Source organism: Argopecten irradians, chromosome 15 (assembly GCF_041381155.1).
Source record: "Argopecten irradians isolate NY chromosome 15, Ai_NY, whole genome shotgun sequence".
NCBI classification, from domain to species: Eukaryota; Metazoa; Mollusca; class Bivalvia; order Pectinida; family Pectinidae; genus Argopecten; species Argopecten irradians.
In genome coordinates, this window is record NC_091148.1 from 34,032,531 (window position 1) to 34,160,025 (window position 127,495).

The 127,495-nt window shown below is 36.7% G+C and overlaps 3 protein-coding genes and 2 pseudogenes across 3 annotated transcripts; 2 read left to right on the top strand and 3 right to left on the bottom strand.

Annotated features, from left to right (window-relative positions):
* Window positions 1-24,787: 24,787 nt before the first annotated feature.
* Window positions 24,788-26,609, bottom strand: LOC138309065 (uncharacterized protein MCAP_0864-like; annotated as a pseudogene).
* Window positions 26,610-29,167: 2,558 nt separating this feature from the next.
* LOC138308800 (WASH complex subunit 2-like) lies at window positions 29,168-63,953 on the bottom strand. The gene is made up of 35 exons (XM_069249807.1): window positions 63,885-63,953; window positions 62,696-62,800; window positions 62,456-62,548; window positions 61,652-61,723; window positions 60,700-60,765; window positions 59,605-59,781; window positions 59,161-59,251; window positions 58,857-58,942; window positions 58,043-58,129; window positions 57,697-57,816; window positions 53,585-53,708; window positions 53,311-53,400; window positions 52,628-52,731; window positions 52,433-52,478; window positions 50,841-50,952; window positions 50,108-50,187; window positions 49,561-49,799; window positions 47,268-47,464; window positions 44,521-44,623; window positions 43,345-43,436; window positions 42,724-42,823; window positions 42,094-42,216; window positions 41,486-41,620; window positions 40,861-40,992; window positions 40,396-40,512; window positions 40,082-40,153; window positions 39,189-39,438; window positions 38,258-38,701; window positions 37,952-37,977; window positions 35,784-35,957; window positions 34,835-34,960; window positions 33,740-34,388; window positions 33,152-33,246; window positions 31,998-32,199; window positions 29,168-31,577 (listed from the first exon to the last, which is right to left on the bottom strand). The coding sequence occupies exons 1-35, from the start codon at window positions 63,945-63,947 to the stop codon at window positions 31,444-31,446; spliced, it is 4,926 nt and encodes a 1,641-aa protein (XP_069105908.1). The 5' UTR covers window positions 63,948-63,953; the 3' UTR covers window positions 29,168-31,443.
* A 1,372-nt stretch (window positions 63,954-65,325) lies between these two features.
* Window positions 65,326-71,629, top strand: LOC138308801 (uncharacterized). The gene is made up of 6 exons (XM_069249808.1): window positions 65,326-65,598; window positions 66,216-66,400; window positions 66,948-67,186; window positions 67,589-67,821; window positions 70,748-70,969; window positions 71,565-71,629. The coding sequence occupies exons 1-6, from the start codon at window positions 65,352-65,354 to the stop codon at window positions 71,627-71,629; spliced, it is 1,191 nt and encodes a 396-aa protein (XP_069105909.1). The 5' UTR covers window positions 65,326-65,351.
* A 7,995-nt stretch (window positions 71,630-79,624) lies between these two features.
* LOC138308802 (peroxisomal acyl-coenzyme A oxidase 1-like) lies at window positions 79,625-106,493 on the bottom strand. Its single transcript, XM_069249809.1, has 12 exons — window positions 105,999-106,493; window positions 104,244-104,406; window positions 99,704-99,864; window positions 98,077-98,184; window positions 97,585-97,704; window positions 96,589-96,704; window positions 93,640-93,809; window positions 83,933-84,085; window positions 83,047-83,152; window positions 82,192-82,338; window positions 81,449-81,655; window positions 79,625-81,089 (listed from the first exon to the last, which is right to left on the bottom strand). Exons 1-12 carry the CDS (start codon window positions 106,147-106,149, stop codon window positions 81,012-81,014), a joined length of 1,680 nt encoding a protein of 559 aa, XP_069105910.1. The 5' UTR covers window positions 106,150-106,493; the 3' UTR covers window positions 79,625-81,011.
* LOC138309577 (uro-adherence factor A-like) lies at window positions 99,984-102,628 on the top strand (annotated as a pseudogene).
* Window positions 106,494-127,495: the final 21,002 nt, after the last annotated feature.

Below are 127,495 nucleotides of genomic sequence, written 5' to 3' on the forward strand. Positions count from 1 at the left end.
ATGAGAGTCGTCTCCCTTACAGACACCAGACTTACATACAATGAGGGTTGTCTCCCTTACAGGCATCAAACTTATATACAAATGAGGGTTGTCTCCCTTACAGACATCAGAATTACATACAAATGAGAGTTGTCTCCCTTACATCAGACTTACAGACAAATGAGGGTTGTCTCCCTTACAGATATCAGACTTACATACTAATGAGAGTTGTCTCCCTTACAGACACCAGACTTACATAAAAAAGAGGGTTGTCTCCCTTACAGACATCAGACTTACATACAAATGAGAGTTGTCTCCCTTACATCAGATTCGCATACAAATGAGGGTTGTCTCTCTTACAGACATCTGACTTACATACAAATGAGAGTTGTCTCCCTTACAGACATCAGACTTACATACAAATGAGCGTTGTCTCCCTTACAGACATCAGACTTACATACAATGAGGGTTGTATTACATTCTACCTCTTTTTTATCATTTAGAATATGAAATAAAGGTTCCTTTTGACAGATCCTCTGGATTCACCGTGCCGGATACCTGGACTGACCACTCTGTACGCTGCGCTGTCCTTTCACTCCTAAAGGACACAAGTCAGTCAGCTCTGGCCAAGGAATGCCCTCTAACACAGGTACTGAAGATTTACGTTTGTTCAGCAACAAGTTCAAATCATGCCTTTTATTCTGTATTTGCATATTACAGTGTGCCCTACTTGATACCAGTACATGTAGGTATAGATTATGATGTCATGTGTTTGTGAGTGTAATGTCAAATAAAACTGTTTGATAAATAATGATGGCACATTTTAAACCTACTTGTTAGGGCAGATAACTCTGTGATATTATACATGTACACACAAAGACGGTATGTGTTTTATATAATGACCGACAGTCACCAGTGACTTGTAATGTACTTGTTTTATTCTCACAGTCAACTATCTCCTACATAGCTAACTGGAAGTATGGCAGTAAGCTAAGCTCGGAGAAATGTCGCGAGTTTGGTGATTGGTACAAACAACAACTCCAATGTAGCCAAGGTAACAACCAATCAGAGGTTCTTTTACATCTTTATATCATAGTCAGCCAAAGTAACAACCAATCAGAGGTTCTCTTACATCTTTATATCATAGTCAGCCAAGGTAACAACCAATTTGAGGCTCTTTTACATCTTATATCATAGTCAGCCAAGGTAACAACCAATCAGAGTCTCTTTTACATCTTTATATCATAGTCAGCCAAGGTAACAACCAATCAGAGGTTCTCTTACATCTTTATATCATAGTCAGCCAAGGTAACAACCAATCAGAGGCTCTTTTACATCTTTATATCATAGTCAGCCAAGGTAACAACCAATCAGAGTCTCTTTTACATCTTTATATCATAGTCAGCCAAGGTAACAACCAATCAGAGGTTCTCTTACATCTTTATATCATAGTCAGCCAAGGTAACAACCAATCAGAGGTTCTTTTACATCTTTATATCATAGTCAGCCAAGGTAACAACCAATCAGAGTCTCTTTTACATCTTTATATCATAGTCAGCCAAAGTAACAACCAATCAGAGGTTTTTTACATCTTTATATCATAGTCAGCCAAGGTAACAACCAATTTGAGGTTCTTTTACATCTTTATATCATAGTCAGCCAAGGTAACAACCAATCAGAGGTTCTCTTACATCTTTATATCATAGTCAGCCAAGGTAACAACCAATCAGAGGTTCTTTTACATCTTTATATCATAGTCAGCCAAGTTAACAACCAATCAGAGGTTCTTTTACATCTTTATATCATAGTCAGCCAAGGTAACAACCAATCAGAGGTTCTTTTACATCTTTATATCATAGTCAGCCAAGGTAACAACCAATCAGAGGTTCTTTTACATCTTTATATCATAGTCAGCCAAGGTAACAACCAATCAGAGGTTCTTTTACATCTTTATATCATAGTCATCCAAGTTAACAACCAATCAGAGGTTCTCTTACATCTTTATATCATAGTCAGCCAAAGTAACAACCAATCAGAGGTTCTCTTACATCTTTATATCATAGTCAGCCAAGGTAACAACCAATCAGAGGTTCTTTTACATCTTTATATCATAGTCAGCCAAGTTAACAACCAATCAGAGGTTCTTTTACATCTTTATATCATAGTCAGCCAAGGTAACAACCAATTTGAGGCTCTTTTACATCTTTATACATCATAGTCAGCCAAGGTAACAACCAATCAGAGGTTCTTTTACATCTTTATATCATAGTCATCCAAGTTAACAACCAATCAGAGGTTCTCTTACATCTTTATATCATAGTCAGCCAAAGTAACAACCAATCAGAGGTTCTCTTACATCTTTATATCATAGTCAGCCAAGGTAACAACCAATTTGAGGCTCTTTTACATCTTTATATCATAGTCAGCCAAGGTAACAACCAATCAGAGGTTCTTTTACATCTTTATATCATAGTCAGCCAAAGTAACAACCAATCAGAGGTTCTCTTACATCTTTATATCATAGTCAGCCAAGGTAACAACCAATTTGAGGCTCTTTTACATCTTTATATCATAGTCAGCCAAGGTAACAACCAATTTGAGGTTCTTTTACATCTTTATATCATAGTCAGCCAAGGTAACAACCAATCAGAGGTTCTCTTACATCTTTATATCATAGTCAGCCAAGGTAACAACCAATTTGAGGCTCTTTTACATCTTTATATCATAGTCAGCCAAGGTAACAACCAATCAGAGGTTCTTTTACATCTTTATATCATAGTCAGCCAAAGTAACAACCAATCAGAGGTTCTTTTACATCTTTATATCATAGTCAGCCAAGGTAACAACCAAAAGGTCTTTTACAAAACCAAGGTAACAACCAATTGAGGCTCTTTTACATCTTTATATCATAGTCAGCCAAGGTAACAACCAATCAGAGGTTCTTTTACATCTTTATATCATAGTCAGCCAAAGTAACAACCAATCAGAGGTTCTCTTACATCTTTATATCATAGTCAGCCAAGGTAACAACCAATCAGAGGTTCTTTTACATCTTTATATCATAGTCAGCCAAGGTAACAACCAATCAGAGGTTCTTTTTACATCTTTATATCATAGTCAGCCAAGTAACAACCAATCAGAGGTTCTTCTTACATCTTTATATCATAGTCAGCCAAGGTAACAACCAATTTGAGGTTCTTTTACATCTTTATATCATAGTCAGCCAAGGTAACAACCAATCAGAGGTTCTCTTACATCTTTATATCATAGTCAGCCAAGGTAACAACCAATTGAGGTTCTTTTACATCTTTATATCATAGTGCCAAGTAACAACCAATCAGAGGTTCTCTTACATCTTTATATCATAGTCAGCCAAGTTAACAACCAATCAGAGGTTCTTTTACATCTTTATATCATAGTCAGCCAAGGTAACAACCAATCAGAGGTTCTTTTACATCTTTATATCATAGTCAGCCAAGGTAACAACCAATCAGAGGTTCTTTTACATCTTTATATCATAGTCAGCCAAGGTAACAACCAATCAGAGGTTCTTTTACATCTTTATATCATAGTCAGCCAAGGTAACAACCAATCAGAGGTTCTTTTACATCTTTATATCATAGTCAGCCAAGGTAACAACCAATCAGAGGTTCTTTTACATCTTTATATCATAGTCAGCCAAGGTAACAACCAATTTGAGGTTCTTTTACATCTTTATATCATAGTCATCCAAGTTAACAACCAATCAGAGGTTCTTTTACATCTTTATATCATAGTCAGCCAAGGTAACAACCAATCAGAGGTTCTCTTTACATCTTTATATCATAGTCAGCCAAGGTAACAACCAATTTGAGGCTCTTTTACATCTTTATATCATAGTCATCCAAGGTAACAACCAATCAGAGGTTCTTTTACATCTTTATATCATAGTCAGCCAAAGTAACAACCAATTTGAGGTTCTTTTACATCTTTATATCATAGTCAGCCAAGGTAACAACCAATCAGAGGTTCTTTTACATCTTTATATCATAGTCAGCCAAGGTAACAACCAATCAGAGGTTCTTTTACATCTTTATATCATAGTCAGCCAAGGTAACAACCAATCAGAGGTTCTCTTACATCTTTATATCATAGTCAGCCAAGGTAACAACCAATTTGAGGCTCTTTTACATCTTTATATCATAGTCAGCCAAGGTAACAACCAATCAGAGGTTCTTTTACATCTTTATATCATAGTCAGCCAAAGTAACAACCAATCAGAGGTTCTCTTACATCTTTATATCATAGTCAGCCAAGGTAACAACCAATTTGAGGCTCTTTTACATCTTTATATCATAGTCAGCCAAGGTAACAACCAATTTGAGGCTCTTTTACATCTTTATATCATAGTCAGCCAAGGTAACAACCAATCAGAGGTTCTCTTACATCTTTATATCATAGTCAGCCAAGGTAACAACCAATCAGAGGTTCTCTTACATCTTTATATCATAGTCAGCCAAGGTAACAACCAATCAGAGGTTCTTTTACATCTTTATATCATAGTCAGCCAAAGTAACAACCAATCAGAGGTTCTCTTACATCTTTATATCATAGTCAGCCAAGGTAACAACCAATTTGAGGCTCTTTTACATCTTTATATCATAGTCAGCCAAGGTAACAACCAATCAGAGGTTCTCTTACATCTTTATATCATAGTCAGCCAAGGTAACAACCAATCAGAGGTTCTTTTACATCTTTATATCATAGTCGCCAAAGTAACAACCAATCAGAGGTTCTTTTACATCTTTATATCATAGTCAGCCAAGGTAACAACCAATCAGAGGTTCTTTTACATCTTTATATCATAGTCATCCAAGGTAACAACCAATCAGAGGTTCTTTTACATCTTTATATCATAGTCAGCCAAGTTAACAACCAATCAGAGGTTCTCTTACATCTTTATATCATAGTCAGCCAAGTTAACAACCAATCAGAGGTTCTTTTACATCTTTATATCATAGTCAGCCAAGGTAACAACCAATCAGAGGTTCTTTTACATCTTTATATCATAGTCAGCCAAGGTAACAACCAATCAGAGGTTCTTTTACATCTTTATATCATAGTCAGCCAAGGTAACAACCAATCAGAGTCTCTTTTACATCTTTATATCATAGTCAGCCAAGGTAACAACCAATCAGAGGTTCTTTTACATCATCTTTATATCATAGTCAGCCAAGGTAACAACCAATCAGAGGTTCTTTTACATCTTTATATCATAGTCAGCCAAGGTAACAACCAATCAGAGGTTCTTTTACATCTTTTATAACATAGTACAAGTAACAACCAATGAGGTTCTTTACATCTTTATATCATAGTCAGCAGTAACAACCAATTTGAGGCTCTTTTACATCTTTATATCATAGTCAGCCAAGGTAACAACCAATCAGAGGTTCTTTTACATCTTTATATCATAGTCAGCCAAGTTAACAACCAATCAGAGGTTCTCTTACATCTTTATATCATAGTCAGCCAAGGTAACAACCAATAACAACCAATTTGAGGCTCTTTTACATCTTTATATCATAGTCAGCCAAGGTAACAACCAATTTGAGGCTCTTTTACATCTTTATATCATAGTCAGCCAAGGTAACAACCAATCAGAGGTTCTCTTACATCTTTATATCATAGTCAGCCAAGGTAACAACCAATCAGAGGTTCTTTTACATCTTTATATCATAGTCAGCCAAGGTAACAACCAATTTGAGGCTCTTTTACATCTTTATATCATAGTCAGCCAAGGTAACAACCAATCAGAGGTTCTTTTACATCTTTATATCATAGTCAGCCGAGGTAACAACCAATTTGAGGTTCTCTTACATCTTTATATCATAGTACAAGCTTTTACATCTTATATCATAGTCAGCCAAGGTAACAACCAATCAGAGGCTCTTTTACATCTTTATATCATAGTCAGCCAAGGTAACAACCAATCAGAGGTTCTCTTACATCTTTATATCATAGTCAGCCAAGGTAACAACCAATTTGAGGTCTCTTTACATCTTTATATCATAGTCAGCCAAGGTAACAACCAATTTGAGGCTCTTTTACATCTTTATATCATAGTCAGCCAAGGTAACAACCAATCAGAGGTTCTCTTACATCTTTATATCATAGTCAGCCAAGGTAACAACCAATTTGAGGCTCTTTTACATCTTTATATCATAGTCAGCCAAGGTAACAACCAATTTGAGGCTCTTTTACATCTTTATATCATAGTCAGCCAAGGTAACAACCAATCAGAGGTTCTTTTACATCTTTATATCATAGTCAGCCAAGGTAACAACCAATCAGAGGTTCTCTTACATCTTTATATCATAGTCAGCCAAGGTAACAACCAATCAGAGGTTCTTTTACATCTTTATATCATAGTCAGCCAAGGTAACAACCAATCAGAGGTTCTTTTACATCTTTATATCATAGTCAGCCAAGGTAACAACCAATCAGAGGTTCTTTTACATCTTTATATCATAGTCAGCCAAGGTAACAACCAATCAGAGGTTCTCTTACATCTTTATATCATAGTCAGCCAAGGTAACAACCAATTTGAGGTTCTTTTACATCTTTATATCATAGTCAGCCAAGGTAACAACCAATCAGAGGTTCTTTTACATCTTTATATCATAGTCAGCCAAGGTAACAACCAATCAGAGGTTCTTTTACATCTTTATATCATAGTCAGCCAAGGTAACAACCAATTTGAGGCTCTTTTACATCTTTATATCATAGTCAGCCAAGGTAACAACCAATCAGAGGTTCTTTTACATCTTTATATCATAGTCATCCAAGTTAACAACCAATCAGAGGTTCTTTTACATCTTTATATCATAGTCAGCCAAGGTAACAACCAATCAGAGGTTCTTTTACATCTTTATATCATAGTCAGCCAAGGTTAACAACCAATCAGAGGTTCTTTTACATCTTTATATCATAGTCAGCCAAGGTAACAACCAATCAGAGGTTCTTTTACATCTTTATATCATAGTCAGCCAAGGTAACAACCAATCAGAGGTTCTCTTACATCTTTATATCATAGTCAGCCAAGGTAACAACCAATCAGAGGCTCTTTTACATCTTTATATCATAGTCAGCCAAGGTAACAACCAATCAGAGGTTCTTTTACATCTTTATATCATAGTCAGCCAAGGTAACAACCAATCAGAGGTTCTCTTACATCTTTAAATCATAGTCAGTCAAGGTAACAACCAATTTGAGGTTCTCTTACATCTTTATATCATAGTCAGCCAAGGTAACAACCAATTTGAGGCTCTTTTACATCTTTATATCATAGTCAGCCAAGGTAACAACCAATCAGAGGTTCTTTTACATCTTTATATCATAGTCAGCCAAGGTAACAACCAATTTGAGGCTCTTTTACATCTTTATATCATAGTCAGCCAAGGTAACAACCAATCAGAGGTTCTTTTACATCTTTATATCATAGTCAGCCAAGGTAACAACCAATCAGAGGTTCTTTTACATCTTTATATCATAGTCAGCCAAGGTAACAACCAATCAGAGGTTCTTTTTACATCTTTTATATCATCGTCAGCCAAGGTAACAACCAATTTGAGGCTCTTTTACATCTTTATATCATATCAGTCAGTACCAAGGTAACAACCAATCAGAGGTTCTTTTACATCTTTATATCATAGTCAGCCAAGGTAACAACCAATCAGAGGTTCTTTTACATCTTTATATCATAGTCAGCCAAGGTAACAACCAATTTGAGGTTCTTTTACATCTTTATATCATAGTCAGCCAAGGTAACAACCAATCAGAGGTTCTTTTACATCTTTATATCATAGTCAGCCAAGGTAACAACCAATTGAGGTCTTTTACATCTTTATAATCAGAGGTTCTTTACATCTTTATATCATAGTCAGCCAAGGTAACAACCAATAGAGGTCTCTTTACATCTTTATATCATAGTCAGCCAAGGTAACAACCAATCAGAGGTTCTCTTACATCTTTATATCATAGTCAGCCAAGGTAACAACCAATCAGAGGTTCTTTTACATCTTTATATCATAGTCAGCCAAGGTAACAACCAATCAGAGGTTCTTTTACATCTTTATATCATAGTCAGCCAAGGTAACAACCAATCAGAGGTTCTTTACATCTTTATATCATAGTCAGCCAAGGTAACAACCAATCAGAGGTTCTTTTACATCTTTATATATCATAGTCAGCCAAGGTAACAACCAATCAGAGGTTCTTTTACATCTTTATATCATAGTCAGCCAAGGTAACAACCAATCAGAGGTTCTTTTACATCTTTATATCATAGTCAGCCAAGGTAACAACCAATCAGAGGTTCTTTTACATCTTTATATCATAGTCAGCCAAGGTAACAACCAATTTGAGGTTCTTTTACATCTTTATATCATAGTCAGCCAAGGTAACAACCAATCAGAGGTTCTTTTACATCTTTATATCATAGTCAGCCAAGGTAACAACCAATTTCAGAGGCTCTTTTACATCTTTTATATCATAGTCAGCCAAGGTAACAACCAATCAGAGGTTCTTTTACATCTTTATATCATAGTCAGCCAAGGTAACAACCAATTTGAGGTTCTTTTACATCTTTATATCATAGTCAGCCAAGGTAACAACCAATCAGAGGTTCTCTTACATCTTTATATCATAGTCAGCCAAGGTAACAACCAATTTGAGGCTCTTTTACATCTTTATATCATAGTCAGCCAAGTTAACAACCAATCAGAGGTTCTTTTACATCTTTATATCATAGTCAGCCAAGGTAACAACCAATTTGAGGCTCTTTTACATCTTTATATCATAGTCAGCCAAGGTAACAACCAATCAGAGGTTCTTTTACATCTTTATATCATAGTCAGCCAAGGTAACAACCAATTTGAGGTTCTTTTACATCTTTATATCATAGTCAGCCAAGGTAACAACCAATCAGAGGTTCTCTTACATCTTTATATCATAGTCAGCCAAGGTAACAACCAATTTGAGGCTCTTTTACATCTTTATATCATAGTCAGCCAAGGTAACAACCAATCAGAGGTTCTTTTACATCTTTATATCATAGTCAGCCAAGGTAACAACCAATCAGAGGTTCTTTTACATCTTTATATCATAGTCAGCCAAGGTAACAACCAATCAGAGGTTCTTTTACATCTTTATATCATAGTCAGCCAAGGTAACAACCAATTTGAGGCTCTTTTACATCTTTATATCATAGTCAGCCAAGGTAACAACCAATCAGAGGTTCTTTTACATCTTTATATCATAGTCAGCCAAGGTAACAACCAATCAGAGGTTCTTTTACATCTTTATATCATAGTCAGCCAAGGTAACAACCAATCAGAGGTTCTTTACATCTTTATATCATAGTCAGCCAAGGTAACAACCAATCAGAGGTTCTTTTACATCTTTATATCATAGTCAGCCAAGGTAACAACCAATCAGAGGTTCTTTTACATCTTTATATCATAGTCAGCCAAGGTAACAACCAATCAGAGGTTCTTTTACATCTTTATATCATAGTCAGCCAAGGTAACAACCAATCAGAGGTTCTCTTACATCTTTATATCATAGTCAGCCAAGGTAACAACCAATCAGAGGTTCTTTTACATCTTTATATCATAGTCAGCCAAGGTAACAACCAATCAGAGGTTCTTTTACATCTTTATATCATAGTCAGCCAAGGTAACAACCAATCAGAGGTTCTTTTACATCTTTATATCATAGTCAGCCAAGGTAACAACCAATCAGAGGCTCTTTTACATCTTTATATCATAGTCAGCCAAGGTAACAACCAATCAGAGGTTCTTTTACATCTTTATATCATAGTCAGCCAAGGTAACAACCAATCAGAGGTTCTCTTACATCTTTATATCATAGTCAGCCAAGGTAACAACCAATCAGAGGTTCTCTTACATCTTTATATCATAGTCAGCCAAGGTAACAACCAATCAGAGGTTCTTTTACATCTTTATATCATAGTCAGCCAAGGTAACAACCAATCAGAGGTTCTTTTACATCTTTATATCATAGTCAGCCAAGGTAACAACCAATCAGAGGTTCTTTTACATCTTTATATCATAGTCAGCCAAGGTAACAACCAATCAGAGGTTCTTTTACATCTTTATATCATAGTCAGCCAAGGTAACAACCAATCAGAGGTTCTTTTACATCTTTTATATCATAGTCAGCCAAGGTAACAACCAATCAGAGGTCTTTACATCTTTAGTACATCTTTATATCATAGTCAGCCAAGGTAACAACCAATCAGAGGTCTCTTTTACATCTTTATATCATAGTCAGCCAAGGTAACAACCAATCAGAGGTTCTTTTACATCTTTATATCATAGTCAGCCAAGGTAACAACCAATTTGAGGTTCTTTTACATCTTTATATCATAGTCAGCCAAGGTAACAACCAATCAGAGGTTCTCTTACATCTTTATATCATAGTCAGCCAAGGTAACAACCAATCAGAGGTTCTCTTTTACATCTTTATATCATAGTCAGCCAAGGTAACAACCAATCAGAGGTTCTTTTACATCTTTATATCATAGTCAGCCAAGGTAACAACCAATCAGAGGTTCTCTTACATCTTTATATCATAGTCAGCCAAGGTAACAACCAATCAGAGGTTCTTTTACATCTTTATATCATAGTCAGCCAAGGTAACAACCAATCAGAGGTTCTTTTACATCTTTATATCATAGTCAGCCAAGGTAACAACCAATCAGAGGTTCTTTTACATCTTTATATCATAGTCAGCCAAGGTAACAACCAATCAGAGGTTCTCTTACATCTTTATATCATAGTCAGCCAAGGTAACAACCAATCAGAGGTTCTTTTACATCTTTATATCATAGTCAGCCAAGGTAACAACCAATCAGAGGTTCTTTTACATCTTTATATCATAGTCAGCCAAGGTAACAACCAATTTGAGGTTCTTTTACATCTTTATATCATAGTCAGCCAAGGTAACAACCAATCAGAGGTTCTTTTACATCTTTATATCATAGTCAGCCAAGGTAACAACCAATCAGAGGTTCTTTTACATCTTTATATCATAGTCAGCCAAGGTAACAACCAATCAGAGGTTCTTTTACATCTTTATATCATAGTCAGCCAAGGTAACAACCAATCAGAGGTTCTCTTACATCTTTATATCATAGTCAGCCAAGGTAACAACCAATCAGAGGTTCTTTTACATCTTTATATCATAGTCAGCCAAGGTAACAACCAATCAGAGGTTCTCTTACATCTTTATATCATAGTCAGCCAAGGTAACAACCAATCAGAGGTTCTCTTACATCTTTATATCATAGTCAGCCAAGGTAACAACCAATCAGAGGTTCTTTTACATCTTTATATCATAGTCAGCCAAGGTAACAACCAATCAGAGGTTCTTTTACATCTTTATATCATAGTCAGCCAAGGTAACAACCAATTTGAGGTTCTTTTACATCTTTATATCATAGTCAGCCAAGGTAACAACCAATCAGAGGTTCTTTTACATCTTTATATCATAGTCAGCCAAGGTAACAACCAATCAGAGGTTCTTTTACATCTTTATATCATAGTCAGCCAAGGTAACAACCAATCAGAGGTTCTTTTACATCTTTATATCATAGTCAGCCAAGGTAACAACCAATCAGAGGTTCTCTTACATCTTTATATCATAGTCAGCCAAGGTAACAACCAATCAGAGGTTCTTTTACATCTTTATATCATAGTCAGCCAAGGTAACAACCAATCAGAGGTTCTTTTACATCTTTATATCATAGTCAGCCAAGGTAACAACCAATCAGAGGTTCTTTTACATCTTTATATCATAGTCAGCCAAGGTAACAACCAATCAGAGGTTCTTTTACATCTTTATATCATAGTCAGCCAAGGTAACAACCAATCAGAGGTTCTTTTACATCTTTATATCATAGTCAGCCAAGGTAACAACCAATCAGAGGTTCTTTTACATCTTTATATCATAGTCAGCCAAGGTAACAACCAATTTGAGGTTCTTTTACATCTTTATATCATAGTCAGCCAAGGTAACAACCAATCAGAGGTTCTTTACATCTTTATATCATAGTCAGCCAAGGTAACAACCAATCAGAGGTTCTTTTACATCTTTATATCATAGTCAGCCAAGGTAACAACCAATCAGAGGTTCTTTTACATCTTTATATCATAGTCAGCCAAGGTAACAACCAATCAGAGGTTCTCTTACATCTTTATATCATAGTCAGCCAAGGTAACAACCAATCAGAGGTTCTTTACATCTTTATATCATAGTCAGCCAAGGTAACAACCAATCAGAGGTTCTTTTACATCTTTATATCATAGTCAGCCAAGGTAACAACCAATTGAGGTTCTTTTACATCTTTATATCATATAGTCAGCCAAGGTAACAACCAATCAGAGGTTCTTTTACATCTTTATATCATAGTCAGCCAAGGTAACAACCAATCAGAGGTTCTTTTACATCTTTATATCATAGTCAGCCAAGGTAACAACCAATCAGAGGTTCTTTTACATCTTTATATCATAGTCAGCCAAGGTAACAACCAATCAGAGGTTCTCTTACATCTTTATATCATAGTCAGCCAAGGTAACAACCAATCAGAGGTTCTCTTACATCTTTATATCATAGTCAGCCAAGGTAACAACCAATCAGAGGTTCTTTTACATCTTTATATCATAGTCAGCCAAGGTAACAACCAATCAGAGGTTCTCTTTTACATCTTTATATCATAGTCAGCCAAGGTAACAACCAATCAGAGGTTCTTTTACATCTTTATATCATAGTCAGCCAAGGTAACAACCAATCAGAGGTTCTCTTACATCTTTATATCATAGTCAGCCAAGGTAACAACCAATCAGAGGTTCTCTTACATCTTTATATCATAGTCAGCCAAGGTAACAACCAATCAGAGGTTCTCTTACATCTTTATATCATAGTCAGCCAAGGTAACAACCAATCAGAGGTTCTCTTTTACATCTTTATATCATAGTCAGCCAAGGTAACAACCAATCAGAGGTTCTTTTACATCTTTATATCATAGTCAGCCAAGGTAACAACCAATCAGAGGTTCTTTTACATCTTTATATCATAGTCAGCCAAGGTAACAACCAATTTGAGGTTCTTTTACATCTTTATATCATAGTCAGCCAAGGTAACAACCAATCAGAGGTTCTTTTACATCTTTATATCATAGTCAGCCAAGGTAACAACCAATCAGAGGTTCTTTACATCTTTATATCATAGTCAGCCAAGGTAACAACCAATCAGAGGTTCTTTTACATCTTTATATCATAGTCAGCCAAGGTAACAACCAATCAGAGGTTCTTTTACATCTTTATATCATAGTCAGCCAAGGTAACAACCAATTTGAGGCTCTTTTACATCTTTATATCATAGTCAGCCAAAGTAACAACCAATCAGAGGTTCTTTTACATCTTTATATCATAGTCAGCCAAGGTAACAACCAATTGAGGTTCTTTTACATCTTTATATCATAGTCAGCCAAGGTAACAACCAATCAGAGGTTCTTTTACATCTTTATATCATAGTCAGCCAAGGTAACAACCAATCAGAGGTTCTTTTACATCTTTTATATCATAGTCAGCCAAGGTAACAACCAATCAGAGGTTCTTTTACATCTTTATATCATAGTCAGCCAAGGTAACAACCAATCAGAGGTTCTTTACATCTTTATATCATAGTAATGGGTTTTACCAAGTCAGCAAGGTAACAACCAATCAGAGGTTCTTTACATCTTTATATCATAGTCAGCCAAGGTAACAACCAATCAGAGGTTCTTTTACATCTTTATATCATAGTCAGCCAAGGTAACAACCAATCAGAGGTTCTTTTACATCTTTATATCATAGTCAGCCAAGGTAACAACCAATCAGAGGTTCTTTTACATCTTTATATCATCGTCAGCCAAGGTAACAACCAATCAGAGGTTCTTTTACATCTTTATATCATAGTCAGCCAAGGTAACAACCAATTTGAGGTTCTTTTACATCTTTATATCATAGTCAGCCAAGGTAACAACCAATCAGAGGTTCTTTTACATCTTTATATCATAGTCAGCCAAGGTAACAACCAATCAGAGGTTCTTTTACATCTTTATATCATAGTCAGCCAAGGTAACAACCAATCAGAGGTTCTTTTACATCTTTATATCATAGTCAGCCAAGGTAACAACCAATCAGAGGTTCTTTTACATCTTTATATCATAGTCAGCCAAGGTAACAACCAATCAGAGGTTCTTTTACATCTTTATATCATAGTCAGCCAAGGTAACAACCAATCAGAGGTTCTTTTACATCTTTATATCATAGTCAGCCAAGGTAACAACCAATCAGAGGTTCTTTTACATCTTTATATCATAGTCAGCCAAGGTAACAACCAATCAGAGGTTCTTTTACATCTTTATATCATAGTCAGCCAAGGTAACAACCAATCAGAGGTTCTCTTACATCTTTATATCATAGTCAGCCAAGGTAACAACCAATCAGAGGTTCTCTTACATCTTTATATCATAGTCAGCCAAGGTAACAACCAATCAGAGGTTCTCTTACATCTTTATATCATAGTCAGCCAAGGTAACAACCAATCAGAGGTTCTCTTACATCTTTATATCATAGTCAGCCAAGGTAACAACCAATCAGAGGTTCTTTTACATCTTTATATCATAGTCAGCCAAGGTAACAACCAATCAGAGGTTCTCTTACATCTTTATATCATAGTCAGCCAAAGTGACAACCAATCAGAGGTTCTTTTACATCTTTATATCATAGTCAGAGATTTTTGTTATTTTTTAACATGATTTCATATTTTAAGAAATCAGATGTAATGACTTATCAGAGGTTCCCTTCATAGACCTGCATGTCTTCATGTTAGTTTTTTTTTTTATTATATCATCTAACCAGTTATTTGTAATAAAGAGATAATAGTTCCATAGGTATTAAAAGTTATGTATATATAAAAGTCACTATTTATGATTCCAGATTTTTCCAAGGATATGTCTGGTCCTAAGGATACCCGGATGTCATTTCACCCAGAGCATGAAGTCCCTTTAATGAGGAAATGGTATAAGTCATGTAAAAATCCATCAAATGTGAAATTTAAGTCTTTTGCAGACGAACTTAATAAAGGTCATGTACGCTTAGAAAGGCCAAAGGTCACAGCTGCTAAGGTCAAAATATGGTGGAAAAATGAACGACAGAGAGAAAAACGTATCAGTCAGAAAAAATGTGAAACAACTTTAAATGAAGAAAGTGATGAAACCTCACAAGAGTCTGTGCAACATTCAAGTGAAATTGAGAAAACTAGGTCACTGCTGTCATCTGACCTAGATAAAAGTAGGTCAATGTTGCTATGGCAACTGGACAAAAGTAGCTCTCTTTTAGGATTTGAGACTTCGAGTAACGTTTCACATTTTGAGGATGGTCCTGGTGCTTCACATATGAATGTGGATTCACATAGCATGGACTCACATAGCAAAGGGAGAGTGTCGGTGACACATGATGTAGTTTCACATGCCCAGGCAATGGAAAGTGTTCACCTCAGACTTCAGCAAGACGATCTAAACCTAGAGTCACATGACCAACCACAGGAATTCCCAAGGTCACATGATATATCAGATGGACTTTCTCAGTCACCTGCCAGGTCACATGACCTTACCAAGGATACTGGTTGGTCTAAGGAAGGATAACTCTATTACATTTTTTAAGTCTACCTGAAGGTCTCCAAAACTATAAGTCTATGTGCTGAACTTAAATATATTTAAAAAACACTGATGAATGATATACTTGGTACTAAAATGTAGTTAATGACTAAATTTTATTTCCTTTTACTTGTCTTGACTTTGTTTTGTTAAATCATTGAATTTATAGTAAAGCTATTGTTGTATATAATACTTTTTACAGTATGATGAAGTAAATTGAAAACTGATAGTGTGTTGTATGTATTATACAGTTATAATGAACCTCTGGGGACAAATAGAGGATATTCCTTGTTTCTTGATGAAGACCAGTAATATTTCATCTCTTGAGATGGGAACTTTGATATTGCACGAGTGAAAAACATCAAAGTTTCCACATCACGAGATGAACTATTACTGGTATTCATCAAGAAAGAAGGACTATTCTATTTATTACATTTGTTTTCTTGCTTTTTACAGAAGATCATCACTACTAGTTCCGCCAAAGGTTATCCACCATTGTATTGTACAGAGTTATTTGCCCTTGTTATTATTACGTCACAATTTTGAGTCATATTTCTACACAAAACATTCTCGTCATTTTTGTGCATAAACTAATGACATAACATTCACTGTCAATGCTCTATTTTGATTGGTCAAAAGCGAGTTAAAATATCACTTATATTTTCACCGTAAACCCTTATATTTTACTGCGAAAAATGTAATAAATTAAATTATTATCCCCCGCCCAACGAAGTTGGCAGGGGATATACAAATGGGTTCCGTCCGACCGTCCGTCCGTCCGTCCGTCTGTCCGTCCGTACGAATGATTAACGAATGATAAGCATAACTCTAAAACCAGTAGAGATATTTCCACGAACCTTCATACACACTGGTCTTATGGTCTAGTAGTGCCTTTTGCTATTTTTAGGTTTTCACTTTTTGCATTTTTTCCGTAACCATGGAAACATTGCTGAAAATATCATATTTTTGTACCAGGTTCGTTCCAGAGCATAACTCAAAACCGGAAGAGATATTTCCACGAAACTTCATAGACACATTGGTCTTATGGTCTAGTAGTGCCTTTTGCTATTTTAAGGTTTTCACTTTTTTGTACTTTTTTCTGTAACCGTGGAAACATTACTGAAAATGGCAGATTTTTGTGTAAGAATCGTTTCCGGAGCACAACTCTAAAACCAGCAGAGATATTTCCATGAAACTTCATAGACACATTTTATGTAGGACTTCTAATTTTGTATTATGCTTTACTTTTTATTTAATATGCATGCAGTGAAACTCATATATATCAAACTCAATTACTATGAACATTCACTTAATTCCTATGTAACTCGTCGCTGTTTATAACAAATAAAAAAATCGCACTGTTAGCTGCTGAACTTTGTTAAAGCTAAGATCAATTCTGGTATTTTTCAAAGAAGCAAATGTTTTTAAAGTTGGTTTCACTTTGTTAAAAAAAACATAAATATGTTTTGTATATATTCTTCAATTGCAGTTGGGTTTTAAAAATTCTTTCCCTATACTCTTACTAGCATATAAAATTAATGCATTAATTGATTTAGCTCTCCATTGGCGGGGGATCTGAATGTCTATGACCTTGTTTTATTGTATTTTGTTATATGATGTACAACTGCTAATCTACATGGACACTGTACACAGGTTCACCACAACAGTACAGACCATCATTTATAGACTTTCTCCCTTGATTGATGTGGTTACTTATTTACTAATTCTCCTTGATACACTAAACAAAGGAATAAAAACAACATGTCCAATCAAAAATACATTTATTTTTGTTTGATAAAGATAAATATTATATATATATATCAACAATGTAATTTAATATTCATACTTAACAGTAAAATATTTCACAAGGAATGCCTAGACATTGGACATCGTTTCTTACATTTTACATAAACCTCTATCTTGTATCACATTTTGGCAGGAAATCTTATCTCATGTTTGAGCAGGGAAATCTTATTTTAACTTACAGAAGGACAGGTGGTTTCAAAGATGCTACACTGCAGACGAATTGAAAAGTTTGAGCTTCTTTTTGAAAATAATTAATTGTGACCCAAAAAAAGTCCATGGCACATACATATCCAATATGGAATGAAGTACTGATTGTGTATCCACCAAAAGCAAAACAAGTCATTTCATACTTTTTTTGTGTGTGTGTTAATTAGACATTTATTTACATAGCAAACACCAATTATTAATAGTTCAAAGGATAAGCATTGTTAATGCTCTGCCAGCAGTGAAGCATCTTTAATCTTATATCATATTTGGGCAGGAAATCTTCTCTCATATTTGGGCAGGAAATCTTATCTCATATTTGGGCAGGAAATCTTATCTCATATTTGAGCAGTGAAATTTCATCTAAGAACAGCAGATTTTATATATGTAAAGGAAACTTACAATTGGCCAGGTGATCTTAATCTTCATCATAATTGTCACACAGAAAATGTCCATCTTATCTCATACTCTGACAAAAATTGTCTTATCTTACAAGAGACAGGAAATCTTATTTCTTGTCTCACTCTCTAGAAGGAAATTCATACCTCAAATTTTTGAAGGAAATTTTCCATATTATCTCTTACTGTACAGAGGTTAAACTTCGTGGATGATTTGTTTTCACTTCATTCACTTTGCACCAAAATTCCCACAAAATATTCAGAAATTCATTGAAATATCTTGCCAAGAACATAGTTTAAAGAATTATAGAAATCGATGAATTTTAACTTTACCTCTTAGAATATTCCCTGTATATGAAACTGCAAAAAATATTGACCTACCAATTTTTTCCCCCCTCAAATCCTTTACATAACATATTTTATCTACATCTAGTGGGCAGACATTTTAAAATCATATCTCACTCTCTGACTGAAAATTCCCCTGGCTACAATAGGCAGAATTCTACTTTTTTTGCAAGTATAGTACATACTCGCGTATAATGCACAAGTACTTTATAAGAAGGTAATCAGAAAATAATTTAGTCTTTGTCATGCATTCATAGAGTAAATAAACATGAGATTATCCATGTACATCAGGTAAAATACTTCCCATAATTCTTTAGGGCAGGAAGTTCAGTCAACATGGACAGGAAGAGATTGGAGGGAATGGGTTCTCTGAAGTTGTTCATACATATGGAACTATTTCTTTGTAGCCATATAAAATGATAATTATTGTGTTTAAACCCGAGTTTCGTTTCATACAACCTTTTAAAGAAAATGAGAATATACCATGTAAAATCTCATTTTCTCATACATACAGATTAAGGCTTCTTTGAGTAATAGGCCAATCATTATAGAAGAACATTGGTAACCTCTTAAGGTACAAACTAGGACTTATTAGTACCGTATATATAGCCTATTATTTTCGTAAGTAAATTTTTTTTTCGCGACTTGAACCAAAAAAACGACAAAATTACATTTTAGCGTTTTTTAAATTTTCATGATCTGGCTTTAAGCATATACATGACTCACTCATTTCTCAATAATTCGCAGATCAAATTTTTGCGATCATATCAACAATGACCCGCGAAATCGCAAAAATATCATCCCCGTGAAACTAACTAGCGATACGGTATATGATAGTGGAACTTAAATATTGTAGAAACTACTTCATAGAAATAACAATGTGCTGCTGTCTCACCACTGAAATCTGTTAAATGTTCAATATTGCACACACAATCCCTGGTGAACGAACAGAAGAACACTTTATCAGTTATTGATGTAGGACTAAATAACACCACATATGTCGATAAAAGTTGTAATGAAATATTGACTTATGGGTAATAATGCTAAGTTTGTTCTAGGTTGGCTGGGTGGTCATGGATTCAAGGTCAAGGTAGCCATTAAAGATGATATCATCCTCAAGGTCAAATATACAAAGTGAAGGTCATAGTTCAAATAACTAACAGGTAATTTAAGGAGGTCTTATAAGGAATGATGTAATGTGAGTATTTATATCCAAGGTCATTAAGCTGATCACAAGGTTGATCTTGAAGCTCGTAGAATTCAAGTTCCATGGAAGCCATGTTGAATACAAACTACATGTTGCCAAGGGGATCATCAAAGATATCATTAGAGTCTACAGCGGACTTTTTCTCAGCAGTTGTAGGTTTTTTGGTCTTCTCCTTTTTGGATGTTTTGGTTTTGGGTGCAGCACTGGCAAAGATGTCGTCTGCAACAACAAAGTTCAAGGTTAATCAAAACAATGACATTCTATCAGAAACAGCCTGGTTGGCTGGAGGATATTAGAAACTATTCCTGGAGATCAATATGAATGGGCATTGAGACAAACGGAAGAACAGATGAGCACTGACTAATATAGGGCTCAAACATCAGATCTACAGACAGTTCGAATGATTACCATGGAAACCAACACACCCAGACCATCTGTATCAAATGATTACCATGGAAACCAACTCACCCAGACCATCTGTATCAAATGATTACCATGGAAACCAACTCACCCAGACCATCTGTATCAAATGATTACCATGGAAACCAACTCACCAAGACCATCTGTATCAAATGATTACCATGGAAACCAACTCACCCAGACCATCTGTATCAAATGATTACCATGGAAACTAACTCACCCAGACCATCTGTATCTTTAAATAAACTCTTGGATCCAGCGGCAGTTGTGGTCTTTTTCTTCTTTTTCTCTTTCGGTTTCGCTGCGGGAACATCAGCGAATATGTCCGTGTCATCGTTAAATAAATCCTCGTCTTTTGTTTTTGGGAGCTCGTTTCACTTGTCGCTTCTTTTTCTCCACTGACTTTCCGAACAAGTCCTCATCCTGAAAAGAAATGTGGATTTTTATCAAATTAGTAACGTTTATAAATTCTGTCTTTGCAAATCAGAAAGTTCTTTGCACATGCAATAGGTATTCATTGTGACGTCATGTACTTGAGAGTGTAGTTTCACTCACTTAAGCACTGAACATCGTTCAGTTGGCATTCATAGAAAATATGAATGCCAACTGGACAGAGGCAAATTCAATGAGGTCATGTTGAATTTGCTTCTGTTCAGTTGGCATGAATGCCAACTGAAAGAAGTTCAATGCTTATAGTTACAATTTTATGATGAAATTCCTAGGGATTTTGCATCTATAACAGATTAATCATTCGTCAAGGATGGAACAGTCATTTGAACAGCTGTTTTCTGTAATCACTGGCATGACAATTGTGACATCACAATGATAATGACGTCATAATAAGTGGTTGAAGTTCATAGACTATATAAATGCCAACTACACTTGGTAAGACTATATAGTGGGAAAGCAGTGAAAATGTAAATATAAAATAATGACATCAGAATATTATCCTGTAAGGGACATAGTTCTGTAATATGTGAAGGTGGAAAGTAAGAGAAAGAAGATCCATAAAATGTGAACACCAGTGTACTTGATAACAAATATCAGATTCCTTTGAGGCTACAGTTCGTTTGTTTAATTAACATCCCAGTAACAGCCCGGGTCAAGTAAGGAAGGCTTCCGTGTATGTGATGTGCAACGTGTATGTAGTGTGCAGTGCATGTTTTGGGAGACTGCGGTATGTTCATGTTGTGTCTTCTTGTATAGTGAAACTATTGCCCTTTTTATAGTGCTATATCACTGAAGTTTGCCTTCGAAGACACCAAGCAACACACCTCACCCGGTCACATTATGCTGACAACAACTAACGTCTGATTGGCCCTACCTAAGCTGTCATTGTTACACTCACATGGATGAGAGAGTAAAGTGTAAGTACCTCGTCTTGTTTTGGTTTTTCTATCTTTTTCACTGTATCTGTGGCCCCAGCAAATATGTCATCATTGTTCACCTGATCCTTAGCAGGCTTGGCATCTGAAAGAGACGATGGAAACTAGAAATATATTGGACAAAAAATAATTGACTTTCTGGTCTGAGACAATTTTTTGTGGGAATCGGCATGGTAGTGTCTTCTATCAGAAGAAGGCTTTATTGACTAAATTTGCGTGGAGATCATACAGATACAGATGCGATGGTGAGAATTGGTACACGGCGAGAAATGGTCGCCTGCCAGTACTGTTGTACCGTTCTTTCACTTTGTATATACATTTTGTTACCAAGAGAGAGAGAACTTACATAGCCATTGCCTGTTGTTTAATCCCTTTTTAATTTAATTGAAATTTTTTTTTGTTGAAATTGAAATTGATTTTGACAAAGAAATATGTCCATAATTTACATTGAAAATATTCCCATTCAATTTTAAATATCTCTGAATGTTAATCTCTGAGAAGTTGTTTTGAAATGGAAGCCGTAAAATTTAGTAGCCACGAAAACAGTTAGTTTTACAGTTTTTGTGAGGTCAGATATACAAACCTGATTTTTTCGGCGTACTAAACATCCCCAAATATATCCCCGTCCCCAGGGACATCAGGTTTTGACACACTATTAGATTTAGTTGATGAAGAGAATAAATCATCACCATCATTTGGAGGTGGTTTGGACACTTTTGGTGATGAAAATATATCGTCTACCGCCGATGACTTAGAAGGTTTTGAAGACGACTTTGGCGCAAACAAGTCGTCATCGTCGTTATCGTTTGTCACTATTGCACTTGGTTTCTTAGATGATTTACTAGATGGCACACACCGAATATATCGTCATTAGTCGAGGATTTCACAACAGATTTCGGCGGACTTCCAAACAAATCGTCGTCTGCCACTTTTTTTAGGTTTTGTAGTTTTAGCACCTGAAGAGAAGGCTCCGCTGGAAAATATGTCATTTTCCTCTACCACTGGAGCAGTTGTCACCGGTAATGCGGACCCACCATCCAGTAAATCGTCGTTTCCAAACAGATCAGACGTTGGCTGGGGTACTCTATCATTCACAACCGTTTTTGGCTTAAACTGTTACTGAAATATGTTTTCGAATATCAGTGTTACATCGTTTTTTTTTGAATATTTTTAAGGAGTGTCCTCTTGTCCTGCTGTTGGTATCCATTTGGAAAATAGACGATGTGACGCGCTCATCATAAATATTTTTCAGGATTTTGAAAACATTTATCAGGTCCCCTCTTTTCTACGATGTTCTAGGGTAGGCAGATTTAGTCTCTGTAGACGCTCTGGGTATGGCAAGTCTTTAAAAGCCTGGTATGAGCTTTTGTAGCTCTTCGTTGGACGTTCTCAATAAGTTCTATGTCCTTTGTCATATAAGGACTCCACACACTTGAGGCATATTCCAGGTGGGGTCTCACGAGAGCCTTAAACAGTAGTTTAAACATTTTTTCATCCAGGAAGGTAAAGGTTCTTCTTATCAGTCCTAAAATGCTGTTTGCTTTATTTACTCCTAATTGGATGTGTGTTCTAAAATTTAAATCTTCATCCACTGTTACTCCAATATCCTTTTCTGATGTAATATTATCAAGATCTAATTGCTCGCCTGTTGTTCCAGACATACTATATACTCTCTTTTCTTTGGATTTAATCGCAAGGACTTTACATTTATTTGGATGAAATTTAAGTAACCACTTTTCAGACCATTTTTCAAGATTTATCAAGTCACTTTGCAAAATGTTTTTATCATCTATGCTTCTGATTTCTCTGTATAATTTTGTATCGTCTGCAAAAAGTGGCGACTGGGATTCTGTATTTTCTGGTAAATCATTAATGTAGAGTACAAATAAAATTGGTCCTAGGACGCTTCCCTGGGGTATGCCGCTTAATACAGGATATATCTTTGATGTTTCTCCATTTACAATGACCTTTTGGCATCTATTGCTAAGAAAATTTGTTATCCAGTTAGTAGCCCTATCACTCACTCCATATCCTTTAAGTTTCTTTATTAGACGACGGTGTGGGACTTTATCAAACGCTTTCATGAAGTCCATGTAAATTACATCCAGTTGACCACCGTTGTCAATTATTTTCGTCCATTCTTCCAAAACCATTAGTAGCTGAAGTTGCGTAGATCTCCCATTTATAAAACCAAATTGTTTATTACTCAAAAGATTATTTTTGTCCATGTGATTTACAATGCTATTTCTTACTAATTTTTTCCAGTGTTTTCCCAATAATACTTGTAAGACTGACTGGTCTGTAGTTTCCTGCCTCAGATTTTGAGCCCTTTTTGAAAATTGCTGTTATATTTGCCTCTTTCCAAGCTTCTGGTAGTTTGCCTTCCTGGAGTGATCTGTTAAAAATTTCTGCTAGAGGGTTACTTATTTGCTTGCGTAGTTCCTTGAGGGTTTTAGGGTGCATCATATCCGGTCCTTGGGATTTATTTTCATTTAAATCATATAGCAATTTTTCAATTGCTTCTGGCGTGCAGTTAATTTCCTCAAATTGGTAGCTAATGTCTCTTTCTTGGAAGTCTGGTAAGCCTCCTGGTGGTTCTTGGGTAAAAACACTACTAAAAAATTTAGCAAGTACTTCTGCTTTATCCTGGTCTCTCACAGCAATTTTCTGGAGATCTCCATCTAGGCCCTTGAGGTCGGAAATGCCTGTTTTAACTTTTCTTTTGAGTTGACATATTTCCAAAATTTCTTAGGTTGTTCTTTGATGTCTTCTGCTATTTTTCTTTCTAACTCTCGTTTGGATTTTCTTATCTCCCACTTAAGCTGATTTCTGATTCTTGTGTATTCTTTGAATTTTTCTTCGGTTCTGGTTTCCATATACCGTTGCCATGCTCTATGTTTTTTCCTAATCTTCTTCAAAATTACCTCTTTTAATGGTGTCCTATCTTTTTGATCTCCTTGGTAGAGGCGAGGTTTGTGTTTTGGAATAAACTTATTTACTTTCTCAATAATTAGATTAGTAAATTTTTTTTGTACACTTCAGAAATATCTCCGTGGAGTATGTCTGACCAGTCCTCTGGCATATCTTCTCGCATACTGGTATAATCGCCTTTACTACTATATTTTGGGCGTGGCTTTTGATTTAAAGTTTTTAGAGATTTACAGAAAAAATTGAAGACAAGTACCAAATGATCACTGCTTCCAATTGGACTTTCATAAGCAATATCTCTTATCATTTCATCTTCGTTAGTTATAACAAGATCCAAGATACTTGTGTTCTGTTCCCTTCCTTTCTCTTGTATATTCTTTGACATGTTGATAGAGGTAGTTGTCTCTCAAACATTCGACAAAGCTCTCTCCTTCTTTGTCGTGGTTTGACGACCAGGTATTCCAATTAATTTTCGGCATGTTGATATCGCCAACTAATAACAGATGACTGTACTCTGGGTCAGATGATACAGATGTAATGAGCTTGTTTAGCTCCTCTACGTTTTCAGGACTCGAATTCGGACTTTTATACAGACATCCTATCAGTAAGCAGTTTTTATCAGCAAGATTGATTTTCACCCATACGCTTTCCTTGAATGTATTTCCTATGTTTACTTCTACTCCTTTCAGCGTTTCCTTTGTGTATATACCCACCCCTCTATGACAATGTAATGCATTTTCATTCATAAATAAGTCATACCCTGGGATATGAAATTCTGTTCTGTTAGGTATATATCTGCAGTTTTTTGGATACATCTCTGTAACTCCTATTATGTCGGCTTCGATTCCAAATTGCCTAAGCTTTAATTCCTCAAATTTATTAGGTAGACTATCAGCATTTGTATAGAATACTTTTAATCGGTCCTGAGAGTTTGTGTTGTATTTTTTGCCTGATTTTAGGTTCCTTTCTTTATTTGCCGGACAATTTTTCTGTCCCAAGGTGGGCCCCTTACTCGAAATAACATATTTCCCCGACTGAGATTTTTCTGTGTTCATGCGATTTGCATCGTCTCTTAGTTTTGCTTCATTTTCTCTTTCAGTTTTCGTTAGGTCGTTGCTGATCCTAACTGATTTGTATTCCTTAGTTGTTTGCAGCTCCCTTATGTTTTTAAAGAAGAGCTTTTTATCCTCTATTGATCCAAATGAAACCAATATTGGCCTTGGTTTTGCATCTTCATTTTCTTTGGCATTGCTTTCAGGCTTCTTAATTTTCCCTAGACGTACCACTTTAGTGATACTGTCAAGCAGTTCCTTGTTAAGTTTACAAGCTGACAAGATATCCCGTATCGTTTTCTCATCCTTTCTTTTTCTTTCGCTTCCCTCATTGCTTGTTTGTTCTTCAATTCCAAAACAGATGATGTTATTTTCCCTTTTCTTTCTATCTTCTAGTTCTGATAGAACTTCTTGGGTGTTGGTGGTGGTTTTGGGGGCTTCTGTCGATAGAGACTGTGTGTTTCTCTATTTACTCCAGTTGCCATTTCCTCCTTTATAATGTCCCTCACTTTGTTTTCATCACATTTGTTCTTGAGTTCAGATTCAATTTGCGTGATCCTTGTTTCAAACTCGTTCATTATTTCCTTGCATTTCTGCTCAATCATTTTTTCATTGTTAATATTCTTTTCTATATGGACTCTGCATGGAGCGCAGAACCACATAGCATTCGACTTTGAGAGTACAGCGTACTCATTGTCTCCCTTGTCCAAGCATTTAGTGCAGAAATGGCCTTCGCAGCGTTGACATTCTAATAGTTTAGAATCCTTATCTGTGTAGAGTTTGTTGCAAACTGAACAAGTCCATGGCTCTTCTGTCCATGGAGCAGTGAAAGATCCTCCAGTTGATATAGATTTTTCCTTTGCTCCCCTTGTATTTGACGTTCGATTACTCTTCCGCAAGCCGTTGTCCGCGACGTCCGATTTGTTTACATCTGGTCCAGTAGGCATGATCGCGAATTTTGGATGATTCACGTTCTAGATCGCTACTTTGTTTTATGTGGGACTAGAAAATGGTTCTAGTAACCTATTAAACAACAAATATCATAAAACTTGTACAATTATAATGGTTTAGAAGTGAAAAAATACCCTCGCTCACTCGGAGCGATAAACAATAGCGACCGTCGCCATTGACACCGGAAGTATGTACATACTTAGGGTAACGTTATGTATATATAAAAGTCACTATTTATGATTCCAGATTTTTCCAAGGATATGTCTGGTCCTAAGGATACCCGGATGTCATTTCACCCAGAGCATGAAGTCCCTTTAATGAGGAAATGGTATAAGTCATGTAAAAATCCATCAAATGTGAAATTTAAGTCTTTTGCAGACGAACTTAATAAAGGTCATGTACGCTTAGAAAGGCAAAAGGTCACAGCTGCTAAGGTCAAAATATGGTGGAAAAATGAACGACAGAGAGAAAAACGTATCAGTCAGAAAAAATGTGAAACAACTTTAAATGAAGAAAGTGATGAAACCTCACAAGAGTCTGTGCAACATTCAAGTGAAATTGAGAAAACTAGGTCACTGCTGTCATCTGACCTAGATAAAAGTAGGTCAATGTTGCTATGGCAACTGGACAAAAGTAGCTCTCTTTTAGGATTTGAGACTTCGAGTAACGTTTCACATTTTGAGGATGGTCCTGGTGCTTCACATATGAATGTGGATTCACATAGCATGGACTCACATAGCAAAGGGAGAGTATCTGTGTCACATGATGTAGTTTCACATGCCCAGGCAATGGAAAGTGTTCACCTCAGACTTCAGCAAGACGATCTAAACCTAGAGTCACATGACCAACCACAGGAATTCCCAAGGTCACATGATATATCAGATGGACTTTCTCAGTCACCTGCCAGGTCACATGATCTTACCAAGGATACTGGTTGGTCTAAGGAAGGATAACTCTATTACATTTTTTAAGTCTACCTGAAGGTCTCCAAAACTATTTATAAGTCTATGTGCTGAACTTAAATATATTTAAAACACTGATGAATGATATACTTGGTACTAAAATGTAGTTAATGACTAAATTTTATTTCCTTTTACTTGTCTTGACTTTGTTTTGTTAAATCATTGAATTTATAGTAAAGCTATTGTTGTATATAATACTTTTTACAGTATGATGAAGTAAATTGAAAACTGATAGTGTGTTGTATGTATTATACAGTTATAATGAACCTCTGGGGACAAATAGAGGATATTCCTTGTTTCTTGATGAAGACCAGTAATATTTCATCTCTTGAGATGGGAACTTTGATATTGCACGAGTGAAAAACATCAAAGTTTCCACATCACGAGATGAACTATTACTGGTATTCATCAAGAAAGAAGGACTATTCTATTTATTACATTTGTTTTCTTGCTTTTTACAGAAGATCATCACTACTAGTTCCGCCAAAGGTTATCCACCATTGTATTGTACAGAGTTATTTGCCCTTGTTATTATTACGTCACAATTTTGAGTCATATTTCTACACAAAACATTCTCGTCATTTTTGTGCATAAACTAATGACATAACATTCACTGTCAATGCTCTATTTTGATTGGTCAAAAGCGAGTTAAAATATCACTTATATTTTCACCGTAAACCCTTATATTTTACTGCGAAAAATGTAATAAATTAAATTATTATCCCCCGCCCAACGAAGTTGGCAGGGGATATACAAATGGGTTCCGTCCGACCGTCCGTCCGTCCGTCCGTCTGTCCGTCCGTACGAATGATTAACGAATGATAAGCATAACTCTAAAACCAGTAGAGATATTTCCACGAACCTTCATACACACTGGTCTTATGGTCTAGTAGTGCCTTTTGCTATTTTTAGGTTTTCACTTTTTGCATTTTTTCCGTAACCATGGAAACATTGCTGAAAATATCATATTTTTGTACCAGGTTCGTTCCAGAGCATAACTCAAAACCGGAAGAGATATTTCCACGAAACTTCATAGACACATTGGTCTTATGGTCTAGTAGTGCCTTTTGCTATTTTAAGGTTTTCACTTTTTGTACTTTTTTCTGTAACCGTGGAAACATTACTGAAAATGGCAGATTTTTGTGTAAGAATCGTTTCCGGAGCACAACTCTAAAACCAGCAGAGATATTTCCATGAAACTTCATAGACACATTTTATGTAGGACTTCTAATTTTGTATTATGCTTTACTTTTTATTTAATATGCATGCAGTGAAACTCATATATATCAAACTCAATTACTATGAACATTCACTTAATTCCTATGTAACTCGTCGCTGTTTATAACAAATAAAAAAATCTCACTGTTAGCTGCTGAACTTTGTTAAAGCTAAGATCAATTCTGGTATTTTTCAAAGAAGCAAATGTTTTTAAAGTTGGTTTCACTTTGTTAAAAAAAACATAAATATGTTTTGTATATATTCTTCAATTGCAGTTGGGTTTTAAAAATTCTTTCCCTATACTCTTACTAGCATATAAAATTAATGCATTAATTGATTTAGCTCTCCATTGGCGGGGGATCTGAATGTCTATGACCTTGTTTTATTGTATTTTGTTATATGATGTACAACTGCTAATCTACATGGACACTGTACACAGGTTCACCACAACAGTACAGACCATCATTTATAGACTTTCTCCCTTGATTGATGTGGTTACTTATTTACTAATTCTCCTTGATACACTAAACAAAGGAATAAAACAACATGTCCAATCAAAAATACATTTATTTTTGTTTGATAAAGATAAATATTATATATATATATCAACAATGTAATTTAATATTCATACTTAACAGTAAAATATTTCACAAGGAATGCCTAGACATTGGACATCGTTTCTTACATTTTACATAAACCTCTATCTTGTATCACATTTTGGCAGGAAATCTTATCTCATGTTTGAGCAGGGAAATCTTATTTTAACTTACAGAAGGACAGGTGGTTTCAAAGATGCTACACTGCAGACGAATTGAAAAGTTTGAGCTTCTTTTTGAAAATAATTAATTGTGACCCAAAAAAAGTCCATGGCACATACATATCCAATATGGAATGAAGTACTGATTGTGTATCCACCAAAAGCAAAACAAGTCATTTCATACTTTTTTTGTGTGTGTTAATTAGACATTTATTTACATAGCAAACACCAATTATTAATAGTTCAAAGGATAAGAATTGTTAATGCTCTGCCAGCAGTGAAGCATCTTTAATCTTATATCATATTTGGGCAGGAAATCTTCTCTCATATTTGGGCAGGAAATCTTATCTCATATTTGGGCAGGAAATCTTATCTCATATTTGAGCAGTGAAATTTCATCTAAGAACAGCAGATTTTATATATGTAAAGGAAACTTACAATTGGCCAGGTGATCTTAATCTTCATCATAATTGTCACACAGAAAATGTCCATCTTATCTCATACTCTGACAAAAATTGTCTTATCTTACAAGAGACAGGAAATCTTATTTCTTGTCTCACTCTCTAGAAGGAAATTCATACCTCAAATTTTTGAAGGAAATTTTCCATATTATCTCTTACTGTACAGAGGTTAAACTTCGTGGATGATTTGTTTTCACTTCATTCACTTTGCACCAAAATTCCCACAAAATATTCAGAAATTCATTGAAATATCTTGCCAAGAACATAGTTTAAAGAATTATAGAAATCAATGAATTTTAACTTTACCTCTTAGAATATTCCCTGTATATGAAACTGCAAAAATATTGACCTACCAATTTTTTCCCCCCTCAAATCCTTTACATAACATATTTTATCTACATCTAGTGGGCAGACATTTTAAAATCATATCTCACTCTCTGACTGAAAATTCCCCTGGCTACAATAGGCAGAATTCTACTTTTTTTGCAAGTATAGTACATACTCGCGTATAATGCACAAGTACTTTATAAGAAGGTAATCAGAAAATAATTTAGTCTTTGTCATGCATTCATAGAGTAAATAAACATGAGATTATCCATGTACATCAGGTAAAATACTTCCCATAATTCTTTAGGGCAGGAAGTTCAGTCAACATGGACAGGAAGAGATTGGAGGGAATGGGTTCTCTGAAGTTGTTCATACATATGGAACTATTTCTTTGTAGCCATATAAAATGATAATTATTGTGTTTAAACCCGAGTTTCGTTTCATACAACCTTTTAAAGAAAATGAGAATATACCATGTAAAATCTCATTTTCTCATACATACAGATTAAGGCTTCTTTGAGTAATAGGCCAATCATTATAGAAGAACATTGGTAACCTCTTAAGGTACAAACTAGGACTTATTAGTACCGTATATATAGCCTATTATTTTCGTAAGTAAATTTTTTTTTCGCGACTTGAACCAAAAAACGACAAAATTACATTTTAGCGTTTTTAAATTTTCATGATCTGGCTTTAAGCATATACATGACTCACTCATTTCTCAATAATTCGCAGATCAAATTTTTGCGATCATATCAACAATGACCCGCGAAATCGCAAAAATATCATCCCCGTGAAACTAACTAGCGATACGGTATATGATAGTGGAACTTAAATATTGTAGAAACTACTTCATAGAAATAACAATGTGCTGCTGTCTCACCACTGAAATCTGTTAAATGTTCAATATTGCACACACAATCCCTGGTGAACGAACAGAAGAACACTTTATCAGTTATTGATGTAGGACTAAATAACACCACATATGTCGATAAAAGTTGTAATGAAATATTGACTTATGGGTAATAATGCTAAGTTTGTTCTAGGTTGGCTGGGTGGTCATGGATTCAAGGTCAAGGTAGCCATTAAAGATGATATCATCCTCAAGGTCAAATATACAAAGTGAAGGTCATAGTTCAAATAACTAACAGGTAATTTAAGGAGGTCTTATAAGGAATGATGTAATGTGAGTATTTATATCCAAGGTCATTAAGCTGATCACAAGGTTGATCTTGAAGCTCGTAGAATTCAAGTTCCATGGAAGCCATGTTGAATACAAACTACATGTTGCCAAGGGGATCATCAAAGATATCATTAGAGTCTACAGCGGACTTTTTCTCAGCAGTTGTAGGTTTTTTGGTCTTCTCCTTTTTGGATGTTTTGGTTTTGGGTGCAGCACTGGCAAAGATGTCGTCTGCAACAACAAAGTCAAGGTTAATCAAAACAATGACATTCTATCAGAAACAGCCTGGTTGGCTGGAGGATATTAGAGACTATTCCTGGAGATCAATATGAATGGGCATTGAGACAAACGGAAGAACAGATGAGCACTGACTAATATAGGGCTCAAACATCAGATCTACAGACAGTTCGAATGATTACCATGGAAACCAACACACCCAGACCATCTGTATCAAATGATTACCATGGAAACCAACTCACCCAGACCATCTGTATCAAATGATTACCATGGAAACCAACTCACCCAGACCATCTGTATCAAATGATTACCATGGAAACCAACTCACCAAGACCATCTGTATCAAATGATTACCATGGAAACCAACTCACCCAGACCATCTGTATCAAATGATTACCATGGAAACCAACTCACCTAGACCATCTGTATCTTTAAATAAACTCTTGGATCCAGCGGCAGTTGTGGTCTTTTTCTTCTTTTTCTCTTTCGGTTTCGCTGCGGGAACATCAGCGAATATGTCCGTGTCATCGTTAAATAAATCCTCGTCTTTTGTTTTTGGAGCTCGTTTCACTTGTCGCTTCTTTTTCTCCACTGACTTTCCGAACAAGTCCTCATCCTAAAAAGAAAGGTGGATTTTTATCAAATTAGTAACGTTTATAAATTCTGTCTTTGCAAATCAGAAAGTTCTTTGCACATGCAATAGGTATTCATTGTGACGTCATGTACTTGAGAGTGTAGTTTCACTCACTTAAGCACTGAACATCGTTCAGTTGGCATTCATAGAAAATATGAATGCCAACTGGACAGAGGCAAATTCAATGAGGTCATGTTGAATTTGCTTCTGTTCAGTTGGCATGAATGCCAACTGAAAGAAGTTCAATGCTTATAGTTACAATTTTATGATGAAATTCCTAGGGATTTTGCATCTATAACAGATTAATCATTCGTCAAGGATGGAACAGTCATTTGAACAGCTGTTTTCTGTAATCACTGGCATGACAATTGTGACATCACAATGATAATGACATCATAATAAGTGGTTGAAGTTCATAGACTATGTGAATGCCAACTACACTTGGTAAGACTATATAGTGGGAAAGCAGTGAAAATGTAAATATAAAATAATGACATCAGAATATTATCCTGTAAGGGACAAAGTTCTGTAATATGTGAAGGTGGAAAGTAAGAGAAAGAAGATCCATAAAATGTGAACACCAGTGTACTTGATAACAAATATCAGATTCCTTTGAGGCTACAGTTCGTTTGTTTAATTAACATCCCAGTAACAGCCCGGGTCAAGTAAGGAAGGCTTCCGTGTATGTGATGTGCAACGTGTATGTAGTGTGCAGTGCATGTTTTGGGAGACTGTGGTATGTTCATGTTGTGTCTTCTTGTATAGTGAAACTATTGCCCTTTTTATAGTGCTATATCACTGAAGTTTGCCTTCGAAGACACCAAGCAACACACCTCACCCGGTCACATTATGCTGACAACAACTAACGTCTGATTGGCCCTACCTAAGCTGTCATTGTTACACTCACAGGGATGAGAGAGTAAAGTGTACGTACCTCGTCTTGTTTTGGTTTTTCTATCTTTTTCACTGTATCTGTGGCCCCAGCAAATATGTCATCATTGTTCACCTGATCCTTAGCAGGCTTGGCATCTGAAAGAGACGATGGAAACTAGAAATATATTGGACAAAAAATAATTGACTTTCTGGTCTGAGACAATTTTTTGTGGAAATCAGCATGGTAGTGTCTTCTATCAGAAGAAGGCTTTATTGACTAAATTTGCGTGGAGATCGTACAGATACAGATGCGATGGTGAGAATTGGTACACGGCGAGAACTGGTCGCCTGCCAGTACTGTTGTACCGTTCTTTCACTTTGTATATACATTTTGTTACCAAGAGAGAGAACTTACATAGCCATTGCCTGTTGTTTAATCCCTTTTTAATTTAATTGAATTTTTTTTTTTTAAATTGAAATTGATTTTGACAAAGAAATATGTCCATAATTTACATTGAAAATATTCCCATTCAATTTTAAATATCTCTGAATGTTAATCTCTGAGAAGTTGTTTTGAAATGTAAGCCGTAATATCTAGTAGCCACGAAAACAGTTAGTTTACAGTTTTTGTGAGGTCAGATATACAAACCTGATTTTTTCGGCGTACTAACATCCCCAAATATATCCCCGTCCCCAGGGACATCAGGTTTTGACACACTATTAGATTTAGTTGATGAAGAGAATAAATCATCACCATCATTTGGAGGTGGTTTGGACACTTTTGGTGATGAAAATATATCGTCTACCGCCGATGACTTAGAAGGTTTTGAAGACGACTTTGGCGCAAACAAGTCGTCATCGTCGTTATCGTTTGTCACTATTGCACTTGGTTTCTTAGATGATTTACTAGATGGCACACCGAATATATCGTCATTAGTCGAGGATTTCACAACAGATTTCGGCGGACTTCCAAACAAATCGTCGTCTGCCACTTTTTTAGGTTTTGTAGTTTTAGCACCGGAAGAGAAGACTCCGCTGGAAAATATGTCATTTTCCTCTACCACTGGAGCAGTTGTCACCGGTAATGCCGACCCACCATCCAGTAAATCGTCGTTTCCAAACAGATCAGACGTTGGCTGGGGTACTCTATCATTCACAACCGTTTTTGGCTTCTCCTTGTTGACATCACCACCAGGGGGCGACGTTGGAGTGAAAAGGTCTGTACTGCTGTCATCACCCTGAGCGCGCCGGGCCATACGACTAGGAGGACGGCGCTTGGACTGTATCCGGGCACGATCCTTCATAAAGAAACAGAAAGATTAGTGGAGTTTGGAAGATGATGTGTTGTAAAGTCTGTTTACGCTACGATAATGAGTGCGTTAGTCAAAAGGAAAGACATATAACACTATTTTTTCTATAAATTTTAATGTGGATAAAGACTTTCTACATTTCCTTCATATCCTCTTTTCTAAAAATCAGGTTTTTTTTAACAATCTTTTCACCCTTTTCACAACCACAAATGGATACAAGAAATAGATCTGGATTATTTCGGAAAATGGATAAATGAATGTTTTGATCATATGGCTTTCCTTTATTTAGAAAATTGATTTAAGTTACATGATTAACTTAAAATATCTGTCAGAACTTTAACCAAATGTCATACAGATAATGGTTCAGTTCCACTTGGTTTCTTCCATTCATATTTCAAACTTAATAATTCAGATGATATGGTGAGGATTTATACCTTTGAGGCACTGTGTAGAGTTTTTACTTCAGCAGGTGCATCAAACCCTATAGCGACCGGTTCTGGTTCCTTGACAGGAGGGGCAGCCCCGGGGAGTAGGGCCGCTGGGTTTATACCAATATTGGCCTGTAAATAAAATTAATAACTTTATCTTCTGATTGACTAGACATTGATTGATTGATTGATTGATTGGTGAAATATAAGAGGAGGGCTGCAAAATAGCTAATGTTAATTTTAAATCTTTATGTGTTTATTTTAAAATTCATTGGATTCTTTACGACAACTAGCAGCAACTTATTTTGTACATTTTAATTTGCTTTCCCTTCAAACATGTTAATATGGAGTTTCGAGATCCCAAGATGACGTGGGTTAAGTTCCATTTACCGATTAGTCCCACTTTCCTGTGATTATGATGTCACAAAAATCACGTCAAACAATGACGTCATAATCACTGTGTGGTGGGAGTTGTGGGATTAATCGTTAGTAAATCGTATTTTACCCACATCGTTTTGGGATCTCAAAACGCCCGTATTGTATGAAACTTTAATTGAATGTTGAATTATGGGTCAGAAGAGTAAAAGTAGAAATGGTTAACTAAACACCAAAGAGGAGATCAGTAAAACATACATTAATGTCCTGTTTAAACTGTGATTTCTGGCAAACCAATTTGATTTAAGCTATGATAAACTGGGGATTAAAAGGTACCAAACATACAGAGATAGCAGTGATCTCAATGTCTGAAACAGGGATTCTAATGGAAGAAAGTTATCAAGAATGATTCTAATGGAAGAAAGTTATCAAGAATGAAACATACATTTTTGAGTGTAATCACTATAACTTTATGATACTAAAACTACTAAAACACAGAGCACCAAGATAACAGTGGATTTGTTAAAAAATATTCATGCAGAGAAAATTTTATTGAAGCATCCCTCTGTACAAGTCATACCTTTAATTTGCCTATTTTACCAGTCGGCCCCTTTGCTGGGAACCCTGCTCCCGGCCCCTTCGTCTGAGAAGGAGGGAACCCCTTGGTAATAGAGGAGGGCTCTCTCTCCTTTGTTGGAGATGGGAGTTCTCTCCCCTTGTCAGGGGTTTCCTTTTTAGGTACAGAAGCTGTTTGCTAACAAACAAAGCAACACTCAAGTAAGTAAGCCAGGCAAATACTAGAAAATGCTGGAAAACACAATTAAACTAAATCAAACAATACTGAAGTAAGTAGGCCAGGCAAATAGTACAAAAACTACAGATACAATTAAACTAAATCAAATAATACTGAAATAAGTAGGCCAGGCAAATACTACAAAAAACTACAGAACACAACTAAACTAAATCAAATAATACTGAAATAAGTAGGCCAGGCAAATACTACAAAAAACTACAGAACACAACTAAACTAAATCAAATAATACTGAAATAAGTAGGCCAGGCAAATACTACAAAAAACTACAGAACACAACTAAACTAAATCAAATAATACTGAAATAAGTAGGCCAGGCAAATACTACAAAAAACTACAGAACACAACTAAACTAAATCAAATAATACTGAAATAAGTAAGCCAGGCAAATACTACAAAAAACTACAGAACACAACTAAACTAAATCAAATAATACTGAAGTAAGTAGGCCAGGCAAATACTACAAAAAACTACAGAACACAACTAAACTAAATCAAATAATACTGCATCACATGAAATGTTTTGTGTGTACTTTCATCCTAGTATTCTGTATTTGCATATTTCAAACATTACTGTAAACCAACTTTCATTCACATGCGATTTACTTTCACGAATTTCGAGAGCCAAGTAAATTCAGGAATGTTTATCTCCTCGAATTAATATCTACATCATCTATATTGATAGAAATTATCATTTAATTGTTAAATCCACAAATATTTTTAATCTTCGCAAACTTGTTTTGAAATGAAAATCGAGAAATATAATGGCCACAAAGAAAGTTGGTTAACAGTATATGTTATATTATCTACCCTTTTTGGGAAGGTATTGAATTATAACATCATGTGTCGGCGAGCTATACATCGTTCTTTTCAGAGAAAACAATACAAGTATTGCTCACAAAATAATGACGTCACAATGGATACCTACCTGTAAGGGAGATAACTCTGTGATATACAAAGAGTTATTATTTTTTGCGGGCAGCCAGAGCATTCACAAAGTATTACACAGTTGTAACCATTGTATACATTAGTTATGGTACAGATCATTTAGAAAAATAACGAAGTTGCCACACAACAAACATTCAGGTTACACAGTTAAACACAACATAACACTGGAAACCTAGACAGAATGAGCTCTACAGAGAAAATACAGGACATTATAGAAATTTTCACTTCATGCTAATTTCACATTTTTAAATCTTTTCAATCATCCTGTAATACATTCCTCTTTCAGCATAAAAAAAATTGTTTATGAAACATATGCTGCATTTGTAACAAACTTGTTCAAAATAAACAAGGATTTGTTTCTGGATAATTCTCATACACAAAATAATGAAGAAATCATTTTTTCATTAAACTTCCTGTTTGACAAAACTGTGGTTATTGATTCAAAGATGCTCCACAGCTGACAGAGCATAAATGATGGTAATGGTCTAAAGTAAGTAACTTTAGCAACTTAAGAAAAAAAATTATTCGTCTACTGGGTATTTCTGTTTTTGAGAGAGAAAAAATACCATTTATCAGCAGTGTAGCATCTTTAAATGTCTATATTCTGATGTTTACATCAATAGCATTTGAAATTTGAATATGGAAAAGGGTTGTATCAGGACTAAACACTAAGGTTTAGAATCAATTAGGTTAATCTAAGGAATAAGACAATGGCGAGATAAGACATGGGTATAAAGTACAATTTATCATTGAGTAGCCCCACCTTCTGGTGATTGTGATGTCACAAAAATCACGTCAAATGATGACGTCATAATCACCAGATGGTAGGACAAATCAACTGTACTTTACCCATGTCGCTTTGGTATAGCTCGAAACTGACGTATCAAACTACAACAAACACTTCTTAGTTTGTTTAGGAGAGTAGTTCAGATGCAAAAACAAAACTAAAACTACAAATCAAGTAAACACAAAAGAAAACATTCAGATTACCTTCTCCTCTGGTTCTTCAATTGATTCTACAAAAATATAAATAAATGTGTTACTTAAAATTGACATCTACCTATATTTGTGACATTAGAAGTATTGCATATGTATCTGTATGAAATGTCTGTATGACTTATGTGCTCCTGCCTTCTATCATCACATATCAAAAACAGGAAGGAACATTATAAGATTCAACAGAAACATCTATCTCTTAGATATGTTTTTGCTTACATGTATTTCATTTGTCTGTAGATTTAAGACCTACTTTAACATTTCATTTTAAAGGTTTTTCTATAGATTAAACACATTTACTTTCTGTTTCCACTGTTTGCTTTTTCTTCATGGCTGCAAACGGATCCATACCACCAAACATGGACACAGCACCTGCGGGCGGCTTCTTCACCTTCGGCGACACCGCTTGTGGCTCCTCCACAGGAGGTGGTGACGAACCGAACAGGTCACTCTCGGAGGACGGAGACGACCCAAATATGTCTCCCTGTTTTGATTTGGCTGGAGGGTTGTCCACGACTGGTGGCGGTTTACGACCAAACAAGTCGTCATCGTCGTCGTCATCCAACGACAGAGGACCCGGTTTGGGTTTTGGCACTGAGTTGTTAGCTGGTTTGTTAGGACTGAAGATGTCCTCGGTTTTCTTGGCCTGAGGAGGTTTGATAGAGGAGAGTTTCGGAGGCTGAGGACTAGGTTTGGATACAGTGAACAGATCGTCCTCATCCTCATCTCCAAACAGAGGATCGGCTGAAAGATCGACGGATATCAGACAAAGTCATATTTATCTTCATCTCAAAATATCTAAGAGGATCAGCAGATAGATTGATAAGTCTTCAGACAAAGGCACATGAACAACTAGGGTTTGCTTTTATTTGAAGCCGGATTACTTAAAAAACCAAATAATAATGTCATTTGATTGAGAACTTGTCATTTGTTAATGCCACCAGCAAAACATAATTTTTACAAGTTTTAGCTAAAATGATTTTAACTCTTTCTGTATTTTGTATTCTTTCCAGATTCCATACCGTAAGTAATTATTAGTCTCAACCCCCTAAGTTTTTGAGAAAATACAACGGGGAAGAGGGAGGGTAAATAAAATCGACAATGGTACGGAAAGAATTAACCAATGAAGAATTGCATTACAACCAAAATTAAATTACATTATATCCAACATATTATCTAGGTTTCTAAGTAAGAAGACTTAAGCTATCATAAGCTATGTGACATTTTATACCTGCTTTAGCCGCGGTAGCAGACTGAGCTGGTTTAGGTACTGGAGCAGACTGAGCAGACTGAGCGGGTTTAGGTACTGGAGCAGACTGAGCGGGTTTTGGCGGTTCAGCTACTTCTGTTTTCTTTGGCACTTCTTCCTCATCTTCCTCTGAGTCGCTGGGCGGCCTTCGTTGTTTTATAGCGAATGGGTTGATTCCTCCCATGATTGACACACCTCCGACAGGTTTCCTGGATTTTGGCTGTTCTTTATCCTGTAAGTTGGAAATCAATCAGACATACATCAAACTGTTTAAAAAGCACAACAATGTCTTATTAAAATTATCACTAACAGCTGTTTTTAAAGCTCAAGGTAAAACTCACAATTAAATATTGACATTTTGTACTAAGTAAGTCGGAGTTTAATGGACACATCTCCTAAAATGTTTTCTGAAATCGGGCTGCTCCTTGTCTTAACTTGGAAATCAGAAGAGAATTAAATCAAAATGATCACCTATCATTAAGTTGAAGCTATAAAATTAGTGATTAGAAACTAAAAACAGTTATAACAAACCTCTGGGGACCAACAATATTACTTTGTTATAAGCATAGTTATTTATACAATTGTTAAAAACATCTTATACCAATATTTTAGAAGACTGGTAAAATGATCACCGATCATTAAGTTGAAGCTATAATTTATGATTAGGAAAAGTAAAACATGGTTATAACTTAAAACAAATCTCTAGGTCTAACAAATAACCTTGTTATAAGATAGTCTGTATAAATTTTATACCATTTTTACAATTATTAAAAACATTTTGTAGGAACCTTGACGGGGAATGAAAATTACTGCATTTTAACCATGACTTTGTTGTAAGAGTGTTTGTTATAAATATGTTTTACTAGAGTATTAACCTTGGGTGAGTCGGAACTCTCCTCTGTTGTCACACCGGCTACAGGTACCGAGGCTCCACTGTCAGCCCGGCCCTATACAAAATAATAACATGGTCATTGGTAGATAAGGAGGGGCCACATGAAGCAGAGATTTTACTATATTTATGCAGAATCAGTAATGAAGTCCTTGGTAGGTTTTGGGGACCTCAGGGGAAAATGACTTTTTTTTTAATTTATGACAATTAGAAACATTAGACATGTAGAAAGTTGCGACCTTCCCAAAAGAACAAGTCAAGTTTATTTAGGTATTTTGTGACAGATGCTACCCTCCTTACCTTAGGTGCTGGTGAACCAAACATATCATCATCTTCATCATCGTTACCAAACAGTCCTGACGAGGCTTTCTGTGTTACCTTGGCAATGGGGGCCTTAGCTCCACTATTGGCCCGTCCCTAAAATAATTAAGGATAATCAATGATTCTTTATATTCATTTCTTTATTTTGTAAAGGAAATTTACTGGATACAATGATAAGTTCTAGGAAATGTTTTTATGAATACAAGGAAATCATAATGCACATTCATGCGTTATTCAATTTGTCTGCAATCCCAAGAGAATTACAGCACCATAAATCCCAAAAGAAGGCAGTTTAATGCTTAAGAAAGGGCCTTCGATGGGATAAATTCATCATGCAGTTTGTTAGTGACCTAATACAGGAAAAATTTCAGTTCTAAAATAAACTTATAGGCTTTGTATTAGGTCACAAACAAACTGTGTAACTTATAGTGTTGGTATACTGACCTTGGGAGCTGATGATCCAAACATGTCGTCGTCATCATCATCATCAAACATGTCTGACGACGCTTTCGGAGTTGTCTTGGTAACTGGGGCCTTAGAGGCTGGGGCTGCTTTAGACTGGACAGTGGAACTTTTCTGTTATGAGTACAAAAGATCTTACATGTACATACAGTAAAACATGACTCAGCGATCTCCTCTGTATAAAGAACACCTCTGTATAAAGACCACCTGCTTATTGAGACCACTTGTTTAGGGTCCCAAATTGCCATTTATAATATAATTTGATCTGTTTATAAAAACCACTTGGCGATAAAGACTTTTTCTGTGTATCTTAGGTGGTCTGTATAGACAGGTTTGACTGTCTCTTGGGTGGTCTTTATAGACAGGTTTGACTGTCCCTTGGGTGGTCTTTATATAAAGGTTTGGCTGTATGTATCATTACAATACTTTGTAGTTTCAGATTGTAGACAACAAATTTATCATAAAGCAACTTTTGCTGAAGCATTATCACATCTTATTTTTATCAAATTTCCAAAAAAAAAAAATTTTTCAAAATATTGTGAAACCGTATTGGACCCAATAAGCGCCCAGGGCGTTTTTTTACAATGACCAGGGTTTGAAAACGTACCACCGGTGACGTGCCCGGGGAGGCAGCCGAACCAAATAGATTGACTCCCGGGGATTCTTCCTCCGCCCCTCCAAACAACACATCCTCATCACCAAACAAATCTCTCTTGTTCCCTCCTGTCGCCGTAGGTTTGGTCTGGAAATAGATTTAGTTTTTATTATCAAAAGATGTAAGTTTGGACTAGAAATGAATTTGTGATCAGTTCACACTTTCTGTAGTTTTGTTTCTTTCTAATTCGTTTAATGTAAACCATCTTATTTTCAATCTTATTCTGTTTATTCATGTCTAATAAGTTTAAGAGTCTCTACAACCTCTTTCATACTTGTAGTCTGATTTCATTGCAGTGATTAATTTTTGTTAATTCTGATTGCCTGTAAAATTTGATTATATGCCAAAATCAGTTTGGCTACTACAGTATAAACATATCTGTACAATAGAATGTTCTTACACAGTGAATGAAAATTACTTTTTAATACAAAATATCACTGTCATGTAGAATGGTCAATGTTAATTCTTGAAGCTCTAGTTAATACAGTATCAAGTTGAAGTAAGTAAACAGTTTTAATTATTGTCACCAAATCCTTGAGTAGATCAGGTTGATAACCCACCTGTAGAGGTTTGGTTGTCTTGGTACTCCCGGCTCCAAACAAATCCTCTTCTTCATCTTCATTATCATCGAACAAGGAAAGAGGAGATTTCTTAGGGGCGGCAGCTTGTGGTTTTGGTGGCTCCTAAAAATATACATCATCATTATGTTTTTTCTGGACATTTTCTATCGGTTGGAAAATAGGGTTTATGTAATGATATTTGTTACAAGAAGTAGTTTAAAGATTTTTAGCCTATTTGACCCCTGCAACCTTGAATAGTGGTCAAGGTCATTTATTTGAAAAAAAAAAAACTATGTAGCCCTTAAACTTAGTTGCCCTTCATCCCAGCATGCTACATGTACAATATGAGGTTTCTTGGGCTCTTAGTTATTCATAAGAGGTCATTTAAAGATTTTACCTATTTGACCCCTGTGACCTTGAATGAAGGTCAAGGTCATCCATTTGAACAAACTTGGTAGCCCTTCATCCCAGCATGCTACTGGCCAAATATCACTACCCTAGGCCTTTCAAATTTTGAGAAGAAGTTGTTTTTATGAAAGTTTACACACAGAGTGCAACACATGACGACAAACAGAACATGTTACCCTGACCTTGGGGTCAGATGACCTCACAATAAACATGTAATGATACCTGTTTCTCTACGGGCGCTGGTTCTGGGTCTGCTTTCTTTTTACCGAGGATGTCCGCCCCGCCAAACAAGGATACACCACCAACAGGTTTCTTACTGCCACTGGACATAGATGAAATATACAGTTAAACACGTTTATAATGAACCTCTGGACATAGGTGATATAAATTTATTGTTATTTCTTAGCAGTTACATTTGTTTTCTGATATATAACAGTCAGCTAAAATCATAAGATTCTTATGAACATTCTCATATTTCTCCATACTAAAGGGAGACAAAAATGCTACATTTAACACATCTTTCAATGACCCTGTCTGTTAATGGGATGCTACACTAAACAAACCAAACCAGGTAAAATAATAACGCTACAAAGGCATGTTCATTATAAACATATTATTACTGTGTCAATATAACACATACATAAACTCATTAACCCCTGAAATTTCATTATGGACTGGTCTAGTCTTTGATTTAGAAGACTCTAAATGTATCTTCAGGGGAGATAGAGTTGAAGTACTTAACTAATTCTGTCCCTAAAATTTCATAATGGACTGGATTAGTCTTTGATTTAGAAGAGTCTAAATGTGTTTTCAGGGGTAAAGGGTATGTTTAAGATAGCATACCTAGTAGATTTGGCAGGAGCAGCACCAAACATATCACCATCCTCATTATCATCCTCTCCAAACAAACTCCCAGAACGAGGCTTCTCTTTACTCTGGAACCAAAACAGTAACCACAGGTATATAACAATAGCTAATTAACTCCCAGACCGAGGCTGGAACCAAAACCATGTGATACATTGCTATTTACAGACAAATGTATATCCTTTCATATTTGTGTTATGACCTACCATCATACTTCCATGGCGACTTCTTATTATGGTTTCTCGAATACAATTCATTCTTTTCCGGTAATATTTATTTTTGAGATTTCTAATTGTTATTGAAATTCAGAATATTTGCAATCTCAATACAATTAAACCTGTCTAAAAGACCACCAAAGGGGAACGTGGTCTCTTTAGCCAAGTGGTTGTTATACACAGGTCAAATTGTGTTGAAGTTAATTATTTGGGACTCTAAAAAGTGGTCTTATAAACCAGCTGGTCTTTATACAGAGGTGGTCTTATAAACCAGCTGGTCTTTATACAGAGGTGGTCTTATAAACCAGCTGGTCTTTATACAGAGGTGGTCTTATAAACCAACTGGTCTTTATACAGAGGTGGTCTTATAAACCAACTGGTCTTTATACAGAGGTGGTCTTATAAACCAGCTGGTCTTTATACAGAGGTGGTCTTATAAACCAACTGGTCTTTATACAGAGGTGGTCTTATAAACCAGCTGGTCTTTATACAGAGGTGGTCTTATAAACCAACTGGTCTTTATACAGAGGTGGTCTTATAAACCAGCTGGTCTTTATACAGAGGTGATCTTATAAACCAACTGGTCTTTATACAGAGGTGATCTTATAAACCAGCTGGTCTTTATACAGAGGTGATCTTATAAACCAACTGGTCTTTATACAGAGGTGGTCTTATAAACCAACTGGTCTTTATACAGAGGTGGTCTTATAAACCAACTGGTCTTTATACAGAGGTGGTCTTATAAACCAGCTGGTCTTTATACAGAGGTGGTTATTGAGGTAAATTTTACTGTACAATATATATAGTATTTATAAAAAATACTGGGTCAGAGACAATATATATAACATTTATAAAATACTGGGTCAGAGACAATATATATAACATTTATAAAATACTGGGTCAGAGACATACTTGTGACCACTTTAGTATTGTTACATACCTTAACTGTAGTTGATGTCGGTTTCTTCCCCATACCAAACAAACCATCGTCTTCTTCATCATCAGCACCGAACAGTGAAGGGGCTGGCTTAGCTTTAGATTTACTGTCAAGTAATGAAAGATGTAAACAAAATTTAGATTGACTGTAAAGTAATGAAGGATGTAAACAAAATTTAGATTGACTGTAAAGTAATGAAGTAAAAAAAAACTATAATGACTGTAAAGTAATGAAGTAAAAAAAATTATAATGACTGTAAAGTAATGAAGTAAAAAACAAGAGGCCCAGAGGGCCTGTATCGCTCACCTGGTTTGTAATGCCAAGTAATGTTCTGAATACAGGTTCATTGTTCCTTTTCTGAAGGAATTTTAATATTAACCTCTAAATCCCCTATTGGGCCCCACCCCTCCCGCCCCCAGGGGGTCAGAGCCAAAATTTATACAAGTTCTGTTCCCCTTCCCCCAAGGATGTTTATGGCCAAATTTGGTCACAATCCAAGCAAAACTCTAGGACAAGAAGTGATTTATAGGATTTACCTCTATTTCCCCTATTGGGCCCCACCCGTTCTGTCCTCAGGGGGCCAGAGTCACAATTTATAAAAGTTCTGTTCCCCTTCCCCCAAGGATGTTTGTGGCCAAATTTGGTTACAATCCATGGAGAACTCTATGACTAGTAGCGATTTAAAGGATTTACCTCTATTTCCCCTATTGGGCCCCCGCCCCTCCTGCCCCCGGGGGGTCAGAGCCAAAATTTATACAAGTTCTGTTCCCCTTCCCCAAAGGATGTTTGTGGCCAAATTTGGTTACATTCCATTCAGAGCTCTATGACTAGTAGCGATTTAAAGGATTTACCTCTATTACCCCTATTGGGCCCTACCCCTCCTGCCCCTGGGGGATTAGAGCCAAAATTTATACAAGTTCTGTTCCCCTTCCCCCAAAGATGTTTGTGGTCAAATTTGGTTACAATTCATGTAGAGCTCTAGGACAAGTAGATATTTAAAGGAAGTACCTCTATTTCCCCTATTGGGCCCCGACCCTCCTGCCCTCGGGAGGTCAGAGCCAAAATTTATACAATGTCTGTTCCCCCTCCCCCAAGGATGTTTGTGGCCAAATTTGGTTACAATCCGTGCAGAACTCTATGACTAGTAGCGATTTAAAGGATTAACCTCTATTTCCCCTATTGGGCCCCGCCATCCTGACCCGGGGGATCAGAGCCAAAATTTATACAAGTTCTGTTCCCCTTCCCCCAAGGATGTTTGTGGCCAAATTTAGTTACATTCCATTCAGAACTCTATGACTAGTAGCGATTTAAAGGATTTACCTCTATTTCCCCTATTGGGCCCCGCCATCCTGACCCGGGGGATCAGAGCCAAAATTTATACAAGTTCTGTTCCCCTTCCCCCAAGGATGTTTGTGGCCAAATTTAGTTACATTCCATTCAGAACTCTATGACTAGTAGCGATTTAAAGGATTTACCTCTATTTCCCCTATTGGGCCCCACCCATCCTGACCCGGGGGATCAGAGCCAAAATTTATACAAGTTCTGTTCCCCTTCCCCCAAGGATGTTTGTGGCCAAATTTGATTACATTCCATTCAGAACTCTATGACTAGTAGCGATTTAAAGGATTTACCTCTTTTTCCCCTATTGGGCCCCGCCCCTCCTGCCCCCAGGGGACCAGAGTCAAAATTTATACAAGTTCTGTTCCCCTTCCCCCAAGGATGTTTGTGGCCAAATTTGGTTACATTCCATTCAGAACTCTATGACTAGTAGCGATTTAAAGGATTTACCTCTATTACCCCTATTGGGCCCCGCCCCTCCTGCCCCCGGGGTGTCAGAGCCAAAATTTATACAAGTTCTGTTCCCCTTCCCCCAAGGATGTTTGTGACCAAATTTGGTTACAATTCATGTAGAACTCTATGACTAGTAGCGATTTAAAGGATTTACCTCTATTTCCCCTATTGGGCCCCGCCCCCCCTGCCCCGGGGGGGGGGGGGGGGACAAGAGCCAAAATTTATACAAGTTCTGTTCCCCTTCCCCCAAGGATGTTTGTGGCCAAATTTGGTTACATTCCATTCAGAGCTCTATGACAAGTAGCGATTTAAAGGATTAACCTCTATTACCCCTATTGGGCCCCGCCCCTCCTGCCCCTGGGGGACCAGAGCCAAAATTTATACAAGTTCTGTTTCCCCTCCCCCAAGGATGTTTGTGGTCAAATTTGGTTACAATCCATGCAGAACTCTAGGACAAGTAGCGATTTATAGGATTTACCTCTATTTCCCCTATTGGGCCCCGGCCCTCCTGCCCCGGGGGGGGGACAGAGCCAAAATTTATACAAGTTCTGTTCCCCCTTCCCCAAGGATGTTTGTGGCCAAATTTGGTTACAATCCATGCAGAACTCTATGACTAGTAGCGATTTAAAGGAAATGTTGACGGACGACGGACGGACGGACGGACGACGGACGGACGGACGGGACGGACGGCGGACGGACGGACGGACGGACAGACGGACGACGGACGCCGCGCCATGACATAAGCTCACCGGCCCTTCGGGCCAGGTGAGCTAAAAATTATAATGACTGTAAAGTAATGAAGTAAAAAAAAATTATAATGACTGTAAAGTAATGAAAAATGTAAACAAAATGTGTAAGGGTTGTCATATACCAGTGTAAAAATGACCACTGTAGCTTTGAAATGAACCTGATTAACTGATTAACATTCTACATCATTACTACACAGAGAAGCACCCTACCTATCAGCCCTAGGTTTTGGCGTCTCCCGGAACAATGCATCGTCAGCGTCGTCATCAAACAGACTGTTACTGGACGAGCTCCGACCGTCCTTTTTGATACGGTCGACTTGTCGTGATGATAGGGAAGACTGTGATTGGCTGGACTTAATGCTACTGCTGCGGGATTTGTTACTGGCTGAGGCGTCGCTGTCTTCGTCCTGATCAACATATATATACACAAGTCATGAACGGAAATTTGGTGTTCTTTTGGTGGATCAAGTTGGGTTTTTTACACTAAAATTAGGAGACAATAATGATTATATTCAGCCATTTTTGGGTTGAACTTGATGGAAACTCTTAATCATATTATTTACCTAGCTCGATTGATCTAGAAAATGATTCCCATGTTTGAGAACTCATAATTTGCATTTGTTTTTTTTACAAGAGGCCCAGAGGGCCTGTATCGCTCACCTGGTTCGTAATGCCAAGTAATGTTCTGAATACAGGTTCATTATTTCTTTTCCTTAATTTTTATATTTACCTCTAATTCCCCTATTGGGCCCCGCCCCTCCTGCCCCCGGGGGGGTCAGAGCCAAAATTTATACAAGTTCTGTTGCTCTTCCCCCAAGGATATTTGTGGCCAAATTTGGTTACAATACATGCAGAACTCTAGGACAAGTAGGGATTCATAGGATTTACCTATATTTCCCCTATTGAGCCCCACCCCTCCTGCCCCCGGGGGGGTCAGAGCCAAAATTTATACAAGTTCTGTTCTCCTTCCTCCACAGATATTTGTGGCCAAATTTGGTTACAATCCATGCAGAACTCTAGGACAAGTAGCGATTTGAAGGATTTACCTCTATTTCCCCTATTTAGCCCCGCCCCTCCTGCCCCCAGGGGGTCAGAGCCGAAATTTATACAAGTTCTGTTCCCCTTCCCCAAATGATGTTTGTGGTCAAATTTGGTTACAATCCATGCAGAACTCTAGGACAAGTAGCGATTTAAAGGATTTACCTCTATTTCCCATATTGAGCCCCGCCCCTCCTGCCCCCGGGGGGTCAGAGCCAAAATTTATACAAATTCTGTTCCCCTTCCCCAAAGGATGTTTGTGGCCAAATTTGGTTACAATCCATGCAGAACTCTAGAACAAGTAGGGATTTATAGGATTTACCTCTATTTCCCCTATTAGGCCCCGCCCCTCCTGCCCCCGGGGGGTCAGAGCCAAAATTTATACAAGTTCTGTTCTCCTTCCTCCACAGATATTTGTGGCCAAATTTGGTTACAATCCGTGCAGAACTCTAGGACAAGTAGCGATTTGAAGGATTTACCTCTATTTCCCCTATTTAGCCCCACCCCTCCTGCCCCCGGGGGGTCAGAGCCAAAATTTATACAAGTTCTGTTCCCCTTCCCAAAATGATGTTTGTGGTCAAATTTGGTTACAATCCATGCAGAACTCTAGGACGAGTAGCGATTTAAAGGATTTACCTCTATTTCCCATATTGAGCCCCGCCCCTCCTGCTGCTATGGAATGTAAAATACAACCAATAAGAAATCTTTATTTATATATGGAATGTAAAATACAACCAATAAGAAATCTTTATTTATATATGGAATGTAAAATACAACCAATAAGAAATCTTTATTTATATATGGAATGTAAAATACAACCAATAAGAAATCTTGCTCCCTTCAGAGCCGCAGCTATCTTTATTTATATATGGAATGTAAAATACAACCAATAAACAAAATCTTTATTTATATATGGAATGTAAAATACAACTAATAAGAAATCTTTAAAATTATATTTGTAGGGAATTTAAAATACAACTCCATCTATAAGAAATCTTTATTTTTGTCATATATGGAATGTAAAATACAACTGGTTTAAGAAATCCGGACCATTTAACAAATATATGGAATGTAAAATACAACCAATAAGAAATCTTTATTTATATATGGAATGTAAAATACAACCAATAAGAAATCTTTATTTATATATGGAATGTAAAATACAACCAATAAGAAATCTTTATTTATATATGGAATGTAAAATACAACCAATAAGAAATCTTTATTTATATATGGAATGTAAAATACAACTAATAAGAAATCTTTATTTATATATGGAATGTAAAATACAACTATCACGTCACAATCTTTATTGGGACTAATATGGATGTTAAATGTAAAATACAACAATAAGAAATCTTTCATTATATATGGAATTAAAATACAAAAAGAAATCTTTCTTTATTATGGACGTAACAACAACAACTACATCAAGGATCAAAAAACAACTGACCTGGTTTCTTACTTGACTATGAAAATCAAAAAACTGACCTGGTTTCTTACTTGACGAAGCAAACAACTGACCTGGTTTCTTACTTGACGAAGCAAACAAGTCGCCGCCATCCTCATCCTCGTCATCGTCATCAAAGAAGCCGCCACCACCGCCAGCTTTCTTTGTGGACGGAGCGCTGATGGACGTCGGTTTTTTATCTGATCCACTTCTCTCCTTCGTACTCGACCCAAACATTCCTCCATCATCATCGTCTGGTCAGAAATAAAATACGACCTCATAGAGTTGGTACAATGTTGTGACAAAAGCCGTTACAATGTATAACCTTTTGTATGAATTTTATTTTACATTATTTGTCATTCCTGAATATAGTAGATCAAAACCTGATACTGTATTCTATATTTGCAATATTACAGAGTTTATCTCAACAGGTAGGTACTGATTGAAGTGAAAAGTAAAATACAGATTGTGAAGTTTGTTTCGCAACATCAAACTTTTCGAATGTGAAAATGTGCTCACTAAATAAGATGTAACAATCTTACCTTCCTGTAAGGAAGCTTACTCTGTAATATACAAAAATGGAATATACGGTCATTTAACTGATACAGATGATACTTTTTGCAGATTTTGCAAACTATGGTGCTGTTGAGAAAATTCATATTGTAAATATAATAAATTTTAAATTTATATATACAAATGAAAATACTCTCCAATTTGTATAACGGTTATTTGAATTCTTCATCTCTATCTGCATTTTTGTCAGCCTTTGTTTTTATCTTTCTTTTTCTCTCCCGTGTATTTGGAATTTAGCTGTACGGACCAATCCAAACAAATCAAAATTCTGGATATATTCATAAAATAAAGCTATACAAGCTTTCCCTGTCTAATTCCTTTCCAATGGTTCCCTTAAAATGTATATATGGAATGTAAAATACAACTAATAAGAAATCTTTATTTATATATGGAATGTTAAAAACACTCAATAAGAAATCTTTATTTTGTAAAATTACAACTACTATCTCAATCCGCTACAAATCTTATCTATATATGGAATGTAAAATACAACAGAAATCTTTATTTTCACATACATCAACAGGACATCAAGGATCAAAAAAACAACTGACCTGGTTTCTCTTACTTGACGAAAGCAAACAACTGACCTGGTTTCTTACTTGACAAATCAAACAACTGACCTGGTTTCTTACTTGACGAAGCAAACAACTGACCTGGTTTCTTACTTGACGAAGCAAACAAGTCGCCGCCATCCTCATCCTCGTCGTCATCATCAAAGAAGCCGCCACCACCGCCAGCTTTCTTTGTGGACGGAGCGCTGATGGACGTCGGTTTTTTTATCTGATCCACTTCTCTCCTTCGTACTCGACCCAAACATTCCTCCATCATCATCGTCTGGTCAGAAATAAAATACGACCTCATAGAGTTGGTACAATGTTGTGACAAAAGCCGTTACAATGTATAACCTTTTGTATGAATTTTATTTTACATTATTTGTCATTCCTGAATATAGTAGATCAAAACCTGATACCGTATTCTATATTTGCATATTACAGAGTTATCTGCCCTTGCAGGTAGGTACTGATTGTGAAGTCATGTGTTTGCGAGCGCAACATCAAACTTTTCGAAGAAAACGACGTGAATTGTGCTCACAAAATAATGATGTAACAATCGATACCTTCCTGTAAGGGAGCTTACTCTGTAATATGCAAAAACGGAATAGACGGTCATTTAACTGGGATACAGATGATATTTTTCAAGATTTTGCTGGACTTTGGTGCTGTTGAGAAACTTTCATCAGCAATATAATAAGTTTGTAAATTATATATACAAATGACTCCAGCTATTTGTATAACGGTTATTTGAATAATTCATCTATTTGCATAAAATTGTCCAGGGTTTTTATCTTTGTATTTTGACTCCCATGTATTTGCATAAATTTCTGTACGACCTTTGATTATTCAAAATTAAATTCTGGAAAATTCCTATATAAAAGCTGGTATTTTTCAGTTTAGCGACATATTTCCAATGAAATATGCTGGAATATTACCATTAAATGTACGTACTCTAATAGCCAATTAATCAAAAAATTTTGATTCATCAGAATTTCATTTTTTCAAGTTTAAGTCAAAATCACAAAATGTCATACCATGAAATAAATTTGATTTTTTCAATGTCCTATTAACAGCCAGGGTCATTTAAGGATGCAGCAGTTTGTTGGTGGAGGAAAGCCAGAGTACCCGGAGAAAAACCACCGACCAGCGGCCAGTACCTTGCAACTGCCCCAAATGGGATTCGAACTCGCGACCACAGAGGTGGAGGGCATGTGGTAATATGTGATCCATCTTAACCATTCAGCCACTGCGGCCCCCATGAAAAATCATTCAGCAAATATGACAACTTACCCGCACAAAAAGGACCCACACCACCGGCTGGCTTTTTTACTGGACGATTTCTTCTTAGGCTTTTCTGTTGATAAGCATAGACAATGGTGAATTTACACTGAATTTTTGAAATTACAAATTCATCTTCAGAACTGGTATGGTATGATATAGAGATAGTTTTATACCTAAGTGCAATCAAACCACTGAATTCTTTAACCCATCCAAAACCTGAGATAACCTAGTTTATATGTGAAAAGTTTGAATTGATCGAAAAAAATTATTTCAAAAATATTTTGACTTTCGAGATAATAACAATCCACTAACATTTATTCTCTATTTGCATGTTACAGAGTTATTTGCCCCTGTATTGATATTATGGGAAAACAATGTAAATTTTTCCTCATAAGATGATAATGATGTCACAATCAATACCTAAACTCAAAGGAAATAACTGTACAAGGACAAACCGACACAAACAAAAATGTTCATACCTTCTTCAATGACCGGTTCTTTTTCTACGTCGTCAAACAGACCACCCTGAAATCAGAAAAATACGGTAACTAAAAATAAATCTTTTCTTGATCACAGATTTTCTTTAAAACAGCACTTTTCTAATTAATCAATCTAGACTATTCATCAAAAGTATAATCTCCAGGAGCACAATACAAAAGTTTTCATTTTCATACCTCATCACTGTCATTGTCGAACATGCTCTTACTGGATGAGAATAAACCTCCGGAGGTACCAAACGGGGAATCATCTTCATCTGGGGCTCCAAAGGGGTCAGCATCTAAAATAAATATTTAAAGTCAGTTTCAGATAAATCTATCATTATAAGCATCTAAAATAAAGATTTTAATGCCAGTTTCAGATATGACTATCATTATAAGCATCTAAAATAAAGATTTTAAAGTCAGTTTCAGATAAGACTGTCATTATAAGCATCTACAATAAAGATTTTATAGTCAGTTTTCAGATAAGTCTAACAATGAAGTATCAATCAGTGGTTTGGTAGGTGGAGTAACGGTCCAGTTTTCTTTCATCATTCTCACCAAACAAAATTTTCCACACACACATATGCAATTCTAGACAGGACAATCATTAGCCATTCGTATTCCACCTTTAAATATTATAGAGTTACCTACTCTTGTGGGTTGGTATTGATTGTAACGCAATATAAGCTTGTGTGTCTAAAAATTACGTCAATTTCTCTGAAAGTTATGACCTTAAGCTTACACAAACATGACATGACAACACTATGTATCCGCATGATCAGGCAAATACATGTAACTCTGTAATACACAAAGACAGAATACTTTTGAAGTATGAATACACCACTATGACGACATTGACCACTTGTTTTGTTTACCTTCATCTGGGATTTTCTTCTTGGCTTTGTCTTTTCCTTTCTTTGATTTTTTATGACTGCTCTCAGATTCTGTTCTTTTCTTTCCTTTACCTATTGGAATAACGAACACAAGCCGTGATAGTATATGGAGAAATAGCAATTACTTTACTGGCTTTGTAATCTTGTCATCAATGGTAGACAATAGCAATTACTTTACTGGCTTTGTAATCTTTGTTATCAAAATTAGAGAAATTCTTTAAATTGTGAGAAAGTTTATATATAATTATAACTTTACCTTTCATCTTTGGTTTAGGTTCCTCAGTTTCATCGTCCTCCTCGTCGCTATCTGAAGCGGGTATCTTGGCTGGAGCTCCAATCTTCTTAGCCAGTTCCGACGCAAAGTCCACAGCTCCTTTAGGCTGTAATCAGAAGGGTAATTTTGGTATAATTTTACTGTTTATGTCCCTAATACATGTCTGCTGATATTTCCCATAAAATTTATAATGAGTGCAGTTAGGAATTACATAAAAATGTCTTGATTTCATAGTTTGTCCTAATATCAGAAAAAAAAAAAATTGTACATGGCTACATACACCTTGTTAAAATTTTTTCAAAAGACGGTAGTATACATCTGTTTGCTACAAAGAAGTATTTAATAGCAGTTTGAAATAAAAGACTGTAAAGGTGCATTTTTTGTGAGGTGAAAATTTATGCTAATTATGCAAGGACTTTTTAGCTAAGCAAAGCCCCCTATATATTGATTACAATGTGTGTAATTATCCCGAAAGAAAACATAACAAATTGTTTGCATATGCAAATCACATTATTACATGCTCCCAAAAATATCCATGTTAACATTCATCAAAAGCACTTTTGCAGCTATGAATCTAACTCAAGACCTCTGACTTATTGGTCGAATGCTCAACCAATCAAGCTTATGGAAAATTCCTCATAGCCAAGCTAGTGTTTACCATTCAGGTTATATCTGATCCTCATAGCCAAGCTAGTGTTTACCATTCAGGGTTACATCTGATCCTCATAGCCAAGCTAGTGTTTACCATTCAGGGTTACATCTATCCTCATAGCCAAGCTAGTGTTTACCATTCAGGGTTACATCTGATCCTCATAGCCAAGCTAGTGTTTACCATTCAGGGTTACATCTGATCCTCATAGCCAAGCTATTGTTTACCATTCAGGGTTACATTGATCCTCATAGCCAAGCTAGTGTTTACCATTCAGGGTTACATTTGATCCTCATAGCCAAGCTAGTGTTTACCATTCAGGGTTACATCTGATCCACATATCCAAGCTAATTTGTTCCCATCTCAGGGTTATATCTTGATCATGTCATCAGAGCCAAGCTAAGTGTTTACCATTCAGGGTTACATCTGATCCTCATAGCCAAGCAAGTGTTTACCATTCAGGGTTACATCTGATCCTCATAGCCAAGCTAGTGTTTACCATTCAGGGTTACATCTGATCCTCATAGCCAAGCTAGTGTTTTACCATTCAGGGTTACATCTGATCCTCATAGCCAAGCTAATGTTTACCATTCAGGGTTACATCTGATCCTCATAGCCAAGCTAGTGTTTACCATTCAGGGTTACATCTGATCCTCATAGCCAAGCTAGTGTTTACCATTCAGGGTTACATCTGATCCTCATAGCCAAGCTAGTGTTTACCATTCAGGGTTACATCTGATCCTCATAGCCAAGCTAGTGTTTACCATTCAGGGTTACATCTGATCCTCATAGCCAAGCTAGTGTTTACCATTCAGGGTTACATCTGATCCTCATAGCCAAGCTAGTGTTTACCATTCAGGGTTACATCTGATCCTCATAGCCAAGCTAGTGTTTACCATTCAGGGTTACATCTGATCCTCATAGCCAAGCTAGTGTTTACCATTCAGGGTTACATCTGATCCTCATAGCCAAGCTAGTGTTTACCATTCAGGGTTACATCTGATCCTCAAAGCCAAGCTAGTGTTTACCATTCAGGGTCACATCTGATCTCTGATCCTCATAGCCAAGCTAATGTTTACCATTCAGGGTTACATCTGATCCTCATAGCCAAGCTAGTGTTTACCATTCAGGGTTACATCTGATCCTCATAGCCAAGCTAGTGTTTACCATTCAGGGTTACATCTGATCCTCATAGCCAAGCTAGTGTTTACCATTCAGGGTTACATCTGATCCTCATAGCCAAGCTAGTGTTTACCATTCAGGGTTACATCTGATCCTCATAGCCAAGCTAGTGTTTACCATTCAGGGTTACATCTGATCCTCATAGCCAAGCTAGTGTTTACCATTCAGGGTTACATCTGATCCTCATAGCCAAGCTAGTGTTTACCATTCAGGGTTACATCTGATCCTCATAGCCAAGCTAGTGTTTACCATTCAGGGTTACATTTGATCCTCATAGCCAAGCTAGTGTTTACCATTCAGGGTTACATCTGATCCTCATAGCCAAGCTAGTGTTTACCATTCAGGGTTACATCTGATCCTCATAGCCAAGCTAGTGTTTACCATTCAGGGTTACATCTGATCCTCATAGCCAAGCTAGTGTTTACCATTCAGGGTTACATCTGATCCATCATAGCCAAGCAAGCTGTGTTTACCATTCAGGGTTACATCTGATCCTCATAGCCAAGCTAGTGTTTACCATTCAGGGTTACATTTGATCCTCATAGCCAAGCTAGTGTTTACCATTCAGGGTTACATTTGATCCTCATAGCCAAGCTAGTGTTTACCATTCAGGGTTACATCTGATCCTCATAGCCAAGCTAGTGTTTTACCATTCAGGGTTACATCTGATCCTCATAGCCAAGCTAATGTTTACCATTCAGGGTTACATCTGATCCTCATAGCCAAGCTAGTGTTTACCACTCAGGGTTACATCTGATCCTCATAGCCAAGCTAGTGTTTACCATTCAGGGTTACATCTGATCCTCATAGCCAAGCTAGTGTTTACCATTCAGGGTTACATCTGATCCTCATAGCCAAGCTAGTGTTTACCATTCAGGGTTACATCTGATCCTCATAGCCAAGCTAGTGTTTACCATTCAGGGTTACATCTGATCCTCATAGCCAAGCTAGTGTTTACCATTCAGGGTTACATCTGATCCTCATAGCCAAGCTAGTGTTTACCATTCAGGGTTACATCTGATCCTCATAGCCAAGCTAGTGTTTACCATTCAGGGTTACATCTGATCCTCATAGCCAAGCTAGTGTTTACCATTCAGGGTTACATCTGATCCTCATAGCCAAGCTAGTGTTTTACCATTCAGGGTTACATCTGATCCTCATAGCCAAGCTAGTGTTTACCATTCAGGGTTACATCTGATCCTCATAGCCAAGCTAGTGTTTACCATTCAGGGTTACATCTGATCCTCATAGCCAAGCTAGTGTTTACCATTCAGGGTTACATCTGATCCTCATAGCCAAGCTAGTGTTTACCATTCAGGGTTACATCTGATCCTCATAGCCAAGCTAGTGTTTACCATTCAGGGTTACATCTGATCCTCATAGCCAAGCTAGTGTTTACCATTCAGGGTTACATCTGATCCTCATAGCCAAGCTATGTTTCATCAGGGTTACATCTGATCCCATAGCCAAGCTAGTGTTTACCATTCAGGGTTACATCTGATCCTCATAGCCAAGCTAGTGTTTACCATTCAGGGTTACATCTGATCCTCATAGCCAAGCTAGTGTTTACCATTCAGGGTTACATCTGATCCTCATAGCCAAGCTAGTGTTTACCATTCAGGGTTACATCTGATCCTCATAGCCAAGCTAGTGTTTACCATTCAGGGTTACATCTGATCCTCATAGCCAAGCTAGTGTTTACCATTCAGGGTTACATCTGATCCTCATAGCCAAGCTAGTGTTTACCATTCAGGGTTACATCTGATCCTCATAGCCAAGCTAGTGTTTACCATTCAGGGTTACATCTGATCCTCATAGCCAAGCTAGTGTTTACCATTCAGGGTTACATCTGATCCTCATAGCCAAGCTAGTGTTTACCATTCAGGGTTACATCTGATCCTCATAGCCAAGCTAGTGTTTACCATTCAGGGTTACATCTGATCCTCATAGCCAAGCTAGTGTTTACCATTCAGGGTTACATTTGATCCTCATAGCCAAGCTAGTGTTTACCATTCAGGGTTACATCTGATCCTCATAGCCAAGCTAGTGTTTACCATTCAGGGTTACATCTGATCCTCATAGCCAAGCTAGTGTTTACCATTCAGGGTTACATCTGATCCTCATAGCCAAGCTAGTGTTTACCATTCAGGGTTACATCTGATCCTCATAGCCAAGCTAATGTTTACCATTCAGGGTTACATCTGATCCTCATAGCCAAGCTAATGTTTACCATTCAGGGTTACATCTGATGCCTAAATTATACCTGTGGTTGTTTTTCTCGGCCAGCATCCTCCTCCTCCTCTGAGTCATCGCTCTCCTCGTCTTCCTCATCATCGCTGGGTTTTTTCTTATCTCCGAACAGGTCACCATCACTCTCATCACTCTGCAAAATACACAATCATTTGTACCAGTGGTTCATGGCTTAAACATTTTTTCCCTAATACATAATTATTCATTCAAACCAGTATAACACTACCTGTGCATAAAATGTGAAAGTCACATAAAAAATCCCTTTACTGTGTTAACACAAAGTTAACTGAATTCCCCATCCCCTTGCAAAAATAAATACAACATATAAACAATGTGATTTTCTTTCTAGCACTACCCACCTCATCTGAGTTGTCCCTGATAACTTTCCTGGGTGGTGGCCTGGACTTAGGTGTGTCTGAGTCACTGTCACTATCACTATACGAGTACTAACAGAAACACACAATACACAGCATAAAAGCATGCTAAACTGAAAGTAAAATCTACTTAAAACAGAAATTTGCTAAATAAACTGAGTTTGTGAGACTACAAGTACATTAACGATATAATTAATTTATTTTATAATATGTTAAAACATAGATATAAACAAAAACATGCTTTATTAACATTAAGCATTCTGAAGCAGGAGACACAATTAGCCATTTATTACCTAACAGTGACGCTCACACCAAATGAGAACTGTCGTCCACAAGGCAAACTGATGTACCCCTCACGCCCAAACAAACCAGTATATTAATTTCAAACAAAGAGGTATAATACTGTAAAAACTGGAGTATGCTCTTCCGATATAAGTTAAGTAAATCTACACCATTAAAGGTTTATTGTCACCACATTCTGTTGAAATCCCTTCAGTAGTTTAAGAGAAGTATTGGTGCATGGACAGACAAACCAATTCAGTATTAATATAGTGCAGATCTTTGACCTTCACATAAAGTCAAGGTCACTTTATGTATTTCTTATACATGGTTACTTCTAATTTTGTCAATTTGAAACCAAACGGATACTGGGTACCATTATCTTGTCAGTAACGATAAGTTTAAATACAAAGTTTTATGACCATGGCACAGGAAACGCACTACATGAAAAAGGCAAAATACATTTTACAAACAATTTACAACATCCAGCTAAGTCTACTTATTAAGAATTATTCCTTACTTCCTCTGAGGATTCTTGTTTCTCCGGTTTCTTCTCGTCTTCCGATTCACTTTCACTCATGCTTCCATGGTCACTCTCCTCTTCCTCTGTCAAACACAAACAAATTCATAACATATTAATTATTCACATATTAATTACATTCATTAATTACTCAGTACTTTCATACCTTGGTCATTATCGCCATGAAATACTAATTTATAACATCAAATGTTAAACATTTGTTAAATGTCCATTAGGTGTTCTAGAGTTCCCTGTCTATTTCATGGAGGGAAATAAAAAATCTATCCCATAATAATAAACCCACCTGATTCCTCCTCCAACAGTCCGACGTTGTCGTCTGCTAGGAAGTTAGGTGTACCGATCAGAAGAGGTAAGGCTCTAGACAGGTATGGGTCCTGATCAAGTAAAATATATGGTGTAAATTCAAAATGGGGGTTTCAAAACAAATTAAAATTTATAATTGATTTAATGTATTTTTTTTTTTTCATGAAATTTCTTTATACAGAAAATAATCATAAATCAATATTCAGGGATGTGATTGATCGTATCAGCGTAAGTAAATCGCTCCCCCTGGTGTTTAAAAAGGTCATTTTATGATACTTCAGATTACATCTGATATGATTTGATGTTCTTAGATCAGAAGACATCCTCTGAAAACAGAAAGAATCACATCCCAGAATAGTATACATGAACATGGTGTGAAATTAAGGCATTCGAAATTGACCTAAAAACTAGTTTAACCTCTGACCTTTGGCTCTAAGATAGGATCAACTCTGTATCCAGTTTCATCGTCGTCCTCGGAGTCGGAGTCAGCTACATGGCTGTCAAGTTTTTCAAATGCATCATCTATAACATTGATGCCCAAGGTCAATGCCTCTTTGACCTTTGGTATTAGTTCTGCTTCCCTCTGTTCTCGAGTTTTCTCCTGGAAAAAAATAAAGCATACAAATACATGAACTCCTAAAGGTATATCAGTATTACTCCCTCACATCCTAGCTCTTATCATGACAATATGACTGAAGATAGGATCAAGAAGATAATCAGAAATAATATTCCAACTTTAATTTAAACATGGTTTGTTTGTTTGATTAATAAACGTCATGTAAGGACGGCCTCCCATGTATGCAAAAGTGTGGTGTGTATGTAGTGAAAGGTGCATGTTTTGGCAGACTGCAGTTTATTCCTGTTGTGTCTTCTTGTATAGTGGAACTCTTGCCCTTTTTATAGTGCTATATCTCTGAAGCATGCCGCCGAAGACACCAAGCAACACACCCCACCCGGTCACATTATACTGACAAAGGGCGAACCAGTCATCTTACTCCCTGTCTGCTGAGCGCTAAGCAGGAGTAGAAACTACCACTTTTATAGACTTTGGTGTGTCTCGGCCAGGGGACAGAAACCAGAGCCTACCTCAAAGGGGTGAGCGCTCAACAGAAGGCCAAAAGTGAGGCGGTGTCAAGGGAGACGTTAGGAAGAAGAAAGGCAGTTAGGAAGAAAAGAAAAGATAAGATCCTAAATTTAGTCGCCTTTCACGATCATGCAATAGGGGCCGCAAGTAAAATTCTAATGCCCTACCTGCAGGTACATGGTAAGTAATTTGAAACATACAATTGTTTTTAACACTAACATTCACAGAAAGATGTAACAATCACTATTTTTCATTTAAATACTTTTTTTGTAAAGAAGAAAACATGTGAAGTAGGAATGCCTGTAAGACATAAATGTCCCCACCATATGAAATCAAAGTACCATAGAAATATTATTTTATTCAAGAGATTAAGACTCTTTTAAATTCTTTAATAACATAACTATGGAACTCGTTGATGATGAAGGTATGATATACCTGTTCCTCTGGTTTAGTTTCCTCCTTAGCTTCTCCTCCCTGGCTCACATCTTCATCATACACACGCTACAAAGGGAGACAATTCATAAAGTAAGACAACTCTTCATAATTGTCTATACTGTCAGATAGGTTTGATAACAGAATAAAGTACTAGTAACAAAGAAAGAAAGAAAATAGAAGGCATCAGTAGATCTATTTCACTGCACTGTCAACAATTCATTGATTATCTATCATCAAAAGAAGCCCCTTTTTGATCTAGTAGATCTATCATAATTCCTTTTGTTTTAGATCTACCATAATTACTTCCCTTTGTTTTAGATCTATCATAATTACTTCCCTTTGTTTTAAATCTACCATAATTACTTCCCTTTGTTTCAGATCTATCATAATTACTTCCCTTTGTTTTAGATCTACCATAATTACTTCCCTTTTGTTTTAGATCTATCATAATTACTTCCCTTTTTTTAGATCTATCATAATTACTTCCCTTTGTTTTAGATCTATTATAATTACTTCCCTTTGTTTTAGATCTATCATAATTACTTCCCTTTGTTTTAGATCTATCATAATTACTTCTCTTTGTTTTAGATCTATCATTATTACTTCCCTTTGTTTTAGATCTATTATAATTACTTCCCTTTGTTTTAGATCTATCATAATTACTTCCCTTTGTTTTAGATCTATTATAATTACTTCCCTTTGTTTTAGATCTATCATAATTACTTCCCTTTGTTTTAGATCTATCATAATTACTTTCCTTTGTTTTAGATCTATCATAATTACTTTCCTTTGTTTTAGATCTATCATTATTACTTCCCTTTGTTTTATTGTATGATGACATAGCAGTGTTTCTTAAATAAATAGCAGACTCTGAGGTCGAAAATGGAAAAAAAATTGAATTCAATTTTACTTCAAGTTATAGTAAAAAATATCCATTTACATATGTACTTACGTTTTCCACAAATTGTGTATTGGCCAACATGATAAAATCATTAAACACATTGTTTACTCTTACGGAGGTCAGCTGAAAAAACAAAATTCAATTCCATGTATTAAAACATTAAAGTGAATGATTGGTAGAAATATAAATGATAGAATAGGTAAGAATACAGGGATTCTAAAATTCCAAAAGTCATGGGTAATACACATTCTGATGATTTTGACAATATATTTTTATGTAAATTTTATGACGTCCAAATCACCAGAAGGTGGGACTATAGTCGACAGTAAATTGTATATTGGGATATTAAAACCCTTGTATTATTACTTAAATGGGGGGGGGGGGGGTATTTATATAATGGTTTTTTTTCCAGATTTATTACAATCACAACTCTAACATTTCAGTTGCTAGTTATATATATTAATCACTATATTCATGTTTGATTCCACTGCTTTGGGAATAGGAGTCAAGAGTCAGGGAAAACAATAAAATAATAATTAAATCATAAGTAAGACATGAGTAGGATTATTTATTTCCAATGAACCTTGTGTAACTTTTTGAAAGAAATAAAGAAATACATAAATATTTAAGCCTTAACTGACACAGTAATAAATTAATAGATTTTGAATGATTTGCAAGTTACTAAGACCATGGGAAATTTAAGGCTTGAATTGGAAAAACGTTTGAGGCTTTTCAGAAAAAGTCAATATCCTTGATATTTAATACATTGATTACCTAAAGATGCCATCATAGGTATTATTACACCATTCTTTAGGGACTATATCTTATCATATCATTTATTATATCATTACTTACCTTGGAATCATTTAATAGACCGTCCACTCCCTTTTCAATCTCGTGGACTTTTAATATCATTCTCTGGGAAAACTCTTGTAAGTGGAGTAAGAGCTGAAATAATCAAATACCCGTAAGCCTTGGTAACACAAATATTTAATATCTAAGATTAAACTCTAAATGTCAACATATATTGGTAATATTTAACATCTATGATAACTTTTCTCTCCTTTCTTATTAACACAGACCCTCCAAACCTACCCCAGCATCAGCAGCTAATGACCAGTTCCCAGCTTCTTTCCTCATCTCCTCCACAGGCCAAGGTCGTTCCCATGACCTCTGACCTGCAGCTGCAGGCTCATTGTTCTGTCAATAGATACTCATATATATTCATTACAAATCTAAGCAGAGACATGCATGTGGGTACATTTTGTACAAAATTAAATTTGATTTGTGATCAAACTTATAAAAAATTTTGCTAAAATTTTATGAAACATAATGAGTAAGAGATATGATTATAAATTATATACGGTTTGCACATCCGTAATGGTCACTTTTAAATACTGATATTAGTGTCAGATTATACACATCAACTTTAAAACAAGCCTGACTGTAATACATTCTGTAACAACCTATGCATTGGACTCAATGATCATTTATAGCATCACTATTTTTGGTCACGGAAAAGGCAACACAATAAAGATGGACCTATGTGATGTTAACCTAAGTTTAATTTGTCAAAACAGGGATGGTTAGTGTTCTATATATAGTAATCATGATCATTTGGTTGAAGATATCAAACTGTATAACTATAAGGTCAAAAAGGTCAAATTAGTCATAACCATATGCATGTTATATATACACTTACAACAAAGAAACAGCAAATAAAGTCAATGTAATGATTCCTCTTTCAGTGATACCTAAGTTTCAACAATTATTTATAATTACATATCCTGGTACATATCTTATAAAGATAATTAAAGGAATGTTATTCTAATTAGGGAAAACATGTACATCCATGAGCCTTGGGGACAAAATACATGAAAATATATGTACATGTGTTTAGCTCGCACAATAATCTAAGGCTAATTAACAAATTAACAATTGCAAGTACACATGGTCAAAATTACCAAGTGTTTGAGTCTTAACCTAGAACCTGTTGTATTCACTGTATATATTTTGTTACATGGTCAGTATTGTTCCTGCTATATAAGTAAGTGCGTTACGTGTAGATACTTGTGTACATATAAAGAATTAGATATGAAGCAAGACATTACCAACTGACATGTAGGACGAAGATTAGGCCTGTCAGTTTAGTCATCAAACTGCTGTCAAAATTACAGACACTTTTCCTGCTGACATAACTCAAAATTTATCGATGACAATTTACGTGTCGATGAATAAGTTTATATTTGAGTGATCGATGACGAAGCTGAACATATTTATTTACCGTGGGCGCCGCTGCTTGGTCAGACATAGCGAGGTCTGGTGGGGGTGGAACAGGCGACGCCATCTTGGAAATTATGACAAATCATGTGACTTTTTACGCTTCCGCTTTCACTTTGTGATCTAGGTCATTCAGACGTTTGAAGAGAAGGCATTTCAACACAGATCTTGTGTTGATTCAGATGAGGCGGGTAGTATAAAACAAGCAGGTAGGGCCGATGCTAATTACAGGTAAATGGGTTTTCAGAAATAGGTGTTTTCTAATTGTTACTCATTATTTTCAAAAGCGGATGCCTGTTCATGAGCTGCTTTTCATACATTTTAGTGGTTAAGATTAAAAATCCAAGCAAAATTATACCAGGGCCCATGCAGTTTCATCAACATTCCCTGGCTTAATTATGCCTAACTTTAATGAGTTCCATAACTTAAAATTCACCATAGAGAAACATTACATAAATTAAGGAACATAGTGAAAAGTTATAGTAGGGCATACAGTGATAGTCAGTCACATCCTTGATTTTCCAGGGGTTTCTATCACTGTCATATTATCCACCCCTGTACAATGTAATATGATTTTAGGCAAAGCCTATCTGAGAGCGCAGCAGTTGATCCATTCTTTCGTTTTTTTAATGTTTAACTAAATAGAAATATGCCAGGTAGATCTAAATAAAGGATTTCCAACGGCGAAAGAGTACTCTCCCCTGACCCATCAGTCTTATCGATATTGATATGTGTTTTGTTTTTATAGCTTATTGGGTGCGCTGAATAACTGTACTGCTAGAAACCATTTATAGAATTATTAAATATTAGAATAATAGCTTTGCTGAATTACTGGCATTGAGTTTATCACAAGAAAAATAATATTGAACATAGGATACTTCTACTTTCACTTTCTGCAAAAATACGTGACTGCGGCTACAAATTATATCTCAACGTCATTCTCCGTTGGCAGGCGGAAAATTCCGAAGCAACTGCTCACGTAAAACGGCTTTTAAGTTAAGATTCAGGACAAAATGTAATTGTTAGATTCAGGTAAGAATAAATTGGAAGGTTTATCTTTCACTAATGTTTTCATTTTGTATTTTTCCAAGCGTTACTTGTTTGTATAATCACGCGAGAGTGTGATTTTATAATCACGCGAGAGTGTGACTTTAGATACTGTCTTGCGCGATGCTGGATCTTGTGTTGACTTCCTGTTTCCGGTTTTTGAGAAAGTTTTCCAACTCTACATATATTGGATGATTTACATAGAATAACGTTACGGAGACACCTCTATCACAAGAGTAGATCTAAATAAAGGATTTCCATCGGCCCGTTCGCTGCGCTCTCTAATTTAGTCAAATTGAATGCAATAACGACAGTGATTAAAGTAACATCTGGAATATCAAAGATAGATTTATCACACACATTCAGTAAATTTCGTCATATAGATTTCAGAACCATTTCAATTGTTATTTTTTCGCTTTCAGAAATGGAGAATATACTGTTTTGGATGTGCCTGCTGATGCTTGTGTATACAACTGATGTTTGTAAAGCAGACACAGCACACAAACAAAAGGAAGTACTTGTGATAGGTGGAGGGATCTCTGGTTTAGCTGCTGCCAGGAAACTTGTCAACCACCCCTCACAGTTGTTTGATGTTACTGTGCTGGAGGCTAGAAAAGAAAGATATGGGGGACGCGTCTGGACAAACAGGAAACTTTTCAAGAAACCTCTCGGTAAATATTGGCAGATTTTGTGGGGATGATATTTTCAGGCATTTGTGGAGGATTTATTAATTACCATGGGGTCAAGAACGATTTGGAGATTTAACTTTGAAGAAATCGGTATATCGCTAATCGTTTTTAGCTTGAAAGCAAAATGTTTTAAAGGGCAAAAAATTATTTGCTACTTTTGTTTCAACTCAAATGAAAATTATCATATTGTTTAATTAACACAGGAACTTCATATCTCATGATCCAGAATATGTAGTAAGCATTCAGAGATTTAGACCATATAACAAGAATAAAAATATTAAATATATATATATATATTATTAATTGTGTAATCGTGTTCGTCACCTTTAAAAATCTGACATTTTTTTTGTCCACACAGTTGGAATTCTTTGTCCCATGTTATTAATTGATTGAAGGAAATATATCACATAAAAAGTGTAGACACTCAAGCAAGAAATGCTGATGTGATATTATGAAATGAAATTTTTCTTGATTTAACATGAATTGGGGCCTTGAAAATGAAAAGGAAAAATGGTTGCCTTAGGGACCATATACACATAGTCATGTACAGAAGTACTGATAATTTATTGTTAAATTGTTTAGTGTTTCTTTTATTGCAGGGGCAGAGACAGATCTGGGGGCTGTCTGGATCAACTCCAAAGTGAAGGACAATCCGATTCTGGCCATTGCCAGGAAAGGCGAGTTAGAAACCAAAGTGTCCGGACCTATACAGCTCCATGTTCCTGAGGCTGACAAGATCTTCAAGGGAGATGAGGCTAACAAAATATTCACTGAAGTTTTCTCGGTAAGATTTGGTTTGTATGAATGATTTCAACCAACTAGAGTCATTCATGGACTGTTGATGGACATTTCACCATGGTTTTCCTCAGGGAAAGTCTGGAATGTCTTGTCTGCATCCTCTGTTTCCATGGTGACCTAGAATGACCCCCAGAGTTTTGAAAGCATTATCTAGCACCACTGTTTCTATGGAGATTAGTAAAAGTGACCCAATCAGAGTTGTGATATAAACATTTCTCACCTAAAACCCATGTGTTTCCATAGTGATGACATAGATTGAGCGATCACAAAGTTTTGATCAGAATTGTCATTGCTTATAATCCGTTTCCATAGTGATGACCTATAATGACCAGCAGAGTTTTGGTCTGAAAAGCATATCATCTAACACCCCTCGGTTTCTATAGAGATTACTAAAATCAATTGTTACAGAGTTGCAATATGAACATTTCTCACATTTAACCCCTGTTTCTATGGTGATGACTTTTACTCTCTTTTATTACAATGACTTCAGAGTTTTGATATGTCTGACTTTCTTTCTTTACTTTATTGGCCAGATAATTCAGTCAGCAGTAGACAAGGTAAAGGCCACTGGTGTCGACATTCCACTACAGAAAGCCGTAGAGGACGAGATCTCAGGTCACACATTCCAGGGTGACCGCGCCATCATCACCAGTATTCTACGTAACCATAACGCTGTCTCTAAGCCTGACTACTCCACCATGCACTTTGATCCAGTGAAACAGTTTGGCTGGAATACAATCGTGGTGGATGGATATGACCAAGTTCTAGACGCGTAAGATCATCATTAAGATCTTCTCCTCTAATACTTTCTGTCTTGATGATTTTCACTCGTTAAAAGATTTTCTTTCTTATATCTGTGAAGTCTTTGTTTCTTACAACCATGACGTAGATTGTAGAACATGTAAAATATTGTGTGATAACATGCCTTTATAAATAGGAGTAATTTGCAGTATCAAGTTTCAGTTATTCGCTAACAGTATTACGTATTACAATATCATGTTACTATAATACATTTACATTAGATGTATGTACTAGAAAGGTAGTTGGGAGAGGAGACAAAGTTAGCAGGAATTAGGTATGTAAACTACATACTATGCATCATCCTATTCAGAAGACATCATTAAACAATTTAGTTAACTCAAGTTCCTGAAATTGTTGATTGTTTTATTTCCAGTATTGTATCTGGACTAGGGAGTGAGCTACCTCTGTCTATCAGTCTGAATCAAATTGTCAGACAGATCAAAATCGACTCTAAGAAGAAGAAAGTGATTGTGCGTACTAAGGACCTAAATCAGGTCAGTGCTGACCTAGTTATCGTGGCCGTCCCCGTAGGCGTACTGAGGAGTGAGGCTGTACTGTTTGAACCCGTACTTCCTAAGGAGTGGTACAAGGCCGTGAAGGAGCTCGGTAACCATCTACTATGAAGATTTTATAATTCTTCTGATATCTAGTGACTTCCTCATTATATGTGAGCGATTTTTATGGGCGGATCTAAACAACTTATAAATTATTACAGCGTTATATAAACCATGATGTCACTGACGTGACGTCAGGATTTGAGACAAAATGGCTGCCTCTGCTGGATTTCCACAACATTGTTTTAAAATCAGAGCTCTTGAAATGTATTTTCATGTTTTAGTAATATAAGAAAAAAGCTTTAGTATGTTTTCATTTTAAATCTTTCTTAGGGTCATTGATAATTTTTAAAATGTCAAAGATCACTTTTAAAGGTTTTGCCACCTATAATCATGATACTTAGAAACTGTTTCTTAGAATTATCTTTCTTTCCCTTTTTACTAGGTCCAACCAGTCAAAAACCGTATAATAGTACTTCTCAGTACATGTTATCAGGACAGGTTGTATCACTCTCACAATATTCTCCCCTCAAGCGCACACACCCACAGATTGTCACACATGGTAATCAGGATGTGCATACCCATTCTCTTTTATTCTAAAACATGATACGCATAAACATTTTTGTTTTTTATTTTTAATATAACCTGACTGACCTGCAGTTTATGATGAAGGCCCTGTGTATGACTTGCTGATATACATATAATGTTACCTGTTATAGTCTTTCATCATAAAAACAAACAAATGGTTGGATGTCAGTATAAGTGATTTCATTCTCAGACTAAGTTCATTAGCTGACTTTTAATATTTTTGCCAATTTTCCCACAGTTTTTGTTTTATTTGTGATTCTAGTTTTTTCTGGGCTAATGTTTTTTCAATAGAAAATTTATACAAAAGAAGTTTTTTATTTTTTTTCATTTTTACGTTATTTTATCATTTTTCCTGGATGACATTCAAATGAGTACTTTGTGTGCAGTTTAGGAGCAGGCCCTGTAAGACTTTGCCAAAAACAATATAAAATTTTAATTGAATATGACCATTTAGGCAATTCTTTGTTTATTCGGAATCCAATCGGATTCACGTTGTAGAAAAGTCATTATTTCTACCAGGTCCTTTCAAAAGTGTGTTTATTTGTATTTTGTACCGGCAGTGAATTGAAATTTAACAGGTGTTGTCTTACTCCCTTTCTCTATTTTTTATCAGAATATTGATTATGAATTTGGGATCTGATAAAAGGTTCTTTTAATATATCAAATATTTTACCTGACTGAGTTGCGTTGACCTGCAGTTTATTTGATGCAGGCCTGAGATGACTTGCCTGAACAAACAATTGGAAGGAAGAAGAATTTCTAATGAAATGTTTGTGTTTGTATGATAGCTTTCAAAATTAATAAACATTTGTATTTGAATACATAAAGTTGATATAAATTTTATACCTTTTTCGTACAATTCTTTATTGGTAAAAGGGATTTACATTATCTTTTCAAGTATAGGCGATTATACCTTACAGGAGATTTTATAAATTCTTCAAGTGTGTTGTAATGCCATTGAAAAGTCAGGCCTGTGTTTGACTTGCCTGGAAAACAATATCCCAAACATTTAGTATTAGTTTAACTTTTTCAAAAAATTGATCCCATTATCTAAAAACTTTGAAACAACTAAAGATGTTTTCTGTTACCAACATACTTTTCCATTCTTTTTCTTCAACACGTATTAGTCTTGTAGTCCAAGTTGATGTTAAAACTTATTATAAATATCTGCGAATACTCCGTTTTAATTCGATTCAATGATGATTGCCAAACAATTGAGAGAGAGTTTTTTTTCAGCTATTGATTTTATCTATATTTGGGTTTAGGAATTAGACCATTATAGGTGATTTAATTTAGGTAATAAATGAGATTTTAGTACTTACAATTTTCTAATGGGTGTGAGCACCTTTTTGACCAACATTGACACATGCATTTTTACTCTATTGATATGGAATTTGCCCTTATCATAATTCATATCTATAATTTATACATAATTTATCAGAAATAGTCCATACTTATTGGTGATATTTTGTTTACCCACACTACAGTTTTCCATTCTATGGTGGTTGACATAGTTTATGAAATTTTCTTTCTTATATCCATGATGACTTGTTTTATATTATTTTTTTCAGGCCTAGATATTTGCTCAAAGTGTCTAAAACTTCCAACCAGTCAAACCGTATAATGGAAAACGGCCCTTATTATACATATCTGCTTATGAAATATGAACCTTGGCTGACCTTGGATTATCAATGAAATAATGATTATGAAGGCTTTAGAGACTTTGTGAAGAACATGTCTAAAGGCAGCGTGATGGAGAAAAAATGTGCCAACCAACTCTGGTCATAAATGGCATACATCTACTTAGTTTATCAAACAATTCTTTGTGCTGAAGTATTCACCAGATTGTTGACAAACAAAGACTGTCAATTCTGTTTCATTTTGAGTCGGGCAAAATGTGGTTTCTTAATTGCGTTTTCATCATTATGAAGACAATTGGGTTACATATATGGTATTTAAAGATGCTCCGTCGCAGGAACAGGAACAGACGATTTAGTATTTTTCTTCGGTTACAAAAGTTACTTACTTTACACCATTACCACCATTGAATAGTTCTTCTCATTTTACTTCAAGATAAAAGTATTTAAGATAATTATTTGCATCCCTATAAAATTCTGTGACACTATGTCCTATATGGAATGAAGTACTGATTGCACATGCACCAAAAGCAAACTAAATTATCTCATATTAATTTTTGCGTTAATTAGACATATATGTACACGATTAAACACCAATTTTTGTTCCAATAATGAGTATCGATTTTTTGCTCTGTCATTGGTGGTGCATCTTTAACTCTTCTGAATATTGTAACTCAAAAGAAAAATGTCTTTTAATATGATATTTATGACATTGCTTAACTGACCAGTAATGTGATCAAATGTATCGTACAGGTGTCTACGATTCACAGAAAGTAATTGTCGGGTTTTCTGAGGCGTTCTGGCCGAGTGACGTCGGCGTGTTTACCATGACAACACCAGAGGGGGAGGAGCCATTCATCCAGACATGGTTCAACATGCAGAATCTGGTTGATCGGCCATTTCTGGTTGGTTCGTTATACGATAAAGCAGCTATCAATTTGGAACAGACTCCGATAGAGGAATTCAAAGAACTAGGTAGGCCGTAAAGATTACTGTATTCCGTATTTGCATATTACAGAGTTATCTACCCTTGCAAGTAAGTTTTGATTGTGATACAATGTGTTTATGAACACGTCATATTTTATTTTCAGAGCAAATGGCACAAGTTTTCCTTCGATATACCTACCAGCAAGGGTAGATAACTCTGTAATATGCAAAGATGTTTTATTGGGACAAAAAAACACTTCAAATTAAGGTACACTGTATAATGATTCAACGGTATTCTTCCAGTATTAACATGATTCATAACTTAACAAAACATATATATGTATAAAAATGATTATCTGCTCCATATTAGATCAGTTCTAAATTAAGATTGATTCTGTGACCGAGAGTGTCTATTGAATATTGTGAACATGACGAGATCAGTAAAGAAAGAAACACAAATGGTTTGATATTTTGTATCACACAGACAGGACATTTAAAATTAAGACTTTAAACAATTAAATTTAATTTTTTTTAAATGTTATTGACAGAGTTGTTGCCCTTTATAATTTCATGTCCATGGAACATAATTAGTTATTGTCTCTTCTTTCTTACATTTTAAAACTCTACTTACTATTATTTTCAGTGATAAAAACTTTGGGGAAGTTGTTTGGTGGAGAAGATTTATGTGAGATCCCAGTGGACCAGTGACCCCTTCTCTATGGGGTCATCTGGGGCGTACCCTAGGTCAGGTAAGTCACATGGTGAGATCCCAGTGGACCAGTGATCCCTTCTCTATGGGGTCTGGGGCGTACCCTAGGGCACGTAAGTCACATGGTGAGATCCCAGTGGACCAGTGACCCCTTCTCTATGGGGTCTGGGGCGTACCCTAGGGCAGGTAAGTCACATAGTGAGATCCCAGTGGACCAGTGACCCCTTCTCTATGGGGTCTGGGGCGTACCCTAGGGCAAGTCACATAGTGAGATCCCAGTGGACCAGTGACCCCTTCTCTATGGGGTCTGGGGCGTACCCTAGGGCAGGTAAGTCACATGGTGAGATCCCAGTGGACTAGTGACCCCCTTCTCTATGGGGTCTGGGGCGTACCCTAGGTCAAGTCACATAGTGAGATCCCAGTGGACCAGTGACCCCTTCTCTATGGGGTCTGGGGCGTACCCTAGGGCAGGTAAGTCACATGGTGAGATCCCAGTGGACCAGTGACCCCTTCTCTATGGGGTCTGGGGCGTACCCTAGGACAGGTCACATGGTGAGATCCCAGTGGACCAGTGACCCCTTCTCTATGGGGTCTGGGGCGTACCCTAGGACAGGTAGGTCACATGGTGAGATCCCAGTGGACCAGTGACCCCTTCTCTATGGGGTCTGGGGCGTACCCTAGGACAGGTAGGTCACATGGTGAGATCCCAGTGGACCAGTGACCCCTTCTCTATGGGGTCTGGGGCGTACCCTAGGACAGGTAGGTCACATGGTGAGATCCCAGTGGACCAGTGACCCCTTCTCTATGGGGTCTGGGGCGTACCCTAGGACAGGTAGGTCACATGGTGAGATCCCAGTGGACCAGTGACCCCTTCTCTATGGGGTCTGGGGCGTACCCTAGGACAGGTAGGTCACATGGTGAGATCCCAGTGGACCAGTGACCCCTTCTCTATGGGGTCTGGGGCGTACCCTAGGACAGGTAGGTCACATGGTGAGATCCCAGTGGACCAGTGACCCCTTCTCTATGGGGTCTGGGGCGTACCCTAGGACAGGTAGGTCACATGGTGAGATCCCAGTGGACCAGTGACCCCTTCTCTATGGGGTCTGGGGCGTACCCTAGGACAGGTAGGTCACATGGTGAGATCCCAGTGGACCAGTGACCCCTTCTCTATGGGGTCTGGGGCATACCCTAGGACAGGTAGGTCACATGGTGAGATCCCAGTGGACCAGTGACCCCTTCTCTATGGGGTCTGGGGCGTACCCTAGGACAGGGTCACATGGTGAGATCCCAGTGGACCAGTGACCCCTTCTCTATGGGGTCTGGGGCGTACCCTAGGACAGGTAGGTCACATGGTGAGATCCCAGTGGACCAGTGACCCCTTCTCTATGGGGTCTGGGGCGTACCCTAGGACAGGTAGGTCACATGGTGAGATCCCAGTGGACCAGTGACCCCTTCTCTATGGGGTCTGGGGCGTACCCTAGGACAGGTCACATGGTGAGATCCCAGTGGACCAGTGACCCCTTCTCTATGGGGTCTGGGGCGTACCCTAGGACAGGTAGGTCACATGGTGAGATCCCAGTGGACCAGTGACCCCTTCTCTATGGGGTCTGGGGCGTACCCTAGGACAGGTCACATGGTGAGATCCCAGTGGACCAGTGACCCCTTCTCTATGGGGTCTGGGGCGTACCCTAGGTCAGGTCACATGGTGAGATCCCAGTGGACCAGTGACCCCTTCTCTATGGGGTCTGGGGCGTACCCTAGGACAGGTAGGTCACATGGTGAGATCCCAGTGGACCAGTGACCCCTTCTCTATGGGGTCTGGGGCGTACCCTAGGACAGGTAGGTCACATGGTGAGATCCCAGTGGACCAGTGACCCCTTCTCTATGGGGTCTGGGGCGTACCCTAGGACAGGTAGGTCACATGGTGAGATCCCAGTGGACCAGTGACCCCTTCTCTATGGGGTCTGGGGCGTACCCTAGGACAGGTAGGTCACATGGTGAGATCCCAGTGGACCAGTGACCCCTTCTCTATGGGGTCTGGGGCGTACCCTAGGTCAGGTAAGTCACATGGTGAGATCCCAGTGGACCAGTGACCCCTTCTCTATGGGGTCTGGGGCGTACCCTAGGACAGGTAGGTCACATGGTGAGATCCCAGTGGACCAGTGACCCCTTCTCTATGGGGTCTGGGGCGTACCCTAGGACAGGTCACATGGTGAGATCCCAGTGGACCAGTGACCCCTTCTCTATGGGGTCTGGGGCGTACCCTAGGACAGGTAGGTCACATGGTGAGATCCCAGTGGACCAGTGACCCCTTCTCTATGGGGTCTGGGGCGTACCCTAGGACAGGTAGGTCACATGGTGAGATCCCAGTGGACCAGTGACCCCTTCTCTATGGGGTCTGGGGCGTACCCTAGGACAGGTAGGTCACATGGTGAGATCCCAGTGGACCAGTGACCCCTTCTCTATGGGGTCTGGGGCGTACCCCTAGGACAGGTAAGTCACATGGTGAGATCCCAGTGGACCAGTGACCCCTTCTCTATGGGGTCTGGGGCGTACCCTAGGACAGGTAAGTCACATGGTGAGATCCCAGTGGACCAGTGACCCCTTCTCTATGGGGTCTGGGGCGTACCCTAGGACAGGTAAGTCACATGGTGAGATCCCAGTGGACCAGTGACCCCTTCTCTATGGGGTCTGGGGCGTACCCTAGGACAGGTAGGTCACATGGTGAGATCCCAGTGGACCAGTGACCCCCTTCTCTATGGGGTCTGGGGCGTACCCTAGGTCAGGTAAGTCACATGGTGAGATCCCAGTGGACCAGTGACCCCTTCTCTATGGGGTCTGGGGCGTACCCTAGGACAGGTCACATGGTGAGATCCCAGTGGACCAGTGACCCCTTCTCTATGGGGTCTGGGGCGTACCCTAGGACAGGTAGGTCACATGGTGAGATCCCAGTGGACCAGTGACCCCTTCTCTATGGGGTCTGGGGCGTACCCTAGGACAGGTAGGTCACATGGTGAGATCCCAGTGGACCAGTGACCCCTTCTCTATGGGGGTCTGGGGCGTACCCTAGGTCAAGTCACATGGTGAGATCCCAGTGGACCAGTGATCCCTTCTCTATGGGGTCTGGGGCGTACCCTAGGTCAAGTCACATGGTGAGATCCCAGTGGACCAGTGATCCCTTCTCTATGGGGTCTGGGGCGTACCCTAGGTCAGGTAAGTCACATGGTGAGATCCCAGTGGACCAGTGACAAGTGACCCCTTCTCTATGGGGTCTGGGGCGTACCCTAGGTCAGATAGGTCACATGGTGAGATCCCAGTGGACCAGTGACCCCTTCTCTATGGGGTCTGGGGCGTACCCTAGGTCAGGTAAGTCACATGGTGAGATCCCAGTGGACCAGTGACAAGTGACCCCTTCTCTATGGGGTCTGGGGCGTACCCTAGGTCAGATAGGTCACATGGTGAGATCCCAGTGGACCAGTGACCCCTTCTCTATGGGGTCTGGGGCGTACCCTAGGACAGGTAGGTCACATGGTGAGATCCCAGTGGACCAGTGACCCCTTCTCTATGGGGTCTGGGGCGTACCCTAGGACAGGTAGGTCACATGGTGAGATCCCAGTGGACCAGTGACCCCTTCTCTATGGGGTCTGGGGCGTACCCTAGGACAGGTAGGTCACATGGTGAGATCCCAGTGGACCAGTGACCCCTTCTCTATGGGGTCTGGGGCGTACCCTAGGACAGGTCAGGAAGGTAGGTCACATGGTGAGATCCCAGTGGACCAGTGACCCCTTCTCTATGGGGTCTGGGGCGTACCCTAGGACAGGTAGGTCACATGGTGAGATCCCAGTGGACCAGTGACCCCTTCTCTATGGGGTCTGGGGCGTACCCTAGGACAGGTAGGTCACATGGTGAGATCCCAGTGGACCAGTGACCCCTTCTCTATGGGGTCTGGGGCGTACCCTAGGACAGGTAGGTCACATGGTGAGATCCCAGTGGACCAGTGACCCCTTCTCTATGGGGTCTGGGGCGTACCCTAGGACAGGTAGGTCACATGGTGAGATCCCAGTGGACCAGTGACCCCTTCTCTATGGGGTCTGGGGCGTACCCTAGGACAGGTAGGTCACATGGTGAGATCCCAGTGGACCAGTGACCCCTTCTCTATGGGGTCTGGGGCGTACCCTAGGACAGGTAGGTCACATGGTGAGATCCCAGTGGACCAGTGACCCCTTCTCTATGGGGTCTGGGGCGTACCCTAGGACAGGTAGGTCACATGGTGAGATCCCAGTGGACCAGTGACCCCTTCTCTATGGGGTCTGGGGCGTACCCTAGGACAGGTAGGTCACATGGTGTCAAAATTACACCAAAATTAAAAAAAAAAAAGATCATTATAAATAAATAAAAAAAAAATGATAAAAAAAAAGATGCTCCACCGCTGACAAATGGTATTTTTTCACTATCCAAAACAGGAGCAGACGATTTTTTTAGTATTTTTCTTCAGTTACAAAAGTTACTTAATTTACACCTTTACCACCATTGCACCGTTTAAACTTCTAATTTTACATCAAGTTAAAAATAGGAAAAATAATTAACTGCATCCCGAAAAAATTCCGTGGCACTATATCCTATATGGAATGAAGTACTGATTGCGCATGCACCAAAGGCAATTTTTTTTTTAAATATTTTTTTTTTTTGTTAATTAGACATAGATATATATACACTACTAAACACCAAATATTGTTCAAATGATGAATGTCATTTATGCTCTGTCGGCGGCGGAGCATCTTTATTAATATGTTACATTTTATAAGATATCTCACAAGTATACATTACATGAATTATCTTACAAACATACAAGCTTTAAGATGTCCGATTGTAAGCCTTATGTACACTGTTATTTGATTGTATTAAGATTAATATTGCTCCATGAACAAATGCTGTATATATAATCGAATCTTTCAGAAAAATGACCTTTACTATCGCCCGCGAATTGCGTTTGTGAGGGATATTGTTTTGGGCTCCGTCCGTCCGTCCGTCCGAGCTATAACTCAAAAGCCGTTCAAAGCAGCTCCATGAAACTTTCTGAATATATCAGAAAAGTGCCCTTGTTATGCCTTTTGCTATTCCATGTTGCGTGTTTTTTTTTCTGTTACCATGGAAAATTAGTCAAAATATCAAAGTAATATTTCTTTTTGTTTCCGGGCTCTATTAACTCAAAAACCGTTCGATGCAGCTCCTTGAAACTTTCTGTATATATCAGATTACTGTTTCTTTTTGTTACCTGATGTTATTCAGGGGCGTAGGAAGCGGGGGGAGGGGGGGCAATTGCCATGTCTTCTTGCCGCCCCCTCCCACCCTCCTTTTTTTCGCTGAGTGAAATGTTCTAAAAATGCACATTTGAGATAAAAAATGTTCCTCCTGCCATTTTTGTACTTCATTTTAGAATTTTTTCCGCTGCGCGGCGCGTTTCCTAAAACGTTCAAGCACGTAATGTTTAAACATTTAATAACGAAAAGTCAATACACACGAACTAGACTAAAAATGTCCATCAAGGAATTATGTTATTTAAAAAATGCTTCTTAAAATATTAATTTGTTTATATGTCTTAGCAAGACAATCAATTCATTTATATTATTTTAAGTTACACAACAATATGCCGATGGTGGGAATCCGGTATGTTCAGATCGAGCTGGGTTGCATAATGGTATGACGACACTCACAATTATCATTTCTAAATGCAGGTAACTTTAAATCGAAAAATTACCGTGTTAAGAACGCTTTAAAATAATCAAAATACATTGTAAAACTCATCTCAGTCATTTCAAAACGTTATATTTTTTCTCGGAGGAGACCCCCGGAACCCCCTAACAACAAAATCTCGCACGTTCGGCGCTCGCAAATTCACCAAAATACATCGTAAAACTCCATCTCAGCCATTCTAAATTGTAGATTTTTCCCCCGAGGGAGAACCCAGAACACCCCAAACACCAAACACCAAAACCTCGCGCCTTTGGCGCTCGCAAAATCATCAAAATTCATCGTAAAACTCATATCTGGCATTCTAAATCGTATAATTTTCCCCGGGCTCCTGTGAGTCAAATACTCTTTATAGATAGAGTGGTCATTAGGCCCTTTACCAAATTGTGAATTTCTTGGCTCTGCGGTCTCAGATTTTCCTCTGGGGAGTAGGTCATATGTACTATAGATAATATCTCCTGTTAGTGGGGACATACATTATATCTCATGCAGCATAATTTTGTGGGGACATTGAATATCTCCTGTTAGTGGGGACATACATTATATCTCATGCAGCATAATTTTGTGGGGACATTGAATATCTCATGTTAGTGGGGACATACATTATATCTCATGCAGCATAATTTTGTGGGGACATTGAATATCTCATGTTAGATGGGACATACATTATATCTCATGCAGCATAATTTTTTGGGGACATTGAATATCTCCTGTTAGATGGGGACATACATTATATCTCATGCATCATAATTTTGTGGGGACATTGAATATCACATGTTAGATGGGACATACATTATATCTCATGCAGCACAATTTTGTGGGGACATTGAATATCTCCTGTTAGTGGGGACATACATTATATCTCATGCAGCATAATTTTTTGGGGACATTGAATATCACATGTTAGATGGGACCTATATTTTATCTCGTACATCACAATTATGTGGGGACATTGAATATCACATCTTAGTGGGGACATACATTTTATCTCATACACTTATCTCATCTTAGTGGGGACATTAAATCTCATGTTAGTTAGGACATACATGAATCCTAGTATGACCATTGTCCCCGCGTCTTAATCAGAGAAAAGTCCTTTGAATGAGTGTCTCTCATTTTTTTCATTATTTTGAAATTGTTGAAAATCAAAGTGAGATTATGGTGATTCAATGAGTGGATTTCCAATTCCAGGAAAAAACAATTGTAGACATGGTAAAGGGGGGGGGGGCATTACTTTGGGCCGTTTTACGGCCACTCAGTGATAAGCAAAATATTTTGCATGAAGATACATTAGGGTCAGCTGCATATTGTATGCTATTCAGAATATCCGATTTTTTTCTGCGCTCATGGTAATTTCAGAGGTCTTTTTCACCTCTCCCTATCCACCCCTCCCCTCTCACACAAGATTAGGTGGCTCCAAGTTTATGTCCATCGCCCAGTCTCCTCCCTCCTACATTACTTGAATCCTCGACAGTTGGGCAGCAGGCATAACTCGAAAATCTTACCTCAGTGAAGGCGTTACTTGAAACTAAGCACATAAAAAGTCTAAACAATTTTAAATCCTGCTTTAAACATTGGAAAACAGCATTTGCTTAGTGGACAAATAATACCATTCATTGAATATGACCTAATTTATGCACGTGACCTAGCCAATGTGACCTAGGATGTAATCATTTCAAGCAGGTCATGTCAAGATCATTATGCAGTACAAAATATCAATTTCAAGCTATCAAATCTTTGAAAAATTCCAGTTTTCAGCAAAAATATTAAAGTTTTTAATGCTAAAATAGAATAAACGCTTAACAAGGTCACTGTGACCTACTTTTTGAACTTTTCATCAGTTTTCTTAACTGAACTTCATAAACCCAATATTTACAGGCAAAATCTGCAAAAAATGTTATCTCTTTTCTAATATTTAAGTAATTAGGACTTAAACAATGAAAATTTGAATTTTCACCCTTTGACTTTTGACCTCTGAAATAACCATGAGCGCAGAAAAAATCGGATATACTGAATAGCATACAATATGTAGCTGACCCTAATGTATCTTGATACAAAATATTTTGCTTATTACTGAGGTGCCGTAAAACGGCCCAAAGCGATACCCTTCCTTTATGTGTCCTTACAAGGATGGTATGAGACGTGTGTCCTCACATTTACGGTGAAACCAGTCAGAGACAGAGAGAGAGAGAGAGAGAGAGAGAGAGAGAGAGAGAGAGAGAGAAAGAGAGAGAGAGAGAGAGAGAGTTCTGATTAGCTTTGGATAGTTGGAGTATATATCGCTAAACCCTAGTTCAAGAATATTGGAGAACCTTCTAATTCTAGAAATATCTAACTAAAAACAGTAAACAAATAAACACACAGAGCTTTCTGGAAATAGACCATTCTAGATCCCTACTTATAATCAACATGTTTACAAACATATTTGTTTATACATGATAATATTCTAGAAAGTTCTATAACCTAAATCAATGATATGAACTTTATAGGATGTATCAATAATAAAGCTATAGGAGTTATCTCCCTTATCTACATGTATTTTTAGTGTCATACATAACAAGCTATAAAAGCAAAGGCCTGTGAACAGTCACATTACCTTAGAGAATGTTAGGGTCTTTGACAATTTGAACCCATTCTTTCTTCACTAGACATTTCAAATCAAACTAGTAAATGAAATTCAAACCCAAACAAATTATAAATGTATGGGATTTTAGTATTTTAAATTGCCTCACACATGGTATAGTTCATGCAATCTCTTGAAAACAAAATAACTATTTTCCACTTCTTCGAATAGGCAACAACATCCCTTGTTTATCACAAGATACTGTAAACAAAATAATTTTTGCGGAGATTTATTTTCCTGTTTATCGATTTGTTCACATAGAAGTTATTCCCCATTACATATGTAAACCTCGCTGGGTTCTTCTGTATTTAATTTTGCGGCTATTTATTTTCCTTTCTATCGATTTGTTCAAACAGAAGTAAGTTCCCATTTAATATCGTTGAGTTGTACTGTACTTATATCTAAAATAGTTTCGCGGAGATTAATTTTATAAATACCCGCGAAAATAATACCGTGATATATCATTTCAGTTTGTAGTGAAGACAGATAAAAAGCCAAGATCAATATTGGTTATCTGGGCTACATAAACTCTCCATACGTCAAATGTTGTTTTACTCTTCGGTATTTCAGCCTATGCCAACCAAAAATCAAATACCACTTGGATTGTATATTTATAAAATTTGTGCAATGCACTATAAAGAACTCCACTTCGATAAAGCTCCATCTCGATTTTTGTTTTGGTTTTAAAGAGACGTCGCATGGATATATCTAGGTAAATGAAGCGACGTCAAAGAACACTTGCACCAGCGTGCAGTATGAGGTTTTATCATTATCGCATGCTGCAATTCACGTTTTCAGCTATTGCATGACCAATCAGCATTTATACAGGTCAAAATGTAATATTGCAATAGCCAATCCTATTGAAGGTTTTCAAAATACATTGAAATGCCGATTCCCTCGTAAACATGTAAAACAGTTAACTATGATATGCTGGTTTGATACATTGTCTGTTTAGAATTCTCAGAACTACTGTAATAAGGCAGTTATGCAGTACTGTAGAGGTGTCCTTAAAGCTTTGCGGGAACAGACGTCGTGTCAGCATTCCTCTGCAGGGGCTTTAGATATTTAGTGTATGAATCAAGTACCTGTTATAAAAAGATAGATGCTAATGATTATATTATGTTTTTCGATGTGATGTTATGACATCTAGATTATAATATTTCAGGCATGCATCGCTAATCATTTTTTTAAGTTCTTAAAAATGTATTATTAAATTATTTATAAATATATATTATGTATATTATTAGTTTATTTAATAGGCTAAGCATACATATCATGTCATACAAAAGATAGAAAAAATATATAATTAAATAATTTGAATATATCGTCATGTTATGTTAAGTTCATTAGTCATTGATACCATTATCATGTCATTGATATATAGTTTATATTTGATTGCAAAAAATAGAAAAATTATTATGTATCTTGCACGGTATCTACTCACGTCTTTCTCGTTAAGTGGTGAAGCTTTTGAATATTCATAAAGCGCGTTGTACACGTCACCATCGTAACGGCCCAGACAGGAGTCTAGGGCCTTGTCGGGGTAATCGAACGCGTCCACCAGAGCCACGGCGTTAGGACGGATCTCCTCCATGAGATACGTCAACTTCCGGGTCACGGTGTCCACCTGACTCGTGCTCATAAACCCGTCCTGAGGAATAGCAATATTTTATATAATATGAAAATAAAGGAAAGGTATCTACAGAACCAGTTTGATGTTGGTTGTAGTAAGACAACCAGTTTGATGTTGTAGTAAGACTATTTTTGTTCCAAATTTTCCATGTTTACATGAACTTGAACAGTTAGAAAAAATCGAGTTGGCTTCAAATTACACTCATTGACACAACAGAAGCAGATAAACCTTGTTGATTTGACTTAAATAAACGTAAAGTATTACATTTTTTATGCTTCAAGAAAACCAGTCATACACGTTATAAAAATCATATATATGATGCAAACCATTGAGTGTAGAGAAACGCAATAAAACTCAAAATGATGTTTGTACAAAAATTAATTTCATTGTAATGAATTTCATCGACCCAACAAATAAATACATGTTTTATACCAAAATATGGTCGCCAAATTGAATTCAAACTCTGTCATGATTATATTTTATTCTTACTCATTAACTAAGAAAAAAACTAAAGGTATTAAGAATTAAACACGACTTTTTTCATCTTCACCAACCTGGATGAAGTCACCAAGATTCTCCACTAAGCCGTTAACGGCGTACAGCTTACAAACAGCCACCATCACGCTCTTCGTCCTGTTATCAAGGTTACTCTCAGCTATTTTGGTAGCGAAAGCCTTCACTACGTAAGCATGGCAATGGGCCTGTTCAAGTAAAAACGGTGTTCATATATCAATAAGTCATTTTACGACAAAAATGTCAAAAACATATATCGCTTTCAGATAAGGTTAGCCATTGCACCATTTTAGATCTGTACAGTTTGACATATTTTAGAATTTATTGAACTGTTGTCATAACATGGACATTTGTATTTAATTTTGTTTTACGTTTTATCAACAGCCAATGTCATTTAATGATGTACAAGTTTTAGGAGATGCATGAAATGAGAGAAAAACCGCCGTCCTGCGGGCACTACATGGCATTTCCACTACCTTAGTTTCTAACTAGATACCCAGAGATTGACTAACTCACGAAAAGAGTCACAAAGATGGAGCGTCCCTTTGACAGCATGCGACTTTCAATATTTCGTGAGGTGACCTGGTTGTGATTTTCAGGGTAAGGGTCGATAAATCGGGTGACATTTCTATTCTAGTATTCTATTTCTTTATTGTATTTCAGTTAATTATCCTGTTTGTAACACGTGAATATGTCTATATAAACTCAAATGTATGGCGTATCTTTTCCACGGAGTTGTGGACTGAAAAAATGAATGATCATATATAGGCTCATAACTATAAATGCTTTCTTTATACTCCCAGTTTTCTTCCATGGCCTTTGGTACTACAAGAACTTACCATATATCGCCCCAGACGAATTGTTGTTGTTTGTTTGGTTTGATTCCTTTAACTTACCATTGACACCCAGACGAATTGTTGTGTTGTTTTATTCCAAGCTTTCTGCTGTTCCATACCCTCCTGGATACGTTGTTGGACATTCATGGCGGCCGCCCTTATCATCCTAAAACAACAGGTAATTTAATGTATACTTTAGTGTATATTTAATCATAAAACGTAGTTATAGTCGCCAGGTTTAATTTTGATCCGTGATATATCACTATGTAGAGTAAATAAATAAAAAATATAAATCAAAATTAATGATGATTAAAATACGTCAAAATTTGGTTTGACTACTCACAAAATTCACAAAATCAAAAGCTTTGAATTAGTAACAACCTTGTGATCAAAACATAACGTTAACTGTATAATTTTAGATAATATTGCAACAAGCTAATTACTTAGGCTAAATCTATGATTACAAATGGGCTAAGATATAATTCTTACATTTTGGCCGAAACAATTTTAAATTTTCGAGGTAACCCTCCTACTTAAGTTGAACTTCTCGGAAGTTGAAGGCGTATACGAAATTTCATTATTTTCTTGGTTACGACGCTACATAAGACTAATGTTTAGCTATCATTATCGTCTACCAAAACTGAAGGCAATGTGTACGGCAACAGGCAAGATATGTAATTTGGTACTTTGAATTGCATCAAATAAATCGACAAATGGTACACTGTACCAGTTTGGGTTTTTTGGTCGGCTTTGGTAATCTTGAAATGAAATCTCCCTAGGCATGTGACTTTCTCCTGAAATGTCTTCAGCTTTGCTATGACAGAAACTATAGGTGGATATAACGACAGTGATAGTAATCCCTGGGGTATCGGGAATGACCGATACCCTACAAAAATAAGTTTTATAAATATGTTGAAGATTACTATGTATATAATACTGTACGTACCTGGCGGCGCGGTGTTCGTATGCCTGTACCAGAGAGTCCAGGGACACGTCTGATTTTAGGTTAGACTTGACGGACAAGTCGGTTCCCAGGTAGGATACAAAGCCTGGCAGCTTTTCTCCACGTTGGATTTTTGTAAAACATTTCATCAGATATCTGTCAAAGGAAAGAGAATCAATATAATTATAAATTTATGTTTGACAACGACGGCATAATGCGCTATCGGCATAGTCGAAGAAAAAGGCTCGATGGCAGGGATGATGTGTTGGAATAAATTGCAACATTGCACGGACATATGGTTTCAAGTGCCCCTCGTTATTCAATCTACAATTTTAATGTATTTCTGGGGAAGCCAAATAAACTGTTACAATAACATATTGGAACATTATTCTACCTAGACTTCTTTAGGCAGACTCTGGAATAACTCTGATTAAAAATACTTATCACCAAGAGGCATCACTGTAGCTACTACCTAATTTATAGTCCTATCACACTGAAGCACACATCTTTGTCAGTCTTACCTGGCTGTATCTACTACCTAATTTATAGTCCTATCTCACTGAAGCACACATCTTTGTCAGTCTTACCTGGCTGTATCTACTACCTAATTTATAGTTCTATCTCACTGAAGCACACATCTTTGTCAGTCTTACCTGGCTGTAACTACTACTACCTATTTATAGTCTATTCACTGAAGCACAATCTTTGTCAGTCTAGTACACCTAATTTAGTCATTCACTGAAGCAACATCTTTGTCAGTCTACCTGGCTGTACTACTACCTAATTTATAGTTCTATCTCACTGAAGCACACATCTTTGTCAGTCTTACCTGGCTGTATCTACTACCTAATTTATAGTTCTATCTCACTGAAGCACACATCTTTGTCAGTCTTACCTGGCTGTATCTACTACCTAATTTATAGTCCTATCTCACTGAAGCACACATCTTTGTCAGTCTTACCTGGCTGTATCTACTACCTAATTTTATAGTGTCTATCTCACTGAAGCACACATCTTTGTCAGTCTTACCTGGCTGTACTACTACCTAATTTATAGTTCTATCTCACTGAAGCACACATCTTTGTCAGTCTTACCTGGCTGTACTACTACCTAATTTATAGTTCTATCTCACTGAAGCACACATCTTTGTCAGTCTTACCTGGCTGTATCTACTACCTAATTTATAGTTCTATCTCACTGAAGCACACATCTTTTCAGTCTACCTGGCTGTATCTACTACTATCTTACACTGTCTATGTATCACTGAAGCAACATCTTTGTCAGTCTTACCTGGCTGTATCTACTACCTAATTTATAGTCTATCTCACTGAAGCACACATCTTTGTCAGCCTTACCTGGCTGTATCTACTACCTAATTTATAGTACTATCTCACTGAAGCACACATATCTTTGTCAGTCTTACCTGGCTGTATCTACTACCTAATTTATAGTACTATCTCACTGAAGCACACATCTTTGTCAGTCTTACCTGGCTGTATCTACTACCTAATTTATAGTCTATCTCACTGAAGCACACATCTTTGTCAGTCTTACCTGGCTGTATCTACTACCTAATTTATAGTTCTATCTCACTGAAGCACACATCTTTGTCAGTCTTACCTGGCTGTAGCTACTACATGTACCTAATTTATAGTCTATCTCACTGAAGCATACATCTTTGTCAGTCTTACCTGGCTGTAACTACTACCTAATTTATAGTTCTATATCACTGAAGCACACATCTTTGTCAGTCTTACCTGGCTGTATCTACTACCTAATTTATAGTTCTATCTCACTGAAGCACACATCTTTGTCAGTCTTACCTGGCTGTATCTACTACCTAATTTATAGTCTCTATCTCACTGAAGCACACATCTTTGTCAGTCTTACCTGGCTGTATCTACTACCTAATTTATAGTTCTATCTCACTGAAGCACACATCTTTGTCAGTCTTACCTGGCTGTACTACTACCTAATTTATAGTCTATCTCACTGAAGCACACATCTTTGTCAGTCTTACCTGGCTGTATCTACTACCTAATTTATAGTTCTATCTCACTGAAGCACACATCTTTGTCAGTCTTACCTGGCTGTATCTACTACCTAATTTATAGTCCTATCTCACTGAAGCACACATCTTTGTCAGTCTTACCTGGCTGTAACTACTACCTAATTTATAGTACTATCTCACTGAAGCACACATCTTTGTCAGTCTTACCTGGCTGTATCTACTACCTAATTTATAGTCCTATCTCACTGAAGCACACATCTTTGTCAGTCTTACCTGGCTGTATCTACTACCTAATTTATAGTCCTATCTCACTGAAGCACACATCTTTGTCAGTCTTACCTGGCTGTATCTACTACCTAATTTATAGTTCTATCTCACTGAAGCACACATCTTTGTCAGTCTTACCTGGCTGTATCTACTACCTAATTTATAGTTCTATCTCACTGAAGCACACATCTTTGTCAGTCTTACCTGGCTGTATCTACTACCTAATTTATAGTTCCTATCTCACTGAAGCACACATCTTTGTCAGTCTTACCTGGCTGTATCTACTACCTAATTTATAGTTCTATCTCACTGAAGCACACATCTTTGTCAGTCTTACCTGGCTGTATCTACTACCTAATTTATAGTCCTATCTCACTGAAGCACACATCTTTGTCAGTCTTACCTGGCTGTATCTACTACCTAATTTATAGTTCTATCTCACTGAAGCACACATCTTTGTCAGTCTTACCTGGCTGTATCTACTACCTAATTTATAGTTCTATCTCACTGAAGCACACATCTTTGTCAGTCTTACCTGGCTGTATCTACTACCTAATTTATAGTCCTATCTCACTGAAGCACACATCTTTGTCAGTCTTACCTGGCTGTATCTACTACCTAATTTATAGTCTATCTCACTGAAGCACACATCTTTGTCAGTCTTACCTGGCTGTATCTACTACCTAATTTATAGTCTATCTCACTGAAGCACACATCTTTGTCAGTCTTACCTGGCTGTATCTACTACCTAATTTATAGTCTATCTCACTGAAGCACACATCTTTGTCAGTCTTACCTGGCTGTGTACTACTACCTAATTTATAGTTCTATCTCACTGAAGCACACATCTTTGTCAGTCTTACCTGGCTGTATCTACTACCTAATTTATAGTCCTATCTCACTGAAGCATACATCTTTGTCAGTCTTACCTGGCTGTATCTACTACCTAATTTATAGTCCTATTTCACTGAAGCACACATCTTTGTCAGTCTTACCTGGCTGTATCTACTACCTAATTTATAGTCCTATCTCACTGAAGCACACATCTTTGTCAGTCTTACCTGGCTGTAGCTACTACTACTACCTAATTTATAGTTCTATCTCACTGAAGCACACATCTTTGTCAGTCTTACCTGGCTGTATCTACTACCTAATTTATAGTTCTATCTCACTGAAGCACACATCTTTGTCAGTCTTACCTGGCTGTAGCTACTACCTAATTTATAGTACTATCTCACTGAAGCACACATCTTTGTCAGTCTTACCTGGCTGTATCTACTACCTAATTTATAGTCCTATCTCACTGAAGCACACATCTTTGTCAGTCTTACCTGGCTGTAGCTACTACCTAATTTATAGTCCTATCTCACTGAAGCACACATCTTTGTCAGTCTTACCTGGCTGTAGCTACTACCTAATTTATAGTACTATCTCACTGAAGCACACATCTTTGTCAGTCTTACCTGGCTGTAGCTACTACCTAATTTATAGTTCTATCTCACTGAAGCACACATCTTTGTCAGTCTTACCTGGCTGTATCTACTACCTAATTTATAGTTCTATCTCACTGAAGCACACATCTTTGTCAGTCTTACCTGGCTGTAGCTACTACCTAATTTATAGTACTATATCGCTGAAGCATACATCTTTGTCAGTCTTACCTGGCTGTATCTACTACCTAATTTATAGTTCTATCTCACTGAAGCACACATCTTTGTCAGTCTTACCTGGCTGTATCTACTACCTAATTTATAGTACTATCTCACTGAAGCACACATCTTTGTCAGTCTTACCTGGCTGTATCTACTACCTAATTTATAGTTCTATCTCACTGAAGCACACATCTTTGTCAGTCTTACCTGGCTGTAACTACTACCTAATTTATAGTACTATCTCACTGAAGCACACATCTTTGTCAGTCTTACCTGGCTGTATCTACTACCTAATTTATAGTACTATCTCACTGAAGCACACATCTTTGTCAGTCTTACCTGGCTGTATCTACTACCTAATTTATAGTACTATCTCACTGAAGCACACATCTTTGTCAGTCTTACCTGGCTGTAACTACTACCTAATTTATAGTTCTATCTCACTGAAGCATACAATCTTTGTCAGTCTTACCTGGCTGTATCTACTACCTAATTTATAGTCCTATCTCACTGAAGCACACATCTTTGTCAGTCTTACCTGGCTGTATCTACTACCTAATTTATAGTTCTATCTCACTGAAGCACACATCTTTGTCAGTCTTACCTGGCTGTATCTACTACCTAATTTATAGTCCTATCTCACTGAAGCACACATCTTTGTCAGTCTTACCTGGCTGTATCTACTACCTAATTTATAGTACTATCTCACTGAAGCACACATCTTTGTCAGTCTTACCTGGCTGTATCTACTACCTAATTTATAGTACTATCTCACTGAAGCACACATCTTTGTCAGTCTTACCTGGCTGTATCTACTACCTAATTTATAGTCCTATCTCACTGAAGCACACATCTTTGTCAGTCTTACCTGGCTGTATCTACTACCTAATTTATAGTCCTATCTCACTGAAGCACACATCTTTGTCAGTCTTACCTGGCTGTATCTACTACCTAATTTATAGTTCTATCTCACTGAAGCACACATCTTTGTCATCAGTCTTACCTGGCTGTACTACTACCTAATTTATAGTCCTATCTCACTGAAGCACACATCTTTGTCAGTCTTACCTGGCTGTATCTACTACCTAATTTATAGTCTATCTCACTGAAGCACACATCTTTGTCAGTCTTACCTGGCTGTATCTACTACCTAATTTATAGTACTATCTCACTGAAGCACACATCTTTGTCAGTCTTACCTGGCTGTATCTACTACCTAATTTATAGTACTATCTCACTGAAGCACACATCTTTGTCAGTCTTACCTGGCTGTATCTACTACCTAATTTATAGTTCTATCTCACTGAAGCACACATCTTTGTCAGTCTTACCTGGCTGTATCTACTACCTAATTTATAGTCCTATCTCACTGAAGCACACATCTTTGTCAGTCTTACCTGGCTGTATCTACTACCTAATTTATAGTCTATCTCACTGAAGCACACATCTTTGTCAGTCTTACCTGGCTGTATCTACTACCTAATTTATAGTCCTATCTCACTGAAGCACACATCTTTGTCAGTCTTACCTGGCTGTATCTACTACCTAATTTATAGTTCTATCTCACTGAAGCACACATCTTTGTCAGTCTTACCTGGCTGTATCTACTACCTAATTTATAGTCTATCTCACTGAAGCACACATCTTTGTCAGTCTTACCTGGCTGTATCTACTACCTAATTTATAGTCCTATCTCACTGAAGCACACATCTTTGTCAGTCTTACCTGGCTGTATCTACTACCTAATTTATAGTCCTATCTCACTGAAGCACACATCTTTGTCAGTCTTACCTGGCTGTATCTACTACCTAATTTATAGTTCTATCTCACTGAAGCATACATCTTTGTCAGTCTTACCTGGCTGTATCTACTACCTAATTTATAGTGAGTACTATCTCACTGAAGCACACATCTTTGTCAGCCTTACCTGGCTGTATCTACTACCTAATTTATAGTTCTATCTCACTGAAGCATACATCTTTGTCAGTCTTACCTGGCTGTATCTACTACCTAATTTATAGTCCTATCTCACTGAAGCACACATCTTTGTCAGTCTTACCTGGCTGTATCTACTACCTAATTTATAGTACTATCTCACTGAAGCACACATCTTTGTCAGTCTTACCTGGCTGTATCTACTACCTAATTTATAGTCCTATCTCACTGAAGCACACATCTTTGTCAGTCTTACCTGGCTGTATCTACTACCTAATTTATAGTCCTATCTCACTGAAGCACACATCTTTGTCAGTCTTACCTGGCTGTATCTACTACCTAATTTATAGTTCTATCTCACTGAAGCACACATCTTTGTCAGTCTTACCTGGCTGTATCTACTACCTAATTTATAGTCCTATCTCACTGAAGCACACATCTTTGTCAGTCTTACCTGGCTGTATCTACTACCTAATTTATAGTCCTATCTCACTGAAGCATACATCTTTGTCAGTCTTACCTGGCTGTAGCTACTACCTAATTTATAGTCCTATCTCACTGAAGCACACATCTTTGTCAGTCTTACCTGGCTGTATCTACTACCTAATTTATAGTTCTATCTCACTGAAGCACACATCTTTGTCAGTCTTACCTGGCTGTATCTACTACCTAATTTATAGTCCTATCTCACTGAAGCACACATCTTTGTCAGTCTTACCTGGCTGTATCTACTACCTAATTTATAGTTCCTATCTCACTGAAGCACACATCTTTGTCAGTCTTACCTGGCTGTATCTACTACCTAATTTATAGTCCTATCTCACTGAAGCACACATCTTTGTCAGTCTTACCTGGCTGTATCTACTACCTAATTTATAGTCCTATCTCACTGAAGCACACATCTTTGTCAGTCTTACCTGGCTGTATCTACTACCTAATTTATAGTCCTATCTCACTGAAGCACACATCTTTGTCAGTCTTACCTGGCTGTATCTACTACCTAATTTATAGTCCTATCTCACTGAAGCACACATCTTTGTCAGTCTTACCTGGCTGTACTACTACCTAATTTATAGTCCTATCTCACTGAAGCATACATCTTTGTCAGTCTTACCTGGCTGTATCTACTACCTAATTATAGTCCTATCTCACTGAAGCACACATCTTTGTCAGTCTTACCTGGCTGTATCTACTACCTAATTTATAGTCCTATCTCACTGAAGCACACATCTTTGTCAGTCTTACCTGGCTGTATCTACTACCTAATTTATAGTCCTATCTCACTGAAGCACACATCTTTGTCAGTCTTACCTGCTGTATCTACTACCTAATTTATAGTCTCTATCTCACTGAAGCACACATCTTTGTCAGTCTTACCTGGCTGTATCTACTACCTAATTTATAGTCTATCTCACTGAAGCACACATCTTTGTCAGTCTTACCTGTCTGTATCTACTACCTAATTTATAGTACTATCTCACTGAAAGCACACATCTTTGTCAGTCTTACCTGTCTGTACTAGGGAGGAATAAAAGTTCATATTAGCTACCATTCGGACCATCATATAAGTCTTGTACACGTCGACCTGCGAAGTACATCGCGTAGGCTGTGGCGATCTGACTGAAGAGTTTGTGTTGTTGGGTATGGTAGTCTATAAGTACTGGGCTCTCTGGACCTCTGGAATCACTCGAAAAGGTATAGCCGAGATATTTAGTATTAGGAAACCGACACTTCTGTGGAATACTGTTGAAGTTACTTTTTTATGGAATTTCACGAAGCACTAACTTGGTACAGTTACTATTGTATTTAGAAAACTATCTAATGGACGTTTCCCTGGCTGTATCCATACCTGGAAAATGCCGAGCCTATGGACAGTAAGGTTGTATGCTACCTGGTCCTCATGAAGAGGACTATGTACGTTGGTAACTTTGTACAGTTTTTCATTGTTTCTAATAAATCATATTTAAGCTACACTGGTAAAAGTTCAGCATGGACTTTTTGGCGCTAGACTACCGATAAATCGCTGACCTTACCCGTCGTTAATTTCTGGACTAGTCTTACTTGTACCGGGTGGCTATGACACACGGCTGAGCCATACACCGTTAAGGACTTTTACCCCACACTACCAATATGTCTACCTGATACGGACCATGAGCTTAGGAGGACTTTTACGTGGACTACCGATATGTCCTCCAGTACCTGTTTAGTATAGGAAATATGGGGACAAAATGACTTACAGAAAAACTTTTTATACTACCGATACTCGTTTGGACATTTTACTGGCACTGGTACTTGTTAAGGACCTTTTTACTTGGACTAACCGTATGGCTACCTGGTACTCGTTAAGGACTTTTTGTTACTTGACTACCGATATGATACCTGGAACAGTTAAGGACTTTTTTGTTACTTGGACTACCGATATGGCTACCTGTACTCGTTAAGGACTTTTTACTTGGACTACCGATATGGAACCTTGTACTCTTTTGACTTTTTACTTGATGACTACCGATATGGCTACCTGGTACTCTTTTTGGACTTTTCTGGCTACCGATATGATACTGAACAGTTAAGGACTTTTTTACTTGCTACCATATGGCTGATATCGTTAAACTTTTTGTTACTGACTACCGATATGGATACCTGATACTCGTTAAGGACTTTTTTTGGAAGCTTTGACTACAGATATGGCTACCTGTTTTCGTTAAGGACTTTTTACTTGGACCATATGATATGGCTACCTGATACTCGTTGGACTTTTTACTTGACTACCGATATGGCTATTGATAAAATTTAAGGAATGGTTACTAGGACACTCCGATATGGCTCCTATACTCGTTAAGGACATTTTTAAGTCTTGTTTTTCACTATTTAAATAATTGACGTTGAGTACCTGGCTGATAAGTCTTGATAATGGTAATACCTGATAAATTCATCGTAGGTTTGATGTTACCTACTTGATACCGATACCACTATTAAGGACTTTTTACTGGAAATTTTATATCCATCCTATCACTCGTTAAGGACTTTTTACTTGACCATTTGCACCTTGAATAATAAGTATTAAGGACTTTTTTCTTTTCATCGATTTGGAAACTGGGAATGTTTGCAACGTAAGTAGGAAATATTTAGACTTTTTTGAAATTAACATCTACCTATTGAAAATACAGTCTTAAAATGGTTGAATTTCTGTCAACGCATATCATGAAAATAACATTATGGACTACTTCTAAGTCCATTTTAAAAGGCATAAATATGTTATGAAAATGCTATTTTATCAATGTTTTTGAAGCTACTGCATCATTTTCATAGTATAAATTCACTTTTTCAGTTTTCATACCAAATCTGGTTTTCATCCAGCCCATATAATCATAAAAATCCGACGAATGTTTGAAACACCCGAGTTTACGTACGTCACAATAGGTCGAGCGTGGTTTTCAACTGAATGTTGACTGAAGAATTCAAAATAAAATCTAACTATAACGTATCTGAATCATTTTACACTTACTTACAAATTGGTGTTTATGTACATACCCTGCTCATTTTTATTTCACTTATTTGAATAATCATACATTGAGTGTGGCGATAGGGTTAGGATTTGTATTGTTGGGTCTTTAGTTAACTTCAACTTATGAAATAAAGTTGGAATCACGGGAAAGGTTTTGGAATGCCGGAATCAACAGTTTTAGGAAAGAAAAATGCTTTCTGTGGACCCCGATGAAGTTACACCAAAATCAAATAACTTTCCAGTTATTTCGGGAGTGTTTCAAAATAATCATATTTAAGCTTCACTAAAAGTTACAGCGTGCTAAATGGCGCTAGATAGCGATAAATCGCGATGACCTTACCCGAGTGATATTTCTGTTTGTCTCCGGACTGCACTGTACCGGGTGGCTATGACACACGTCTGAGCCAAACACCGTGATACGGAGTTCACGATCCCCACACGGACCAACGTCATAGTCCCGTACGATACTTGAGCGTTAGGAGGTTTGACGTAGCTCCCGTCCTCCAGTACCTGTTTAGTATAGAAATGGGACAAAATGACTGCACAGAAAGTCTTTATACATTGGGGCCGCGGTGGCCATATGATATAACAGTTATGGACTCCCGTCCTCCAGTACCTGTTTAGTATAGAAATGGGACAAAATGACTGCACAGAAAGTCTTTATACATTGGGGCCGCGGTGGCCATATGATATAACAGTTATGGACTGTTTTGTTACTGCTCTGACCATATGATATAACAGTTATGGACTGTTTTGTTACTACTCTGACCATATGATATAACAGTTATGGACTGTTTTGTTACTACTCTGACCATATGATATAACAGTTATGGACTGTTTTGTTACTGCTCTGACCATATGATATAACAGTTATGGACTGTTTTGTTACTACTCTGACCATTTGATATAACAATTATGGACTGTTTTGATACTGTTCTGAACATATAATGTAACAGTTATGGCCTGTTTTGTTACTGCTCTGACCATGTGATATAACAGTTATGGACTGTTTTGATAATATGTATTGATAAAATATCCTTGGTCATTGGTCTAGGAGACTCCGTACTCCTATAGGAAGAATTGTAGTTTTGAAATCAATTATTTTACCTAAATTCAATCATTTGTTTATATCCATTATCACTCCTGGAAACACTTTCATCCAACATTTGAATACTTTATTCTTTGATTTCATTTGGCAATCACCAGTTGATAAAATCAAAAGAAAAACGTTAACATCAAATTATGAAAATGGTGGTCTTAAAATGGTTGATATTTCTGAATTCATATCTAGTTTGAAATCTACATGGATGCGAAGGCTTCTTAAAAATAATAGAAAATGCTGGTTTTATGTTTTTGAAGCACAGCACTTCCCAATATCATGTGTATCAGATTTAGGAACTGATGTCATCAAAACCCATAAAACAAATCATACATTTTGGATGAATGTTTTCCAGGCATGGGTTAGGGTATCTGAAGCAGTCCAGGTGAGAACTTCTTCAGAATTTTTAAGACTTCCTTTATGGTACAACCCTATTCGTATTGATAATAAATCCTTTTTTAGCAAAAAATGGTTTGATAAGGGTGTTCGAAATGTTTGTGATTTATTAGACCAAGAGAATAATTTTCTTTCTTTTAATTATTTCGAACACAGATTCTGTATGGAATCATAAAATATTTTGCTTTTCGAAGTATATGCAGTTGTATCAAGAAAATGTGTAAGAATCTGAATTTAAACCTTAGTGTGTTAAAGATGCTCCACCACCGACAGAGCATAAATGACATTCATCATTTGAACAATATTGATGTTTAATCGTGTATATAACAGAAGTTGAAACCATAGAACATGTTTTTTGGTATTGTCAAAAATCTTTTGAAATATTGCAAGATATGAAAAGAAAAATATATGAAAAAAACTAAAAATGTGGTGGAATTTAAATTAGAAACAATACTATTTGGTGAGACTGAAACTGAAAAAAAGCATTCAATTAAGGATGTACTCTTCTGAGAAGTCAAAATTTATTAAATTCAACTTTTTTTTCTGATATGTATTTTTGGAAATAGGAGTTCATACCATAAAAGAAAATGGAAGAAAAACATATGTCCGTGTGCTCGTTTTTGAGCTATTGTCAATCAAAGATACCTAGTTGACAAAATATTGGATTTTATGGGAATTTTGCCGTTTTGACCATATACACAAGAGATTAAACCCATAATTTCCTAATGAGGTGTTTGATATGCATGGATGTTTGTAGAATTTATTTTCCAGTAGTCTTCTTTAAAAATATACAAGTTTTGATTAATAAGACTAATATTTTTGTTCAGAATAGCAACATACGCTACCCTTACCCCTTAATGTTGAGCTTCAAAATGCACCATTTTCAGCCATTTTTGCCAAATTTAACCCTTATTTATATAAAAGGTTCTGGTATTAAACTTTTGTTAATATTTTGCATATCAACAGGGAAAGTGTTGTTCTTTCTAAATCAGGCAGAAAACTTCTTTGATCTATGTTGAAAAGAGACTTCAACGGGACTGAAACCTCAGAAGAATACATCCTTAAAAATGGATGTATTGAGAAATTTTATAAAATATGGATCAATTGGAAATATATTTTTGAATAGTTCTTGAAACATGCCAAATGATGTTTGTATGATGTTTTTATGTTGTAGTACTTAAATATGTAGGATTTGTATCCTTTTTGGTTTGTTTGTGTATTGTCTATAATTCTTTATATGTGTGTGAATGTGTCTTTTTGTGCTAGTTCTTGTTTGTATATACAATTATTTTATTCTCTCTAATACATACATTAAACCAAAACAATAAACAACTGGTACCGTATAACCGGTTATTTAAAATTTCAGTCAGTACCATAAAGCCATTTATTTGGAATTTCAATTAGTAACGTATAGCTTTTCATTTGTGAAGTCATTATTTTATGAGCGCAATTTACGTTGTTTTCTCCGAAAAGTATGACGTTAAGATTGAAAACACATGTCGTCACAATCACTACATATCCGCAAGGGCGGCAGATAACTCTATAAAATACATATACAGAATTATGTGGAGTCAATCAATTGGCTTGCAAAAATGGATAGTAATGGGTATTATACTGCAAAGCCTAACAGACAATGTCAACATGTAAGTCTATATAAAATATACTTGATAATATGAACAGGCTTACGAGTTTTAAGAAACAATTCTTGATCGACGCCTTTTGAAAAAGACAGATAGTTTCAGATAATAATTTTTTTTAGATTGTTTGTACTAAGTATTCCAGTCTTTTCCTTACCTTAGCGTATCTCATCAGCATATTTTCTCTTGGTATCCGAACATTGTTGAGTCTGAGGTAGCCATTATCATTAGAATTAAACCCAAACTTAGGACCAATATCACCCAACTCAATTCCTGAAATACAATACCGAGAAATGCTATCTAAACATTACAACCATTTCTATATCGAAATCAATATCAAAGACGAGATGTAAATTTTAGCCATTTCGTGGCGCCTCAGTCATAAAGAGAATATTATAAAACTAACCGCATATTTCATTATATTGTATGTTTTTCAATAATATAATTTCTTTCTTGGCTTTTCCATTATACAATTCCTTTTCATGGTTTATGATATTTCTAGGGGTCGACTATGCGCTGGAACATTTTATGAATTAATATGATGTTTTTTGCCATCGAGAAAACATAGGTTTATTTAGTTTGATTACATGTATGTACAAACATTGCTGATATGGATTTTTGCATAATTCGCTATTTAAAAACTCTCACCTTCCCGATTTTGACTACTTGATAGCAGCGGCATCTTACTTTGAAGAAGCTGATGATGTTAAGGACTCGTGAGGTATTAGGATGGTGTTTGTTAGAGCCACTAAAGAAATACCTTACCTGGAAGCCTCTGATGAGCATCAAGGCCGCTATGGAGTACTCAGAAGGTTGGTATTGGGGCCACCAAAGGGTACCTTATCTGAAAAGACTCTGGTGGGTATCGAGGTCCATAAGGGGTATTAAGACGGTTAATATTGAGGCCCCGAAGGGTACTTTACATGGAAGACTCTGGCGAGTATCGAGGTCCCTAATGGGTACTAAGAAGGTGGATATTGGGCAACCGAAGGGTACTCTACCTGGAAGACTCTGGTGGGCATCGAGTTCCTAATTAGGGGTAAGGTTGATATTGAGACCCGGAAGGATACTTTACTTGGAAGACTGGTTAGTATCAAGGTCCTCTAAGGGGTAGTAAGAAGGTTGATATTGGGGCCCCTGAAGGGTACTTTACCTGGAAGACTCTGATGAGTATCGAGGTCCCTAAGGGATACTATGAAGGTGTGCATTCCGTAACATTTACCGTTGGTGTAAAGTTGTGCCATAAGGATGCAGAAGTTGACAGTTTTACCCACTTAAACACAATGTAAAAATAATAATGATTTTTTTTTAATTAACGATTTCCATTGCATTGAAAAAATCAATTAAATGTATTTTCATTGACGATACATTCTTCAAAAAGACGACGAAAAAAGTTTTAATATAGATAACAAACACATTTCAATATTTCGTAATAATGACAACAGTAATATGGCTCCTCCGGTGGATTTTTTCAACAGATTATTGGGATAAAAACATAAATTAGACAAGGGCTATGGCCTGTCGTTATTTACGGGGTAAAACTACACAAGTCCTTAGTTATTGAATAAATTAGACGACAAGGACTGTTGTAACAAAAGATGATAACAATAGTATAGATGCTACGACAGCACCACTGTATACTAACAGTGGCCTGGCCAATATTTGATCGATGTTAGTGTCGGCGAATTGAGGACGAACTCTCTTGTCTTTGGGTCATACGTAGCGGTAGTCTCAAGACCCCGGATGAAAGTTCCTACAAAAAAACAGTTACAAAAATAAGCATTTATCAACTCTGAATGTGTCATTAAAATGAAAAAAAATCTTCTTATTTACCAATTTAATTTTTCGTCCAGGAATGATTATGCTCATTGTTTGTTTTGTTTTTTATTAAGAAAGAATTCTAGAAAAGCAAATCTATAACATTTTGAAAACAGACAAATCATTATATATAGTCTAGAAGAATTTCGTGAAAAGTAGAATATTCAGACCAATTTTATAGAATATCAAGGTATAAAAAACACAATTAATCATGTTATATGAAACAGAGCTTCAGCAAAAAAATATAACTCTTTCCAACATACCAATAAACTTCAAATTAATTTCAAATTTGTAAAAAAGGTGTTCAAAATATATATACAGTTCTAATTAAAAATGAAGTTATACCTACTGCTCAAAATAAACGGAATCAAATTTTTTTAATTGATCGAGATGAATAGGGAAATATTTATATACACACTTTTAATGCTACTACTAGCTCCAAACTTCAATGGTTGCGATTCCGAATTAATCACAGAATACTAACTACAAAAACATTCCTATTAACAATTGGTCAATCAAACATCAATCTATATTTAAACATATGGCAATTTTGACGATTCTTAATGTGTGTTAAAAAACGTATTAAAAATGTCAAAATTTCCACATTTTCATAATTTATGCATATTTCGGGTGGTTACCATAACTATAGCGGCAAAATCAGAAAACAGTAAATATGGTTGAATCAGAATTCGAATTACATTAGAAAAAGACAAACACAGATACAAAAATGATAATGACTAGATTCTTGGTGAGACGGCCTGTGCTAAGTATCTTGTAAATGTATGACCGAATAATTTTGGGCAAAAGGTCAAAAATGATGATAGCGCAGCATGAGAAAGCCCCAATCCTTACATATTGGTTATAATAATAGTATACACTAAGTTCATGTTCTATTTTGTTTTTCACATATAAATGATTTGAAGGAGACAATTTCAATAAATTTCATACGTAACGCGGTACTAGAGACCTACCGTGGCCTTAGCGATACTAGCGACCTACCGTGGCCTTAGCGGTACTAGAGACTTACCGTGACTTTAGCGGTACTAGAGACCTACCGTGGCCTTAGCGATGTAGAGACCTACCGTGGCCTTAGCGGAACTAGAGACCTACCGTGGCCTTAGCGGTACTTGAGAACTACCGTGGCCTCGGCGGTACTTGAGACCTACCGTGGCCTTATATAATTAGCGGTACTAGAGACCTACCGTGGCCTTAGCGGTACTAGAGACCTACCGTGGCCTTAGCTGTACTAGAGACCTGCCGTGGCCTTAGCGGTACTAGAGACTTACCGTGACTTTAGCGGTACTAGAGATCTACCGTGGCCTTAGCGGTACTAGAGACCTACCGTGGCCTTAGCGGTACTAGAGACCTACCGTGGCCTGAGCGATATTAGAGTCCTACCGTGACTTCAGCGGTACTAGAGACCTACCGTGACCTTAGCGGTACTAGATACCTACCGTGGCCGAGTTCCGTCTGTGCGTACGTCCCTATGATTGACAGTTTCTCGGCCAGAGGAAGGTAGCGCCGCTTCTGGTCCTCTGTCCCCTGTTTACGGAGAGTGGGCAGGAACATGCCCACGTGGACACCAATGGGACTGGCTTCGTTGTTAGCACCAGTTCTGTAGCAATGTTACAAACCACACAGTGGAGAAAACAACAGACAATACAGAGTTGGCATTAATCAATCACATATGTGTTCTAAGGGAATAGCTAGATGGACATAAATGTGTCTCAAAACATGAAGTAACACGATTTCTCTGGATCAAAATGGTGGGAGGTCACAGCAATTGTTTTTTTTATTCAGATATTTTTTTCACAAATAAGAATGATTCAATAGACATGTTAAATAACAATGTTTTCCTTTCAGAGAAGAACTTTCACACCAAGTAGGTATAACAGAAGTCCTTGTCTGAATCTGTAATCAGACATAGAGCAAAAAGTACAACAGAAGTCCTTTTCTGAATCAGAGCAAAAAGTACAACAGAAATCCTTTTCTGAATCAGAGCAAAAAGTACAACAAAACCCCCTTCTGAATCAGAGCAAAAAGTACAACAGAAATCCTTTTCTGAATCAGAGCAAAAAGTACAACAGAAATCCTTTTCTGAATCAGAGCAAAAAGTACAACAGAAATCCTTTTCTGAATCAGAGCAAAAAGTACAACAGAAATCCTTTTCTGAATCAGAGCAAAAAGTACAACAAAACCCTTTCTGAATCAGAGCAAAAAGTACAACAGAAATCCTTTTCTGAATCAGAGCAAAAAGTACAACAGAAATCCTTTTCTGAATCAGAGCAAAAAGTACAACAGAAATCCTTTTCTGAATCAGAGCAAAAAGTACAACAGAAATCCTTTTCTGAATCAGAGCAAAAAGTACAACAGAAATCCTTTTCTGAATCAGAGCAAAAAGTACAACAAAACCCCCTTCTGAATCAGAGCAAAAAGTACAACAGAAATCCTTTTCTGAATCAGAGCAAAAAGTACAACAGAAATCCTTTCTGAATCAGAGCAAAAAGTACAACAGAAATCCTTTTCTGAATCAGAGCAAAAAGTACAACAGAAATCCTTTTCTGAATCAGAGCAAAAAGTACAACAGAAATCCTTTTCTGAATCAGAGCAAAAAGTACAACAGAAATCCTTTTCTGAATCAGAGCAAAAAGTACAACAGAAATCCTTTTCTGAATCAGAGCAAAAAGTACAACAGAAATCCTTTTCTGAATCAGAGCAAAAAGTACAACAAACCTTTCTGAATCAGAGCAAAAAGTACAACAGAAATCCTTTTCTGAATCAGAGCAAAAAGTACAACAGAAATCCTTTTCTGAATCAGAGCAAAAAGTACAACAGAAATCCTTTTCTGAATCAGAGCAAAAAGTACAACAGAAACTTCTGAATCAGAGCAAAAAGTACAACAAAACCTTCTGAATCAGAGCAAAAAGTACAACAGAAATCCTTTTCTGAATCAGAGCAAAAAGTACAACAGAAATCCTTTTCTGAATCAGAGCAAAAAGTACAACAAAATCCTTTTCTGAATCAGAGCAAAAAGTACAACAGAAATCCTTTTCTGAATCAGAGCAAAAAGTACAACAAAATCCTTTCTTGAATCAGAGCAAAAAGTACAACAGAAATCCTTTTCTGAATCAGAGCAAAAAGTACAACAGAAATCCTTTTCTGAATCAGAGCAAAAAGTACAACAGAAATCCTTTTCTGAATCAGAGCAAAAAGTACAACAGAAATCCTTTTCTGAATCAGAGCAAAAAGTACAACAGAAATCCTTTTCTGAATCAGAGCAAAAAGTACAACAGAAATCCTTTTCTGAATCAGAGCAAAAAGTACAACAGAAATCCTTTTCTGAATCAGAGCAAAAAGTACAACAGAAATCCTTTTCTGAATCAGAGCAAAAAGTACAACAAAACCCCCTTCTGAATCAGAGCAAAAAGTACAACAGAAATCCTTTTCTGAATCAGAGCAAAAAGTACAACAGAAATCCTTTTCTGAATCAGAGCAAAAAGTACAACAGAAATCCTTTTCTGAATCAGAGCAAAAAGTACAACAAAACCCCCTTCTGAATCAGAGCAAAAAGTACAACAGAAATCCTTTTCTGAATCAGAGCAAAAAGTACAACAGAAATCCTTTTCTGAATCAGAGCAAAAAGTACAACAGAAATCCTTTTCTGAATCAGAGCAAAAAGTACAACAGAAATCCTTTTCTGAATCAGAGCAAAAAGTACAACAGAAATCCTTTTCTGAATCAGAGCAAAAAGTACAACAGAAATCCTTTTCTGAATCAGAGCAAAAAGTACAACAGAAATCCTTTTCTGAATCAGAGCAAAAAGTACAACAGAAATCCTTTTCTGAATCAGAGCAAAAAGTACAACAAAACCCCCTTCTGAATCAGAGCAAAAAGTACAACAGAAATCCTTTTCTGAATCAGAGCAAAAAGTACAACAGAAATCCTTTTCTGAATCAGAGCAAAAAGTACAACAGAAATCCTTTTCTGAATCAGAGCAAAAAGTACAACAGAAATCCTTTTCTGAATCAGAGCAAAAAGTACAACAGAAATCCTTTCTGAATCAGAGAAAAAGTACAACAAAATCCTTTCTGAATCAGAGCAAAAAGTACAACAGAAATCCTTTTCTGAATCAGAGCAAAAAGTACAACAGAAATCCTTTTCTGAATCAGAGCAAAAAGTACAACAGAAATCCTTTTCTGAATCAGAGCAAAAAGTACAACAGAAATCCTTTTCTGAATCAGAGCAAAAAGTACAACAGAAATCCTTTTCTGAATCAGAGCAAAAAGTACAACAGAAATCCTTTTCTGAATCAGAGCAAAAAGAACAACAGAAATCCTTTTCTGAATCAGAGCAAAAAGTACCACAAAACCCCCTTCTGAATCAGAGCAAAAAAGTACAACAGAAATCCTTTTCTGAATCAGAGCAAAAAGTACAACAACAGAAATCTTTCTGAATCAGAGCAAAAAGTACAACAGAAATCCTTTTCTGAATCAGAGCAAAAAGTACAACAGAAATCCTTTCTGAATCAGAGCAAAAAGTACAACAGAAGTCCTTTTCTGAATCAGAGCAAAAAGTACAACAGAAACCCTTTTCTGAATCAGAGCAAAAAGTACAACAGAAATCCTTTTCTGAATCAGAGCAAAAAGTACAACAGAAATCCTTTTCTGAATCAGAGCAAAAAGTACAACAGAAATCCTTTTCTGAATCAGAGCAAAAAGTACAACAGAAATCCTTTTCTGAATCAGAGCAAAAAGTACAACAAAACCCCCTTCTGAATCAGAGCAAAAAAGTACAACAGAAATCCTTTTCTGAATCAGAGCAAAAAGTACAACAGAAATCCTTTTCTGAATCAGAGCAAAAAGTACAACAGAAATCCTTTTCTGAATCAGAGCAAAAAGTACAACAGAAATCCTTTCTGAATCAGAGCAAAAAGTACAACAGAAAGTCTTTTCTGAATCAGAGCAAAAAGTACAACAGAAATCCTTTTCTGAATCAGAGCAAAAAGTACAACAGAAATCCTTTTCTGAATCAGAGCAAAAAGTACAACAAACCCCCTTCTGAATCAGAGCAAAAAGTACAACAGAAATCCTTTCTGAATCAGAGCAAAAAGTACAACAGAAATCCTTTTCTGAATCAGAGCAAAAAGTACAACAAAAACCCCCTTCTGAATCAGAGCAAAAAGTACAACAGAAATCCTTTTCTGAATCAGAGCAAAAAGTACAACAGAAATCCTTTTCTGAATCAGAGCAAAAAGTACAACAGAAATCCTTTTCTGAATCAGAGCAAAAAGTACAACAGAAATCCTTTTCTGAATCAGAGCAAAAAGTACAACAGAAATCCTTTTCTGAATCAGAGCAAAAAGTACAACAAAATCCCTTCTGAATCAGAGCAAAAAGTACAACAAAAACCCCCTTCTGAATCAGAGCAAAAAGTACAACAAAAAACCCTTCTGAATCAGAGCAAAAAGTACAACAAAACCCCCTTCTGAATCAGAGCAAAAAGTACAACAAAAAACCCTTCTGAATCAGAGCAAAAAGTACAACAAAACCCCCTTCTGAATCAGAGCAAAAAGTACAACAGAAATCCTTTTCTGAATCAGAGCAAAAAGTACAACAGAAATCCTTTTCTGAATCAGAGCAAAAAGTACAACAGAAATCCTTTTCTGAATCAGAGCAAAAAGTACAACAAAACCCCCTTCTGAATCAGAGCAAAAAGAACAACAGAAATCCTTTTCTGAATCAGAGCAAAAAGTACAACAGAAGTCCTTTTCTGAGTTAGTAATCAGACATTGCTTTCATGTCATATCACTATAGTGATAGCAGAACATATATTTATCATGCTTTAATGCAATTATCTTTGCGACAAAGGATTTTGGGAAACAAGCATGACGGTCAGGTCCTATTGCATTACGTTGACAATACATTCATATGATTAAGTAAACTTTATCATCATTTCATATAAATAAAATCCCGACCCTTGAGAGAGACACCTTACGATGTATAGTTCATTCTGTCCCTCTCGTCTGTAATATTGAGTTCCTCCATCCGTTTGACCATGTATATGTTTTTCCTCATGGCCGTCTCGTATTGTTCCTCTCGTGTCATACAGGCCCATGGCTTACTGTTCTGGAGTTCAGGATCATTGATGGCGAGGTCCTCTAAAATGACAAAAACAAAAACGTGGATCACAAAAAGCGTTAATCACTTCTGACAAACATTCAGCTTCTGTATTTGGACTAAAACATATGATACATGTATATCAAAACGACATCGCTGTTTGTAACGTATCCTGGCCCCGATTTCTCGAAACAAAAATGCAGACTTAAGTGAAAACTTAACAGTTTATTGATGCTTAATGCACTTTGACTCTGTCGTTGTACCACTTCCATAACTCCATAAACTGTTCAAGTTAATCCCAAAAAATATAACATATGAATATTTATCCAATAACAACACACCATAGAACCTCTCTGGAAATACATTTCAAGGGTAACAAAGAAACCACACTAAATCATCAGTATGAAAAACAAATGTAGGCAAATCAAAACCTTTGTTAATCACTGGGAAATATCGGGTAACTACACGTTATACTTGCAAAAGATGTAATCTATCTGAAAGGAAACTTAAAACACATTAAAACCCAGAAGTACAGGAAGAGTAACCGTATGTGATTACTCGTTATAATAGTATGGTTTCTTCAGTGAGAAAGCACTATAAAAATACACGAATGCCTCTATTACAAATTCTGTAATTGCATATTTCATAGTTTATCTGCCCTTGCGAGTAGGTATCGATTGTATTGTTACACTTTTCGGAGATAAACCGACGTGGATTTCGCCCACTAAATAGTGACGTCACAAATGGATACCTAACCACAAATGAACTAACTCTGTATGACATAATAGACACAACAGGAATATACCGCAGTTCCCCATGACACACAGATATTCACACACGCAACACATACCATACAAGGTAGGCCGTCATTATATCACCTTAGCTGATGATAGAAGGTGAATCTAATCCACTAATTACTTAATACGGATGACAGATGTTAATGTTGTGTGCCTCGATTTTTACATGTATGATGAACTTCCCATATCCCATAATACTTCTTAATACTTCTATATTGGTCGTATTATATCTTTGTTTCGTTTAGAAGTTTGACATATTTCAGATTTTTTTTAGAATTTCTAAACTCTAGAGTGTAACGTTGCTTTACCTATAATGCGTCCCTAATATAAGAAAAGTACTAACTCTAAATATTCATCATTCTTGTTACGTAACGTAAAAAATACTGGATTATCAACAGAAGGTTTGTTTTAGACACATATACCCATTACCAATAGATGGTCGTTCAGATTTTATACAGTATCCCGATAGTTTAACAGAAAATTATAATGATATATCATAATTATATTACAAAACACATGTGGTATGATATTACTATTGATATTATATGAAGAAAGGTTCGCATCGAAAGTATTATATAAAGTATATGAAGCAGACACAGCATATAAACTGTTTCGATATATTTTTTTTAATTTTCTTCATTTCGTGGGAATGTTTTCATATGAATTAACATCCATTAAATCAAAAATAATTAAGCCGGAAATTGACAATTTATGAATCATGATCATATCTGTAAGTACTATCATTACGTCACCGATTTTGAGTTTTACACCATTATAAATGATGTATTTACATGTATGTCACAGAAAACGCATTAAAAATAAAATGAAAAACTTACGAAGGTATCTCTTTCTTTTGGTCGCTTGAACACCTCCATCTATGAAGTTTGTCAACTTCTCCACGTCAAATGTAGCTTTTTCTCTCTCCTTGGCTAAGTCTGGGTTAACTGTCACTCTTCCCCTCGCAGCCATGTTGGGTGGACTGTACATAAAAATAGGGGTCGTCTCAATTTTTTATATATACCTTGTAAGTTTCATTATATCTGGAGATAGGTATATCAGCGTATCGTTACATATGATAGCCCGCACGTACGTATACTTTGTAGGTACTCGTGGTTTTACTAACACGGACTGTCATTATCTAGCACGTTAATAACACTAAACTATTTTGTCTCTTACCTTTGATAAACTGTTCAGAATCTAACCCTAATATATCAAAAGTCCACAATTCAATCTTATGATGACATATTTTGTCTACCTGATTCATTGGGTTAAAGTAATCTAGACAAAAAGTTCAAAATTTAGCACGATGACATAATACTTGGTCAATAATCAACCCATGTTATATACTGGTATAGTCCGTCACAGTAAAAAAACCTGGTGACACACACAGATTGTTTACTGGTATACTGGTATAGTTCGTCACAGTAAAAAAAACCTGGTGACACACATGATTGTTTACTGGTACTGGTATAGTCCGTCACAGTAAAAACCTGGTGACACACAAGATTGTTTACTGGTTATACTGGTATAGTCCGTCACAGTAAAAAAAAACCTGGTGACACACAAGATTGTTTACTGGTATACTGGTAATAGTCCGTCACAGTAAAAAAACCTGGTGACACACAAGATTGTTTACTGGTATACTGGTATAGTCCGTCACAGTAAAAAAAAACCTGGTGACACACAAGATTGTTTACTGGTATACTGGTATAGTCCGTCACAGTAAAAAAACCTGGTGACACACAAGATTGTTTACTGGTATACTGGTATAGTCCGTCACAGTAAAAACCTGGTGACACACAAGATTGTTTACTGGTATACTGGTATAGTCCGTCACAGTAAAAACCTGGTGACACACAAGATTGTTTACTGGTATACTGGTATAGTCCGTCACAGTAAAAACCTGGTGACACACAAGATTGTTTACTGGTATACTGGTATAGTCCGTCACAGTAAAAACCTGGTGACACACAAGATTGTTTACTGGTATACTGGTATAGTCCGTCACAGTAAAAAACCTGGTGACACACAAGATTGATTTGGTTTACTGGTATACTGGTATAGTCCGTCACAGTAAAAACCTGGTGACACACACAAGATTGTTTACTGGTATACTGGTATAGTCCGTCACAGTAAAAACCTGGTGACACACAAGATTGTTTACTGGTATACTGGTATAGTCCGTCACAGTAAAAACCTGTGTGACACACAAGATTGTTTACTGGTATACTGGTATAGTGTCCGTCACAGTAAAAAACCTGGTGACACACAAGATTGAATACCTGGTATAGTCCGTCACAGTAAAAAAACCTGGTGACACACAAGATTGTTTTACTGGTATACTGGTATAGTCCGTCACAGTAAAAACCTGGTGACACACAAGATTGTTTACTGGTATACTGGTATAGTCCGTCACAGTAAAAACCTGGTGACACACAAGATTGTTTACTGGTATACTGGTATAGTCCGTCACAGTAAAAACCTGGTGACACACAAGATTGTTTACTGGTATACTGGTATAGTCGTAGTCCGTCACAGTAAAAAACCTGGTGACACACAAGATTGTTTACTGGTATACTGGTATAGTCCGTCACAGTAAAAACCTGGTGACACACAAGATTGTTTACTGGTATACTGGTATAGTCCGTCACAGTAAAAACCTGGTGACACATAAGATTGTTTACTGGTATACAGATTGTTTACTGGTATACTGGTATAGTCCGTCACAGTAAAAAAACCTGGTGACACACAATTGATTGTTTACTGGTATACTGGTATATAGTCCGTCACTGGTATAGTAAAAAACCTGGTGACACACAAGATTGTTTAACTGGTATACTGGTATAGTCCGTCACAGTAAAAAAAACCTGGGTGACACACAAGATTGTTTACTGGTATACTGGTATAGTCGTCACAGTAAAAAAACCTGGTGACACACAAGATTGTTTACTGGTATACTGGTATAGTCCGTCACAGTAAAAAACCTGGTGACACACAAGATTGTTTACTGGATATACTGGTCCGTCACAGTAAAAAACCTGGTGACACACACAAGATTTGTTTACTGGTATACTGGTATAGTCCGTCACAGTAAAAACCTGGTGACACACAAGATTGTTTACATGGTATACTGGTATAGTCCGTCACAGTAAAAACCTGAGTCACAGTAAAACCTGGTGACACACAAGATTGTTTACTGGTATACTGGTATAGTCCGTCACAGTAAAAACCTGGTGACACACAAGATTGTTTACTGGTATACTGGTATAGTCCGTCACAGTAAAAAACCTGGTGACACACAAGATTGTTTACTGGTATACTGGTATAGTCCGTCACAGTAAAAACCTGGTGACACACAAGATTGTTTACTGGTATGATACTGGTATAGTCCGTCGTCACAGTATAAAAACCTGGTGACACACAAGATTGTTTACTGGTATACTGGTATAGTCCGTCACAGTAAAAACCTGGTGACACACAAGATTGTTTACTGGTATACTGGTATAGTCCGTCACAGTAAAAACCTGGTGACACACAAGATTGTTTACTGGTATACTGGTATAGTCCGTCACAGTAAAAACCTGGTGACACACAAGATTGTTTACTGGTATACTGGTATAGTCCGTCACAGTAAAAACCTGGTGACACACAAGATTGTTTACTGGTATACTGGTATAGTCCGTCACAGTAAAAACCTGGTGACACACAAGATTGTTTACTGGTATAGTCCGTCACAGTAAAAACCTGGTGACACACAAGATTGTTTACTGGTATACTGGTATAGTCCGTCACAGTAAAAACCTGGTGACACACAAGATTGTTTACTGGTATACTGGTATAGTCCGTCACAGTAAAAACCTGGTGACACACAAGATTGTTTACTGGTATACTGGTATAGTCCGTCACAGTAAAAACCTGGTGACACACAAGATTGTTTACTGGTATACTGGTATAGTCCGTCACAGTAAAAAACCTGGTGACACACAAGATTGTTTACTGGTATACTGGTATAGTCCGTCACAGTAAAAACCTGGTGACACACAAGATTGTTTACTGGTATACTGGTATAGTCCGTCACAGTAAAAACCTGGTGACACACAAGATTGTTTACTGGTATACTGGTATAGTCCGTCACAGTAAAAACCTGGTGACACACAAGATTGTTTACTGGTATACTGGTATAGTCCGTCACAGTAAAAACCTGGTGACACACAAGATTGTTTACTGGTATACTGGTATAGTCCGTCACAGTGAAAAAACCTGGTGACACACAAGATTGTTTACTGGTATTATACTGGTATTGTATATCTTTGTCACAATAAAAACCTGGTGACACACAAGATTGTTTACTGGTGTTACACACAAGGTATACTGGTATAGTCCGTCACAGTAAAAACCTGATGACACACAAGATTGTTTACTGGTATACTGGTATAGTCCGTCACAGTAAAAACCTGGTGACACACAAGATTGTTTACTGGTATACTGGTATAGTCCGTCACAGTAAAAAACTGGTGACACACAAGATTGTTTACTGGTATACTGGTATAGTCCGTCACAGTAAAAACCTGGTGACACACAAGATTGTTTACTGGTATACTGGTATAGTCCGTCACAGTAAAAACCTGGTGACACACAAGATTGTTTACTGGTATACTGGTATAGTCCGTCACAGTAAAAACCTGACACACAAGATTGTTTACTGGTATACTGGTATAGTCCGTCACAGTAAAAACCTGGTGACACACAAGATTGTTTACTGGTATACTGGTATAGTCCGTCACAGTAAAAAACCTGGTGACACACAAGGATTGTTTACTGGTATACTGGTATAGTCCGTCACAGTAAAAACCTGGTGACACACAAAGATTGTTTACTGGTATACTGGTATAGTCCGTCACAGTAAAAAAACCTGGTGACACACAAGATTGTTTACTGGTATACTGGTATAGTCCGTCACAGTAAAAACCTGGTGACACACAAGATTGTTTACTGGTATACTGGTATAGTCCGTCACAGTAAAAACCTGGTGACACACAAGATTGTTTACTGGTATACTGGTATAGTCCGTCACAGTAAAAACCTGGTGACACACAGATTGTTTACTGGTATACAGAATGTTTACTGGTATACTGGTATAGTCCGTCACAGTAAAAAACCTGGTGACACACAAGATTGTTTACTGGTATACTGGTATAGTCCGTCACACAGTAAAAAACCTGGTGACACACAAGATTGTTTACTGGTATACTGGTATAGTCCGTCACAGTAAAAACCTGGTGACACATAGATTGTTTACTGGTATACTGGTATAGTCCGTCACAGTAAAAAACCTGGTGACACACAAGATTGTTTACTGATATACTGGTATAGTCCGTCACAAGTAAAAACCTGGTGACACACAAGATTGTTTACTGTTTACTGGTATAGTCCGTCACAGTAAAAACCTGGTGATACACAAGATTGTGTTTACTGGTATACTGGTATAGTCCGTCACAGTAAAAAAACCTGGTGACACACAAGATTGTTTACTGGTATACAGATTGTTTACTGGTATAGTCCGTCACAGTAAAAAAACCTGGTGACACACAAGATTGTTTACTGGTATACTGGTATAGTCCGTCACAATAAAAACTTTGGTGACACACACGTCCGTCACAATATAAAAGTGGTTACACAGCTGGTTACCAGCTCCAACCCACCGATATTAGTGTCCTATATTTTAACCCGAAATAGAGTTTGTCCCAGATTCCAACCAAAGTGTATGTTCCGTAAACGACCAATTAAAGGCCTGGGTATTGAAGGACGTCTAAGGTTATGAAGGTCAAGGAAAGTAGAAGTTTCCGCAGAAAACGGATCATCCTATATCACATTGTATTGGCGCATAACGTAGAACATTGAAGTGGAGCGAAATTGCAAGTCTAGTTTTAATTAGAGTGTATTATATACATGTATTACCTTTGACGTCAACATCAATGTGACTAGATGTGGCATGGTTCTGCAGTCATTAGATTCCGATTCAGGTTAAAATGTACCCGTCAGCAAGTAATGTTGCATTTGTATACTTTATTGGAATCTGGTTCTAGCTCCGACTTCTCGATTCAAAAGAGAAGACTTAAGTCAGTTTTTAACAAAAGTTTGTTTCGAGAAATCGGACCCTGTTAAATTATGGGTATATCTTACAAATATACAAGAAAAATTATGCTACGCTTTCAAATTTTTACAGCATAAAGTACTGGGATTTAAAAAAAAAAGCTTCCAAAAATTCATTATCGAAATAAATCAAATATCTAGTTTTACCTTGGTAACGATGATCTTAAATTATATTTTGTTTGTTGCAAATATGGCCAAAATAATATCTATATTTTACTGTTTGAGCAAATTAGAAGCACAAATATTAACATGTTTTTATTTGAATTTGTCACTATTTTCTTTCGTTGGTGATTATACTTGTCATTTCATTTCAACAATTTATAGACATTATGTTGCAGTCAAGAGGATGGAATAACAGGCAAAGCCTATATATTTTCCCCTTAAACTTGCACCTGTCATTCTTGTATGGATTGTTACAATCCACTTTGAAAGATAACATACTTTGAAGACAAAATTCAAAGTACATAGGGATTGGATTTCGTTTTCAATACACTTTGAAAAATATCAAACTGCGTTGACTTACACCATATTTAACGCGATTGGAAATTATTTTTGTTGTCAGAATGGGTTAAGAAGATCAAAAATATAACAATGATTTCATTTTATGACATGAAATCATAACTCCGTAGCATAAAGACTTGAAAAAAGTATTGTTGATCTTAGTACAAGTGTCAACATGTTACGCAGTATTAAAGTTATATGGTCTATAACTTTCGCTCTTTTTGTCATAGTGAAAACTGTATAAGTGTTATACATATTTTTCTCCGTCTGCCTGAGGTTTAAACTTTCTAATTTTACCACTTTTTATAAAAAGGCAGCACTGGAAGTATCTTCAATTATAAAAGTAAAAAATATTTTTAACGTGTACACGTGAAAAATAGGCTCGAAAGATGCCGAATCATTTCGAACTCTTCCGAACATCGTCGCGACAATCTCGAAGTAAAACGAGAGTTGTGAAACCAAGAGAAAATATCAACAATTTTTCATAATCAAAATATATGGTTGACCTCATCAGACTCTATCTACATAGAAAATAATGCTCGCACATTACAATATTTGATACACACAACATTTTACGGTAATGTGTAAATTGGATGTTTCAAATACTCAATCTGTGGACATATACTAGCATGATTTGCTCATATAGGCCAGAAGGAAAACGTAAACAAACATATTTGTGCTTACGCTAGTTACCTGGCTCACCACGTGCAGGTCGTGTCGAACGTCAGTCACGTGATACGATTAGGAATCCGACAAAACCCGAAGTCACTGAACATGGCGGTGATTGAAGGCGCTTTATTCAAAACCAGGAATATATGATTCCTAGATTTCGGCTCTCTTATAGGCCGACATATGCTTTTTGGGAGCTAAATCATCAAGTTACATGTCAATGTTTAAATATCAAATGTTTAAGTTACATATCGTTACAGTGAAATTAGCAGCAATACAACTTTAAAGTGTAAGATTTGAACCATACGTGTAACATTTTTTTCAAAGTGCGTCGAAATATATCATAAAATTAGAGTGAGTTGAACATGCACCATATTTAACGCACTTTGAAAGTATTTTTTGTTTAATTCATAAATGCTGTATGTTTTAAAATTAAATTGTAACAATGGATTCTAGGTAAAAACTGGAGCATTAGGGAACCTAGTCCTCTAAGCCTGACTTCATTATTAGGCTTTTTTTTTAAATTTTATCTTTATTTTTTTTTTTTTTTTTTTTTTTTTGTCTAAAAATAAAAATATTAAAAACCTAATAATATAGGCAGGTTTAGTGCACTATAGGGAAGCAAGACAGCACGTGCGCGTACTGAATAACACTGAACTGTAATTAAGGGATAACATCGTCATTATTTTCACTCCATACATGAGGTCCTGATAACCCACAGATAACTTAAATGAGGAGAACATCGTTATGATGTTTACAAAACAATGTCAATCCATGCTCCTTTTTCTAATGTTATTGAATGTTAATTTAACACGCGGGCCACCAGCCACACGGGGACATACTACCATGGATTTATAAGTGAGATAGTCCTTGGTTAGTTGGCAATCATAGTTTAAAGGTAAAGCGCAAATGATGGAATGTCGGACACCTTGTGTCAGCCATTGTGCCACCGCGAGTCTGCCACGATGGTGGACAGTAAGTCCAGTAGCATCCAGACGTTCATTTACCACTGAGTACGAAGACCGCATTTACAGATAAAATGTTGTTCTAAGTCTAGAGTTATCTTTCCTGGATTGTTCATGTTGGAGTAAGATAACAATTTCCAACATGTCTTTTCTGAAGTAATTTTCGTGCATGATTTGCCATTATGACTTGACACCTTTTTGTATCGTTGTAAAATATGTTTGGACCGTTATATATTGATATATTATTCATATACGACATTGACTACTTTGGGTCTTTATCTAGATTTAATAATATTCTTTTCTCTAGATCTCTTGTCCGATTTCTTTAATTTGTCGTTCAATCGTCCTTTCAATAGGCCGTCGTATCTTTTAAAGGCCAACTACCTTTTCGAAACAAACAACAACAGTATATAAGAAAAAATACATTGATTGCCTAACATGAAGTTATAATACCAAACAAATACAAGACTTTCAAGATTAATGCGCGGTAACTAGGACGACGGCGGGAAAAGTAAGACGACACGCCTTATGAAAATTAGCATTTAACTTATTTTTAATTTAATTGTTCAGAAGGTAATGTTTAGTGTAGCATTAACGGTAAACCAATATTTTTTGCGACTTGACAAAATTATCAATGTCTTTTGCGGATTTTTATTTGAAATTATAGATTTAGAGTGTAATTGAGTTGACGATTGTAATATAAAAATAATGATGAATCCGTTTGCTGTGTCAAACTTTCTTCTGGCTTTCCACCAGACCTCATATGATCTGGATGATTCATTTCCAGAGAAAGAAAAAAAAACCAGTTATAACTTGATGGTAGTTTCTGACGCCGTTGAGGAAAGAAGAAAAGGGATATATATCCTACTCTGAAGCACTACCGAAGCGCAGACCACCACACCAAGCTCATGTGAAATTGGCTTTACATCTCAGGATTCTCGGGATTCTGGTGGCCATATAACTTACAGTGAGACGGCTCAGCATCAGCCAGCGACATACTCCCAACTAAGGACGCGTTTCCAAACGTGAACGCGCGAACTACAGAAGGTCTCGAACGTCAACCGCTGGAATCTCTCGCGCGAAACAGTTCGATTCTCCAATAGCAACCAATCGAAGGGTTGATACAATCCCAACCCGGTCCAGATTATTACCATGGCCGAGATGAAAAGGACATTATGCATTCTCCATCTTGTCACATAAACAAAAAATAGATGTGTGTGAAATGACAACTGGATGGTGACATTATATTATATTTACAACTTGCTAGGCTTGGTCACTATACGCTAATACTAGCCGATTTTGTTTTACCATAACTGCATGGTAACATTGAACTTTGAACTTGCGTAAGGAAATGTTCTGTGCAACGTAAAAGGACTACTTTTTTTAAAAGAAACACATGGCTTTGTTTACATTTTGACGCAACATTACGTGTATATTGTTGTTTTTCATAGTAATTTTGTTTGGAAAAATGTAAACGATATATACATGTTTTATATTTATATATGATTCAAACAATTTTTAAAATTAACAATTGTAAAAAGAAACGGGAAAATATCCCGACCGGGGCGACGTGCTTCATTTTTGTTAAAAATGATGGTTGTCAAATGTAAACATTACCTCTGTGCCTATGTTCGTCCTACGATCGAGTCTTTGGGATGGACGGGCGTGAGACCCTCTGATAGAGGTCAGTTATAAACATATCCTCTTGTCTTTGTTCTTTGAGTATTTAATCATGTGTATTATAAAACATGCACCGCTAATAATCCACGTGTTGACAGTTACGCGTCACCACAAATACATTGTACATATCCATCGAACACAAGTGAATTTGTTTCATCTATCGATGGCGATATGGATCTAAGCGTAGATAATCACATGGCTACCAAGGATGTAATACCGTCAAGTCAGACGACATCTCAAACACATTGAGCTACTTAAAAATCGGTGTTTTGCCAACTTCGGCAAACTAAAGTGTGTAAGCGTGCGTCAGCTTCGCCTCGCTGCACAATAACGGTCACCGAGTTCACCACATGTGGCCGTGTACAAATTCTTTATGTTATTACGCTATATATTAACTTTTAGCAAAATTGAATATATATTTAAAGTTCTGATCTGATTAAATAAAACTTTGTTTGTTTTAGTGATTGATTGATTTCCAGAGAAATAAAAAAAAAACCCAGTTATCAAACTTTTGATGGTAGTTTCTGACGCCGTTGAGGAAAGAAGAAAAGGGATATATATCCTACTCTGAAGCACTACCGAAGCGCAGACCACCACACCAAGCTCATGTGAAATTTGCTTTACATCTCAGGATTCTCGGGATTCTGGTGGCCATATAACTTACAGTGAGACGGCTCAGCATCAGCCAGCGACATACTCCCAACTAAGGACGCGTTTCCAAACGTGAACGCGCGAACTACAGAAGGTCTCGAACGTCAACCGCTGGAATTCTCTCGCGCGAAACAGTTCGATTCTCCAATAGCAACCAATCGAAGGGTTGATACAATCCCAACCCGGTCCAGATTATTACCATGGCCGAGATGAAAAGGACATTATGCATTCTCCATCTTGTCACATAAACAAAAAATAGATGTGTGTGAAATGACAACTGGATGGTGACATTATATTATATTTACACTTGCTAGGCTTGGTCACTATACGCTAATACTAGCCGATTTTGTTTACCATAACTGCATGGTAACATGAACTTTGAACTTGCGTAAGGAAATGTTCTGTGCAACGTAAAAGGACTACTTTTTTTAAAAGAAACACATGGCTTTGTTTACATTTTGACGCAACATTACGTGTATATTGTTGTTTTTCATAGAATTTTGGAAAAATGTAAACGATATATACATGTTTTATATTTATATATGATTCAAACAATTTTTAAATTAACAATTGTATAAAGAAACGGGAAAATATCCCGACCGGGGCGACGTGCTTTCATTTTTGTTAAAAATGATGGTTGTCAAATGTAAACATTACCTCTGTGCCTATGTTCGTCCTACGATCGAGTCTTTGGGATGGACGGGCGTGAGACCCTCTGATAGAGGTCAGTTATAAACATATCCTCTTGTCTTTGTTCTTTGAGAATTTAATCATGTGTATTATAAAACATGCACCGCTAATAATCCACGTGTTGACAGTTACGCGTCACCACAAATACATTGTACATATCCATCGAACACAAGTGAATTTGTTTCATCTATCGATGGCGATATGGATCTAAGCGTAGATAATCACATGGCTACCAAGGATGTAATACCGTCAAGTCAGACGACATCTCAAACACATTGAGCTACTTAAAAATCGGTGTTTTGCCAACTTCGGCAAACTAAAGTGTGTAAGCGTGCGTCAGCTTCGCCTCGCTGCACAATAACGGTCACCGAGTTCACACATGTGGCCGTGTACAAATTCTTTATGTTATTACGCTATATATTAACTTTTAGCAAAATTGAATATATATTTAAAGTTCTGATCTGATTAAATAAAATTATCTCTGAAATTTACTTTGTTTGTCATGTTTATTTTACACTAAAATATTGAACTTTTTTGTCTTCGCGGATGAATAATTCTACCTTACGTGAAGCGTCATCATTCGCTGTTCAAATGAGTAAGCTCCTCCCACTTTTGACCGACTTTTATTGAATAATTACGTCACTTTCAAATGACGATTTTATTGCATAAAATATAAATAAAAAGTCGTGTGAGTGTAAATATAGGGATTGGATTTCGTTTTTATGTTAACCATGCTTGTATGGAGCAATTCCTCTAAGAATATATTCAATATGGGGCGCTAACGCGCCCCATAGAATATATTCTTAGAGGAATTGCTCCATACAAGCATGGTTAACATAAAAACGAAATCCAATCCCTATATATGAAAAATATCATATACAAACAAATACTGACTAAGGTGTAGCATTATACATATCAAACAATGGAGACGCTTTGTAAAATAAAAAAAAAACATGAGTGGTGTTTAACAAAATTTCGCCACAAATCAACATGTTAAAAAGGTTTCCCCCCATTATACACACTCACTGCAACAAGACAGGAAAACATGCTTTGGGCATCGCGATAAGAATCGAAGGAATAACCGTGATTTGTCATGCTGGGAGTGTGTTGAGGGACTATCTATAGTTTCGTTGAATATATGAAGAGGAGTCATTAAAGACAAGTTAGGTACAAAAGAATTTATAAATATTGTAAGCTAGAGCGATGTTATATGTTTGTACGAATTTTGTGCTGAGAAAGAAGAAGTTGTTGATATGGAAGGTTATGTGAGTTTTGTGGTATAATTGAAATTGTTAACGACAACGTTATAGTATTAAAGATAATATCAAAGAAAGGTGGTTTATATAAAAGTAATAATAATGTATTACATTATTCTGTTAACAGTGTTTTCTATCGATTATGTGAAGATAATATAAATTATATAAATCATATAAAGCAATGGTTAATATTATTGCTCTCGGTGATTTTAATACAGTTAATTAATTTGAACAAAAAAGTATTACTATAAGCCGTTATATTCGTTCACTGCGTATAAAATACTTATTTATTTCATGACCAATAGGCCTATCTTAAACATTAATTCAGAGACATGCAATTTCAAATAATTAACATTGAGAATACAATTTGAAGAATGGTCCAATTGTTTAATATTTTGGGTTTCTTTTCTATTTGTAGAGCTTCCTTCTACTCCATAGATGACAAATCTGATGCTGAGGACTAGTACTCCTGATGTCCAGCGCTAGCTTCGACTTTTGAACACCTCACAACCAGCCTTATTTATTGTGTGTCAGTGATTTAGTGATGTGTGACAGATTTCCTAGGTTATATATACACATACTTTTATCAAAGAACTCTTTTTGAAGTCAATTACAATTGTTGTTAACTACTTAATTTGGACATGCAACTTTGTTACAATTTGTATATATTTTTTAATTTCAATTTATTAACTTCTTGATGTCATGGATGAAAGTGTGTTTGTTTTAATATTGATAACTTGTAATGTCTGAGAGATGTGTAGGTATGTCTACTGAGTGCATGGTGAGATTAGAGGGAGCTGTATATGTGGATACATTGTTTTCAACATTTACTTGTTGTTAAATAAATTTAATTTAATTGAAAGAATTTTGTTTCTTCTCTTTTCATTCTGTAAATCCATTCAAGCTCATGGATAGAACTAAATTCTGAAACAAAATGGTAAACACATGATCACTTAAAGACAAATTGTGGCAATTTATAATACATGTACTTATTTGGTAAATGTTACTTGATGCGAGACTGAATGGACTTTGTAAATGACAACACACATTGCAAAAACAAATATATGGAAGATGTTCTTGAAGTAAGACTTAAGGAATCAACAGAGAGTACAGAGACAACTACAGAACTGAAACAAAGCAGATTTTGTGGCATCCTGTTAATCCAAATAAAAAAATTACAAATTATTATCAAAACAGTCAACATTTTCTATCTATGTCTCAGACATTTTGGAGAATTCACAAAAACACTCCCAAAGTCTACTTGATGCCATAATATAGGTATTGATATTACAATCATTGATGATTTTGATGCAATGATATACATATTATACAGTTGTTTCTGATATTAGCTGTATGTCATATATAAAATGCCCTAAAAGTTTTATGTCGCGGAAAAAAATGCCCTTTTTTTGCCTAGCGCCCTGCCCTTTCAAATCCTAGCTGGAACACTGTTATAGTATCAGAAAACAAAAATGAACTCTCAAATTTATCAAAATAATCTTATTTATAGTAACAGGGACGGGAACTTAATTATTAGTTAGAATAGTTTAAAAGCGACTACCTCTACACCACATGTCCTTATATGTGTTGTAAATATCCAATATTTTGTCGACCACTTGGAAGACGAGTATCTGACTCAAAGTGTAATCGATACGAAATGAAGACTAAAAAAGTGGATGAGTGAGAGTGTTTGTGTTTGCTTTTGTTTTGTTTTGTTTCACGCCTGTATTGTATTTATGTTTAAATAATTTAATTTATTTAAAGATGCTCCAACGCCGACAAAGCATAAATGATATTCATCATTTGAACAATAATTGGTATTTAATCGTGAATATATATGTATGATTAACACAAAAAATAATATAAAATAATTTACTTCGCCTTTGTTGCATGGGCAATCAGTATTTCATTCCATATAGGATATAGTGGCACGGAATTTTTTCGGGATGCAATTAATTATTTTTTATATCTTTCACTTGAAGTAAAATTAGAAGCTGAAACTTTTCAATGGTGGTAATGGTCTAAAGTAAGTAACTTTTGTAACTGAAGAAAAATACTAAATCGTCTGCTCCTGTTTATAAAAGTGAAAAAAATACCATTTGTCAGCGGTGGAGCATCTTTAAGTAATATGGAAACTATCGACAGATTTTGGAATACAAGAATTCTTAGAGCAACTTTTGAATTTTGGATTGTCGCCAGTTGTTTTTTTAATCGTTTTCTATTTACCTGTAATTCCAGCTCCTCTGGCGAATGTGTATCGCTTTTTCCCATGACCTGATAAATCGCTGTGATATATCTCCGAGATGTAGATACAATTAACTGATTTCAATCTTATAAATCCGTAGCCTGACATAGTACAGAACCTACCTAATACCGAATTAGGACATGTAATTAGGGACTTTTTATATAAATGATCTGTTTCTCCCTGGGCAAAAATTGTAGCCAGGTTGCAAAATCAATCAAGCCAAATGATAACACGTATATATTTATCGATTCTAAGAAATGTAATTGTATCGATGTACGAATTTTGGTAGGCGTCCTCACATGGTTAACCAGGTGTACTGTCGTTAGGCCAAGTTACCATGGAAACGGACAAGTCCGTCGGTGTCATTTCAACGCTTGGCATGCAACTGTCTTTCACAAGACGTAGAAGAGTTAATGGGATTATGAAGTGTAACGCCTTTTGGAATTGGGTACAAATATATCAATATTATTCTTATCTGAAGAATATTCTTTAACTTAACTTTCTTCGCTGAAAACGTTTATGGAAATGGGACCTAGTTTCTTAACTATGAAATAAAAAATTTCTTGAAGTCTTATTAAAATCAAACCATTCATTTTATTTGTTTTTCCTGTTGCTCAAGATCTTGTTTTATTTTCATCAAATACGTTTCTTTCAGGAACAACATCGAATACAACACTCTCAAATGGTATGGTATGTGTATTTTTCGATTCCTATACAGTGTAGCGGAATCTGTGACTGGCCGTTGATGAATTATCAGGTAGTTCAATCGGTAAAGCATCAGGCTAGTGCTCGAAAGTCTCGGATTCCTCTGGTTCAACTCTCGCTCCATATTCTGCTCTACTGTTACACATGTGACACATACAGGTATTATCTCTACTTAATTTTGATATATACGACAGCATCCTAATGTGTTCTATAAGGATATTAGTACTAAGAGGGGTCCAAATAAGCATAGCCAGTAATTCCTACATCCATGTAAATCTTAAATAACTTTGTGTCGTCTGAGATGTTTTGTTGATTCAATTTTCAATTTCAACAAAATTTATTCGAAAAAAAAATATTTGAAAAAGGATTGAACAACAGGCATAGCATTTATATGAGTTATCTCCATAAGTAACAATTTAACGAGTACATAGCAAAATACATAGATATACAGTGTTGTTTATAATATATAACAGTATAAACATATTATAATTATTAGATATAAAATTTGAATATGGTAGTTTGTAGTTACATATATTTTTCAATAATGTTTAGTTGCTAAAAACTGTATGTATATAGAAGATATTTTTCATGTGTCAAAGGATTAGTGGAATTGAATTCAGTATTCAATGAAAGGGTTCCCTTCACCAATAGGATACAGTCCAAAAATGTCCATATCGGCTTATTTGCCATTGGACATCCAGTCATGAGTTTTGGGGCCAGTCATGGACACTGCATTCTGTATTTAAAGTAAATTTGTTCAGCGAAGAAAGCCATATTTGCTGTATTGATGAATTCACTGTGAAAGATTTTGTACAAGGTTAAAAATATAGGTTAAGCTATATTTAACTGTTATATAATTATAGTGTTAGAAAATAAAGGACATATTTATAAGGTGACGATGGAATTAGTAATTATTATAATTGATAAATAATTCAATTTTGCTTGTTACGAGCATTTTCATTGGCTTAAAAATTTACTTTATCAGCCCATAAAGGAAAAAATGGCGTCGCCGTTTATAACGTTGCTTCTGATTGGCTGAGATGACGGCGTACTGATTTCATAGACAAAAGAGTCCCAAAATGAATTTTAAATGTTGAAGAGATTATCTTTAGTAAATTGAATTATAAGGATTAATTTGAATAGATTTTTTATGTTATGGAGATATAACACAAAAGTCTGAGTGTACTCTCATCATAGACCGCTTCGCGGTTTATTTAGAGTACACTCAGATTTTTGTGTTATATCTCCATAACATAAAAAATCTATTCAAGTTAATCCTTAAATAATGCATACAAGTATGAAATATTCAAAATATCAAACAAAAACACCCATTAGATCTGTATGGAGGAATGACAACCAGTGACCAGAGGCACAGTGATATGATTATTTACTTTGGTGAAGTACAGTCAGTGTATTATTATACTTGTTATATTGTATTCAACATTACAAGTTTAATGTGTAATATCATCAAAACTATTTTTATGTACTGTATTATATGGTCGGAAATCTATTTGTGGCTCTCACAACTCAATAATACACTCAAATATATATTTATTGGCCTGATCATTACAGTCATAACAACCTGAGCAGAATCCTATCTAGATTGTAGTGGTTGTGATTATCATCAAATAATTTATCTTTTAGAGTTCTGCGTGGATTTTATTTCACACAATCATGAAAATAATGTTGTACTATGTCATGAGCATTACCACAGCTACAAATTGGTGATTCAGTAAGATGGTCCCCATAAAGATCAAAATTAAGATCACTTGAAGAATGTCTAAATTGACATAATAAAATATTTTATTTCCTATCACATGTTTTTTTACAAATACGGTGTTCCTAGTTGTGTCTGTGGTAATGTCACTTACACATTTTTTAGGAGCTGCTTAAATTGGTATTATGATGTGAAATTTATAGTTAAGTCAAACCTTGCTGCAAGTTCATTATAACCTATAATTGTAGATGGTATAAAACTGTTTGCATATGTATTTGTCCTGCATACAGGTATTATAAAAAATAGTTCATTTCTTAATAGGTATGGATTTACATGATTTAAACAGGTTCAATCAATTCTGTTCAGTAAGTTGGAGCAGCTCCTGTGATAATTTTGTACAGGAGAATTAGTCTGTGGGTTTTTTTTCTTCTTGCTGCAAGTTTTTTTTTTTTTTTTTAAATTAACGTCATATTAACAGCTATGGTCATATAAGAACGGCCTCCCATGAATGCGGTGTGTTGCGTGTATGTTGTGCGGCAAGGGTGGTCCAACCAAGTTCACAATAAAGTTTATAGTGCGAGGTTCCCTTGCGCAGTCCTGTAATAACTCTAGCTGTATCCAATTGAATTGATTCAATTAATGCTACCTCATGTTGATAATAGTTATCAAAAATGATGTCACCATATTCAAGTATAAGTCTAATATAAGCATTATATTGTTTTGATGATTCCGTGTGTATATATATTTTACTATGAGGACACATAACTAATACCCAATAATATGACTTATAAAGCATTATCTACCGATAGTGTTGGGGATAGTTTGTTTACGATGTGTTTCACATATAAGTACATCATTTCTATACACTGTTGACGACAGTTTACAGACATTTGATTAAAATAAGAGCTATGGGCATTGGAGAGTATGTATAATGTAAAATTCAATTTAAAAACTATCATGCTTAATAGAAAATAGTACATAGCTGAGGTATTTAGACCGACGGTGATATTCAATGTTATCAATTTGTGAAGGCCCCTATGGGATTGGTAAATGTCGCGAGTCTATCGGGCCTTTGTATTATATGGGTGGCTTTACACTAGACAGTTACATAGCTATATACAAAGGTTGTCATTTAAGAAACATTATTTTACTGTCAATATGTTTTATTTTAATTTCACAGTTGAGCGCTATCCCGCATGAATATCCTCCATCTGGGACTTGGAGTAATAAATATGGAACTGCTGACCGTAGACTTTCATCGAATATCTTGGCATTCAGTATATACGGAACCTTGGGAGTTCTGCCACAAATATCCCTCAGTGTGTTACACGACCTAGGAACCCAATATCTTACGGAACCTTGGGAGTTCTGTCACAAATATCCCTCAGTGTGTTACACGACCTAGGAACCCAATATCTTACGGAACCTTGGGAGTTCTGTCACAAATATCCCTCAGTGTGTTACACGACCTAGGAACCCAATATCTTATTCAATAATACACAGTTAAAAACAATTCATTCTTAGCTTCATCCGTAGCCACATTAAAGCATCTAGGGCGAAATATGTAATTAAAAAATATCGATCAACCCATTATCCATCACTTTAAAATATGACCTGTTTCTGTCTGGAAGGGCATCGCGAAACATATAAGGTTATGAGGGGACAATGATACACAGCCCGTGTAAAGTAATCCTTATACTCACAGATTTCTGGGTAAATTAAGACGTTTTCTTCTGTCATGCGACAGTGCGACAAATCGCCTAGCAAAAACCACAATGAGCCATACGAAGAGAAACAGTCCGACAAAACGTGAAGTGAAAAAGGGGCAATGCGACATTGCGACAATGTGTTTTGCGCACTGTCGCTCTTCACTTGGCGCACCGTCGCGAGGTTGTTGTACTTCGCTTGGTATATTGTTTGAGTGTCGCATGACGCATTGTCACACATTGAGTGGCGCGTTATCGCACTGTCCCTCATCCGCGTGGCGCATTGTCGCTCATCGAATAACATACTGTAGCTTATCGCATGGCGAGATTTCATTGCTGCATGATTCCAATTCTTCTTTTTTGACAGTATCTTTCCGTTGTTTAGCACCGTACGCGTACAAATCCTCGATTCTCCAGCAGTTACTATCACTGACGTAATATCCACCTCCTAAATATGTCATAGTAAAACTGAAAGAAGCTAATCTTCAAAGAAACGGTCTGCAGGCCTGTGATTGTTTTTTTTTCTCTTGAACTGCTTTCGAATTTACTATGAGATAGTTCAGGGGTGGATAAAACGACAATGATATAACCCCTGGAGTACCGAGGATGCTTTGTACAAAGAATTTGGAGAAGCAACTAGGTATTACCGATGTCTAAAAAGCCAAAGTTTGTCTAGATTTGGAACACATTGGTTTAATTGTCCTCTCCTGCGATCTGGTGACTTAGTAACTAAGGAATTATAATACGCACGCAGCCTCGTCAACGTAGCTGCATTTAGACGTCCGTCCGTTAATTATCTCCCCTTTCCGCAAGGTTAATGAGGTGATCCTTTACCTTTAGGTGGCAGTCATTGACACGTGACACCTAAATTTAAAGTGTGGCTTCGGACAAAAATCCTATATCACTGGTTAAATTATATCCACTTACGACCATAGAAACGGTTCCTATGGGAAATCGTTGATGAAATAGGACACAAAGCGTTCGGGGGTAAAACTTGGTGCGTCTTATTTTTAATGATAATCGATTGGTGAGTTGCTCTGAGTGACCGATGAACACTTTTAAAGGAATGGCCTTCTGACATGACACGGTTATGATAGTATCCTCTAAGGTATCAGCCCTGGTGTCATTCCTCGTCCTAGCAAGTATAAACCAGGCTCTCTGAAAGCGTCAACCGGTCTCGCAATGGAAAGTGGTAGTTTCTGCTCCTGCTTAGCGCTCAGCATACAAAAAGTACGACGACAGGTTGACCCGTTGTCAGTATTATGTGACCGGGTGGGGTGTGTTGCTTGGTGTCTTCGGCGACAAGCTTCAGTGATATAGCACTATAAAAAGAAAAAAGAGTTCCACTATACAAGAAGACACAACACGAACATACGGCAGTCTCACAAACATGCACCACACATTTCACATACAAAAGAATCGCATACACTAGATCCTGACTGTTAATAAGACGCAAATAAAACCAAACTGCACGATACTCGGACTGAACTTTCCAATAACAAATCTTCAAACCACAGTCAGTACCTGGCAACTGTCATTGGCCTCAAAACTCTTCTACTTAATATTTACTGCTTGGTTTTTCTCACGATGTTAAAAGTTTGATGGTCAGTTTGGAACACGTAGAAAGCATCGTCACACTGATTAAAGAATTCGGGGACAATTTACCAAGGTCTACATGTACAACACATCAATCAGAGGACAAAAGCTAATCTACTAAACAACCATTTGAAGGTCTCTCGGTCAAAGTAATTAGAGAACAGGGAACAGAGGAAATGGCGGTCACGGTATAAAGTTTAGCAGAGGCGTATAGTTACACTCAGCCTCGTTTGTCTTAACCTGATTTTTTTCTGAAAAAGTCACATGACCTATTTGTTGTAAAAGTCCAAACGTTGATCTCTCAACCGCGCAGATTGTCTCTGAAATATTGATAAAAGCATTACCTTGGCTTGGGGTGTTGTTACCAATGGAAACCGGAAATGACGCAAACGAGGTCACATTTAAGATGGACACTGTAATCACTGACCAGCATAATTCATCATAACAAAAAGGAAATGCGGCGATATACCTAGATTACTTTCCAAAGCACTTATTATAGATTCTAATGATTTCAATGTGTCACTAGAAAGTACAACACACTGTATATGTTCAATTGTAAAAACGGGTAACATATCAATCGTGTTGCTCCAACATCCGCTGCCCGACCTTGAAGTAGTGATGTTGTTTCCATGAATGGGTATTGCTAAAAAGCGACATGCATTCAATCGCAGAATGATAAATCATTTTAACTTATTTTAGTTTGGGATGAAGTCATTGAAAATAGCAGTATACACAAATAGTTGATAACATTACGAAATGACAGTCGAAAAGGGTTGATATTTCGTTTCCTTGATCTCCGCGCCCAATAACGTCGCGACTGTAAGCCCTATTATCGCGTCCGTATCCTACACCCAATGATATCGCGCATGCACCTAATGGTTAGAGTGTTGACACGTAATATTTTTGTTTTTATTGGCTTTTTTTCATGTCCCTTTCATGTCCAGTTATTATTAGGGTACCACATTTGGTTTAAGAGCACTGTCACATGGAACTATAAATAGACCATCTCGTGACACGGTGGTGTTGGTGATTGGTCAATCTAATCCGGATATATATTTATAGGGTCAGTAGTTCTCTCCGCACCTATCATGTAACTGGATTAGCATTGTATTAATTAATGGTATATAGCAGTAAGGCTATATACCATCGGCCATATACCTTTATAGGTCAAACAGTGAACTGTCTCTCGGAAAATATGTATTCAATGTCTTCTATTTTCTACAGAAACCTGCACAGAAAGCGCGTATCTTTTACCATATCTATAACCAGTTGGCTATTTCGACTTAAAAACGTTCACGATATGGCTTTAAGTATAAATTATAAGTGTTCAATAAATAGCAGAATACGACAAGATCGGCTATACGGTATTAAAATACATTTATGGTTACACTGCATCAGGTTTGGTGAGGCGACCTGGAGGCGACTAAATCCGAAAAAAATGTGTGGCGAAAAATGGAGTTAAGATTGGAAATACGGAGAAGGTGCCTCGTATCGGGGCTTATGGTGTAAGAAAGGAATGTGTTCAGGGGCAGGTCAGGAGGAGGATGAAAGAGGAGGGAGGGAGGCAGAGGGTGGACGAAAGTTATTGTAATACTGTCGAAAAGTCGCTCAACCAATTCTCTAAAACACACATGTAGATGTAGAGTGATAGAAGGGTTTTTTTTAATTATACATATTGATGAAGATATCAGGTGTTGATATGCAAAGGCGATCGGACATGTAGTGGGTTCGATAGAGTTACTTCCCCTGTTTACAATCCGCTTACTAAGGATAATCTGTACATAGTGGAACACAATCAA

What these genes read in the sequence shown, in the direction of transcription:
- LOC138308802 (XM_069249809.1), bottom strand. Translation starts at nt 106,149, where the DNA reads ATGTACAGTCCACCCAACATGGCTGCGAGGGGAAGAGTGACAGTTAAC. An exon ending in CAAAAGAAAGAGATACCTTC is followed by an intron (nt 104,407 to 105,998) that starts GTAAGTTTTTCA and finishes TTGTCATTTTAG; the next exon opens with AGGACCTCGCCATCAATGAT. An exon ending in AATTCGTCTGGGTGTCAATG is followed by an intron (nt 82,339 to 83,046) that starts GTAAGTTAAAGG and finishes TTACTTGAACAG; the next exon opens with GCCCATTGCCATGCTTACGT.
- LOC138308800 (XM_069249807.1), bottom strand. Translation starts at nt 63,947, where the DNA reads ATGGCGTCGCCTGTTCCACCCCCACCAGACCTCGCTATGTCTGACCAA. An exon ending in AAACTAAACCAGAGGAACAG is followed by an intron (nt 59,782 to 60,699) that starts GTATATCATACC and finishes ATTTTTTTCCAG; the next exon opens with GAGAAAACTCGAGAACAGAG. An exon ending in GAAGAAAATCCCAGATGAAG is followed by an intron (nt 52,732 to 53,310) that starts GTAAACAAAACA and finishes TATTTATTTTAG; the next exon opens with ATGCTGACCCCTTTGGAGCC.
- LOC138308801 (XM_069249808.1), top strand. Translation starts at nt 65,352, where the DNA reads ATGGAGAATATACTGTTTTGGATGTGCCTGCTGATGCTTGTGTATACA. An exon ending in ACTTTTCAAGAAACCTCTCG is followed by an intron (nt 65,599 to 66,215) that starts GTAAATATTGGC and finishes CTTTTATTGCAG; the next exon opens with GGGCAGAGACAGATCTGGGG. An exon ending in AGAGGAATTCAAAGAACTAG is followed by an intron (nt 70,970 to 71,564) that starts GTAGGCCGTAAA and finishes TATTATTTTCAG; the next exon opens with TGATAAAAACTTTGGGGAAG.